Source organism: Asparagus officinalis, chromosome 4 (assembly GCF_001876935.1).
Source record: "Asparagus officinalis chromosome 4, Aspof.V1, whole genome shotgun sequence".
Classification (NCBI taxonomy): Eukaryota; Viridiplantae; Streptophyta; class Magnoliopsida; order Asparagales; family Asparagaceae; genus Asparagus; species Asparagus officinalis.
In genome coordinates this window covers 51,416,160-51,560,338 of record NC_033797.1, presented here as the reverse complement: position 1 = coordinate 51,560,338, position 144,179 = coordinate 51,416,160, and the positions used below count along the sequence as shown (strand labels likewise).

The window sequence follows — 144,179 nt, the reverse complement described above, 5'->3', positions numbered from 1 at the left end:
AAACATAGGCAAATAATAATAATAATCAATAGTAGAATGAAACGATACATAATAATTATTAGCATACAAACAGTTATATAAAACAAGTAAATAATACAAAATCATAGTAAGGTTCAAAGAAACACAAATAAAATCAAAGTATAAAAATAAAAGATATAAAAACAAAAGAGATAAACAAGATTCAGAAACATATGATGTGTATAACAAATATAATCATTATGCATAATAAGAGTTAAAAATGAAAACACATACATAATAATAAGCATATAAAAAGTCTGTATACTCATGGTACTAATCATGCTAACAAAAATAAATTTTGATGGAAAGACTCACAAAATATTATATGATAAAATAGACATAAGAGTAAACATGTGATTCAAAATAAACATATTATATAACATAATAAGAAGAACATAATTATATATTCGATAAACATTATGATAAATTAGAAGTATTAGTAATATTCATAAATATAAACAAGATACAACAATAATAATTATCACTATATAAAATCAATTCAGACATAGTAGTATATTGCATAGTAGTCAAAACTCACATAAATACAATCAGCATAATATACATAAATAAAACGTATAATACATAAAACATGAACTATGAAAGATAAAAAAGATTTATAAACAAATAAAATATACAATATAATACTATAGTTGATACATAAAATAATATAATAAATAATATAGAATTCAATGCAATCAAACGATACACAAGTCAAATCAAAGAAAATATAGTTTTAAAGATATTAACACATATAATAACGACCAGCACGAGGATAGAGGAGTTATACAAAAGGAGCGTAATGGCGAAGCGATGAGACAAGAACCGTGGAAAACTCCGGAGTCAAAGAGTGATAAGATAGGGATGAAACGAAATCTATCAAGAAATAGGATAATGGCTCAAGAATAGTCTCACAGATGAAATATGATATGCGTCTAAATTATACATTATATTCTCACTAGTAGGACTCGGGACCGTGACCGGGACCATGACCTGCGTGGGCCACCAAAAAAATCTGTCACACCCCGCTTCTCAAAATACCCGGGAATCGGAATGTGAACAAGCCCATGATGTATTAGATTAAGGAGAATAAATAAAATAAATATTTCTCCCAAATCTAATACGCTAAGCGTCTAGAAATAAATACAGTGCGAAGTCACATGTCCCCGATCATAGATAGCAAGAATATAATGAACAACACAGAATAAAATAATATCATATCACAAATGGGATAACATCCGAGACATAAAAATACGGGTCAAACATGCCCTTATACAAACCTGAACAAATGAACTGAAGAAATATGAAATACATTGATCAAGCAGGAATAGAAGAACTACAAAAGCAACTAGGACCAACAAATAATAAAATAAAACACTAGGCTTCGACTTCTTCTTCTGCTCTGTCTGTAAAGCACTCCTGTTGAGAATACTAGGGCTCTGGCGCATCTCCAAGCTGGACCTGTTCTTCCTCCAAGTTTGACCTACACTAGAGAAAACATGTGTACGTCAGCGTGTATGGCACACGGCAAGACCCCACAAAACAAATAGAACAACGAAAACCAAGCGGAAAACGATACGATAACAGAATGACAAAAGAAACGTACAACTGGAAATCCAACAAAAGTAATCAAGTAATAAGTCGAACATGCAACTAGCGATCAGAAATCATCCAAGTCACAAGGTCACACAACTAGATGGAATTAATACTTAAAAATCTACAACTCGAGACGTAGTACGTCGAGCGAAATAATCTAAACAAGGAAACCCTCATGTATATACCATATATCTCAAATTGTAGATAATTAAATATTAAACCCGATCTATGTATGAAAAAAAAATACAACTGGCCTGCATCTCACAAGAATCCATAATCATCCAAGTGGCAAAATCATACTACTAGCCATCCTATCACAACTCACTGGTCTGCATCTCAACAAAACTAACAAAGTCCACCATAACGCACACAAGCATATTATTCTTGTTTTACATGTTATTTGAATTGGGGAAGAATATCTTGATGTATATAATTGGGTCCCATAAACCTATCTAGGGGCTGCCTTCAAGTCAAGTATTGGCCCTCTGCCCATGTATATAACACTCACGATATCACGATAACAGGAAAGCACTGTGCCCATTCATATACATGCTATATTCTCCGTCCAATTCCCCTTTATAACCCTATCTTTGCTGAATTGAAAACTGATGATTTCACGAGCTATAACACGTGATTATTGACCCATCTCGTGCATTAGGTCCCGACAGCAAATAATTAGGCGGAGTTCAAATATCATGATTTTATGGGTTATAACCGGTTTTTGTTTGCTCTACCCCTTTTGACCCTCTCTAGACAAACTCTCTACCCTCCACAACGGTGGTGGGAAAATAGGAGGGTCGTTTTCTTATTGCTTATGTTCGTTTCGATCTGGGAGCAATTTCATGGGTTATAACCCATTGTTCAAATTTCAAGAGTTCATGAGCTATAGGCAACGGTTTTTCCCCAACTTTGACGGTTTCATACGATGGAAAATGACTCGGCGGAGTAAAATTTCATGATTTCGTGAGCTATAGCCTACGAAATTTGTCCATTTACACCCCTTTTTGGTCTGATGCAAACTATAAGGCAGAGTGCATATTTCGTGATTTCGTTAGCTATAACCCATGGTTTCTGACACTTTTTGTTAGTTTCAATTTGTTTCAACCGGGTACCAGAAATCTTTGCTGAATTCAAAACCGATGATTTCATGAGCTGTAACGTGTGAATTTTAACCATTTTCTTCTGTTTCGGTAGGGTGTCTAAAATGTCAAAACAGACGATTTCATGAGTTGTTGTCCGTACGATTTCTGACCATTTTGGTCAGTTCGACACCCCGTGTAAAAAATATCTTTGCCGAATTCAAAACCGAAGATTTCACGAGCTATAACACATGATTATTGACCTATCTCGTGCATTTGAGCCCAACAACAAATAATTAGGCGGAGTTCAAATATCACGATTTCATGGGTTATAACCCATGGTTTTCCGACCGCTTTGGTCTGTTTCAACCCAGGCGTGATTTCATGTGTTATAACCCATTGTTCGAATTTCACAAGTTTGTGAGCTATAGGCAACGATTTTTTTCCCAACTTCGATGGTTTCGTCCGACGGCAAATGACTCGACAGAGTAAAATTTTATGATTTCGTGAGCTATAACCCACAAATTTTTTCTATTTACAGCCCTTTTCGGCCCGATGGAAACAATTAGGTGGAGTGCATATTTCACAATTTTGTGAGCTATAACCCATGGTTTCTGACACATTTTGTCAGTTTTAGTTTTTTTGACCCGGTGCCAGAAATCTTTGTCGAATCGAAAACTGTTAATTTCATGAGCTGTAACCCATGAGTTTTGACCATTTTCTTCTGTTTTGTTTGGGTGTCAGAAATGTGAAAATAGACAATTTCATGAGTTGTTGTCCATACGTTTTCTGACCAATTTGGTATGTCCGACGCCCCGTGTAAAAATATCTTTGCCGAATTCAAAACTGATGGTTTCATGAGCTAAAAATATCTTTGCCGAATTCAAAACTGATGGTTTCATGAGCTATAACACGTGATTATTAACCCATCTCATGCGTTTGGGCCCAACAACAAATAATTAGGTGGAGTTCAAATATCGCCATTTCATGTGTTATAACCCATGGTTTTCCGACCGCTTCGGTCCGTTCCAACCTAGGTGTGATTTCATGTGTTATAACCCATTGTTCGAATTGCTCGAGTTCATGAGCTATAGGCAACAATTTTTCCCCAACTTCGACGGTTTCGTCCAGCAACAAATGACTCGGCAGAGTTTCACGATTTTGTGGGCTATAACCCATGAAATTTGTCCATTTCCACCCCTTTCGGCCTTGTGCAAACAATTAGGCGGAGTGCATATTTCACGATTTCATGAGTTATAACCTATGTTTTATGACACATTTCATCAGTTTCGATCTGTTTCGACTCGGTGCCATAAATCTTTGCCGAATTCAATACCGATAATTTCATGAGTTGTAACCCGTGAATTTTGACCATTTTCTTCTAGTTCGGCCGGTTGTCTGAAATGTCAAAACCGACAATTTCATGAGCTATTGTCCGTTTGATTTTTGATCATTTTGGTCTGTACGGCACCCCGTGTCAAAATATCTTTGCCGAATTCAAAACCGATTATTTGACGAGCTATAACACATGATTATTGACCCATCTCGTGCATTTGGTCCTGACAACAAATATTTAGGTGGAGTTCAAATATTGCAATTTCATGGGTTATAACCCATGGTTTTCTGATCGCTTTTGTCCATTTCGACCAGGGAGCAATTTCATGGGTTATAACCCATTGTTCAAAATTCACGAGTTCCTGAGCTATAGGCATCAAATTTTCCCCAACTTTGATGGTTTCATCCTACGGCAAATGACTCGGCGGAGTAAAATTTCACAATTTCGTGAGTTATAACCCACAAAATTTATCCATTTACACCCCTTTTGACCTGATGGAAATAATTAGGCGGAGTGCATATTACGCGATTTCGTGAGCTATAACCCATGGTTTCTGACACATTTTGTCAGTTTCGATTTGTTTTAACCCGGCGCCAGAAATCTTTGCTGAATTCAAAACAGATGATTTCATGAGCTGTAACCTGTGAATTTTGACCATTTTCTTTTGTTTCGGCTGGGTATTGGAAATGTCAAAACCAACGATTTCATAAGCTATTATCCGTACGATTTCTGACCATTTTGGTCAGTTCGAAGCCTCGTTTAAAAATATGTTTGCAGAGTTCAAAACCGATGATTTCATGAGCTATAACACATGATTATTGACCTATCTCGTGCGTTTGAGCCCAATAACAAATAAATTAGGCGGAGTTCAAATATCACGATTTCATGGGTTATAACCCATGGTTTTCCGACCGCTTTGGTCCGTTTCAACCCTGGCGTGATTTCATGTATTATAACACATTGTTTGAATTTCACGAGTTCGTGAGCTATAGGCAACGATTTTTCTCAACTTAGACGGTTTCGTCCAACGGTAAATGACTCGGTGGTGTAAAATTGCTATAGGCAACGATTTTTCTCAACTTAGACGGTTTCGTCCAACGGTAAATGACTCGGTGGTGTAAAATTTCACAATTTCGTGAGCTATAACCCACAAATTTTTTCTATTTACAGCCCTTTTCGGCCCGATGGAAACAATTAGCTGGAGTGCATATTTCACAATTTTGTGAGCTATAACCCATGGTTTCTGACAAATTTTGTCAGTTTCGGTTTTTTTGACCCGGTACCAGAAATCTTTGCCGAATCCAAAACTAACGATTTCATGAGCTGTAACCCATGAGTTTTGACCATTTTCTTCTGTTTTGTTTGGGTGTCAGAAATGTCAAAATAGACTTTCATGAGTTGTTGTCCATACGATTTCTGACCAATTTGGTCGGTTCGACGCCCCGTGTAAAAATATCTTTGTCGAATTCAAAACTGATGGTTTCATGAGCTATAACATGTGATTATTAACCCATCTGGTGTGTTTGGGCCCAACAACAAATAATTAGGTAGAGTTCAAATATCGCCATTTCATGTGTTATAACCCATGGTTTTCCGACCGCTTCGGTCCGTTCCAACCTAGGCGTGATTTCACGTGTTATAACCCATTGTTCGAATTGCTTGAGTTCATGAGCTACAGGCAACAATTTTTCCCTAACTTCGATGGTTTCGTCCAATAGCAAATGACTCGGTGGAGTTTCACGATTTCGTGAGCTATAACCGACAAAATTTGTCCATTTCCACCCCTTTCGGCTTGGTGCAAACAATTAGGCGGAGTGCATATTTCGTGATTCCGTGAGCTATAGCCCATGGTTTTTGACACATTTCGTCATTTTCGGTCTGTTTGGACTCGGCGCTAGAAATCTTTGCCGAATTCAATACCGACGATTTCATGAGCTGTTACCCTTGAATTTTAAAAATTTTCTTCTATTTTCGCCGAGTGTCAGAAATGTTAAAATAGACGATTTCAAAAGCTATTGTCCATACAATTTCTGACCATTTTGGTCTGTTCGACACCCCGTGTTAAAATATCTTTGCCAAATTCAAAACCGTTGATTTCACGAGCTATAACACGTGATTATTGGCCCATCTCGTGTATTTGGTCCCGACAGCAAATAATTAAGCGAAGTTTAAATATCACGATTTCATGGGTTATAACCCATGGTTTTCTTATTGCTTTTGTCTGTTTCCACTAGGGAGCAATTTCATGGGTTATAATCCATTGTTTAAATTTCACGAGTTCCTGAGCTATAGGCAACGATTTTTTCCAAACTTGGACGGTTTCATCTGACGGCAAATGACTCAGCGGAGTAAAATTTCACAATTTCGTGAGCAATAACCCACAAAATTTGTCCATTTACACCCTTTTTGACCAAATGGAAATAATTAGGCGGAGTGCATATTTCGCGATTTCGTGAGCTATGACCCATGATTTCTGACATATTTTGTCAGTTTCGATTTGTTTCAACCCGGTGCCAAAAATCTTTGCAAAATTCAAAACCAACGATTTCATGAGCTGTAACCTGTGAATTTTAGCCATTTTCTTCTGTTTCGGCCAGGTGTTGGAAATGTCAAAACCGACGATTTCATAAGCTATTATCCGTATGATTTCTGACCATTTTGGTCTGTTCGAAGCCTCGTTTAAAAATATGTTTGCAGAGTTCAAAACCGATGATTTCATGAGCTATAACACGTGATTATTGACCTATCTCGTGTGTTTGGGCCCTACAACAAATAATTAGGCGGACTTTAAATTTCAGGATTTCATAGGTTATAACCCACGACTTTTCGACTGCTTTGGTCCGTTACAACCCTGGTGTGATTTCATGTATTATAACCTATTGTTCAAATTTCATGAGTTCGTGAGCTATAGGCAACGATTTTTCCCCAACTTCGGCGGTTTCGTCCAATGGTAAATGACTCGGCGGTGTAAAATTTCACGATTTCGTGAGCTATAACCCACGAAAATTGTCCATTTATACCTCTTTTCAGCCCGATGGAAACAATTAGGCGGAATGCCTATTTCGCTATTTTTTAAGCTATAACCCATGGTTTCTGACACATTTTGTTAGTTTTGGTTTGTTTTGACCCGGTGCCAGAAATCTTTGCCAGATCTAAAATCGGCGATTTCATGAGCTGTAACCCATGAATTTTGACTATTTTCTTCTATTTTCGCCAGGTGTCGCAAATGTCAAAACAGACGATTTCATGAGTTGTTGTCCATACGATTTCTGACCGTTTTGATCCGTTCGACGCCCCGTGTAAAAATATCTTTGTCGTATTCAAAACTGATGATTTCATGAGCTAAAATAAGTGATTATTAACCCATCTCGTGTGTTTGGGCCCAAAAAGAAATAATTAGACGGAGTTCAAATATCGCGATTTCATGGGTTATATCCCATGATTTTCTGACAGCTTCGGTCCGTTTCAACAGAGGTATGATTTCATGTGTTATAATCCAGTGTTCTACTTTCACGTGTTTATTGACCCATCTCGTGCATCTGGTCCCGATAGCAAATAATTAGGCGAAGTATAAATATCACGATTTTATGGGTTACAAACCATGGTTTTCTGATCGCTTTTGTCCGTTTCAACCAGGGAGTAATTCCATGGGTTATAACCCGTTGTTCAAATTTCACGAGTTCGTGAGCTATAGGTAATGATTGTTCCTTAACTTCGACGGTTTCGTCTGACGGCAAATGACTCGGCGGAGTAAAATTTCATGATTTCATGAGCTATAACCCACAAAATTTGTCCATTTACATCCCCTTTCTGGCCGATTGGAAATAATTAGGCGAGGTGCATAGTTCATAATTTTGTGAGCTATAACCCATGGTTTCTAAGACATTTTGTCAGTTTCAGTTTATTTTGAGCCGGCGCCAAAAATCTTTGCCGAATCCAAAACCAACGATTTCATGCTCTGTAACCCATGAATTTTGACCATTTTCTTCTGTTCGGCCGGGTGTCAAAAATGTCAAAACAAACGACTTCATTAGTTGTTGTCCATATGATTTCTGACCATTTTGGTCAGTTCGACTCCTCGTGTAAACATATCTTTGCTGAATTCAAAACCGATGATTTCATGAGCTATAACACATGATTATTGACCCATCTCGTGTATTTGGTCCCGATAGCAAGTAATTAGGCGGAGTTCAAATATAACGATTTCATGGGTTATAACCCATGGTTTTCTGATCGCTTCTGTTTGTTTCAAACAGGGAGCAATTTCGTGGGTTATAACCCATTGTTCAAATTTCATTAGTTCATGAGCTATAGGTAATCATTTTCCCCTAATTTCGACAGTTTCATCCGACGGCAAATGACTCTGTGGAGTAAATTTTCACAATTTCGTGAGCTATAACCCACGAAATTTGTCCATTTAAATCCTTTTTGGGTCCGATACAAACACTTAGGTGGAATGCATATTTTGCGATTATGTGAGCTATATAACCCATGGTTTCTGACACATTTTGTCAGTTTCAATTTGTTTCAACCCGGTGCCAAAAATCTTTGCTAAATTCAAAACCGACGATTTCATGAGCTTTAACCTATGAATTTTGATAATTTTCTTCTGTTTCGGCCGGGTGTCTGTAATGTCAAAACTGACGATTTCATGAGCTGTTGTCTGTATGATTTCTGACCATTTTGGTCAGTTCGACACCACGTGTAAAAAATATCTTTACCATACTCAAAACCGATGATTTCATGAGTAACACGTAATTATTGACCAATCTCATGTGTTTGAGCCCAACAGCAAATAATTAGGTGGAGTTCAAATATCACGATTTCATGGGTTATAACCCATGGTTTTCCGATCGCTTTGGCTCGTTTCAACCTAGGGGTGATTTCATGTGTTATAACCCATTGTTAAAATTTCACAAATTCGTGAGCTATAGGCAACGATTTTTCCCCAACTTCTACGGTTTCGTCCAACGAAAAATGACTCGACGGAGTAAAATTTCATGATTTCGTGAGTTATAACACACAAAAATTTTCCATTTACAGCCCTTTTCAGTCCAATGGAAACAATTAGGCGGAGTGCATATTTCATAATTATGTGAGCTATAACCCATGGTTTCTCACACATTTTGTCAGTTTCGGTTTGCTTTGACTTGGTCCCAGAAATCTTTGCCGAATCCAAAATTGACGACTTCATGAGCTGTAATCCATGAATTTTGACCATTTTCTTCTATTTTATTTGGGTGTCTGAAATGTCAAAACCAATAATTTCATGAGCTGTTGTCCGTATGATTTCTGACCATTTTGGTCTGTCCGACGTCCCGTGTAAAAATATCTTTGTTGAATTCAAAACTGATGATTTTATGAGCTATAACACGTGATTATTGACCCATCTCATGCATTTGGGTCAACTAACAAATAATTAGGCAGAGTTCAAATATCGCGATTTCATGGGTTATAACCCATGGTTTTCCGACCGCTTCGGTCCGTTTCAACCCAGACGTGATTTCATATGTTATAACCCATTGTTTAAATTTCTCGAGTTCGTGAGCTATAAGCAAGGATTTTCCCCAACTTCAACGGTTTTGTCCAACGGCAAATGACTCGGCAGAGTTTCATAATTTCATGAGCTATAACCCACAAAATTTGTCCATATCCACCCCTTTTCGGCCTGGTGCAAATAATTAGGCGGCCTGGTGCAAATAATTAGGCGGAGTGCATATTTCGCAATTTCGTGAGCTATAACCTATGGTTTATGACACATTTCGTCAGTTTCGATCCGTTTCTACTCGATGCAATAAATCTTTGTCGAATTTAATACCGACAATTTCATGAGCTGTAACCCGTGAATTTTGACCATTTTCTTTTGTTTTGTCCGAGTGTCTGAAATGTCAAATCGACGATTACATGGGATGTGTTCCTTAAGATTTCTGACTATTTTGGTCTGTTTGACACCCCGTGTCAAAATATCTTTGCCGAATTCAAAACCGATTATTTCACGACCTATAACATGTGATTATTGACCTATCTCATGCATTGGTCCCGATAACAAATAATTAGGTGGAGTTCAAATATCGCGATTTCATGGGTTATAACCCATGGTTTTTTTATCACTTTTGTCCGTTTTGTCCAGGGAGCAATTTCATGGGTTATAACCCATTGTTCAAATTTCACGAGTTCCTGAGCTATAGGCAACGATTTTTCCCTAGCTTCGACGGTGTCATCTGACGGCAAATGACTCGGTAGAGTAAAATTTCACAATTTCGTGAGGTATAACCCACAAAATTTGTCCATTTACACCCCTTTTTGACCCGATGGAAACAATTAGGCGGAGTGCATATTGTTAGACCCTAGAGGGGGGGGGGTGATTAGGGTCTTATGCTAATCTAATCCCGATAAAATGCCAATTAAAAATATATTGATTAATTTGTTCTTGCAGGAATGATATGAGATAGATATAAACAAGAATGATATGAATAAGCACAAATGAAATGTACGCTAAGCAAAACACAAACAAACGATATATTTACGAGGTTCGGTCACCACGATTTACGTCCCCGCTCCTCACCTCGAGGAGATCTCCACTATCACAATCCGGTTTGGGAGCCGGAACTTCTACACTCTCGGTTTACAAGTTTACCGAAAACTCTCACACAACAAACACTATACAATCATAATTTATACACTAAGTGTAGGAACCTAGCCCGTGTCCTCCTCCTCAAGTGTTCGGATGCAACCTCTCCCTAGGTTCGTCAACCGACGCCACTCCTATTAGATTTGACCCCGTCTCTCGCCTCACACTTCTCTCGGTGTACAAGTGTATTACAAGTGATACTCACAACAATGGTTAAATACAATGGTTTGTTCTCGATAACAAATGAGAACGCAAATGAAGCTCACACTCACTAAATCACATACCACAACCCACAATATATAGTATGGAATATTAAGCTCAATATAGTGTGTGTGATAACAGTGAATGAAAACATGTAACTCAATAGATATATCTGAAATTATAAAAATGAATCAATAAGCTATATAAGAAAGAGTTTAGAAAACTTCTCAATAAACAAGAAGAACAGTAGATGATGATCCCAAATAGGAGTTGGAAGCTTCTTCTTGTTGTAGAAAACTTCTATTGGAACAGATTAATGAAATCAGCTTAAACAGCTCTTAAACAACTCTTAATCTCTTGTTAAAACTTATTGTAAAAACAAACTCTTGGATATTGAAAGAGAACAGCAATGGGGTATTTATACCCACTCAAAAAATCAGCCAAAACCAACTAGAAATGACCAAAATAGCCCCAGAGAATCAAATCAGAATATAGCCATTGAGAAAGTAATGTCGACTGTGGAAATCTCGCGGTCGACCGCGAAGCACAAAAACACTGAAAGCCAAATTTAAAAGCTGGCGATCGATCGCGGCGGTCGACCACAAAAGTGTCTGGATAAGCCACGGTTGACCATCACGGTCAACCGCGAACAACAAATAGCCATAGTAATCAAATTTACTGCTGGCGGTCGTATGTGGCGGTCGACCGTAAACTGATACATGTCAATTGATAGGTTTTTAGGCTGATTTTAAAATTACGTTAAAAATATCAAATCAATTCCAAAAATAGTAAAACTTTGGGGAAAGTTTCTAAATGATAAAATAAATATGTTTGAAAAGGAATTTTTGGAAACACAATTTTCGTTTGTGAAAACACACAGTTTTTGAAAAGTGTTCATAAAACCTGTTTTTCGCATACATGAAAATTGAGATATGACTTGTAAATATGTATATATATGTCATGCATACATTATATATATATAATAAAGTATGAATGAGCTGTAAACATGAAATAAAAGATATCGTGACAAAGTTTAATGGAAAATTATTTATATGATATAAAACGTCAAATTTGTGTCGTGTTTTACATATTGAGCTTAAATATAAATATACAATATATGTAAGCAAACTACTCTTATACCTAGGTGAATGCACACACATGAACTGGAATCTTTAACTCTTGATGGTCATTTGTTGAATTACCTGTAAGGAGAAAAATCAAAACAACAAAGACTAGAAAACATATTAGCGATAAATTGTTTGACAAATCATCATCAAAACTATAGGGCCAACAATCTCCCCTTTTTTGATGATGGCAAACAATTTATTTAATGGTATGAAATACATATTGATAAACCACATATAACATGAATAAACTATATTAACATGTATTCAAAAACCACATATTAAACCACATATTAACATGAATTCAAAAACCATATATTAAACCACATATCATAACATTCCATCAATATGAATTAAACATTAAACTGTACATCAATATGTAGATTTTTCTCCCCCTTTGACAACATCAAAAAGGGAAAAAGAATAAATTTAAATAGGAGCAACACTACCCCTGCATTCAAGCACAGATAATAAACAATTATATGGCTAAAGCTCCCCCTGTCAATTTGCATAAATAACATATAAAGATCATATATAGGAGCTAAGCAACCATATCCATCCATACACAACTATAAACATTAAAAAACAAACCAATCACAAAGCATCATTTAAAACTAATATAAAATCATAAGCAATCCACACAAACCATACACAATTTGTTCCATAATAACACATAGTTTTCCACACAAACCATAGAGTTATTACAACACAAAATAAAACATAAGTATCAAGTTTACGTTCACCAAAACATAAGCATAAACATAAATCCAATAATCATCGAGAATCAATTCCACCATTGTCAGAAGCAGATCCGGAGCCAGATCCCGAACCAGAAGCAGATCCTCTAACAGAGTCCTCCCCTGAATCAGAGTCAGAACTGGAAGAGGGATCCGGAATCCCAAGAGACTGACACTGATAACTGAGGATGGTCCTGACGTCCTTCTGAATACTTGAGACCTGAGTCTCAAGACGATCCAATCGGGCACAAATATCAGAAGTGGAGTGAATACTTGAGACCTGAGTCTCAAGACGATCCAATCGGGCACAAATATCAGAAGTGGAGGAGGTGGAAACTCTAGACCGAGAACGGGAAGATGATGGCTTAGCAAGATCAGATAAGGAGTCAGAAATTTACATACGGGAGAGAGAAACTCTATCAAAGTATTCCTTATCCGGATCAACTTTGGGTTCATTGGTTAGAGCAACACCGATGTGTTGGAGAATGAGGGTGATGAAGCAGCCAAAGGGAAGAAATTTGTAATACTTGTATGCCATGTTTTTAAGAAAAACATTTGCCTAATTCACTTTTATTTTAGCAAAGATGGCATAAACAGCATTAACCTTATCAGGGGCAAAGTGATAAAAACTACCGGTCTTGGGAATGAGATTTTGAGCAACAATACGAGCAATGATTTTAGCAGTGGGATTGAGTGATTTGTTGTTCATAGGGTAGGTGCAACCGGGCTTAAACATAGAATCGTTCACAACCTGATCGGTGTGTTCGATAGACATGAGCTCAACGTCACTTGACGGGATCTTAAGGATTTCTGCAAGCTCGTCAGCAGAAAAAGATATCTGAATATTCTTGACAGAAGTAATGATAGTTTGGAGACCATCAGCTGAAGATGTAACAGATAGGTTTGCATAAAACAGATAAATAAGAAATGGGTAATAAGGAACCTTACGTTCCACATCTAACAGTTTATCCAACCCGACAGCATGTAGAATCTCATGAATGTTATAGATAGCCAATTCCTCATATTTTATATATCTACTAGATAGAATTTTCAACTTACAAAGCTCCCTATATTTTTTAATTAGGGGTTTGAACAGTAGAAAATCCTCATAATGGGAGGCAATGGAAGATGAGGAACTAGCCTCTGGCTTAGATCTCTTCTTAGGAGGCATAATGTCAGATACCAATTGTTAGATAATAACTAGGGTTTGGCAGATATAAAAAGACAGAAATTGAAGTAGAAAAACCCTAGAATAGGCAATGAAACCCTAAGAGAGAATGGAAACAAGAAGGAAGAAAGGAGAGATTACCCAACGGAGTTGATGACGGGGAATAACTGCGGTCGACCGATGGAAAGCTACGGGCGACCGAGAAGGGAAATCGACAGAATTTGGGGAAAATGTCGAATTGGGGAAAGTGAAAGAGGGTCGGATCAAAAAAGGAGAAGAAGGGACAGAATTTGGGGAAAATGTCGAATTGGGGAAAGTGAAAGAGGGTCGGATCAAAAAAGGAGAAGAAGGGACAGACCTGATCTGAAATGAATTAAGATCAATGGTGGAGAACGAGTCGGGTTCAGAAAAATTAATCAATTGAAACTAAAACCCGATAACGAAATGAACAGAACCAACAAAAATTTCTTGCGGTCGACCGTGGCGGTCGACCGTGACAAATTCCAGAAACATTCACGGTCGACCGTGACGGTCGACCACGAGAGAAATAATGTCAAAAGTATTGTAAAACTGGATTTTTAGAAAATATTCAGTTTGGACCTTTAAGAAAATTGTTCTATAATATATATAAATATATATAAAAAGTTTTTAGCTATTAAATTGTGAAAATATTTTATTCTAGCTTAATAAAAACAAAATCACTATTTAAAATTCAAAAAACAACTATAAAACAAAAAATCATAACGATAGTTATAAAATAAAATAAAACTCATTTTGGTACCCAAATCATTTTAGTACCACTGAAATTTTGGACATGACCCCTATCATGTAAATCCAAGGCCCTAGGGTTATGAACCCGCTTAGGCGTATTTTGTGCACCGATACGTTTAAAACAAAAATCGTAAACATGACCCATGCGATTGTAATTTGTGCAATATAGGGGTTTGAATGGTTTGCGTTGACCGAAATGATTTGCACGTGATTCATTTGCAAAAATAGATTTTTCTTTGTAATTATTTTGCAAACGATAATTTCTTTTCAAATCAAAACAAAACATGGCCAAATGACCAAAACGACCATAATAATCACATTTGTACACATGAGCATGTTTATGATTTACACTATGTGTTTGTACATGTGTATGTGAAGAGGCTTCTTGATGGGATGCACAATCATGAATGAGCTTGTCAATTTTTTGTGCATTATGACAAAATTGAGCTAAACGGCCTTTAAGACCGCAAATAGAACATTTGTGAATTTTTTCATATATGTGTGCATAGTGAATAGGCTTCTTAGAAGAATTAACATTGTACTTTGCACACAAGTCCATAAGCTTTTTATTATTAGCAATACAAGTGTTTAGTGTTGAATCTAAGGTAGATATTCGTTTTCTCATTTGATTTAACTCATCATTATGCAAACAAGCATTGCTACTAGAAGTAGGATAAACATGATTATTTATCATAGATTTTAACTTATCTACTTGTAACATGACATCACATTTTTCATGAAGCAAACTAGCACTTTCTAATCTCAAAGTTTCATTGCATTCTTTAAGAATTATATTTTTATTTGCAATGAAATTAAACTTAGTGGCTAGTGTTTCATGAGTGGATTTTGTATTAACATACTTACTTTTTACATCAATATAGCAATTATATAATTTTTCAAACTCAAGAGCAAGCTCATCAAAAGTAATAATATCATCGTTATCATGCTCGCATACCTCACTAGGGTTATCACCTAGTGGTATTGTACATGGAGATGAGGCTTCTTTAAAACTCAATGTGGGATTTTCCAACGCTTGTTGAATAGCCTCCAAGTCCCCTTCACGTGCTTCAATAAATTTTCATAAGGTGTAAGCACTATCAAAATTAGCAAATTTGTTAGAAAATAAAGAGTGAAAAATGAAAAGCATTAAGCAAATATTCTAACAAAAGCTTGTTCATATTAAACAATCTTTTATCATTTTCACTCTATTTGGATTATTTCAAAATGGGAGCAATATAAGCATCCTCAATATTTTCCCATAAATCGAATTGTTTAGATTGAACAAAAAGTTTGAATCTAACACGCCATTGAGCATGGGGGAAAATATCCAAACGAGGGGCAATATTAATAGCATAACCTAGACTAGATGCAGCATAAATATCCATAATAATTATATGCAAGAAGCAAAATGCAATCAACACTAGATTAGCACAAATGCGATAACTTGGATCTTTAACTCATTGCGATTAGTCTTTAAATCAAAGAGCACCAAGCTCTGATACCAATTGTTAGACCCTAGAGGGGGGGGGGGGGGGGGGGGGGCGGATGATTAGGGTCTTATGCTAATCTAATCCCGATAAAATACCAATTAAAAATATATTGATTTATTTGTTCTTGTAGGAATGATATGAGATAGATATAAACAAGAATGATTTGAATAAGCACAAATGAAATGTACGCTAAGCAAAACACAAACAAATGATATGTTTACGAGGTTAGGTCACCACGACCTACGTCCCCGCTCCTCACCTCGAGGAGATCTCCACTATCACAATCCGGTTTGGAAGCTGGAACTTCTACACACTCGGCTTACAAGTTTACCGAAAACTCTCACACAACAAATACTATGCAATCACACTTTACACACTAAGTGTAGGAACCTAGCCTTTGTTCTCTTCCTCAAGTGATCGGATGCAACCTCTCCCTAGGTTCGTCAACCGATGCCACTCCTATTAGATTTGACCCCTTCTCTGGCCTCACACTTCTCTCGGTATACAAGTGTATTACAAATGATACTCACAACAATGGTTAAATACAATGGTTTGTTCTCGATAACAAATGAGAACGCAAATGAAGCTCACACTCACTAAATCACACACCACAACCCACAATATATAGTATGGAATATTAAGCTCAATACAGTGTGTGTGATAACAGTGAATGAAAATATGTAACTCAATAGATATAGATAAAATTATGAAAACGAATCAATAAGCTATATAAGAAAGAGTTTAGAAAACTTCTCAATAAACAAGAAGAACAGTAGATGATGATGAGGATAGGATCCTCAGTTGAATTGAATGCCTCTTCTTGTTGTAGAAAACTTCTTTTGAAACAGACAACTAAAATCAATTTAAACAGCTCTTAAAAATCTCTTAATCTTTTGTTAAAAACTCACTGTAAAACAAACTCTTGGTTTTTTGAAAGAAGAAAGCAATGGGGTATTTATACCCACTCAAGACATCAGCCAAAAATCCATTGAAAAGACCAAAAATACCTCCAGAGAATCAAATCAGAATATAGTCGTTGGAAAGCAATCATCAGTTCGGCGGTCGACCGTGAGAAACTGACGGTCGATCGCGAAGCACAAAATCCAAAAGAACAGTTTTGAAAAGCTGGCGGTCAACCGTAGTGGTCGACCGTGAAAGTCTATGGATGAGCCACGATCGATCGTCACAGTCGACCACGATCTAATAAAAGGCAAAGATGGTCTTTGAACTACTGGTGGTCGACCATGGCGGTCGACCGCAAACTGATACATGCTGAAATACAGTTTTTTGACTGATTTTGAAAATACGTTAATAATATCAAATAAATTCCAAAAATAGTATAACTTTGGGGAAAGTTTCTAAATGATAAAATAAACATGTTTGTAAAGGAATTTTTGGAAATGCAATTTTTGTTTGTGAAAACACACTGTTTTTTAAAAGTGTTCATAAAACTTGTTTTTCGCGAATATGAAATTTGAGATATGACTTGTAGATACGTATATGTATATATCATGCATACATTATATATATATAATAAAGTATGAATGAGCTGTAAACATAAAATAAAAGATATCGTGAAAAAGTTTAATGAAAAATCATTTATATGATATAAAACGTCAAATTTATGTAGTGTTTTACATATTGAGCTTAAATATAAACATACAATATATATAAGCAAACTACTCTTATACCTAGGTGAATGCACACACATGAATTGGAATATTTAACTCTTGATTGTCGTGTGTTGAATTACCTGTAAGGAGAAAAACCAAAACAACAAAGACTAGAAAACATAATAGCGATAAATTATTTGACAAATCATCATCAAAACTATAGGGCCAACACATATTAAGCGATTTCGTGAGCTATAAACCATGGTTTCTGTCACATTTTGTTAGTTTCGATTTGTTTCAACCTGGCGCAAAAAATCTTTGCTGAATTCAAAACCAACGATTTCATGAACTATAACCCGTGAATTTTGACTATTTTCTTCTGTTTCGGCCGGGTGTCGGAAATGTCAAAATCGATAATTTCATAAGCTATTATCTGATCGATTTCTGACCATTTTGGTCTATTCGATGCCCTATTTAAAAATATCTTTGCAGAATTCAAAACTAATGATTTCGTGAGCTATAACATGTGATTATTGACCTATCTTGTGCGTTGGGGCCCCACAACAAATAATTAGGCTTTCGTGAGCTATAACATGTGATTATTGACCTATCTTGTGCGTTGGGGCCCCACAACAAATAATTAGGCGGAGTTAAAATATCGCGATTTCTTGGGTTATAACCCACGGTATTCCGAGTGCTTTGGTCCGTTTCAACCATGGTGTGATTTCATGTATTATAACCTATCTTGTTCGAATTTCACGAGTTCGTGAGCTATAGGTAACGATTTTTCCCGAACTTCGACGGTTTCATTCGACGACAAATGGCTCGGCGGAGTAAAATTTCAGGATTTCATCAGCTATAACCTACAAAATTTGTCCATTTATACCTGTTTTCAACCCGATGGAACTAATTAGGCGGAGTGCAGATTTTACAATTTTGTGAGCTATAACCCATGGTTTCTGACACATTTTGTCAGTTTCGTTTTGTTTTGACCCAGTACCAGAAATCCTTTCCGAATCTAAAACCGACGATTACATGAGCTGTAACCCATGAATTTTGACCATTTTCTTTAGTTTTGGCTGGGTGTTGGAAATGTCAAAATAGACGATTTCATGAGTTGTTGGCCATATGATTTCTGACCATTTTAGTCTGTTCAACGCCCCGTGTAAAAATATCTTTGCCGAATTCAAAATCAATTATTTCATGAGCTATAACACGTGATTATTGACCCACATCGTGCGTTTGGGCCGAAAAACAAATAATTAGGCAGAGTTCAAATATCGTGATTTCATGGGTTATAACTCATAGTTTTCCGACAGCTTCAGTCCATTCCAACCCCTGCATGATTTCATGTGTTATAACCGATTGTTCGAATTTCAAGAGTTCGTGAACTATAGGCAACAATTTTTCCCCAACTTCGACGGTTTTGTCCAATGGCAAATGAGTCGGTGGAGTTTCACGATTTCGTGAGTTATAACCCACGAAATTGTCCATTTCCACCCCTTTTTAATGAGTCGGTGGAGTTTCACGATTTCGTGAGTTATAACCCACGAAATTGTCCATTTCCACCCCTTTTTAGCCAGGTGCAAACAATTAGGCGGAGTTCATATTTCACAATTTCGTGAGCTATAACCCATGGTTTCTGACACATTTTGTCAGTTTCGGTCCGTTTTGACTCGGCACTAGAAATCTTTGCCGAATTCAATACCGATGATTTCATGAGGTGTAACTCGTGAATATTGACCATTTTCTTCTGTTTCGGCCAGGTGTCAGAAATGTCGAAACCAATGATTTTATGAGCTATTGTTTGTATGATTTCAGACCATTTTGGTCAGTTTGACACCCCGTGTCAAAATATCTTTGCTGAATTAAAACCGACGATTTCACGATCTATAACAAGTGATTATTAACCCATCTCGTGCATTTGGGGCCTGCAAAAAATAATTAGGCGGAGTTCAAATATCGAGATTTCATGGGTTATAGCCCACGATTTTTCGACCGTTTCGATCTGCTTCAACCTGAGCGTGATTTCATGGGTTATAACCCATTGTTCGGATTTCACAAGTTCGTGAGCTATAAGCAACGATTTTCTCCAACTTCAACGGTTTCGTCTGACGGCAAATGACTCGGCGGAGTAAAATTTCATGATTTCATGAGCTATAACCTACAAAATTTGTCCATTTATACCCCTTTTCGGCCCAATGGAAACAATTAGGAGGACTACATATTTTGCAATTTTATGAGCTATAACCCAATAGAAACAGGCGATTTCATGAGTTGTTTTCCATACGATTTCTGACCATTTTGGTCTGTTCGACGCCCCATGTAAAAATATCTTTGCCAAATTCAAAACTAATGATTTCAAGAGCTATAACACGTGATTATTGACCCATCTCGTGCATTTGGGCCCAACAACAAATAATTAGGCGGAGTTCAAATATCGTGATTTCTTTGGTTATAACCTAAGGTTTTCTGACAGCTTCAGTCCATTTCAACCCAGGCATGATTTCATGTGTTATAACCCATTATTCTAATTTCATGAGTTCGTGAGCTATAGGCAATGATTTTTCCCCAACTTTGACGGTTTCGTCTAACGGCAAATGACTCGGTAGAGTTTCTCGATTTCGTGAGTTATAACAAACGAAATTTGTCCATTTCCACCGCTTTTCAGCCAAGTGCAAACAATTAGGCGGAGTGCATATTTTGCGATTATTGACCCATCTTGTGCGTTTGGTCCCAATAACAAACAATTAGGCGGAGTTCAAATATCGTCATTTCATGGGTTATAACCCATGGTTTTCCGACCGCTTTAGTTTCAACCCTGGCGTGATTTCATGTATTATAACCTATTGTTCAAATTTCATGAGTTTGTGAGTACTTTAGTTTCAACCCTGGCGTGATTTCATGTATTATAACCTATTGTTCAAATTTCATGAGTTTGTGAGTTATAGGCAATAATTTTCCCCAACTTTGACGGTTTTGTCCGACGGCAAATGACTCGGCGGAGTTTCACGATTTCGTGAGCTATAACCCAAGAAATTTGTCCATTTCCACCCCTTTTCGGCCCGACACAAACAATTAGGCAGAGTGCATATTTTGTAATTTCATGAGCTATAACCTATGGTTTCAGACACATTGCGTCAGTTTCGGTTTGTTTCGACTCGGCGCTAGAAATCTTTGCCGAATTCAATACCGATGATTTCATAAGTTGTAACCCGTGAATTTTGACCATTTTCTTCTGTTTTAGCCGGGTGTCCGAAATGTCAAAACCGACGATTTTATGAGATATTTTCCGTACGATTTCTGACCATTTTGGTCTGTTCGACGCCCCATGTAGAAAAAACTTTGCCGAATTCAAAACCGATGATTTCACGAGCTATAACACGTGATTATTGACCCATCTCGTGCGTTCAGGGCCGGCAGAAAATAATTAGGCGGAGTTCAATTATCGCGATTTTGTGGGTTATATAACCCATGGTTTCTGACTGTTTCGGTCTGTTTCAATCCTGGCGTGATTTCATGTGTTATAACCCATTGTTCGAATTTCACAAGTTCGTGAGCTATAGGTAATAATTTTTCTCCAACTTCGACGATTTCGTCCGACGACAAATGACTCGGCGGAGTAAAATTTCACGATTTCTTGAGCTATAACACACAAAATTTGTCCATTTACACCTCTTTTCGGCCCGATGGAAACAATTACACGAAGTGCATATTTTGTAATTTTGTGAGCTATAACCCATATTTTCTGACACATTTTGTCAATTTTGGTTTGTTTTGACCCGGCGCTAGAAATCTTAACCGAATCCAAAACCGATGATTTCATGAGCTATAACCCATGAATTTTGACCATTTTCTTCTGTTTTAGCCGAGTGTTAGAAATGTCAAAACAGACGATTTCATTAGTCGTTGTCCATATGATTTCTGACCATTTTGGTTTGTTCGACATCTCGTGTAAAAATAACTTTGCCGAATTAAAAACTGATGATTTCATGAGCTATAACACGTGATTATTGACCCATCTTGTGTGTTTGGGTCCGACAACAAATAATTAGGCGGAGTTCAAATAACGCGATTTCATGGGTTATATAACCCATGGTTTTCCGACCGCTTCGGTCCATTTCAACCCAGGCGTGATTTCATGTGTCATAACCCATTAATTCAAATTTCACGAGTTAGTGAGTTATAAGCAACGATTTTTCCCCAACTTTGATGGTTTCGTCCAAAGGCAAATGACTCAGTGGAGCTTCACAATTTTGTTAGCTATTACACACTAAATTTGTCCATTTCCACCCCTTGTCGGCCTGGTGCCAACAATTAGGCGGAGTGCATATTTCGTGATTTCGTGAGCTATAACATATGGTTTCTGACACATTTCATCAGTTTCGGTTCATTTCGACTCGGTGCCGAATTTAATACCGACAATTTCATGAGCTGTTACCTGTGAATTTTGACCATTTTCTTCTCTTTCGGACGAGTGTCAGAAATATCAAAACCGACAATTTCATGAGCTCTAACCTATGAATTTTGATCATTTTCTTCACTTTCGAACGAGTGTCAGAAATATCAAAACTGACGATTTCATGAGCTGTTTTCCGTATGATTTCTAACCATTTTGGTCTGTTCAACACCACATGTCAAAATATCTTTGCCAAATTCAAAACTGGTGATTTCACGAGCTATAACACATGATTATTGATCCATCTCGTGCATTTGGTCCTGACTGCATATAATTAGGCGGAGTTCAAATATTATGATTTCTTAGGTTCTAACACATGGTTTTCTGATCACTTCTTTCCGTTTCGACCAGGGGGTAATTTCATGGGTTATAACCCATTGTTCAAATTTTATGAGTTCCTGAGCTATAGGCAATGATTTTTCCCAAACTTGGACGGTTTCATCCAACGATAAATGACTCCGCAGAGTAAAATTTCACAATTTCATGAGCAATAACCCACGAAAGTTGTCCATTTACACCCCTTTTCGGCCCGATGAAAACAAGTTCGCGAGCAATAGGCAACAAATTTTCCCTAACTTCGACGGTTTCGTCCGACTACAAATGACTCGGCGGAGTAAAATTTCACGATTTCGTGAGCTATAACCCACAAAATTTTTTCATTTACACCCCTTTTCGGCCTAATGGAAACAATTAGGTGAAGTGCATATTTTGCAATTTTGTGAGCTATAACCCAGGGTTTCTAACACATTTTGTCAGTTTCGGTTTGTTTTGACCCGGCACCAGAAATCTTAGCCGAATCCAAAACCGACGATTTCATGAGCTATAACCCATGGATTTTGATCATTTTCTTCTGTTTTAGCTGGGTGTTAGAAATGTTAAAAGAGACGATTTTATTAGTTGTTGTCCATATGATTTCTGACCATTTTGGTCTGTTCGACGTCCCGTGTAAAAACTACTTTGCCGAATTAAAAACTGATGATTTCATGAGCTATAACACGTGATTATTGACCTATCTTGTTCTTTTGGGTCCGACAACAAATAATTAGGTGGAGTTCAAATATCACGATTTCATGGGTTATAACCCATGGTTTTTTGATCGCTTCGGCTCAGTGACGCCCCAGGGTTCACACAAGGCTGCAGTCTCAGGTAAAACCCGGATTGTCAAACCTACCAAGCACCAACCACCATGCTACGACATGTTTCACCATCACAACTACTATCTCTCTAGTGGAAACAATAAATAGGTGAGGGTACAGACAGGCAAAAATAAAAATAGGCAATACTGGATATACACAGAGGAAGCATAAGAAATGTCAAATATGAGCCCAACCAAAATAGAATAGAAATATCTCTGAGTATAAACTGGATCTCAAATACAATGAGTCAAATAAACAAAGTCTCACAAAGGCCCTCAACTCTAAACTAAAATACCAATCTAGAATCTGAAAATAATCAACTACATGTGGAGTTCTGTAATAACTATAAAGTATAATAAGTAGCTAAATGGACAACTAAGAAGTCTCATCAACCTGCGACCCTCTGTGCGCCGGACTCGCTGCCTGAAAGAAGGGGAAACAACGAGCGTCAAAGCGCTAGCGAGATCATCACTACTTCTCCCTAGGGGAAGGTGTATGAGTATATAAGAAAATAGAGTCAGTACTTACATATATCAAATCATTCATATAGCTCTCTATGAAAAACAAATAGTCAAGGAAACATACCCAAATCTCCAACATAAAGAATAAATACATCATCTCAAATTACATCCGAGTAGCCTGCTCTAATATAAGAGGATGTCAACCAAACCAAAACGAATATAACTGCCGTCCATAACGGGTGTGCCAAAATCTCAAAAGAAATACCCCTATTTCCGGGTACATATATAACAACAATATTCATATGTGTTTATTAGTTTAACTTGTGTCAAAAGTGTGTCAATCTAACATAATCTAAGCATACATGCACAAATCTCGGTGTGCGTGTCCACATATGAAGTTCACCATTATCCCAGGTGTTCAACAACTCTTACCATTATAGTCTATCAGCACAAAGTCGAGAGAATCGCTCAAAAACCAAATAAAAATCCAAATGAAACATGCACGGCCATCATCAGACTAGCGGTCGACCATCGACCGCGACGGGCTTCAGGGACTACCCAAGTCTCTGTCCTGCACGCGGTCGACCGTGGACACACGCGGTCGACCGTGGACACACGCGGTCGACCATGGTGGTCGACCGTGCCCAAAATCCAGTTTTTCCTCAGTTTTTAATATGTGTTGTGTTCACGTCGTGTTTTTGTGATTTAAACATGGTAAAAACTTCATAAATCTTGCATACAAACATGTTACAGCAGATAGAAATATCTGAAAACAAAATCAACATATATAACCATGATTTTATGCTTTATATTTATTTTCAAAACCCTAAAACATGCATAAAAGCTCAAAACGATGAATCAAACTTCTTTCTTTAGATTAACCATATTTTAAAATCATCTTCAAATCTTAAATACATCTATAAAATTCATTCTCAACCTTTTTAGCATGAAAATATCTAATCTTTATACATATAATACAAATGAGTTGTCTTTTATTCATAATCTAGTCGTTTAGGCTCTACAAAACATGTTTAAATCTCTTTAAAAATATTTGAAAACTAGGAGGGGGATTAGCAGAGATGATACTCGCCTGAGGTTGTCAAAAAACGTTTTAGAAGCAAGGTTGAAAGAGATCTCTACTCCAAAAGCCAAAAACCGAGAAAAATCCCGCTCAAAAGCCCAAATCTTCTCTAAGAAATCAAACTAGGGTTTGGGGGTTTTGGTGGCTGTTAGGGTTCTTAGGAAAACTGAAAAAAACGTGAAAAACTCATATATATATATATATATATATATATATATATCAGGGGAAAACGGATATGGGTTTAGAATCAGAAAACCCAATTCAAATAGGAGAAAGAAAATCATTGCAGTTCGCAGTCGACGCCGCGGCGGTCGACGACTGGGATTTTCTAGTTTTTCGATGAGTTTTGGACCATTGTGCATGTTTCGTTCTTTTTCTCTCTCATGTATGAAGCTGCGTTCAATACTCAAAAACATCATGGTTATTATACTGCATATACATTAATGATATTTATCATACTAAATACTCGGCATATATCATAATTAATGCCCTCAAATAATTAATATACCATTCAAAAATTATCAGGGGTTTTACATTCACCCCCCCCCCCCTTAAGAGGATTTTGTCCACGAAATTCCGCAGTCATATCACAAAGCTTACTAACTGGGAAAACACATTAAGAAGGTGTATTTCATATAAGGAAAACCTTCTGCACATATCTCATAGAATTAGCACAATGATATTTAATGTTAACAACTTAGAATGCAAACATTCTCAACTAAATCCCTAACTAAACAAAATTGGTACGTCGAGCGAAATAATCCAAATAAGGAAACCCTCATGTATCTACCATATGTTTCAAATGATTAAGGATCAGGTGATAATATCCCCATTCTAGTATTAAAGATAAATATAAATGTGACTAAACAACATAGGTAATGACAACTATCAAAGCATCAACATCATACCTGTCCAAACAGGTGCGGGTAGTCGCGACGAACATCCTCCTCGCGCTCCTAAGAAATGTCTTCGGCTCCTTACCGGTTCCACTGAACTTTCACTAATGGAATGACTTTATTTCTAAGCTTTTTATTCTCTCTATCAAGTATGCATACCGGAATCTCTATGGTAGTCAAGTCATCCTGAATCTCAATCTCTGGTGAATCAATCACTCTCTGCTACTCATCATCTCGCAAATGCTTCTTAAGCATCGAAATATGAAAAACATCATGTACACTCGACATCGATGCTGGCAGGTCTAACCTGTAAGAAACAGCTCCAATGCGCTCGATGATCCTGAAAGGACCAACATATCTCGGGGCAAGCTTTCATCGTCTACCAAAACGCTGAACGTCCTTCATCGGTGATACCTTCAACATAACTAAGTCTCCGACCTGAAACTCTAAAGGTCGTCTCCGCTGATCTACATAGCTCTTCTGCCGACTCTGCTTTGTAAGAATGTGCTCTCGAATCAATGCCACCTTCTCTGTGGTCTATCTAACTAGCTCCGGACCAATCAATAAACTATCCTCGGGTTCTTCCTAACATATGGGTAATCTGCAAGGTCTCCCGTACAAAGCTTCATACGATGCCATCCCGATGGTAGCTTGATAACTATTATTATATGCAAATTCAATTAGTGGGATGTGATCCTCCCAGCTATCCTGAAAATCCATAATGTACGCTCTCAGCATGTCCTCTAAGATCTGATTCACCCTCTCGGTCAGACCATCTATCTATGGGTGAAAAACGCTGCTAAATGATAACTGACTGCCAAAAGCATCCTGGAAACTTTTCCAAAAATAAGATGTGAAGATTGAGCCCCGATCTGATACAATCGTCTCCGGAACTCCATGCAATCTAACAATCTCCCGAATGAAGAGCCCCGATCTGATACAATCGTCTCCGGAACTCCATGCAATCTAACAATCTCCCGAATGAAGATCCTCGTATACATATCTGTCGTATAAGTCATCCTCACAGGTAAGAAATGTGCGGACTTAGTCAATCTATCAACTATAACCCAAATAGAATCATTTTCTTTTTTTGATTTAGGCAACCCCACAATGAAATCTATGTAAATATCTGCCCACTTCCACTCGGGAATGGGTAAAGGCTGTAGGGTTCCTGTAGGTCTCTGATGTTCTGCCTTGATCTGCTGACATGTAAAACACTTAGCTACAAACTCTAAAATCTCTCTACGCATACCGCTCCAACAGAAATGCCTCTTCAGATCCTTGTACATTTTCGTCGTGCCTGGGTGCACTATATATCTGCTGCGATGAGCCTTGTCAAAAAGTTCCCTCTTCAGCTGTGGATTGTTTGGCATAATAATTCTGTCCTTCATCCGAAGGCCTCCATCTATCCCTATAGTCCAATCATCTTTGGACTCTTTAGAAATCTCCCCCTTACGGGTTTGAAGGCCTCCATCTATCCCTATAGTCCAATCATCTTTGGACTCTTTAGAAATCTCCCCCTTACGGGTTTGAATCCAAGAATCCTCTATCTGAGCTTCGACCACTCTATCTCTCCAAGATGGCTGTACAGATAAAACTCCTAAGAACACACGGCTCCCGCCAATCTCTGGCCTGAAATCAAAATGGTTGAGGGTATTAAGATTCCGATATAGTGAATACCTCAAAGCTGCTAGTTCACGACGATGCTTCCTGCTTAATGCATCTGCTACTACATTCGCCTTTCCCAGATGCTACTGAATAGCAAATTCATAATCCTTAATAAATTCTATCCATCGACGCTGCCTATGATTAAGTTCTTTCTGTGAAAATAGGTATTTTAAATTCTGGTGATCCGTGAATAGCTCAAACTGTACTCCGTACAAGTAATGTCTCCACGCCTTCAGTACAAATACCACTGCTGTTAGCTCCAAGTCATGCGTGGGGTAGTTCCGCTCATGAGTCCTCAACTGCCTCGAAACATAAGCTACAACTCTCTGGATCTACATCAATACACCTCCAAGACCCAATAAGGATGCATCAGTGTAGACAACAAAAGTCTTATCACTGCTAGGAATATTCAAAACTGGTGCTGAAGTCAACTTAGTCTTCAAAGTCTCAAATGCCTTTTGGCACTCTATGCTCCAAACAAACTGTACACCCTTCTTAGTAAGGTGTGTAAGCGGTGTGGCAATCTTCGAGAAGTCCTGAATGAATTTTTTGTAATAGCCTGCCAGGCCTAAGAAGCTACGAATCTCGATAACTATCTTTGGTGGTTCCCAATCAAGTACGGCTTCTACCTTAGCTGTATCTACTGCAATGCCCTCCTGGCTGATGACATGGCCTAAAAATCTGACATCTGATAACCAGAATTAACACTTGCTAAATTTAGCATACAACTGGTGCTATCTTAATACTTGCAATGCTAACCTTAAATGCTGCTCGTGCTCGGCTTCCGACCTTGAATAGATAAAAATATCATCGATGAAACCTATCACGAATTGGTCCAAATAAGGGTGAAAAACCCGATTCATCAAATCCATGAATACTACGGGTGCATTGGTCAGCCCAAATGGCATGACAAGAAACTCGAAAGACCCATATCGAGTCAAAAAAGCTATCTTAGGAATATCCATCTCCCGAACTCACAACTGATGATAACCAGAACAAAGATCTATCTTCGAGTAACACTACGCTCCCTGCAACTGGTCGAACAAGTCATCGATCCTCGGTAATGGGTACCTGTTACGGATAGTGACCTTGTTCAACTCGCGATAATCTATACATAATCGCATACTCTCATCTTTCTTCTTCACAAAGAGGACCGGTGCTCCCCATGAAGAATGACTCCGTCGAATGAAGCCCTGAGACAAAAACTCATCTATGTGGATCTGTAGCTCCCTCATCTCAGCAGGCTCCATACGATAAGGAGCTCGGGAAATCGGTGCGCTGCCTGGCTACGACTCTATGCAAAACTCAACCTCTCTCACTGGAGGTAATCCTGGTATGTGCTGGAAGACATCCTCGTACTCTGAGACTACTCGTATCTCACTCAAATCTACGCCCTAATCTCGCGATATTTCCTCCTCTACGCATGCTAGAAATGACTCTGCAAACCGGTTGCCTCTGGAGGTTGCTATCACTAACTCTGATCCATCATATGCTCGCAAACTGACTATTTTTGCAAAACAGTCGATACTCACATGGTAGGAAGATAGCCAATCCATACCAAGAATCACATCGAATTCAAAAATATGCATCGCGATCAAATCAATCGCGAACTCAGAATCGTCCAAGCTGACGATGCATCTCCTACAAACACTTTCTAACAGAGATATCTCTCCCAGCGGTGTAGATACAGATAAGGGAAAATCTAATGGCTAAGCTACAAGCTGAAGCCTAACCGTAAAATCATAGGAGATAAAAAAATGCGAAGCGCCAGAATAAAAAAGAATACGTGCTGGAAAGGAATTCACACGGAATGTACATTCCACCACAGCTGCGTTCACGCCATGATCGCGAGGAACAACTGTATACACTCTACCGGTCTGCTGCTCTGCATCACCTGGAGTGAATGGTACCATCTGTCTCTGCTGGATCTCCTGGATCGCTCGAACCTGTCCCTTAATCCACGGAATTGCTGGAGGTGCCTCAATCCTCAGCTGCTAGCCCTGACTGCGTCCCTGAGGGCGGTTCTGCTGATGCTACTGAGTCCTGCCCTGCTGGCCTTCTGCGGGTGCACTGCGGCACTCTGCTGCTCTGTGTCCAGTCTTGTTATAATTGTAACAAGCTCCCTAAAATCGGCACTGCTGTTGTGCTCTCTGGTCCTGTTGATGGCCCTTCTTATGTGGACCCTGGTGATGCGGACCCTTACCTTGCTGATGGGGTCCTTCTGAGCCTCCAAATGGTCTTTTACCTTTTCCTTTCTCTTCGGACTGTCCTGATTTACCATTGTCCTTGCCCTTGATGAATATAGCTGTATCTGTCTCCTGAGCCATGGCAACATCTGCCACCTCCCACACTGACCGAAATCTTCGAGATACTATGTACCGGCGTAACCCTGGACGAAGTCCCGTTAGGAACATCTAAACCTGATGCTCCTCTATGTGCCACATGCCGGTGAATCTAAGCAATGACATGAACTTACTCTCAAAGTCCATGACAGACATATCCCCCTGCTCTAATCGAGCCAGCTTTAACTCTTTTCTGGCTTTCGCTGCAGCAGAAACATACTGCTCATTGAAAAGATATATAAAGGTCTCCCATGAAACCGACATCCTCTGCTCTGGGGTGAAACGAAGTCGATACCATCCTCCTGCATCGCCTTTGAGGCTGAAAGCCGCTAGCCTCTACTTCTGCACAGAATTATCATTCAGCATATCCAAGATGTTGCTCACATCCTGTTTTCACTTGTGTGCAGCAATAGAATCCGTCGAACCGTGGAACTCGGGTGCTTTCAACTTCTGATACCTCTCTACCAAATGAAGCCAAGCTTCTTGATCAGTAATTCTGTCATCAACTGGATTGTCAAACCTGCGAAGCACCAACCACCATGCTACGACATGTTTCACCAATACAATCACTATCTCTCTAGTGGAAATAATAAATAGGTGAGGGTACAGACAGGCAAAAATAGAAATAGGCAACACTGGATATACACAGAAAAAGCATAAGAAATATCAAATATGAGCCCAACTAAAATAGAATAGAAATATCTCTGAGTATAAACTGGATCTCAAATACAATGAGTCAAATAAACAAAGTCTCACAAAAACCCTCAACTCTAAACTAAAATACCAATCTAGAATCTGAAAATAATCAACTACATATGGAGTTCTGCATAACTATAAAGTATAATAAGTAGATAAATGGACAACTAAGAAGTCTCATCAACCTGCAACTCTCCGTGCGCCGGACTCGCTGCCTGAAAGAGGGGAAACAACGAGCGTCAAAGCACTAGCGAGATCATCACTCTCTCCCAGGGGAAGGGGTAGGAGTATATAAAAAAATAGAGTCGGTACTTACATATATCAAATCATTCATATAGCTCTCTATGAAAAATAAATAGTCAAGGAAACATACTCAAATCTCCAACATAAAGAATAAATACATCATCTCAAATTACATCCGAGTAGCCTTCTCTAATATAAGAGGATGTCAACCAAACCAAAACGAATATAACTGCCGTCCATAACGGGTGTGCCAAAATCTCAAAAGAAATACCCTACTCGCGGGTAATCTATCATGGAAGTAAAACTTACAACTGATCAAATACCTATGTGTGCATCATCTTGTGCTATTACGATACTCTTGTAGTGTTCTTACTCAATCGCTTTGCGGCAATAGGGTTTATCATCTCCCTATTCTAGATACATGTAATAACGATACTATTGTAATACTCTTACTCAATCGTTCTGCGGCAAATAGGTTTCATCTCCCTATTTTTGGGTACATATATAACAACACTATTCATATGTGTTTATCTATTTAACTTGTGTCAAAAGTGTGTCAATCTAACATAATCTAAGTATACATGCACAAATCTCGATGTGTGTATCCATATCTGAAGCTCACCATTATCCCAGGTGTTCAACAACTCTTAACATTGTAGTCTATCAGCACAAAGTCGAGAGAATCGCTCGAAAACCAAATAAAAATCCAAATGAAACATGCACGGCCTTCATCAGACTGGCGATCGACCGTGACGGTCGACAACGACGGGCTCCAGAGATTACCCAAGTCTCTGTCCTGCACGCGGTCGACCGTGGCGGTTGACCGTGGACACACGCGGTCGACCGTGGCGGTTGACCGTGACCCAGATTTCCAGCTTCTCAGATTTTAATATGTGTCGTGTTCACATAATGTTTTTGTGATTTAAACATGGTAAAAACTTCATAAATCATGCATACAAACATGTTACAGCAGATAGAAATATCTGGAAACAAAATCAATATATATAACCATGATTTTATGCATTATATTTATTTTCAAAACCCTAAAACATGCATAAAAGCTCAAAACGATGAATCAAACTTCTTTCTTTAGATTAACCACATTTTAAAATCATCTTCAGATCTTAAATACATTTGTAAAATTCATTCTCAACCTTTTTAGCATGAAAAAACCTAATCTTTATACATATAATACAAACGAGTTGTCTTTTATTCATAATCTAGTCGTTTAGGCTCTACAAAACATGTTTAAATCTCTTTAAAAACATTTTGAAATTGGGAGGGGGATTAGCAGAGATGATACTCGCCTGAGGTTGTCAAAAAATGTTTTAGAAGCAAGGTTGAAAGAGATCTCCACTCCAAAAGCCAAAAACCGAGAAAAATCCCGCTCAAAAGCCCCAATCTTCTCCATGAAATCAAACTAGGCTTTGGGGGTTTTGGTGGCTATTAGGGTTCTTAGGAAAACTGAGAAAAACGTAAAAAACTCATATATATATATATATCAGGGAAAATGAATATGGGTTTAGAAATCTGAAACTAATTCAAAATAGGAAAAATGAAAACACTCTGCAGGTTTTGCGGTCGACCGTAACGGTCGACTGGGCTGCGGTGAACCGCGGTGGTTGACCAGACTGGGATTTTCTAGTTTTTCATGAGTTTGGCCATTGTGTATGTTTCGACTCTTTTCTCTCCCATGTATGAACTCGTTCATACTCAAAACACATGGTATTATACTCATATACCATTTAATGATATTTATCAACTCAAAACACATGGTATTATACTCATATACCATTTAATGATATTTATCATACTAAATATCCATATATCATAATTAATCTCATATTAATATATCATTCAAAAATTATCGGGGTTTTACAAGTTCGTTTCAACCCAGTCGTGATTTCATGTGTCATAACCCAGTGTTCAAATTTCACGAATTCGTGAGTTATAGGCAACGATTTTTCCCCAACTTTGATGGTTTCTTCCAACGACAAATGAATCTGTGGAGTTTCATGATATCGTGAGCTATAACCCACAAAATTTTTCCATTTCCGCCCCTTTTCTGCCTTGTGCAAACAAATAGGAGGAGTGCATATTTCGTGATTTCATGAGCAATAACCCATGGTTTCTGACACATTTCGTCAGTTTCAGTCCGTTTCGACTCGGCTCAAGAAATCTTTACCGAATCTAATACTGATGATTTTGTGAACTATAACCCATGAATTTTGACCATTTTCTTATGTTTCAGCCGAGTGTCAGAAATGTCAAAACAACCGATTTCATGAACTGTTGTCCATATGATTTCTAACCATTTTGGTCTGTTCGACATCCCGTGCCAAAATATCTTTGCCGAATTCAAAACCGATGATTTCACGAGCTATAACACATGATTATTGACCCATCTCGTGCATTTGGTCCCGACAGCAACTAATTAGGCGGTGTTCAAATATCGCGATTTCATGGGTTGTAACCATGGTTTTCTGATCGCTTTTGTCCGTTACAACCAGGGAGTAATTTCGTGGATTATAACTCATTGTTCAAATTTCACGAGTTCGTGAGCTATAGGCAACGATTGTTCCCCAACAAATAGGTGGAGTGCATATTTCGCGATTTCGTGAGCAATAACCTATGGTTTCTGACACATTTCGTCAGTTTCGGTCCGTTTTGATTCGGCTCAAGAAATCTTTGCCGAATCCAATACCGATGATTTTGTGAACTGTATCCCATGAATTTTGACCATTTTCTTATGTTTCGGCCGTATGTCGGAAATGTCAAAACCGACGATTTCATGAGCTGTTGTCCGTACGACTTCTAACAATGTTGGTTTGTTCGACACCCTATGTAAAAAATATCTTTGCCGAATTCAAAACCGACGATTTTCTGATCGCTTTTGTCCGTTTCAACCAGGGAGCAATTTCATGGGTTATAACCCATTGTTCAAATTTCACGAGTTTGTGAGCTATAGGCAACGATTGTTCCCTAACTTCGACGGTTTCGTCCGACGGCAAATGACTCGGCGGAGTAAAATTTCATGATTTCATGAGCTATAACCCACAAAATTTCTCCATTTACATCCCCTTTTTGCCCGATGGAAACAATTAGGCGGAGTGCATATTTCACAATTTTGTGAGCTATAACCCCTGGTTTCTGAGACATTTTGTTAGTTTCAGTTTGTTTTTAGCCGGCGCCAAAAATATTTGCCGAATCCAAATCCGAAGATTTCATGCTCTGTAACCGATGAATTTTGACCATTTTCTTTTGTTTGGCTGGGTGTCAAAAATGTTAAAACAGACGACTTCATTAGTTGTTGTTCATACCATTTCTGACCATTTTGGTTAGTTCGACTCCTCGTGTAAACATATCTTTGATGAATTCAAAACCAATGATTTTACGAGCTATAACACGTGGTTATTGACCACCATCTCATGCATTTGGTCCCGACAGCAAGTAATTAGGTGGAGTTCAAATATCGCGATTTCATGGGTTATAACCCATGGTTTTCTGATCGCTTCTGTTTGTTTCAAACAGGGAGCAATTTCGTGGGTTATAACCCATTGTTCAAATTTTATTAGTTCATGAGCTATAGGCAATGATTTTTCCCCAACTTCGATAGTTTCATCCGACGGCAAATGACTCGGCGGAGTAAATTTTCATAATTTTGTGAGCTATAACCCACGAAATTTGTCCATTTACACCCTTTTTTGTTCCAATACAAACAATTAGGCGTAGTGCATATTTTGCGATTACGTGAGCTATATAACCCATGGTTTCTTACACATTTTGTCAGTTTCGATTTGTTTCAACCCGGTGCCAGCAATCTTTGCTGAATTCAAAACCAACGATTTCATAAGCTTTTACCTATGAATTTTGACAATTTTCTTCTGTTTCGGCCGGGTGTCTGAAATGTCAAAACCGACAATTTCATGAGCTGTTGTCCGTAAGATTTCTGACCATTTTGGTCAATTTGACACCCCGTTTAAAAACTATATTTACCGTACTCAAAACCGATGATTTCACGAGCTATAACGTGTCATTATTGACCGATCTCATGCGTTTGAGCCTAATAGCAAATAATTAGGCGGAGTTCAAATATCCAGATTTCATGGGTTATAACCCATGGTTTTCCAACGGCTTTGGCCCGTTTCAACCCAGGCGTGATTTCATGTGTTATAACCCATTGTTCGAATTTCACAAGTTTGTGAGCTATAGGCAACGATTTTTCCCTAACTTCTACGGTTTCGTCCTACGAAAAATGACTCGACGGAATAAAATTTCATGATTTCGTGAGCTATAACCCACAAAATTTTCCATTTACAGCCCTTTTCGGTCCAATGGAAACAATTAGGCAGAGTGCATATTTCGTAATTATGTGAGCTATAACCCATGGTTTCTAACACATTTTGTCAGTTTCGGTTTGTTTTGACCTGGTGCCAGAAATCTTTGCCGAATCCAAAACTGACGACTTCATGAGCTGTAATCCATGAATTTTGACCATTTTCTTCTATTTTATTCTTGTGTCTGAAATGTCAAAACCAACAATTTCATGAGCTGTTATCCGTATGATTTCTGACCATTTGGGTCTGTCTGACGCCCCGTGTAAAAATATCTTTGCTGAATTCAAAACTGATGATTTCATGAGCTATAACACGTGATTATTGACCCATCTCATGCATTTGGGTCAAATAACAAATAATTAGGCGAAGTTCAAATATAGCGATTTCATGGGTTATAACAAATGGTTTTCTGACCGCTTCGGTCCGTTTCAACCCAGGCATGATTTCATGTGTTATAACCCATTGTTCGAATTTCTCGAGTTCGTGAGCTATAGGCAACGATTTTTCCCCAACTTCGACGGTTTCGTCCAACGGCAAATGACTCGGCAGAGTAAAATTTCACAATTTCGTGAGGTATAACCCATAAAATTTGTCCATTTACACCCCTATTTGGCCTGATGGAAACAATTAGGTGGAGTGCATATTACGCAATTTCATGAGCTATAACCCATGGTTTCTGTCACATTTTGTCAGTTTCGATTTGTTTCGACCCGACGCTAAAAATCTTTGCTGAATTCAAAACCGACGATTTCATGAACTATAACCCATGAATTTTGACTATTTTCTTCTGTTTCAGCCGGGTGTCGAAAATGTCAAAACCGACAATTTCATAATCTATTATCTGTACGATTTCTGACCATTTTGGTCATTTCGATGCCCCGTTTAAAAATATCTTTGCAGAATTCAAAACTGATGATTTCGTGAGCTATAACATGTGATTATTGACCTATCTTGTGCATTGGTGCCCCCACAACAAATAATAGGCGGAGTTAAAATATCGCGATTTCTTAGGTTATAACCCATGGTTTTCCGACCGCTTTGGTTTGTTTCAATTATGGCGTGATTTCTCGTGTTATAACCCATTGTTCGAATTTCATAATTTTGTGAGCTATAGGCAACGATTTTTCCTGAACTTTGACGGCTTCGTCCAACGGCAAATGACTCGGCGGAGTTTCACAATTTCGTGAGTTATAACCCACGAAAATTTTCCATTTCCACCCCTTTTCGGCCAGGTGCAAACAATTAGGCAGAGTGCATATTTCATGATTTCGTGAGCTATTTTCTAACACATTTCGTCAGTTTTGGTCCGTTTCGACTCGGTGCCAGAAATCTTTGCTGAATTGAATACCGACGATTTCATGAGCTGTAACCCGTAAATTTTGAAAATTTTCTTCTGTTTCGGTCGGGTGTTAGAAATGTCAAAACAGACGATTTCAAAAGCTATTGTTCGTACAATTTCTGACCATTTTGGTCTGTTCGACACACCGTGTCAAAATACCTTTGCCGAATTCAAAACCGTTGATTTCACGAGCTATAACACGTGATTATTGACCCATCTCATGCATTTGGTCCTGATAGCAAATAATTAAGCATAGTTTAAATATGACGATTTCATGGGTTATAACCCATGGTTTTCTGATTGCTTTTGTCTGTTTCGACTAGGGAGCAATTTCATGGGTTATAACCCATTGTTCAAATTTCATGAGTTCCTGAGCTATAGGCAACGATTTTTCCCAAATTTGGATGGTTTCATCCGACGGCAAATGACTCGGCGAAGTAAAATTTCATAATTTCGTGAGCAATAACCCACAAAATTTATACATTTACACCCCTTTTGCGCCCGATGAAAACAATTAGCAGGAGTGTGTATTTCATGATTTCGTGAGCTATAACTCATGTTTTCTGAAACATTTTGTCATTTTCAATTTGTTTCAACCCGGCGCCAAAAATCTTTGCTGAATTCAAAACCGACGATTTCAAAGGCTGTAACCCGTGAATTTTGACTATTTTCTTTTGTTTCTGTCCGGTGTTGGAAATGTCAAAACTAACGATTTCATAAGCTATTATCCGTACGATTCCGACCATTTTGGCCTGTTTGACACTCTATTTAAAATTATCTTTGCCGAATTCAAAACTAATAATTTCATGAACAATAACACGGTGATTATTGATCCATCTCGTGTGTTTGGGCCCGACATCAAATAATTAGGCGGAGTTCAAATATCACGATTTCATGGGTAATAACCCATGGTTTTTTGACCGCTTCGGTCCGTTTCAACCCTGGCGTGATTTCATGTATTATAACATATTGTTCGAATTTCACAAGTTCATGAGCTATAGGCAACGATTTTACCCAACTTCGATGGTTTCGTTTGAAGACAAATGACTCGGTGGAGTTTCACGATTACGCGAGCTATAACCCAAGAAATTTGTCCATTTCCACCCCTTTTCGGCCCGGCACAAACAATTAGGCAGAGTGCGAGCTATAACCCAAGAAATTTGTCCATTTCCACCCCTTTTCGGCCCGGCACAAACAATTAGGCAGAGTGCATATTTTGTAATTTCATGAGCTATAACTTCCACCCCTTTTCGGCCCGGCACAAACAATTAGGCAGAGTGCATATTTTGTAATTTCATGAGCTATAACTCATGGTTTCTGACACATTTCGTCAGTTTCGGTCCGTTACAACTCGACGCCAAAAATCTTTACCGAATCCAATACCTACGGTTTCATGAGTTGTAACTCGTTAATTTTGTCCATTTTCTTTTGTTTTAGCTGGGGGTTCGAAATGTCAAAACCGGCAATTTTATGAGATATTGTCCGTATGATTTCTGTCCATTTAGGTCTGTTCGACGCCTCTTGTAAAAACAGCTTTTCTGAATTCAAAACCAATGATTTCACGAGCTATAACACGTGATTATTGACCCATCTCTTGCGTTTGGGGATGGCAGAAAATAATTAGGGGGAGTTCAAATATCACGATTTCGTGGGTTATAACCCATGGTTTTCCGACCGTTTCGGTCTGTTTCAACCCGAGTGTGATTTCATGGGTTATAACCCATTATTTGAATTTTACAAGTTGGTGAGCTATAGGCAACACATTTTCCCCAACTTCGACGGTTTCGTCCGACGACAAATGACTCGGTGGAGTAAAATTTCACGATTTCGTGTGTTATAACCCACAAAATTTGTCCATCTACACCCCTTTTCGACCCGATGGAAACAATTAGGAGAAGTGCATATGTCGCAATTTTGTGAGCTATGACCCATGGTTTCTGACACATTTTGTCAGTTTCGGTTTGTTTTGACCCAGCGCCAAAAATCTTTGCCGAATCCAAAACTAACGATTTCATGAGCTGTAACCCATGAATTTGACCATTTTCTTCTGTTTTGGTCGTTTGTCCGAAATGTCAAAACAGACGATTTCAAGAGTTGTTGTCCATACGATTTCTGACCATTTTGGTCTGTTCGATGCCCCGTGCAAAAATATCTTTGCCGAAATTTAAACCGATGATTTCATGAGCTATAACATGTGATTATTGATTCATCTCGTGCGTTTGGGCCCAACAACAAATAATTAGGCGGAGTTTAAATATCGCGATTTTATGGGTTATAACCCATGTTTTCCGACAGCTTCGGTCCGTTTCAACCCAGTCGTGATTTCATGTGTTATAACCTATTGCTCTAATTTCACAAGTTCATGAGCTATAGGTAACGATTTTTCCCCAACTTCGACGGTTTCTTCCAACGGCAAATGAATCGGCAGAGTTTCACGATGTTGTGAGCTATAACCCACGAAATTTGTCCATTTCCACCCCTTTTCGTCCTGGTGTAAACAATTAGGCGGAGTGCATATTTCGCGATTTTGTGAGCTATAACCCATGGTTTCTGACACATTTTGTCAGTTTCGGTCCGTTTCAACTCGGCTCTAGAAATCTTTGCTGAATCCAATACCGATGATTTTGTGAGCTGTAACCTATAAATTTTGACCATTTTATTATGTTTCGGCCGGGTGTCAAAAATGTCAAAACCGGTGATTTCAATGGTTTCATCCGACGGCGAATGATTTGGTGGTGTAAAATTTCACAATTTTGTGAGCTATAACCCACAAAATTTGTCCATTTACATCCATTTTTGTCTTGATACAAACAATTAGGCGGAGTGCATATTTCACGATTCGGGGAGCTATAACCCATGGTTTCTGACACATTTTGTCAGTTTCGATTTGTTTCAACCCAACGCCATAAATTTTTGCTGAATTCAAAACCGACGATTTCATGAGTTGTAACCCTTTAATTTTGACTATTTTCTTCTATTTCAGTCGGGTGTCGAAAATGTCGAAACTGAGCTATTGTTCGTACGATTTCTGACCATTTTGGTCTGTTCGACACCCCGTGCAAAAAATATCTTTGCCAAATTCAAAACTGATGATTTCACTAGCTAAAACACATGATTATTGACCCATCTCGTGTATTTGGTCCTGACAGGAAATAATTAGGCGGAGTTCAAATATCACAATTTTATGGGTTATAACCCATGGTTTTCCAATTGCTTTTGTCCGTTTCAACCTAGGTGTGATTTCATGTGTTATAAACCATTATTCGAATTTCACAAGTTCGTGAGCTATAGGCAACGATTTTTCCCAACTTTGACGGTTTCGTCCAATGGCAAATGACTCGACGGAGTATAATTTTATGATTTTGTGAGCTATAACCCACAAAAGTTTTCCATTTACACTCCTTTTTCAGCCCGATGAAAACAATTTGGCGGAGTGCATGTTTTGTAATTTTGTGAGCTATAACCCATGGTTTCTGACACATTTTGTCAGTTTCGATTTGTTTTGACCTGGTGCCAGAAATCTTTGCAGAATCCTAAACCGTCGAAACCGATGAATTTTATGAGCTGCAACCCATGAATTTTGACCATTTTCTTCTGTTTTGTTCGGGTGTCTTAAATGTCAAAACCGACGATTTAATGAGCTGTTGTCCGTACGATTTCTGATCATTTTGGTCTGTTCGACGCCCCGTGTAAAAATATCTTTGTTGAATTCAAAACGGATGATTTCATGAGCTATAACACGTGATTATTGACCTATCTCGTGCGTTTGGGTCCAACAACAAATAATTAGGCGGAGTTCAAATATCTCGATTTCAAGGGTTAAAACCCATGGTTTTCTGACCGCTTCGATCCGTTTCAACAAGCGTGATTTCATGTGTTATAACCCATTGTTTGAATTTCTCGAGTTCGTGAGCTATAGGCAACGATTTTTCCCCAACTTTGACGGCTTCGTCCAACGACAAATGACTCGGTGGAGTTTTACGATTTCATGAGCTATAATCCACGAAATTTGTTCATTTCCACCCCTTTTCGACATGGTGCAAAAAATTAGGCGGAGTGCAAATTTCTCGATTTCATGAGCTATAACCTATAGTTTATGACACATTTCATCAGTTTTGATCCGTGAATTTTGGCCATTTTCAATAACAATGATTTTATGAGATGTAACCCGTGAATTTTGGCAATTTTCTTCTGTTTCAGTTGTGTGTTGGAAATGTCAAAACCGATGATTTCATAAGATGTTGTCCGCATGATTTCTGACCATTTTGGTCTGTTCGACATCTCGTGTCAAAATATCATTGCCGAATTCAAAACCGATGATTTTACGAGCTATAACACGTGATTATTGACCCATCTCATGCATTTGGTCCCGACAACAAATAATTAGGTGGAGTTCAAATATCGCGATTTTATGGGTTATAACCCATGGTTTTCTGATCGCTTTTGTCCGTTTTGACCAGGGAGCAATTTCATGGGTTATAACCCATTGTTAAAATTTCATGAGTTCCTGAGCTATAGGCAACGATTTTTCCCCAACTTTGACGGTTTCATCCGACGACAAATGACTCGGTGGAGTAAAATTTCACAATTTCATGAGCTATAACCCACAAAATTTGTCCATTTACCCCCCTTTTTGGCCTGATGGAAACAATTAGGCGGAGTGCATATAGCACGATTTCATGAGCTATAGCCCATGGTTTCTAACACATTTTGTCAGTTTCGATTTGTTTCAACCTGGAGCCAAAAATTTTTGCTGAATTCAAAAATGATGATTTCATGAACTGTAACCCATGAATTTTGACCATTTTCTTCTGTTTTGGCCGAGTGTCAGAAATGTCAAAACCGATGATTTAATAAACTATTATTTGTATGATTTCTGGCCATTTTGGTCTGTTCGACCCACCGTTTAAAAATATCTTTGCAGAATTTAAAACTGTTGATTTCATGAACTATAACACGCAATTATTGACCTATCTCATGCGTTTGGGCCCTACAACAAATAATTAGGCGGAGTTCAAATATCGCGATTTCATGGGTTATAACCCATAGTTTTCCGACCGCTTTGGTCTGTTTCAACCCTGGCGTGATTTCATGTATTATAACCCATTGTTCGAATTTCACAAGTTCATGAGCTATAGGCAACGAATTTTCACCAACTTCGACGTTTTCGTCCGACGGCAAATGACTCGGCGGAGTAAAATTTCACGATTTCGTAAGCTATAACCTAAGAAATTTGTCTATTTATACCTCTTTTCGGCCCGATGGAAACAATTAGGCGTAGTGCATATTTCGCAATTTTCTAAGCAATAATCCATGGTTTCTGACACATTTTGTCAGTTTCGGTTTGTTTTGACCCGATGCCAGAAATCTTTGCCGAATCTAAAACCGACGATTTCATGAGCTGTAACCCATGAATTTTGACCATTTTCTTCTATTTCGGTCGGGTGTTGAAAATGTTTAAACAGACGATTTCATGAGTTATTGTCCATACGATTTCTGACCATTTTGGTCTGTTCGATACCCCGTGTAAAAGATATTTTTGCCGAATTTAAAACCGATGATTTCACAAGCTATAACAGGTGATTATTGACCCATGTTGTGCATTTGGGCCTAACAACAAATAATTAGGTGGAGTTCAAATATCGCGATTTCGTGGGTTATAACCCATGGTTTTCCGACCGCTTCTAACTGTTTCAACCCAGTTGTGATTTCATGTGTTATAACCCATTGTTTGAATTTCACGAGTTCATGAGCTATAGGCAATGATTTTTCCCCAACTTCGACGGTTTCTTCCAACGGCAAATGAATCGGCGGAGTTTCACGACATCATGAGCTAGAACCTACGAAATTTGTCCATTTCCACCGCTTTTCGTCTTGGTGCAAACAATTAGGTTGAGTGCATATTTTGCGATTTCTTGAGCTATAACCCCATGGTTTCTGACATATTTCGTAAGTTTCGGCCCGTTTCAACTCGGCTCTAGAAATGTTTGCTGAATACAATACTGATGACTTTGTGAGCTGTAACCCATGAATTTTGATCATTTTCTTATGTTTTGGCCAGGTGTCAGAAATGTCAAAACCCGCGATTTCATGAGTTGTTGTCTGTATGATTTCTCACCATTTTGGTCTGTTCGACACCCCATATCAAAATATCTTTGCCGAATTCAGAACCGATGATTTCATGAGCTGTAACACGTGATTATTGACCCATCTCGTGCATTTGGTCCCGACAACAAATAATTAGGCGGAGTTCAAATATCACGATTTCATGGGTTATAACCAATGGTTTCGCTTCTGTCCGTTATGACCAGGGAGCAATTTCGTGGATTATAACCAATTGTTCAAATTTCATAAGTTCATGAGCTTTTGGAACCAATTTTCCCCAACTTTGATGGTTTCATCCGACGGCAAATGACTTGGTGGAGTAAAATTTCACAATTTTGTGAGCTATAACCCACAAAATTTGTCCATTTACACCCCTCTTTGTCCTGATGCAAACAATTAGGCGGAGTGCATATTTCACAATTTCGCAAGCAATAACCTATGGTTTCTGACACAGTTTGTCAGTTTCGATTTGTTTCAACCCGGTGCTAGAAATTTTTGCTGAATTCAAAACCGATGATTTCATGAGTTGTAACCTTTTAATTTTGACCATTTTCTTCTGTTTCAGTCGGGTGTCAAAAATGTCAAAACTGACGATTTCATGAGCTGTTGTTCGTACGATTTCTGACAATTTTGGTCTGTTTGACACCTCGTGTAAAAATTATCTTTGCGAATTCAAAACCGATGATTTTTCTAGCTAAAACACATGATTATAGACCCGTCTCGTGCATTTTTTCCTGACAGGAAATAATTAGGCGGAGTTCAAATATCACGATTTTATGGGTTATAACCCATGGTTTTCTAATCGCTTCTGTCCGTTTCAACCAGGGAGCAATTTCATGGGTTATAACCCATTGTTCAAATTTCACGAGTTCTATGGGTAACGATTGTTCCCCAACTTTGATGGTTTCGTCCGACGGTAAATGACTCGGTGGAATAAAATTTCACGATTTCATGAGCTATAACCCACAAAATTTGTCCATTTACATCCCTTTTCGGCCCGATGGAAACAATTATACAGAGTGCATATTTCACAATTTTGTAAGCTATAACCCATGGTTTTTGAGACATTTTGTCAGTTTCGGTTTGTTTTTACCCGGCACCAGTAATCTTTGCCGAATCTAAAACCGACGATTCCATGAGCTGTAACCCATGAATTTTGACCATTTTATTCTATTCGGCCGGGTGTCGGAAATGTCAAAACAGACGATTTCATTAGTTGTTGTCCATACGATTTCTGACCATTTTGGTTTGTTCGATGCCTCGTGTAAAAATATCTTTACTGAATTCAAAACCGATGATTTCACGAGCTATAACATGTGATTATTGACCCATCTCGTGCATTTGGTCCCGACAGTAAATACTTAGGTGGAGTTCAAATATCGCGATTTCATGGGTTATAACCCATGGTTTTCTGATCGCTTCTGTTTGTTTCGAACAGGGAGAAATTTCGTGGGTTATAACCCATTGTTCAAATTTCATTAGTTCATGAGGATTTTTTCCCCAACTTCGACGGTTTCATTCGATGGCAAATGACTCGACGAAGTAAATTTTCACAATTTTGTGAGCTATAACCCATGAAATTTATCCATTTACACACCTTTTTGGTCTGATGTAAACAATTAGGCGGAGTGCATATTTTGCGATTACGTGAGCTATATAACCCATGGTTTCTGAAACATTTTGTCAATTTTAATTTGTTTCAACCCGGTGCCAAAAATCTTTGCTGAATTAAAACAGACGATTTTATGAGCTGTAACCTATGAATTTTAACAATTTTCTTCTATTTCGGCTGAGTATCTTAAATGTCAAAACCGACGATTTCATGAGCTGTTGTCTGTATGATTTCTGACCATTTTGGTCAGTTCGACACCCCGTGTAAAAAATATCTTTGTCGAACTCAAAACCGATGATTTCATGAGCTGTAACACATCATTATTGACCCATCTCGTGCGTTTGAGCCCAACAACAAATAATTAGGCGGAGTTGAAATATCGCGATTTCGTGGGTTATAACCCATGGTTTTCTAACCGCTTCGGTCTGTTTCAACCCAGGCGTGATTTCATGTGTTATAACCTATTGTTTGAATTTCACAAGTTCGTGAGCTATAGGCAACGATTTTTCCCCAACTTCTATCATTTTGTCCGACGGCAAATGACTCGACGGAGTAAAATTTCATGATTTCGTGGGCCCAATGGAAACAATTAGGTGGAGTGCATATTTCGCAATTATGTGAGCTATAACCCATGGTTTCAAACACATTTTTCAGTTTCGGTTTGTTTTGACCTGGTACCAAAAATCTTTGCCGAATCCAAAACCGACGACTTCATGAGCTGTAATCCATGAATTTTTACCATTTTCTTCTATTTTACTCTGGTGTCTAAAATGTCAAAACTGACGATTTCATGAGCTGTTGTCCGTATGATTTCTGACTATTTTGGTCTGTCCGACGCCCCGTGTAAAAATAGTTTTGCTGAATTCAAAACTGATAATTTTATGAGCTATAACACGTGATTATTGACCCATCTCATGCATTTGGGTCAAATAACAAGTAATTAGGCAGAGTTCAAATATCACGATTTCATGGGTTATAACCCTTGGTTTTCTGATCGCTTCGGTCCATTTCAACCCAGACGTGATTTTATGTGTTATAACCCATTGTTCAAATTTCTCGAGTTTGTCAGCTATAGGCAATAATTTTTCCTCAACTTCGATGGTTTCGTCCAACAGGAAATGACTCGGTAGAGTGTCACAATTTCATGAGCTATAACCCACGAAATTTGTCCATATCCACCACATTTCGGCCTGGTGCAAACAATTAGGCGGAGTGCATATTTTGCGATTTCGTGAGCTATAACCTATGTTTTATGACACATTTCGTCAGTTTTGACTCGGCGCAAGAAATCTTTGCCGACTTCAATACCGACGATTTCATGAGCTGTAACCCATGAATTTTGCCCATTTTTTTGTTTCGGTCGAGTGTCTAAAATTCAAAATCGACGATTTCATGAGATGTTGTCCCTACGATTTCTGACCATTTTGGTCTGTTCGACACCCCGTGTCAAAATATCATTGCCAAATTTTAAAACTGATGATTTCATGAGCTATAACATGTGATTATTGACCCATCTCGTGAATTTGGTCCCGACAACAAATAATTTGGTGGAGTTCAAATATCGCGATTTCATGGGTTATAACCCATGGTTTTTTGTTCCCTTTTGTCCGTTTTTCCAGGGAGTAATTTCACGGGTTATAACCCATTGTTCAAATTTCACGAGTTCCTGAGCTATATGCAACGATTTTACCCAACTTCGACAGTTTCATCCGATGGCAAATGACACGGCGGAGTAAAATTTCACAATTTCGTGAGGTATAACCCACAAAATTTGTCCATTTACACCCCTTTTGTCCTGATGGAAATAATTAGGCGGAGTGCATATTACGCGATTTCGTGAGCTATAACCCATGGTTTCTGTCACATTTTTTCAGTTTTGATTTGTTTCAACCCAGCGCCGAAAATCTTTGCTGAATTCAAAACTGACGATTTCATGAACTATAACCCGTGAATTTTGACTTTTTTCTTCTGTTTCGACCGGGTGTCGGAAATGTCAAAACCGACAATTTCATAAGCTATTTTCCATATGATTTCTGACCATTTTGGTCTGTTTGATGCCCCGTTTAAAAATATCTTTGCAGAATTCAAAACTGATGATTTCGTGAGCTATAACATGTGATTATTGACCTATCTTGTGTGTTTGGGCCCCACAACAAGTAATTAGGCGGAGTTAAAATATCACGATTTCTTGGGTTATAACCCACGGTTTTCCGACCGCTTTGGTCCGTTTCAACCATGGCGTGATTTCATATATTATAACCCATTGTTCGAATTTCACGAGTTCGTGAGCTATAGGTAACGATTTTTCCCGAACTTCGACGATTTCATCCGACGGCAAATGTCTCGGTGGAGTAAAATTTTACGATTTCGTCAGCTATAACCCACGAAATTTGTCCATTTATACCTCTTTTCGGCCCGATTGAAACAATTAGGCGGAGTGCAAATTTTGTAATTTCGTGAGCTATAACCTATGGTTTCTGACACATTTTGTCAATTTCGTTTTGTTCTGACCCGGTACCAGAAATCTTTTTTGAATCTAATACTGACGATTACATGAGCTGTAACCCATGAATTTTGACCATTTTCTTCTATTTTGTCTTGGTGTCGTAAATGTCAAAACATACGATTTCATGAGTTGTTGTCCATATGATTTCTGGCGATTTTGTTCTGTTCAACACCATGTTTAAAAATATCTTTGCCAAATTCAAAATCAATTATTTCATGAGCTATAACACGTGATTATTGACCCATCTCGTGCGCTTGGGCCCAACAACTAATAATTAGGCGGAGTTTAAATATCACGATTTCATGGGTTATAACCCATGGTTTTCCGACAGCTTTGGTCCGTTTCAACCCAAGCATGATTTCATGTGTAATAACCGATTGTTCGAATTTCACGAGTTCGTAAGCTATAGGCAACAATTTTTCCCCAACTTCGACGATTTCGTCCAACAGCAAATGAGTTGGCGGAGTTTCACCATTTCATGAGTTATAACCCACGAAATTGTCCATTTCCACCCTTTTTCGGTCAGGTGCAAACAATTAGGTGGAGTACATATTTCGCGATTTCGTGAGCTATAACCCAAAGTTTCTGACACATTTCGTCAGTTTTGGTCCATATCGACTCGGTGCTAGAAATCTTTACCGAATTCAATACCGATGATTTCATGAGCTGTAACCCGTGAATTTTAACCATTTTCTTCTATTTTGGCCAGGTGTCAGAAATGTCAAAACCGACGATTTCATGAGCTGTTGTCCGTATGGTTTTAGACGATTTCAGAAATGTCAAAATCGTGTCAAAATATCTTTACCGAATTGAAAACCAATCATTTCACGAGCTATAACACGTGATTATTGACCCATCTCGTGCTATTGGTCCTGACAACAAATAATTAGACGGAGTTCAAATATCGCAATTTAACGGGTTATAACCCATGGTTTTCTGATCGCTTCTGTCCATTTCGACCAGGGAGCAATTTCATGGGTTATAACCCATTGTTCAAATTTCACGAGTTCTTGAGCTATAGGCAATGATTTTTGCCCAACTTCGATGGTTTCATCCGACGACAAATGACTCGGCAGATTAAAATTTTACAATTTTGTGAGCTGTAACCCACGAAATTTGTCCATTTACACCCCTTTTCGGCCCGATGGAAACAATTAGGCGGAGTGCATATTTCGCAATTTCGTGAGCTATAACCCATGGTTTCTGACACATTTTGTCAGTTTTGATTTGTTTTAACCCGACGCTAAAAATCTTTGCCGTATTTAATACTGATGATTTTATGACTTATAACCCGTGAATTTTAACCATTTATTTCTGTTTCAGTCAGGTGTCCGAAATGTCAAAATCGTCAATTTTAACCATTTTCGTGAGCCGTACGATTTCTGACCATTTTGGTCTGTTCGACGCTCCTTGTAAAAACAGCTTTGTCAAATTCAAAACTGATGATTTCACTAGCTATAACACGTGATTATTGACCCATCTCGTGTATTTGGGGCCGGCAAAAAATAGTTAGGTGGCGTTCAAATATCATGATTTCATGGGTTATAACCCATGTGTTAGCCCTTATGTTTTGATGATGTTTTACAATCACCATTAACGGTACTAATGGCTTATTGAGTGCAAATGTAGTAAATTCATTTATCAAGCTTGTTAGTGCCATTCATGGAGGATTGGATGGAATATACGCTATAACGATGATATCCAAAGGAGGAGGAGGCATAGTGATGAAGCAATGTTATTTTAAGAACAACAAATTCATATAAAAGCTTCATCCAAACTCAAGCTATATCAAGACTCAAGAATTGTATTCTATGTGAGGATATTAGCTAGTTTTTATTCTCTCTCTAGTATTAGAATGTAGGCAAAGAGTTATTGATTTTACTTGAAGCTATTGGGACTCACACACACACGTTTTCATACTTATGCTTTTAAGTGTTTTTCACAAAATACTATTTTTCACAAGTATGAGGACCTATCTGCAAAATTCTTTTTTCAAACAGTTTGTTTTTAGTATTAAAAATATTTTACAAAGTTTCATAATTTTCAGAGGTCAAATAAATATTTTTCAAATATTTCTGTTGAGTCAAAAATACTGTTTCTAGAATATGTCAGAATGCGGTCGACCGCACCGGTCGACCGCACTTATGATCTTTCAACACTGGGCGACAGAGAGTTTGTCGGTCGACCGCACCGGTCGACTGAAAGCCCGATTTTTCTATCGGTCGACCGGTGCGGTCGACCGATGAAGTCTCTGCTTTTTTCTTTGTTTTCAGACCTGCTCGCGGTCGACCGGATTTTTCGTCGGTCGACCGAATTCATTATTTCGGTCGACCGGACATTCTATCGGTCGACCAAAAATCTATTCGGTCAACCGAGGCTTTCTTTAACGGTCGTTTGCCTTGTTTACTGTGCTATCACTTAACTGTGTTTGGCACAGTCTGTGGCATAGTCTGAAAAGGAGATTATTTCTTAATTGGGAAGATTGGGTTGTGATTTTAAAATGATTAATCTCTCCTATTTAAACCCATTCTCCTTCATCTTCTAAGCTGCCCTAATTTCTGCAAAAACCAGAGAGACGATGTCTTCCTGAGAAAATTTTTCAAAATCTGTTCTCTGTGTTTTCTCTGTGTTTTTGTGTGTGTTCACTTCCCAGCTTCAGTACTCTTTCTCTTTGCCATAGGGACTTGTAAAGAGAGAGTCTTGCACCATTTCTATTGCTTTGTGAGTGTGATCTGTTGAGATCAACTGTGTAGTGTGAGATCGTGAGGGGATCGCTGTGTAGACGAAGTTCCGGCTTCCAAACCGGGTGTGTAGTGGATTTCTCCTCGAGAGTGGGGAGCGGGGACGTAGGTCAGCGGACCGAACCTCGTTAACACATCGCGCGTCAAAGGATAACAATTCCTAACCCTATCTCTTTTACTTTGATCGCATTAGAATATTATGGTTTACTTGTTTTAATTTTTATTGCATAATTAGAGCCTCTTGACCCTAATCACCCCCCCTCTAGGGTCCAACAATTGGTATCAGAGCTTGGTCTCTATATTAATTTTTGGTTTAACCGCCTTAGAGAAAAGATCTAATGGAGGCCTCTTTGAATATGCATATGTTAGAAGGACAATCCACCACTATTAACACATCGCGCGTCAAGGATAACGATTCCTAACTCTATCTCTTTCTATTTGATTGCACTTCTGTTTTGTGGTTTGCTTGTGCTGAGTTTTAAATTGCATATTAGAGCCTCTTGACCCTAATCACCCCCCCTCTAGGGTCCTTCAATTGGTATCAGAGCTTGGTCTCTATATCAGTTTTTGGTTTAACAACCTTAGAGAAAAGATCTAATGGAGGCCTCTTTGAATATGCATATGCTAGAAGGACAATCCACAACTAGACCACCTCTCTTCACCGGCACTAATTTTGCTTATTGGAAGGCTAGGATGAGAATTTACCTTCGTTGCATAGACCTTGACATTCTAGAGCTCATAGAAGAGAAATATGAAGAAAAGTCCAAAGTCGGGAACATGACCGATGGAGAAAGGCACCTAGCTAATCTCAACGCTAAGGCTATGAACGCCTTAATTTGTGGTCTTTCCCCTAATGAATATAATAGAGTTTCCACGTGTGCAACTGCATACGAAATTTGGGTAAAATTATGTATCACACATGAAGGAACCCCCCAAGTTAAGGAATCTAAGATTAGTGGGCTTATGCATGATTATGAGCTATTTAAAATGCTTCCAAATGAATCCATTGATGCTATGTTTTCTCGTTTTACTAATATCATCAATGAATTACATGGTCTAGATAAGCAATTATCCATTCAAGAGATGAACTACAAGATACTTCGCTCCTTGACTCCGGCATGGGAGCCCAAAGCTACGGCCATTGAGGAAGCTCATGACCTCACTACCTTAGCTCTTGATAGCCTCATCGGAAAGCTCAAAGTGCATGAGAAGAAGCTCAAGGGGAAGGAGAAGGAGGAAGTGCCATCACGTGAAGTTGAGGAGCCGTCACCAAAGTTGAAGACCATAGCTCTCAAAGGAGCTAGTGACAACTCATCTTCGTCGTCGGAGAGTGAAGTCGATTTTTCTAGAGAAGTGGCTCATCTCTTTAGAAGAATCTCTAGACTCATAAAAATGAACAAGAAATTTAACCCCCGATCTAACAACAAGTTTTCCTCTCGTGTAGGTAAATGTTTTGGGTGCAATGAACCGGGTCACATCGCTAAGGATTGCCCCAAGCTCAAGGAAAAGTACATGAAGTACAAGAAGAAGAAGGCTATGTATGCCGGATGGGAAGAATCCGAACCAAGTGACTCGGATAGTGATGAAGAAGGAGCCAAACTTGCTCATCACGACCCCAACATTTGTTTCATGGCAAATGAACATGAGGTAATATCCGAGACCGAAAGTGAATCTTTCTACATGCAATGTGACATAGCTACGGCTTTAGAAGAATTGAACTTTGAATTTAAAAGAATGTCTAAATAATACTCTTCTTTTAAAAAGTTGCATGCTTCTTGTGATATTAAGCTAGAAAAATTAACAACCTCTCTTACACTAAAAGATGAATTGCTAGGAGATCTCGATTTCGAGAATAAGCAATTAAGATCAAAGATTGAAAGACTAGAAATTGAGAGTGGTTGGACTAGACCCACTCATGCTTATGCTAACTATAATCACCATGGTAGAAATAGGTTTCATGGTTCTAACATTCGTACATACAAAAGAAATTTTGTATGCACCTATTGTATGAGACATGGACACATTTCTACTCATTGTAGATTAAAGATAACCTTAATTTTATGGAATGATGTGGGTACCCAAAGGTACCAAGACTACTAACCACCAAGGACCCAAGACTTGGGTACCTAAAGCTACTACATCTTCATCTTCATCTTTTGTAGGGAACATCACGGCAATGACGTAAGGAGATGTGGTACCTTGATAGTGGTTGCTCACATCATATGACGGGCAACAAAGAGTTATTTGCAACCCTATCAAGGATTGAAGGAGGTAGTATCTCCTTCGGTGGTGGTGCGAAAGGTAAAATCATTGGTATTGGTTCTATTGGTAAGAAACCCTCACCCGTTATAGAAGATGTTTATTTGGTAAATGGTTTGAATCATAATCTTCTTAGTATTAGCCAATTGAGTGATAAAGGTTTTGATATTTCATTTAAACCGGATAAATACATCATTAGTATGAATGAGAAAATTGTTTTTATTGCTAATCGCAAATCTAATGTATACATTTTTGAGATGAATGAATTAGTGAATCAAGATGTGAAGTGTCTTGCGGCAATTGATGAAAATCCTTGGATTTGACACAAGAGACTTGGACATGCAAATATGGAGTTAATATCAAAATTGTCTAAGAGAAATCTTGTAAAAGGATTACCTATCTTTTACTTCATTAAAGATACCATATGTGAGGATTGTGCCAAAGGTAAACAAACAAAATATTCTTTCAAATCCATCAATGAGGTATCGACTTCTAAACCTTTGCAATTACTTCATCTTGATTTGTTTGGTCCTATGCGTGTTATCTCTCTTGGAGGCAAACACTATGTATTTGTGATTATCGATGATTTTTCTCGTTTTACATAGACAATATTTCTTGCAAAGAAAAATGATTGTTTTGAAGAATTTGCTAATCATGTCAAAAGAATTGAAAATGAAAAAGATTTGAAAGTTGTTAAAATAAGAAGTGATCATGGTGGTGAATTTCAAAATAAATTTTTCTATGATTTTTGTGCTCATCATGGTATAACTCATATGTTTTCCGTTCCTAGAACACCACAACAAAATGGTGTTGTTGAACGGAAAAATTGCACCATACAAGAGATGGCACGCACTATGCTAAACTCATTTGATTTACCAAAATATTTTTGGGCGGAAGCCGTCAATACGGCTTTCCATGTTTTTAATCGTGTTTTGATTAGACCAAAGCTTAAGAAAACTCCTTATGAACTTTATTATGGAAAAACTCCTTTCATTGGTTATTTTCGTGTCTTTGGTTGCAAATGCTTTATTTTAAATACAAAAGATCACCATGATAAATTTGATTCCAAAATTGATGTTGGTATTTTCTTGGGTTATGCACCTCGAAGTAAGGCTTATAGGGTCTTCAATAAACGAAGCCTCGTTGTTGAAGAGTCTATAAACGTTACTTTTGATGAGACTAATGTTGGCTCTCAAGTTGTGTTGCCTAGGAAAGATGATGATGATGATATTGAGGGAGGATTGGACTTGTTGCAAATCAATGACACTCCCTCTATAGAAGTTCAAAAGGATGTAGATAGCACCAATGCTCAAGAACAAGTTGAACCACCTAAAGCTTGGAAATTCACATCAAACCATCCAAAGGAACAAATCATTGGGAGCCCTTCAAAAGGAGTTATAACTCGCTCAAAAGCCTTGAGTGAATGTGGTAATGTTGCATTTCTATCTCAACTAGAACCTAAAAAGGTTAATGATGCTTTAAATGATGAGTTTTGGGTTTTGGCTATGCATGAAGAATTAAACAATTTTCAAAGAAATGAAGTTTGGAAGTTAGTTCCTAGACCTAACAATGCTAGTGTTATTGGTACTAAATGGGTTTTTAGAAACAAGCTTGATGAACATGGCATTGTTACTAGAAATAAAGCTCGTTTGGTTGCCCAAGGATACAATCAAGAGGAGGGCATAGACTATGATGAAACCTTTGCACCGGTTGCAAGGTTGGAATCTATTAGGATGTTTTTGGCATTTGCTAGTTTTAAAAATTTCAAATTATTTCAAATGGATGTCAAAAGTGCCTTCTTAAATGGTTTTATAGAAGAGGAAGTGTATGTTGAGCAACCCCCCGGTTTTATAGATCATGTTTTCCCTAATCATGTTTACCGGGTACAAAAAGCTTTATATGGGTTGAAACAAGCTCCTAGAGCTTGGTATGCTCGCCTCTCTAGTTTTCTTGTTGAAAATGGGTTTTCAAAAGAAACAATTGATACCACTCTTTTTGTGCGAAAAAGGAAAAATGATTTCATTTTAGTTCAAATATATGTGGATGACATCATTTTCGGTGCTACTAATGAATCCTTGTGCAAGGAATTTTCTAAAGTTATGCAGGATCACTTTGAGATGAGTATGATGGGAGAGCTTACATTCTTTCTCGGGCTTCAAGTTAAGCAAACAAAAGATGAGATATTTATTTCTCAAAGCAAGTATGCTAAGGAATTGGTGAAGAAATTCAATTTGGAGAATTCTAAGCATGCGCCTACTCCCATGAGTACTAGTGTTAAGCTTGATGCGGATGAGAGTGGTGAAGATGTGGACCAAAAACTATACCGAGGTATGATAGGTAGTCTTCTTTATCTTACCGCTAGTAGACCCGACATTATGTTTAGTGTGTGTGCATGTGCACGTTTTCAAGCATCTCCTAAAGCATCTCATTTAATTGCGGTTAAAAGAATCATTAAGTATGTTAATGGAACTTTTAACCTTGGCTTATTTTATCCAAGAAGCACCTCTTTTGATTTATATGGTTTTTGTGATGCCGACTTTACCGGATGTAAGGTAGATCGCAAGAGTACTAGTGGAGCATGCCAATTCTTAGGAAATTCACTTGTTTCTTGGGCTTCCAAGAAACAAAATTGTGTTGCATTGTCCACTACGGAAGCGGAATACATTGCCGACGGCTTATGTTGTGCTCAAGTTTTATGGATGAAACAAAGCTTAGTTGACTATTATTTGAATTTTCAAAATATTAAAATCTTTTGTGATAACACAAGTGCTATAAATATTTCCAAAAATTCGGTTCTGTATTCTAGAACCAAGCATATTGATGTGCGCCATCATTTCTTATGCGATCATGTAGAGAGACAAGATGTATCCCTAATCTTTGTTGACATAAAATCTCAATTAGCGGATATATGGATATATTTACTAAGCCTCTTGGAGAGGATGATTTTTGTCGCATAAGAAATGGATTGGGCTTATGCAATATGTGATAGTTCTAAATTGCTTGCTTCTTTTGGTTACATTTTTTTGGTGTGGCATGCATGTCTCTTTACCCCATTTTTGATGGTGATAAAAGGGGAGAGAAATCTCCTCATTTGTTGCATATACTTAGGGGGAGCTCATAGATAGGGGGAGCACCTATCTATAAGCTATTTTATCTTTGCTCTTATATAATGGTTGGTTGTTATCATCAAAAAGGGGGAGATTGTTAGCCCTTATGTTTTGATGATGTTTTACAACCACCATTAACGGTACTAATGGCTTATTGAGTGCAAATGTAGTAAATTCATTTATCAAGCTTATTAGTGCCATTCATGAAGGATTGGATGGAATATACGCTACAACGATGATATCCAAAGGAGGAGGAGGCATAGTGATGAAGCAATGTTATTTCAAGAACAACAAATTCATATAAAAGCTTCATCCAAACTCAAGCTATATCAAGACTCAAGAATTGTATTCTATGTGAGGATATTAGCTAGTTTTTATTCTCTCTTTAGTATTAGAATGTAGGCAAAGAGTTATTGATTTCACTTGAAGCTATTGGGACTCACACACACGTTTTCATACTTATGCTTTTAAGCGTTTTTCACAAAATACTATTTTTCACAAGTATGAGGACCTATCTGCAAAATTCTTTTTTCAAATAGTTTGTTTTTAGTATTAAAAACATTTTACAAAGTTTCATAATTTTCAGAGATCAAATAAATATTTTTCAAATATTTCTGTTGAGTCAAAAATACTGTTTCTAGAATATGTCAGAATGTGGTCGACCGCACCGGTCGACCGCACTTATGATCTTTCATCACTGGGCGACAGAGAGTTTGTCGGTCGACCGCACCGGTCGACCGAAAGCCCGATTTTTCTATCGATCGACTGGTGCGGTCGACCGATGAAGTCTCTGTTTTTTTCTTTGTTTTCAGACCTGCTCGCGGTCGACCGGATTTTTCGTCGGTCGACCGAATTCATTATTTCGGTCGACTTGTTTTCAGACCTGCTCGCGGTCGACCGGATTTTTCGTCGGTCGACCGAATTCATTATTTCGGTCGACAGGACATTCTGTCGGTCGACCAAAATTCTATTCGGTCAACCGAGACTTTCTTTAACGGTCGTTTGCCTTGTTTACTGTGCTATCACTTAACTGTGTTTGGCACAGTCTGTGGCATAGTCTGAAAAGGAGATTATTTCTTAATTGGGAAGATTAGGTTGTGATTTTAAAATGATTAATCTCTCCTATTTAAACCCATTCTCCTTCATCTTCTAAGCTGCCCTAATTTCTGCAAAAACCAGAGGGATGCTGTCTTCCTGAGAAAAATTTTCAAAATCTGTTCTCTGTGTTTTCTCTGTGTTTTTGTGTGTGTTCACTTCCCAGCTTTAGTACTCTTTCTCTTTTCCATAGGGACTTGTAAAGAGAGAGTCTTGCACCATTTCTATTGCTTTGTGAGTGTGATCTGTTGAGATCAACTGTGTAGTGTGAGATCGTGAGGGGATCGCTGTGTAGACGAAGTTTCGGCTTCCAAACCGGGTGTGTAGTGGATTTCTCCTCGAGAGTGGGGAGCGGGGACGTAAGTCAGCGGACCGAACCTCGTTAACACATCGCGCGTCAAAGGATAACAATTCCTAACCCTATCTCTTTTACTTTGATCGCATTAGAATATTGTGGTTTGCTTGTTTTCATTTTTATTGCATAATTAGAGCCTCTTGACCCTAATCACCCCCCTCTAGGGTGCAACACCATGGTTTTCCGACCGTTTGGGTCTGTTTCAACCCGGACGAGATTTCATGGGTTATAACCCATTGTTCGAATTTCACAAGTTCGTGAGCTATAGGCAATAATTTTCCCCAACTTCGATGGTTTCGTCCGACGGCAAATGACTCGGTGGAGTAAATTTTCATGATTTTGTGAGCTATAACCCACAAAATTCATCCATTTATACCCCTTTTCGGCCCGATGGAAACAATTAGACGGACTGCATATTTCGCAATTTTGTGAGCTATAACCCATGGTTTCTGACACATTTTCTCAGTTTCGGTTTGTTTTTACCCACAGAAATCTTTGCTGAATCCAAAACCGACGATTTAATGAGCTGTAACCCACAAAATTTGAACATTTTCTTCTGTTTCGGCAGGGTGTCAGAAATGTCGAAACAGACGATTTCATGAGTTGTTGTCCATACAATTTCTGACTATTTTGGTCTGTTCAACACCACGTGTAAAAATATCTTTGCCGAATTCAAAACTGATGACTTCATGAGTTATAACACGTGATTATTGACCCATATCGTGTGTTTGGGCCCAACAACAAATAATTAGGCGGAATTCAAATATCGTGATTTCTTGGGTTATAACCCAAGGTTTTCCGACCGCTTCGGTTCGTTTCAACCCACGCGTGATTTCATGTGTTATAACCCATTGTTCGAATTTCAAGAGTTCGTGAGCTATAGGCAACGATTTTTCCCCAACTTCGATGGCTTTGTCTAACGGCAAATGACTCGGCGGAATTTCACGATTTCGTGAGTTATAATCCACGAAATTTGTCCATTTCCACCCCTTTTCGGCTAGGTGCAAACAATTAGGCGGAGTGCATATTTCGCGATTTCGTGAGTGTCCATTTCCACCCCTTTTCGGCTAGGTGCAAACAATTAGGCGGAGTGCATATTTCGCGATTTCGTGAGCTATAACCCATGGTTTTTGAAAAATTTCGTCAGCTTCGGTCTGTTTTGACTCGGCGCCAGAAATCTTTGCCGAATTCAATACCGATGATTTCATGAGCTGTAACCCGTGAATTTTAAAAAATTTCTTCTGTTTCGGCCGAGTGTCTGAAATGTCAAAATAGACAATATCAAAAGCTATTCTCCATACAATTTCTGACCATTTTGGTCTGTTCGACACCCCGTGTCAAAATATCTTTGCCGAATTCAAAACCGTTGATTTCATGAGCTATAACACGTGATTATTAACCCATCTCATGTACTTGGTCCCGATACCAAATTATTAAGCGAAGTTTAAATATTACGATTTCATGGGTTATAACCCATGGTTTTCTGATTGCTTTTGTCCGTTTCGACTAGGGAGCAATTTCATGGGTTATAACCCATTGTTTAAATTTCATGAGTTCCTGAGCTATACGCAATGATTTTTCCCAAACTTGGATGGTTTCATCCGATGGCAAATGACTCAGCGGAGTAAAATTTCACAATTTCGTGAGCAATAACCCACGAAATTTGTCCATTTACACCCTTTTTGACCAAATGGAAACAATTAGGCGGAATGCATATTTCACGATTTCGTGAGCTATAACCCATGGTTTCTGACATATTTTGTCAGTTTCGATTTGTTTCAACCCGGTGCCAAAAATCTTTGTTGAATTCAAAACCGACGTTTTCATGAGCTGTAACCTGTGAATTTTGGCCATTTTCTTCTGTTTCGGTCGGGTGTTGGAAATGTCAAAATTGACGATTTCATAAGCTATTATCCGTCCGATTTTGACCATTTTGGTCAGTTCAACGCCCCGTTAAAAAATATCTTTGCCGAATTCAAAACTGATGATTTCATAAGCTATAACACAGTGATTATTCATCCATCTCTTGTGTTTGGGCCTGCCAACAAATAATTAGGCGGAGTTCAAATATCACAATCTCATGGATTATAACCCATGGTTTTCCATCCGCTTCGGTCCGTTTCAACCCTGGCGTGATTTCATGTATTATAACCCATTGTTCGAATTTCATGAGTTGTAACCCTGGCGTGTATTATAACCCTGGCGTCAATTTCGTTCCGTTTCAACTCGGCGCCAATGATCTTTGCCGAATCCAATACCTATGATTTTATGAGTTGTAACCCGTTAATTTTGTCCATTTTATTTTGTTTTAGTTGGGTGTCCGAAATGTCGAAAGCGACAATTTTATGAGATATTGTCCGTACGATTTCTAACCATTTTGGTCTGTTCGACGCCTCTTGTAAAAACAGCTTTGCCGAATTCAAAACCGATGATTTCACAAGCTATAACACGTGATTATTGACCCATCTCTTGCGTTTGGGGCTGGCAGAAAATAATTAGGTGGAGTTCAAATATTGTGATTTCGTGGGTTATAACCCATGGTTTTCCGACTGTTTCGGTCTGTTTCAACCCGGGTGTGATTTCATGGGTTATAACCCATTGTTTGAATTTGACAAGTTTGCGAGCTATAGGCAACAAATTTTCCCCAACTTTGACGGTTTCGTCCGATAGCAAATGACTCGGTGGAGTAAAATTTCACGATTTTGTGTGCTATAACCCACAAAATTTGTCCATCTACACCCCTTTTCGACCCGATGGAAACAATTAGGCGAAGTGCATATGTCACAATATTGTGAGCTATGACCCATTGTTTCTGACACATTTTGTCAGTTTCGGTTTGTTTTGACCCAGCGGCAGAAATCTTTGCCGAATCCAAAACTGACGATTTCATGAGCTGTAACCCATGAATTTTGACCATTTTCTTTTGTTTTCGGTCGGTTGTCCGAAATGTAAAAACAGACGATTTCATGAGGTTTTGTCCATATGATTTCTGACAATTTTGGTCTGTTCGATGCTCCGTGTAAAAATATCTTTGCCGAAATCTAAACCGATGATTTCATGAGCTATAACACGTGATTATTGATCCATCTCGTGTGTTTGGGCCCAACAACAAATAATTAGGCGGAGTTTAAATATCGTGATTTTATGGGTTATAACCCATGTTTTCCGACTGCTTCGGTCCGTTTCAACCCAGTCAAATTTCACGAGTTCATGAGCTATAGGCAGCGATTTTTCCCTAACTTTGATGGTTTCTTCCAACGGCAATTGAATCAACGAAGTTTCATGATATCGTGAGCTATAACCCACGAAATTTGTCCCTTTCCACCCCTTTTCGTCCTGGTGCAAACAATTAGGTGGAGTGCATATTTCGCGATTTCATGAGCTATAACCCATGGTTTCTGACACATTTCGTCAGTTTCGGTCCGTTTCAACTCGGCTCTAGAAATCTTTGCTAAATCCAATACTGATGATTTTGAGAGCCGTAACCCATGAATTTTGACCATTTTATTATGTTTCGGTCGGGTGTTAGAAATGTCAAAACCGGCGATTTCATGAGCTGTTGTCCGTATGATTTCTCACCATTTTGGTTTGTTCGACACCCCGTATCAAAATATCTTTGCAGAATTCAAAACCGATGATTTCACGAGCCCTTTTCGGTCCGATGGAAACAATTTGGCAGAGTGCATATTTTGTAATTTTGAGAGCTATAACCCAAGGTTTCTGATACAATTTGTCAGTTTCGGTTTGTTTTGACCTGGTGCCAGAAATCTTTGCCTAATCCCAAACCGTCGATTTCATGAGCTGTAACCTATAAATTTTGACCATTTTCTTCTATTTTGTTCGGGTGTCTTAAATGTCAAAACCGACAATTTAATGAGTTGTTGTCCGTACGATTTCTGACCATTTTGGTCTGTTCGATGCCCCGTGTAAAAATATCTTTGTCGATTTCAAAACGGATGATTTCATGAGCTATAACACATGATTATTGACCCATCTCGTATGTTTGGGTCCAACAACAAATAATTAGGCGGAGTTCAAATATCTTGATTTCAAGCGTTATAACCCATGGTTTTCCGACCGCTTCGGTCTGTTTCAACGTAGGCGTGATTTCATGTTTTATAACGCATTGTTCGAATTTCTCGACTTCGTGAGCTATAGGCAACGATTTTCCCCCAACTTCGACGTCTTCATCCAATGGGAAATGACTCGGTGGAATTTCACGATTTCGTGAGCTATAACCCACGAAAATTTTCCATTTCCACCCCTTTTCGGCCTGGTGCAAACAATTAGGCGGAGTGCATATTTCTCGATTTCGTGAGCTACAACCTATGGTTTATGACACATTTCGTTAGTTTCGATCCGTGAATTTTGGCCATTTTCAATACCGATGATTTATGAGATGTAACCAGTGAATTTTGGCTATTTTCTTCTATTTCAGCTGGGTGTTAGAAATGTCAAAACCGACGATTTCATGAGATGTTGTCCATATGATTTCTGACCATTTTTGTCTGTTCGACACCCCGTGTCAAAATATCTTTCTCGAATTCAAAACCAATGATTTCATGAGCTTTAACACGTGATGATTGACCCATATCGTGCATTTGATCCCGACAACAAATAATTAGGTGGAGTTCAAATATCGTGATTTCATGGGTTGTAACCCATGGTTTTCTGATCGCTTTTGTCCGTTTCGACCAGGGAACAATTTCATGGGTTATAACTCATTGTTCAAATTTCACGAGTTCCTGAGCTATAGGTAATGATTTTTCCCCAACTTTGACGGTTTTATCTGACGACAAATGACTCGACGGAGTAAAATTTCACAATGTCGTGAGCTATAACCCACAAAATTTGTCCATTTACACCCCTTTTTGGCCCGATGGAAACAATTAAGCTGAGTGCATATTACGCGATTTCGTGAGCTATAGCCCATGGGTTCTAACACATTTTGACAGTTTTTATTTGTTTCAACCTGGAGCCAGAAATCTTTGCTGAATTCAAAACCGATGATTTCATGAACTGTAACCCGTGAATTTTTACCATTTTCTTCTGTTTTGGTCAAATGTCAGAAATGTCAAAATCGACGATTTCATAAACTATTATATGTATGATATTTGACCATTTTGGTCTATTCGACGCCCTGTTATAAAAATATCTTTGCAGAATTTAAAACCGATGATTTCATGAGCTATAACACGTGATTATTGACCTATCTCATGCGTTTGGGCCCTGCAACAAATAATTAGGCGGAGTTCAAATATCGCGATTTCATGGGATATAACCCACAGTTTTCCAACCGCTTTGGTCCGTTTCAACCCTAGCGTGATTTCATGTATTATAACCCATTGTTTGAATTTCACGAGTTTGTGAGCTATAGGCAACGATTTTTCACCAACTTCGATGTTTTTCTCCGACGACAAATGACTCATCAGAGTAAAATTTCACGATTTTGTGAGCTATAACCGACGAAATTTGTCCATTTATGCCTCTTTTCGGCCCGATGGAAACAATTTGGCAGAGTGCATATTTCACAATTTTCTAAGCTATAATCCATGGTATCTGACACATTTTGTTAGTTTCGATTTTTTTTGACCCGGTGCTAGAAATCTTTGCCGAATCTAAAACCGAAGATTTCATGAGCTGTAATCCATGAATTTTGACCTTTTTTTATGTTTTGGCCGAGTGTTAAAAATGTTGAAACAGACGATTTCATGAGTTTTTGTCCATACGATTTCTGACCTTTTTGGTCTGTTCGATACCCTGTGTAAAAAATATCTTTGCCGAATTTAAAACTGATGATTTCACAAGCTATAACAGGGGATTATTGACCCATGTCGTGCATTTGGGCCTAAGAATTTAAAACTGATGATTTCACAAGCTATAACAGGGGATTATTGACCCATGTCGTGCATTTGGGCCTAATAACAAATAATTAGGCGGAGTTTAAATATCAACAGGGGATTATTGACCCATGTCGTGCATTTGGGCCTAATAACAAATAATTAGGCGGAGTTTAAATATCACGATTTCATGGGTTATAACCCATGGTTTTCCGACCGCTTCTGTCCGTTTCAACCCAGTCGTGATTTCATGTGTTATAACCCATTGTTCGAATTTTACGCGTTCGTGAGCTATAGGCAATGATTTTTCCCCAACTTTGATGGTTTCTTCCAACAACAAATGAATCGGCGGAGTTTCACGATATCGTGAGCTATAACCCACGAAATTTGTCCATTTCCACCGCTTTTCGTCCAGGTGCAAACAATTAGGTGGAGTGCATATTTCACGATTTCATGAGCTATAACCCATGGTTTCTGACACATTTCGTCAGTTTCGGTCTGTTTCAACTCGGCTCTAGAAATCTTTGCCGAATCCAATGCCGATGATTTTGTGAGGTGTAACCAGTGAATTTTGACCATTTTCTTATGTTTCACCCAGGTGTTAGAAATGTTAAAACCGGTGATTTCATGAGCTGTTGTCCGTATGATTCTCATCATTTTGGTCTGTTCAACACCCCGTATCAAAATATCTTTGCCAAATTCAAAACCAATGAATTCACGAGCTATAACACGTGATTATTGATCCATCTCATGCATTTGGTCCCGACAACAAATAATTAGGCGGAGTTAAAATATCACGATTTAATGGTTTATAACCCATGGTTTTTTGATCGCTTCTGTCCGTTACGACCAGGGAGAAATTTCATGGATTATAACCCATTGTTCAAATTTCATGAGTTCATGAGCTTTAGGAACTAATTTTCACCAACTTCGATGGTTTCATCCGATGGCAAATGACTTGGTGGAGTAAAATTTCACAATTTTGTGAGCTATAACCCACAAGATGGTTTCATCCGATGGCAAATGACTTGGTGGAGTAAAATTTCACAATTTTGTGAGCTATAACCCACAAAATTTGTCCATCTACACCCCTTTTTGTCCTGATGCAAACAATTAGGCGGAGTGCATATTTCGGGATTTCGCAAGCTATAACCCGTGGTTTCTGACACATTTTGCCAGTTTCAATTTGTTTCAACGCGGCGCCAGAAATTTGCTGAATTCAAAACCGACGATTTTCTTCTATTTCAGCCGGGTGTCGACAATGTCAAAACCGACGATTTCATGAGCTGTTGTTCGTACGATTTCTGATGATTTTGGTCTGTTCAACACCCCGTGTAAAAAATATCTTTGCAAATTCAAAATCGATGATTTCACTAGACAAAACACAGGATTATTGACCCATCTCGTGCATTCGGTCGTGACAGGAAATAATTAGGCGGAGTTCAAATATCACGATTTCATGGGTTATAACCCATGGTTTTTTGATCACTTCTGTCCGTTTCAACCAGGGAGCAATTTCAAGGGTTATAACCAATTGTTCAAATTTCACGAGTTCATGAGCTATATGGGTAACGATTGATCCCCAACTTCGACGGTTTCGTCCGATGGTAAATGACTCGGTGGAGTAAAATTTCACGATTTCATGAGCTATTACCCAAAAAATTAGGCGGAGTGCATATTTCACAATTTTTTGAGCTATAACCCATGGTTTCTGATACATTTTGTCAGTTTTCGTTTGTTTTTACCCGGCACCAAAAATCTTTGCCGAATCTAAAACCGACGATTTCATGAGCTGTAACCCATGAATTTTGACCATTTTCTTCAGTTCGGCCGGGTATCGGAAATGTCAAAACAGACGATTTCATTAGTTGTTGTCCATACGATTTCTGACCATTTTAGTTTGATCGACGCCTCGTGTAATAATATCTTTGCTGAATTCAAAACCGATGATTTCACGAGCTATAACACGTGATTATTGACCCATCTCGTGCATTTGGTCCCGACAGTAAATAATTAGGCAGAGTTCAAATATCACGATTTCATGGGTTATAACCCATGGTTTTCTGATCGCTTCTGTTCGTTTCGATCAGGGAGCAATTTCGTGGGTTATAACCCATTGTTCAAATTTCTTGAGCTCATGAGCTATAGGAAACGATTTTTCCCCCAACTTCAACGGTTTCATCCGACGGCAAATGACTCGGCGGAGTAAAATTTCACAATTTTGTGAGCTTTAACCCACGAAATTTGTCCATTTACACCCCTTTTTGGTCCGATGCAAACAATTAGGCGGATTGCATATTTTACGATTTCGTGAGCTTGGTTTCTGACACATTTTGTCTGTTTAGATTTGTTTCAACCCGGTGCTATAAATCTTTGCTAAATTCAAAACCAACGATTTCATGAGCTGTAACCGGTGAATTTTGACCATTTTCTTCTGTTTCGGCCGGGTGTCTAAAATGCCAAACTCGACGATTTTTTGAGCTGTTGTCCGTACAATTTCTTACCATTTTGGTCAATTTGACAACCCGTGTAAAAAATATCTTTGCCAAATTCAAAACAGATGATTTCACGAGCTATGACACGTGATTATTGACCCATCTCGTGCGTTTGAACCTAACAACAAATAATTAGGCAGAGTTCAAATATCACGATTTCATGGGTTATAACCCATGGTTTTCCGACCGCTTCGATCCATTTCAACCTAGGTGTGATTTCATGTGATATAATCCATTATTCGAATTTCACAAGTTTGTGAGCGATAGGCAACGATTTTTCCCCAACTTCGACGATTTCGTCCAACGGCAAATGACTCGACGGAGTAAAATTTCATGATTTCGTGAGCTATAACCCACAAAAATTTTCCATTTACAGCCCTGTTCGGCCTGATGGAAACAATTTGGCGGAGTGCATATTTTGTAATTTTGTGAGCTATAACCCACGATTTCTGACATGTTATGTCAGTTTTGGTTTGTTTTGACTTGGTGCCAAAAATCATTGCCGAATCCAAAACCGTCGATTTCATGAGGTGTAACCCATGAATTTTGACCATTTTCTTTTGTTTTGTTCAGGTGTCTTAAATGTCGAACATGACGATTTAATGAGCCATTATCCGTATGATTTCTGACCATTTTGGTCTGTTCGACGCCCCGTGTAAAAATATCTTTGCCAAATTCAAAACGGATGATTTCATGAGATATAACACGTGATTATTGACCCATCTCGTGTGTTTGGGTCCAACAACAAATAATTAGGCGGAGTTAAAATATCTCAATTTCAAGGGTTATAACCCATGGTTTTCCAACCGCTTCGGTCCGTTTCAACCCAGGCATGATTTCATGTGTTATAACACATTGTTCGAATTTCTCGAGTTCGTGAGCTATAGGCAACAGTTTTTCCCTAACTTCGACGATTTCGTCCAACGGCAAATGACTCGATGGGGTTTCACGATTTCGTGAGCTATAACCCACGAAATTTGTCCATTTCCACCCCTTTTTCGGCCTGGTGCAAACAATTAGGCGGAGTGCATATTTCTCGATTTCGTGAGCTATAACCTATGGTTTATGACACATTTTGTTAGTTTTGATATTTGAATTTTGGCCATTTTCAATACCTACGATTTTATGAGATATAACCCGTGAATTTTGGCCATTTTCTTCTGTTTCGGCCGGGTGTTGGAAATGTCAAAACCGACAATTTCATCAGATGTATGATTTCTGACCATTTTGGTCTGTTCGACACCCCGTGTTAAAATATCTTTGCCGAATTCAAAACCGATGATTTTACGAGCTATAACACGTGATTATTGACCCATCTCGTGCATTTGGTCCCGACAACAAATAAGTAGGTGGAGTTCAAATATTGCGATTTCATGGGTTATAACTCATGGTTTTTTGATCGCTTTTGTCCGTTTTGACCAGGGATCAATTTCATGAGTTATAACCTATTGTTCAAATTTCACGAGTTCTTGAGCTATAGGCAACGATTTTCCCCAACTTTGACGGTTTCATCCGACGGCAAATGACTCGGCGGAGTAAAATTTCATAATTTCGTGAGCTATAACCCACAAAATTTGTCTATTTACACCCCTTTTTGGCCTGATTGAAACAATTAGGCGGAGTGCATATTACGCGATTTCGTAAGCTATAGCCCATGGTTTCTGACACATTTTGTCAGTTTCGATTTGTTTCAACCCGGAGCCAGAAATCTTTGCTGAATTCAAAACCGACGATTTCATGAATTATAACCCGAGAATTTTGACCATTTTCTTCTGTTTCGGCCGAGTGTCGAAAATGTTAAAACCGACGATTTCATAAACTATTATCTAAACGATTTCTGACCATTTTGGTCTGTTCGACGCCCTGTCTAAAAACATCTTTACAGAATTTAAAACCGATTATTTCATGAGCTATAACACGTGATTATTGACCTATCTCGTGCGTTTGGGCCCTACAAGAAATAATTAGGATAGTTCAAATATCACGATTTCATAGGTTATAACCCATAGTTTTCCGACCTCTTTGGTCTATTTCAACCCTGGCGTGATTTCATGTATTATAACCCATTTTTCAAATTTCACGAGTTCGTAAGCTATAGGCAACGTTTTTTCACCAACTTCGACGTTTTCGTCCGACGACAAATGACTCGACGGAGTAAAATTTTATGATTTCGTGAGCTATAACCTACGAAATTTGTCCATTTATACCGCTTTTCGGCCCGATGGAAACAATTAGGCGGGGTGCATATTTCGTAATTTTCTAAGCTATAATCCATGGTTTCTGACACATTTTGTCAGTTTCAGTTTGTTTTGACCCGGTGCCAGAAATCTTTGCCGAATCTAAAACCGAAGATTTCATGAGGTGTAATCCATGAATTTTGACCATTTTTTTGTTTCGGCCGGGTGTCGAAAATGTCAAAACAGACGATTTCATGAGTTGTTGTCTATATGATTTCTGACCATTTTGATCTGTTCGATACCATGTGTAAAAAATATCTTTGCCGAATTCAAAACCGATGATTTCACAAGCTATAACAGGTGATTATTGAACAATGTCGTGCATTTGGGCCTAACAACAAATAATTAGGTGGAGTTCAAATATCACGATTTCATGGGTTATAACCCATGGTTTTCGGACCGCTTTGGTCCGTTTCAACTCAGGCGTGATTTTATGTATTATAACCCATTGTTCTAATTTCACGAGTTCGTGATCTATAGGCAGCGATTTTCCCCAACTTCGACGGTTTCGTTCGATCGTAAATGACTCGGCGGAGTTTCACGATTTTGTGAGCTATCACCCACAAAATTTGTCGATTTCCACCCCTTTTCATCCCGGTACAAACAATTAGGCGGAGTGCATATTTTGCAATTTCGTGAGCTATAACCCATGGTTTCTGATACATTTCATCAGTTTTGGTCCGTTTCGATTCGGCGCCAGAAATCTTTGCCGAATTTAATACTGACGATTTCATGAGCTGTAACCCGTGAATTTTAACCATTTTCTTCTGTTTTGGCCAGGAGTCAGAAATTTCAAAACCGACGATTTCTTGAGATGTTGTCCGTACGATTTCAGACCATTTTGGTCTGTTCGACACCCCGTGTCAAAATATCTTTGCTGAATCCAAAACCGATGGTTTCACAAGCTATAACACGTGATTATTGACCCATCTCGTGCATTTGGTCCCGACATCAGAAAATTAGGCGGAGTTCAAATATCGTGATTTAATGGGTTATAACCCATGGTTTTCTGATCGCTTCTTTCCATTTCGACCAGGGAGCAATTTCATAGGTTATAACCCATTGTTCAAATTTCACGAGTTCCTGAGCTGTAGGGAATGATTTTTACCCAACTTCGACAGTTTCATTCGACGGCAAATGACTTGGCGTAGTAAAATTTCACAATTTCATAAGCTGTGACCCACGAAATTTGTCCATTTACACTCATTTTCGACCAAATGGAAACAATTAGGCGGAGTGCGTATTTTTCGATTTCGTGAGCTATAACCCATGGTTTTTGACACATTTTGTCAGTTTCGATTTGTTTCAACCCAGTGCCAAAAATATTTTCTGAATTCAAAACCGACGATTTCATGAGCTGTAACCTGTGAATTTTGGCCATTTTCTTCTGTTTCGGTCGGGTGTTGGAAATATCAAAACCGACAATTTTATAAGCTATTACCCATACGATTCTAACCATTTTGACCTGCTTGACGCCCCATTAAAAAATATCTTTGGCAAATTCAAAACTGATGATTTCATAAGCTATAACACGGTGATTATTGATCCATCTCTTGTGTTTGGGCCCGACAACAAATTATTAGGCGGAGTTCAAATATCACGATTTCATGGGTTATAACCCATGGTTTTCCGACCGCTTCAGTCCAATTCAACCCTGACGTGATTTCATGTATTATAACCCATTGTTTGAATTTCACGAGTTCGTGAGCTATAGGCAACGTTTTCCCCCAACTTCGACGGTTTTGTCCGATAGTAAATGACTCGGCGGAGTTTAACGATTTCGTTAGCTATAACCCACGAAGTTTGTCGTTTTCCACCCCTTTTTGGCCCGGTACAAACAATTAGGCGGAGTGCATATTTTTCAATTTCATGAGCTATAACCCATGCTTTCTGACACATTTCGTCAATTTCGGTCCGTTTCGACTGAACGCCAAATATCATTGCCGAATTTAATACCGACGATTTCATGATTTGTAACCCATGAATTTTAACCATTTTCTTCTATTTCAGACGGGTGTCCAAATTGTCAAAACCGGCGATTTTATGAGCTATTGTCTGTATGATTTCTAACTATTTTGGTCTGTTCGACGCCCCGTGTAGAAACAACTTTGTCAAATTCAAAACTGATGATTTCACGAAATATAACACGTGATTATTGACCCATCTCGTGCGTTTAGGGACGGCAAAAAATAATTAGGCGGAGTTCAAATATTGTGATTTCATGGGTTATAACCCATGGTTTTCCAACCGTTATGGTCTGTTTCAACCCGGTCGCGATTTCATAGGATATGACCCATTGTTCGAATTTCACAAGTTCGTGAGCTATAGGCAATGATTTTCCCCAACTTCGATGGTTTCATCCGACGCCAAATGACTCGGCCCAATGGAAGAAAATGGAAACATTTATACCCACAAAATTTGTCCATTTATACCCCTTTTTGCCAAACGACGGCAAATGACTCGACCCAACTTCAATGATTTCGGGAGCTATAACCCACAAAATTTATCCATTTATACCCATTTTCGGCCCAATGGAAACAATTAGGCGGACTGCATATTTTGCAATTTTGTGAGGTATAACCCATGATTTCTGACACATTTTGTCAGTTTCGGTTGTTTTTGACCAGGCGCCAGAAATCTTTGCTGAATCCAAAATCGACGATTTCATGAGCTGTAACCCACAAATTTTGACCATTTTCATCTGTTTCGGCCGGGTGTCGGAAATGTCGAAACAGACGATTTCATGAGTTGTTGTCCATATGACTTCTAACCATTTTAGTCTGTTCGACGTCCCGTGTAAAAATATCTTTGCCGAATTCAAAACTGATGATTTCATGAGCTATAACACGTGATTATTAACCCATCTCATGCGTTTGGGCCTAACAAAAAATAATTAGGCGGAGTTCAAATATCACGATTTCTTGGGTTATAACCCATGGTTTTCCGACGGCTTCGGTCTTTTTCAACCCAGGTGTGATTTCATGTGTTATAACCCATTGTCGAATTTCACGAGTTCGTGAGCTATAGGCAATGATTTTTCCCCAACTTCGACGGTTTCGTCCAACGGCAAATGACTCGGTGGAGTTTCATGATTTCATGAGTTATAACCAACAAAATTTGTCCATTTCTACCCCTTTTCGGCCAGGTGCTAGAAATCTTTATTGTATTCAAAACCGACGATTTCATGAGCTGTAACCTATGAATTTTGACCATTTTCTTCTATTTTAGCTGGGTGTCTGGAATGTCGAAACCAACGATTTCATGAGCTGTTGTCTGTCGATTTCTGACCACTTTGGTCTGTTCAATACCCAGTGTAAAAAATATCTTCGCATAATTCAAAACCGATGATTTCACGAGCTATAACAGGTGATTATTGACTCATCTCGTGCATTTGGGCCCAACAACAAATAATTAGGTGGAGTTCAAATATCGTGATTTCATGGGTTATAACCCATGGTTTTCCGACCGCTTCGGTCTGTTTCAACCCAGGCGTGATTTCACGTGTTATAACCCATTGTTAGAATTTCATGAGTTCATAAGCTATAGGCAATGATTTTTCCTAACTTCGACGGTTTCGTCCATCGGCAAATGACTCGATGGAGTTTCACGATTTCGTGAGTTATAACCCACGAAATTTGTCCATTTCCATCCCTTTTTGACCAGGTGCAAACAATTAGGCGGGGTGCATATTTCATGATTTTGTGAGCTATAACCCTTGGTTTCTGACACATTTCGTCAAATTTGGTCCGTTTCGACTTGGCGCCAGAAATCTTTGCTAAATTTAATACTGACGATTTCATGAGCTTTAACTCGTGAATTTTGACTATTTTCTTCTGTTTCGGCCGGGTGTAAGAAATGTCAAAACCGACGATTTCATGAGCTGTTGTCCTAATGATTTCTAACCATTTTGGCCTGTTCGACACCTCGTGTCAAAATATCTTTGCCGAATTCTAAATCGATGATTTCACGAGCTATAATGCATGATTATTGACCCATCTCGTGCATTTGGTCCCGACCGCAAATAATTAGGCGGAGTTCAAATATCGCGATTTCATGGGTTATAACCTATTGTTTTCTGATCGCTTCTATCTATTGTGACTAGGGGGCAATAACACATGATTATTGACCCATCTCGTGCATTTTGGGTCGGTAGAAAATAATTAGGCGGAGTTCAAATATCACGATTTCATGGGTTATAACCCATGGTTTTCCGACCGTTTCAATATATTTCAACCCGGGCATGATTTCATGGGTTATAACCCATTGTTCGAATTTTACGAGTTCGTGAGCTATAGGCAACGATTCTTCCCCAACTTCGACGGTTTTGACCTATGGCAAATAACTCGGTGGAGTAAAATTTCAAAATTTCGTGCGCTATATAACCCACAAAATTTGTCCATTTACACCCCTTTTTAGCCCGATGGAAACAATTAGGCGGAGTGCACATTTCGCAGTTTTGTGAGCTGTAGCCCATGGTTTCTGACACATTTTTTCAGTTTCGGTTTGTTTTGACCCAACGCCAGAAATCTTTGCCGAATCTAAGACCGACAATTTCATGAGCTGTAACACAAGAATTTTTTCCATTTTCTTTTGTTTCGGCGGGTGTCGAAATTGTTGAAACATACGATTTCATGAGTTGTTGTCCATACGATTTCTGACCATTTTGGTCTGTTCGACGCCCCATGTAAAAATATCTTTGCCGAATTCTAAACCGATGATTTCATGAGCTATAACACGTGATTATTGACCCATCTTGTGCATTTTGGCCCACAACAAATATTTAAGAAGAGTTCAAATATCGTGATTTCATAGGTTATAACCCATGGTTTTTACGACCGTTTCGGTCCACTTCAACCTAGGCGTGATTTCACGTGTTATATCCCATTGTTCAAATTTCACGAGTTTGTGAGCTATAGGCAACGATTTTCCCAACTTCGACGGTTTCGTCCAACGGCAAATGACTCGGCGGAGTTTCACGATTTAGTGGGCTATAACCCACGAAATTTGTCCATTTCCACCCCTTTTTCAGCCTGCTGCAAACAATTAGGCGGAGTGCCTATTTCGTGATTTCGTGAGCTATAACCCATGGTTTCTGACACGTTTTGTTAGTTTCGGTCTGTTTCGACTCGGAACCAAAAATCTTTACGAATTCAATACCGATGATTTCATGAGCTGTAACCCGTGAATTTTGACCATTTTCTTCTGTTTCAGCTGGGTGTTAGAAATATCAAAACCGACAATTTCATGAGCAATTTTCCATACGATTTCTGACCATTTTGGTCTGTTCGACACCCCGTGTAAAAATCTATTTGCCAAATTCAAAACCGATGATTTCACGAGCTATAACACGTGATTATTGACCCATCTCTTGCATTTGGTCCCGAGAACAAATAATTAGGCGGAGTTCAAATATCGCGATTTCATGGGTTAAAACCCATGGTTTTCTGATCACTTCTGTCCGTTTTGACTAGGGAGTAATTTTTCCCTAACTTCGACGGTTTTATCTGACAGCAAATGACTCGGCAGAGTAAAATTTCACAATTTCATAAGTTATAACCCACGAAATTTGTCCTTTTACACCCCTTTTTGGCCCGATGAAAACAATTAGCCGTAGTGAATATTTCACGATTTCGTGAGCTATAACCCATGGTTTCTGACACATTTTGTCAGTTCCGATTTGTTCCAACCCGGCGCCAAAAATCTTTGCTCAATTCAAAACCGACGATTTCATGAGTGTCAGTTCCGATTTGTTCCAACCCGGCGCCAAAAATCTTTGCTCAATTCAAAACCGACGATTTCATGAGATGTAACCCGTGAATTTTGACTATTTTCTTCTGTTTTAGCCGCGTGTTGAAAATGTCAAAATCGACGATTTCATAAGCTATTGTCCGTACGATTTCTTACCATTTTGGTCTGTTTGACACCCCATGTAAAACTATCTATGTCAAATTCAAAACCGATGATTATTTACCCATGTCGTGCGTTTGGGCCCAATAACAAATAATTTGGCGGAGTTCAAATATCGGGATTTCATGGGTTATGACCTACGGTTTTTCGACCGCTTCGGTCCGTTTCAACCCTAATGTGATCTCATGTATTATAACCTATTGTTCGAATTTCACGAGTTCGTGTAGGCAACGAGTTTCCCCAATTTCGACGGTTTCGTCCGATGGCAAATGACTCGTTGGAGTTTCACGATTATGTGAGATATAACCCACGAAATTTGTCCATTTCCATCCCTTTTCGGCCCAGTACAAACAATTAGGCGGAGTGCATATTTTGAAATTTTGTTAGCTATAACCCATGGTTTCTGTCACTTTTCGTCTGTTTCGGTCTGTTTTGACTCGGCGCCAGAAATCTTTGCCGAATTCAATACCGACGATTTCATGAGTTGTAACCCGTGAATTTTGACCATTTTCTTCCATTTCAGCCGGGTGTCCGAAATGTTGAAACTGGCGATTTTATGATATATTGTCCGTATAATTTCTGATCATTTTGGTCTGTTCGACGCCCTGTGTAAAAATAGCTTTGTCAATACAAAACCGATGATTTCACGAGCTAATACACCTGATTATTGACTCATCTCGCGCATTTGGGTCCGGCAAAAAATAATTAGGCGGAATTCAAATATCGCGATTTCGTGGGTTATAACGCATGGTTTTCTGACCATTTCGGTCTGTTTCAACCCGGGCGTGATTTCATGGGATATAACTCGTTGTTCGAATTTTAAAAATTCATGGGCTATAGGCAACAATTTTTCCCCAACTTTGACGGCTTTTTCGAATGGCAAATGACTCGGCGGAGTAAAATTTCATGATTTCGTGAGCTATAACTTACATAATTTGTCCGTTTACACCCTTTTTTGGCCCGATGGAAACAATTTAGTGAGCTATAACCCATGGTTTCTGACACATTTTGTTAGTTTCGGTTTGTTTTGACTCGGCACCAGAAATCTTTGCTGAATCCAAAACTGATGATTTCATGAGCTATAAACCCATGAATTTTGACCATTTTCATTTGTTTCGGTCGGGTGTCAGAAATGTCGAAACAGACGATTTCATTAGTTGTTGTCCTAATGATTTCTGACCATTTTGGTCTGTTCGACGCCCCGTGTAAAAATAACTTTGCCGATTTCAAAACCGATGATTTCATGAGCTATAATACGTGATTATTAACCCATCTCGTGCGTTTGGGCCCGACAACAAATAATTAGGCGGAGTTAAAATATCATGATTTCATGGGTTATAACCCATGGTTTTCCGACCACTTCGGTTCGTTTCAACCCAGACGTGATTTCACGTGTTATAACCCATTGTTTAAATTTTACGAGTTCGTGAGCTATAAGCAATGATTTTTTCCCCAACTTTGACGGTTTCGTTCAACGGCAAATGACTCGACAGAGTTTCACGATTTCGCGACCTATACCCACAAAATTTGTCCATTTCCACCCTTTTTTCGTCCTGGTGCAAACAATTAGGCGGAGTGCATATTTTGTGATTTTGTAAGCTATAACCCTATGGTTTCTGACACATTTCGCCAGTTTCAATCCGTTTCGACTCGGGGCTGTAGGCATAAAAAATTGCCTATAGGTTCTCGCATATAGCTCGAGATAAAAAAAAGACGATGAATGTTACTATCCGAGTCAAGGAGGATTATCTGAGTCAAAAGAGATCATTTGATATTGTAGAGAAGCTAAAAAGCACACGAAATAAGTCGGCGAAGCGTACGAGTCTGTGAAACATGCTAAACGATAAAGGAACAACTCAACCAGGAGTTGTGTTTTATCCACAAAAGGGTGAAGTACCATGTGTGGCTCATCTACTCTATGAGTGTTTTTCCTATGGAAAGTTATAGATCTCTTCATCAGCTTTCCAACACATCTTAGATCATCTCATTCCGAGATCGGACGAGGGAGTTAGAGCCAAAATACCCGAGATAACACAAACTGTCTCGGAAGTGCGAGACAGACTTCACTGTCTCGGAATGCGAGACAGTCGTGACTGTCTCGCACCAAATCTGAAGAAGGTCAAAAGACAAAAGTTGTAGATCTCTTTGTCATCTTTCCAACGCATCTTGGATTATCTCATTCTGAGATCGGACGAGGGTGTTAGAGATAAAATACCTGAGACAACACAAGCTGTCTCAGAAGTGCGAGACAGACTTCACTGTCTCGGAATACGAGACAGTCATGACTGTCTCGCACCAAATCTGAAGAAGGTCAAAAGACAAAAGTTGTAGATATCTTCGTCAGATTTCCAACGCATTTTGGATCATCTCATTCTGATATCAGACGAGGGAGTTAGAGCCAAAATACCCGAGATAGTATAAACTGTCTCGGAAGTGCGAGACAGACTTCACTGTCTCGGCCATAGAGTTGGTTACAACACGTTTTTTGACGGTTTTTTTGGCTTCATAACTACTTGAGATCAACCATAAACGTGGGGAGATAGTTACAAACTGAAAGGAGACCCACTAACATCATAAAAGGATGGTATTTAGGTAGTGGGACAATGGTTACAAAAGGGGGCTGATTAGAGAGCACCCAATGAGGCTGATTAGAGAGCATCTGATCGAGCACTTGATAGAGCAATCCAGAGCAAAGAGAGAGCAGACTTGAGTCCTTGGCAATTCCTTGAGATTCGAGCTTTGACTTGATCTTAAGAAGAACGATCATCTTACTTTGATAAGATCTTCGTTTCAAATTCTCACTTCGATAAACGAAGGAAGAATCTTTAAGCCCCCTTCACGATCTGTGATTCGGCGGTCCACAAGTCAAAGCACTCCCGGCACAGGCAAAGTCCCACAAAAACAAGAATCGATAAACGATTTTTGTGTTATTTTCTCAAGAGTTGTAATTTTCATTTTGTTGCGTAAAAGGAGTCTTATAAAAAAGACTATCTCTTTCGAATTTGTTGTAATCGACCGAAGATATAATGAATTCCATAACAAAAGCAACTTTTGACGAAAACAAACTGACGATCACAGTGGGAGCCAACGGTCTCGCTGCCGAGACCGTCGTGTCGCAGCCGATCAAGATTCCAGTTGAATCCACGGTCGAATACGAGTTCGACCAAACCAAGTTTGAGGAATATCTTTCATCACCCTCTTCAAGATCTTCATTGTCTCACAAGTATAGGAGGATCTCATCATTGATGAAGGCTTACATGCCAAAGAAGGCCCAAAGTGAAGACTCTCACCTAATCGTTGTCGAGGCCTCCCCTTGCAACATTATCCCGATAATCCCTAAAGCCGGAAGCTCTGCTCACAATGATTCCGCCCTAATTAAGGAATCGTTCGGTCGAAGTTTGCCAACTCTGACGAAAAGGGCTCGTCAGAGGCAACGCCAACGCCTCGCTCGTCAAATGGTTAAGGCCTTGGAACAAACCGACGGAGTTCGTTATTATGCGGACTTAGAGTCGAGGAAACAACAAGTGGTTTGTTCAACTCAATGACAAACTACTCACGTTTCTGCACAACTCACGACGGAGGAATGGACTCTCGTCAAAAGGGCTCGGTCGACCCTCAAAGAATGTATACAAAAGCATCATGCAAACGCTACTCATGCCCGTGCTCTCTTACAACAAAGACGAGAAAGAAACAAGGAAACGGTGGCCAAAGAACCGCCAAAACTCTGCAAAGTTTGGATTCCAAAGTCTGGAGTTGTGCAAAATCAGCATTCGGAGCCCGTTAAGACTCCGCACCCACAAGGGGGGTGGTTCTAAACGTGTGACCCCCGACATAACCTTGGATCGCTTAAAGACAATAATAAGTTGTCCTGAGAATGCCAACAAGGTTTTACATCCTCAAAGAAGACATATTCGTCAAAAGACATCGTTATACCTGGGAGGTCATACCAACAGACGATAGGATTCTCCAGTAATCATACTGATGAGTCATACTATCAAGCTGGGGTTGTGAACAAAACTCGAAAGAGGATTGTCCGAGAAATGAGCTCTCATTGTTTCTGTATGCGACTCATTAGAGCAGTACTGTCGAAATGTGACTACTCCAAACGAGAAGCCATCCCGCAAAGAGTCTCAGTGTTCCAGAGGCTTTTCACCGAAATATCAAAGCCTAAGCCGAGATATTTCCACAAGAGAAGATCAACTGTCCAAGATGACGAATTCCCTGAAATCACCATCAACATGGCTGATAAAGGAAAATCTAAGCGGCATTCAAGTGAATCAAATCCCGACTTTTCCCCAGGAGGAAAAGTCAATTCAAGAATTGCCCAACGGATGTCTCGACTCCAGTTAGGAGCTATCAGACGTAGAGACTACAAGAGAATACAGGAAGGAATGTCTTCGGAGGATGAACTCTCGGACACTTGTTCTGCAATCGCTTCTGATGATACAATGTCTAGCACGGGACAAACCAAAGAAGTGTTCACAATCACTTCTGATCAGTTTGCTCAAATGCTTCAAGAAGCTCTAGCCAAGCAACGTGAATAAATTAGAGCTGAGATGAAGACAGAGATGGAGTTGGCTATCCAACAAATGAGAGAATTGCTAGCTCAACGGCCTCAACCTACTGAGTCCAGTCAGCGAGCTGAATCCAACCGCCACACTCAGAATGTTGTACATGACAGTGATCCAGAAGTGGATGAAATTATTATGGCTGATACACCTCCTAATAACAATAACACTGGGGGTGGTTCAATGGATCCTTCCAATAACGATATTGGGGGTGGTTTAATTGCACCTCTTAATAACACCGAGGGTAGCCCAATTATTTCTGCTCAGCATCACTTAAAAAGAGATGAAAATGAGGACAAGAAAATGCAAGACCTTGAAAACAAAGTCAATGCTTTGATGTCCGCTCAAGAAGTAAAGAAGACGGGTATTCCATGTCCCTATCCAAGAGAATGGGATTCAATACCGTACCCGGCAAAATTCAATCTGATGTACTTCACACCGTTTGACGGGAAAAGCTCGCCTACTCAGCACTTGATTTATTTCAAGTCTCATTTGGGCATGATCTCTGGAAACGAGGCTTTAATGGTCCGGTCATTCGTTGGCACCCTTCGTGGGCCCGCCTTCAATTGGTACCGACGGCTCAAGCCAGAGAGCGTCAATTGCTGGGATGACATGGAAAGTTTGTTCCTCAGCAATTTCTTCGATAATGACACCGAAGTGTCAATCGGAACCCTTTTGGATGAGAAGCAAAAAGACGGAGAGTCTATTGATAATTTTGTCAAACTTTGATAAGATATTCACTTCAAATTCCTACTTCGATAAACGAAGGAAGAATCTCTAAACCCCTTCACAATCTGTGATTTGGTGGTCCACGAGTCAAAGCACTCCTGACACAGGCAAAGATCTCGCGCAAGCAGCGATCCAAACAATGATCCTGCGTTTGTTTCTAAGGAGTTTATAATTTGATTTTTGTTGTAAAGAGTAGTTTTACAAAGTACGAAACTTACTCCTATTCCGATATCGAACTACCACCTATCAAAGATCAAGAGGGATCTAAGAGGGTTACGGATCCAAACTACTGTGCATACCACAGAAGGGTTCTTCATCCCACTAAGGTTTGTTTTGGACTCAAAAATAAAATCCAAGCCTTAATTGACTCCGGTGTCATAACGGCAAAACAAGCCAAATAAAAATGACCCCAACTCCATTGGGTGCATGAGTATAAACTGATTCCCCTCACTCCAAAGAGTATACGAGTATAAACTGCTCCTCCAGTTTCGCGAAGGAAGCTGGGGGTGGATGGTTCATATAACGGGAAGTTCCTAGAGAATATTACTCCTAATATTCTTAAGGATAACCCAACAATGTGGCCGAATATAATTGGATTTAGATTCACCAAAGAGCTGGGGGTGGAATACCTCAATTCATTCCAATGGAAAGTTCTTGGAGAATACTACACATGGTATTTTTAAGGATAACCCAAAACCGATTAATTATTCAAGGTGAAAACTAATCATCAGAATAATTTATTCTTAATCATGATTAAGAACCTCCCACTGTGGCTATTTAATCATTTCCAAGATGATTAAAACCTTTCTACAGTGACTTTCGAAATACTCTTTCGTTGAGATGAGATTCAATGACTTCATCGGGTCAATTTTCCCTCACGAAACTCCCACGGAGTGATTGTGGAGTGCTTAATGATTCACGGTCCTCCACCACAAAATCCCTCACTGATCAAATTAATTGACGATGGGTCCACCAAAATTCTTCACGGTTGAATCCATTGAAACCCCCACCGTGCCTAAGCCTTTAACACTCTCACTGTTGAAGTCCTGACACGACATCCAAAATTTCAATCAGCTGATCCATAGCGATTATCAAACCCCTTCGTGTTAAGTCCTTATCGCTTGACACCAAAAACTCCCACCAGGTGTTGTGTACAAGTTAACATTCCCATCGTTATTTGTACCTCGCTCCCACTTCTTATTTGGTCAAACCTTTAAACAGTTAGGACCAAAACCAAAATCCCCTCTCGATTCCTTCCATGAACGAGAGGTCCACAAATTGAACGATCAAACCTTTAAACAGTTAGGAATCGTCTCAAATTCTCATTTGGTCAAACCTTTAAACAGTTAGGACCAAAACCAAAATCCCCTCTTGATTCCTTCCATGAACGAGAGGTCCACAAATTGAACGGTCAAACCTTTAAACAGTTATGATCGTCTCAAATTCCCATTTGGTCAAACCTTTAAATAGTTAGGACCAAAACCAAAATCCCCTCTGGATTCCTTCCATGAACGAGATGTCCACAAATTGAACGATCAAACCTTTAAACAGTTAGGATCATCTCACTGTCTATTTGGTCAAACCTTTAAACAGTTAGGACCAAAGCCAAAATCCCCTCTCGATTCCTTCAATGAACGAGAGGTCCATAAATCGAGTGATCAAACCTTCCTACAGTTAGGATCACCTCGAAACTCCCTTTATCTCTACCAACAAAAAAGAGACCACGGAGATAGAATATAAAATTCTTCCTCTCCATCATCGGGTTTATCTCTACCAACAAAAAAGAGACCACGGAGATAGAATATAAAATTCTTCCTCTCTATCATCGGGTTCATCTCTACCAACAAAAAGGAGACTAGGAGATAGAATATAAAATTCTTCCTCTCCGATTTCGGGTTTATCTCTACCAACAAAAAAGAGACCACGGAGATAGAATATAAAATTCTTCCTCTCCATCATCGGGTTCATCTCTACCAACAAAAAAGAGACCAGGAGATAGAATATAAAATTCTTCCTCTCTATCATCGGGTTCATCTCTACCAACAAAAAGGAGACTAGGAGATAGAATATAAAATTCTTCCTCTCCAGTGTCAGGTTCATCTTTCCACCAAAAAGACGTAACCCATCAACATTTCCAAATCCATGTTTGATGCATAGGGGACTCTATCTCGATCCCTTATTAGAGATAAGCCTACGCCTAATACGAGTTGTCGGGTAGTCCGTTCCCGTGAAAATGAACAAGTCTATGTATTCAACATCATAGCACCAAGTCTAAGAGAGTTTATTGGTCCGTTCCCGTGAAAATGAACAAGTCTATGTATTCAACATCATAGCACCAAGTCTAAGAGAGTTTATTCTCTTAGCATAACATAGCACCAAGTCTAAGAGAGTTTATTCTCTTAGCATAACGTTACATGCAGAACGGACTTAAACAATCTACATGCTAGCCCGATTCAAACGGTAATCGGTAAACACTTCTCAAACCTGTTGATGGCTGAGGGTTTGCCAAAAATCCTATAAATGCGATAATCACTGACGCACCAGCTTTATTAGTTGGTCTCGTGACTTGAGTATCTGACAAACTTAGGATAAAATTCATATCTGCAGATGAACCGACCTGAACAATTGGTCCTGCAGCCTCAACACTCAAGACCGCTATGCTCCAACGTTTTAAGAGTTTAAACTGTGTAGACTCTAGTAAACGCACGAGGATAAACTGTGTTAACGCCTGCCAACGCGTCAATGATTTTTGCCAAAATAAGGCTATGGAAAAAAGTCCAATGGATGATCTCAGGAGATTCAATTGCGATCCAAATATGAATTCTTAATGAAGAAAATCAGTTCAATATCAGTTCAACGACAAGAGCTAATTCACAAATCAAAACATCAATTTCAGTTCAAGACTTTGACAACGGTCAAGCGATAAACGCAACACCGGAAGAATTTTAGCTATTCTACAAAGCACTGAGTAGACTAAAAGATGAAGAAGTCAATGAATTAATGGCCAGACGTATCATATCCAAAGTATTCCAGCCTTTTTTATAAAAGAATGAGGCTGAAACACTTTGGAGGGGGTATCTGTAGGCATAAAAAATTGCCTATAGGTTCTCGCATATAACTCGAGATAAAAAAAAAGACGATGAATGTTACTATCCGAGTCAAGGAGGATTATCTGAGTCAAAGGAGATCATCTGATATTGTAGAGAAGCTAAAAAGCACACGAAATAAGTCGGCGAAGCATATGAGTCTGTGAAACATGCTAAACGATAAAGGAACAACTCAACCAGGAGTTGTGCTTTATCCACAAAAGGGTGAAGTACCATGTGTGTCTCATATACTCTATGAGTGTTTTGCCTATGGAAAGTTATAGATATCTTCATCATCTTTCCAACACATCTTAGATCATCTCATTCTGAGATCGGACGAGGGAGTTAGAGCCAAAATACCCGAGACAACACAAACTGTCTCGGAAGTGCGAGACAGACTTCACTATCTCGGAATGCGAGACAGTCATGACTGTCTCGTGCCAATTCTGAAGAAGATCAAAAGACAAAAGTTGTAGATCTCTTCATCAGATTTCCAACGCATCTTGGATCATCTCATTCCGAGATCGGACGAGGGAGTTAGAGCTAAAATACCCGAGACAACACAAACTATCTCAGAAGTGCGAGACAGACTTCACTGTCTCGGAATGCGAGACAGTCATGACTGTCTCGCACCAAATCTGAAGAAGGTCAAAAGACAAAAGTTGTAGATCTCTTCGTCAGATTTCCAATGCATCTTGGATCATCTCATTCCGATATCAGACGAGGGAGTTAGAGCCAAAATACCCAAGATAGTACAAACTGTCTCGGAAGTGCGAGACAGACTTCACTGTCTCGTCCATAGAGTTGGTTACAACACGTTTTTTGACGGTTTTTTTTGGCTTCATAACTACTTGAGATCAACCATAAACGTGGGGAGATGGTTACAAACTGAAAGGAGACCCACTAACATCATAAAAGGATGGTATTTAGGTAGTGGGACAATGGTTACAAAAGGGGGCTGATTAGAGAGCACCCAAGGGGGCTGATTAGAGAGCATCCGATCGAGCACTTGATAGAGCAATCCAGAGCAGAGAGAGAGCAGACTTGAGTCCTTGGCAATTCCTTGAGATTCGAGCTTTTGACTTGATCTTAAGAAGAACGATCATCTTACTTTGATAAGATATTCGTTTCAAATTCTCACTTCGATAAACGAAGGAAGAATCATTAAGCCCCCTTCACGATCTGTGATTCGGCGGTCCACGAGTCAAAGCACTCCCGGCACAGGCAAAGTCCCACAAAAACAAGAATTGATAAACGATGTTTGTGTTATTTTCTCAAGAGTTATAATTTTCATTTTGTTGTGTAAAAGGAGTCTTATAAAAAAGACTATCTCTTTCGAATTTGTTGTAATCGACCGAAGATATAATAAATTCCATAACAAAAGCAACTTTTGACGAAAACAGGGGCCAGGAATCTTTGTCGAATTCAACACCGATGATTTCATGAGCTGTAACCCATAAATTTTGACCATTTTCTTTTGTTTCGGCCGGGTGTTAGAAATATCAAAACCGACGCTTTCATGAGCTGTTTTCCGTACAATTTCTGATCATTTTGGTCTGTTTGACACTCCTTGTCAAAATATCATTGCCAAATTCAAAACCGATGATTTCACGAGCTATAACACGTGATTATTGACCCATCTCATGCATTTGGTCCCTACAGCAAATAACTAGGCAGAGTTCAAATATCACGATTTCGTGGATTATAACCCATGGTTTTTCTGATCACTTCTGTCAGTTTCGACCAGGGAGCAATTTCATGGGTTATAACCCATTGTTTAAATTTCACGAGTTCCTGAGCTACAGGCAATGATTTCCCCAACTTTGATAGTTTCATCCGATAGCAAATGACTCAGCGGAGTAAAATTTCACAATTTCGTGAGCTATAACCCACAAAATTTGTCTATTTACACCTCTTTTCGGCCCAATGATAACAATTAGCTGGAGTGCATATTTTGAGATTTCGTGAGCTAACCTATAGTTTCTGACACATTTTGATAGTTTTGATTTGTTTCAACCCGACGCCAGAAATCTTTGCTGAATTCAAAACTAATGATTTCATGAGCTGTAACTATTGAATTTTGGCCATTTTTTTTGTTTTGGCTGGGTGTCAGAAATGTTGAAATTAACGATTTCTTAAGGTATTGTCCGTATGATTTCTGACCATATTAGTCTGTTCGACGCCCCATGTAAAAATATCTTTGCCGAATTCAAAACCGATGATTTCATAAGCTATAACATGTGATTATTGACCCATCTCGTGCGTTTGGGCCTAACAACAAATAATTAGGTGGAGTTCAAATATCACGATTTCATGGGTTATAACCCTTGGTTTTTCGACAGCATCTGTCCGTTTCAACCCTTGTGTAATTTCATGGGATATAACCTATTGTTCAAATTTCACGAGTTCGTGAGCTATAGGCAGCGATTTTCCCCAACTTTGATGGTTTTGTCCGATGACAAATGGCTCGGCGGAGTTTCATGATTTCGTGAGCTATAACCCAACAAATTTGTCCATTTCCACCCCTTTTCGACCTGGCACAAACAATTAGAAGGAGTGCATATTTCGCCCAACAAATTTGTCCATTTCCACCCCTTTTCGACCTGGCACAAACAATTAGAAGGAGTGCATATTTCGCGATTTGAGAGCTATAACCCATGGTTTCTGACACATTTCGTCAGTTTCGGTGCGTTTTGACTCGACGCCAGAAATCTTTACCGAATTCAATACCGACGATTTCATGAGTTGTAACCCATGAATTTTGACCACTTTCTTCTGTGTCATCCGGGTGTCTGAAATGTCAAAACCGATGATTTTATGAGATATCGTCCATACGATTTCTAACCATTTTGGTTTGTTTGACGTCCCGTGTAAAAACAGCTTTACAGAATTCAAAATCGATGATTTCACGAGCTATAACACGTGATTATTGACCCATCTCGTACATTTTGGGCTGGCAAAAAATAATTAGGCGGAGTTCAAATATCACGATTTTGTGGGTTATAACCCATGGTTTTCCGACCCTTACAGTTTGTTTCAACTCAAGCATGATTTCATGGGATATGACCAATTGTTCGAATTTCACAAGTTCGTTAGCTATAGGCAATGATTTTCCCCAACTTTGACGGTTTTGTCCGACGACAAATGACTCGACGGAGTAAAATATCACGATTTTGTGAGCTATAACCCACAATATTTGTCCATTTATACCCCTTTACGGCCCGATGGAAACAATTAGGCGGACTGCATATTTCGCATTTTTCATTACTGAAATAAAGTTAATGTCCTTTAATTTCTACCAGTTCAGGACGCTAGAGGCAGCTCACATATCTTCACAAACTATAAACAAACACATGACTGGAAGTTTGGAACAATACTAGGATGGCTATTTTCATAAAAAATTAAATATTGGTATGATAAAGCCCGCGCTTTTAAAAAAGAAAGCACGATGTATGAAAAGAGTAAAAAGACACCTCTAGATGATATGGAAAATATTCAATAGTGGCTAGTTAAAGAGTGAACCTCATCCAAAGTCAAGAGGAGGACATCACTGAGCTTCAGAAACTGTTCCAGTGATTTTTTCTCTTCAGGTGTCCCATTAACAAGAGTTCTTCCACGTGGACCAGGATCGAAAAACACTGCTGTTCCAGCATCGATAGCACAATGAAGTGCTGAGGTGATCAACTCAGGGAAAAGTTCATCAAATGCATAACCATTGCAAAAAAGGATCTTTGACTGCTGAATAGCTACTTTAACTGTTCCTGATAATCTAGTCATCCAACTGAATGCAGGCTCATTGCTGAAATCGGCACGGCTGACAGAGGAAATAAGCACATATAAGAAAGTACTAACCAGCGTACGTAGGTAATTGTATGCAATTCACTGGATGAGAAAGGTTGCAAAATCTTTAAAAGAAAAGGAAAGAAACAAAAAGATGAATGCATGCAAACTAATCTTTACCTGCAAAATCCATGCTTTTGAAATGGGTCAACTAAAACCCAACAGAGAAGTGTTTCATATGATATATTATTAGCAACTACAGGATCTTTGTTCTCATTCATTCCAACCATACTAATGCCTTCATTTTGAAGAACATCAAGTAGAAAACTTCCATAGATTTCATTTCCTACATGACCAACAGCGAAGACATGAAGCCCCAGCCTAGCTGCAGCAATGGCCAAGTTGCAGTTACCGCCGGCTTCCCAAAATTTCTACATTAATTATAAACGAGAAATAAGTACATAAACATTATCCTAATACAAAAATAGAAATGTGAAGGTTTTCCTCATTCACAAAGATGAATGAATAGATTAATGAAACCTGGCGTTGCAGTCAAAGCAGTAGTTAGCTTTTCCTTTTTCCCTTGATAAAGCAATTTGCTATCAAATCATTCAAAGGATAATTGCACCGGAAACATTTGCCAATGTATGGCAAGTAAAAAATGAAGCAATCAGAACAAAACTAGTGTCAATAATCCACAACTAACTTCAAATTGCTCATGGAAAATAGAGATTCGTAAAATCCAGAAGTCCAAGATACACAATTAAGATCTCCAACTTTTGTGGTTCTTGTCAGAATGCAACAATTCAAAATCAGTCTATACTTATCAACAATTCAAAAAAGACAAAATTTGTGGGGATGTAACTTCTTCTAGCAAAATTGTACATGAAACCACCTGATATCCCACCTGTAGGATCTAACTGCCGACTGCCTAGGCCTACTTAGAGCACGTTGTCGCTTAACCAAAGTGGATTGAAGGAGACAATACTTAAGAGACGGCAAGCAAGCAGATTCATCCTGCAAATAACATTGTGGAACATGGATGACTAATCCAAGCAATCATGTTCACAGTCATTAGAGGAGAGTATGCAACTTGCAGATAATCAGCAACCAAACCCAGCCCATTTCTTTTTGATGACCCGCTTTAGATTCAGATTCTAGATGCTAATAAACTTTCATCATTTATTAAATCTGTGGATTGGCAATCAGTAAGGATGCCATGCTTGATGTTAAGTGGGCAAAACCCATACCTGGGGGAGACAGAAAGACCTGAACGGTTCACTTTCTGATTCTCCATGTTATTGTCTTACATCTTTCACCTTTCTCTTTTTTTATGTGATTCTTATAGCCCACGAAATCACAAAATATGTACCCCGCCTAATTGTCTGCACCGGGTGAAAAATATGCATAAATAGATAAATTTTGGGGTTTATGTCCTTCAAAATCGCGAAATTTGTCTCTGTCGAGCTATTTGTCGTCGGACGAAACTATCGAAGTTGGGCAAAAATCATTGCCTACATCTCGCGAACTCTTGAAATTCGAACAATGCTTAGTCATCTGCCTTTGGGTCAGAAATCATTGGTTAGAGCTCTCGAAATCGCGAAATATGCACTCCGCCTAATTGTCTACTTTTGGTCAAAAATGGGCGTAAATTGAAAATTTTCGTAGGTTATAACTCACAAAATTACGAAATTTGACTTCGCTGAGTCATTTGCCATCAGAAAAAAACGTCAAAGTCTGGCAAAAATCGATGCTATATCTCACGTATCCGTGAAATTCGAACAATACTTAGCCTTCTGCCATGATTTCTGACCCAAAGGCATAAGGTTAAGCATTGTTCGAATTTCAAGGGTCCGGAAGATATAGGCAACGATTTTGCCTGATTTTGACGGTTTTGTCTGATGGTAGATGACTCGGAGAAGTCAAATTTTGCGATTTCGTGAGTTATAACCTACGAAATTTCTCCGTTTACGCCCCTTTTTGACCAAAAGCAAACAATTAGGAGGAGTGCATATTTCGTGATTTCGAGAGCTATAACCAATGATTTCTGACCCAAATACAGATGGCTAAGCATTATTCGAATTTCACGAGTTCGTAAGATGTAGGCAATAATTTTTGCCTAAATTCGACAGTTTCGTCCGATGACAAATGGCTCGACAGAGTCAAATTTCGCGATTTTGAAGGACATAAACCCCACACTTTGTCTATTTATACCCCTTTTCACTCAGTGCATACAATTAGGCGGAGTGCTAATTTCATGATTTCATGGGCTATAACCAACGATTTCTAACCCAAAGGCAGATGGCTAAGCATTGTTCGAATTTCACGAGTTCGTGATATATAGGCAACGATTTTTTCCCAGCTTCGACGGTTTCGTCCGATGGCAAATAGCTCGGCAAAGTCAAATTTCATGATTTTGTAGGACATAACCCCCAAAATTTGTCTATTTATGCCTATTTTTCACCTAGTGCAGACAATTAGGCATAGTGCATATTTCGTGATTTTGTGGGCTATAACTCATGATTTCTAAACCAAAGGCAGAAGCTTAAGCATTGTTCGCATTTCATGTGTTCGCGAGATGTAGACAACGATTTTTGCCCGAGTTTGGCGGTTTCGTTTGATGGCAAATGACTCCGTGAAGTCAAATTTTGCGATTTCGTGAGTTATAACCCACAAAATTGGTCCATTTACGCCCATTTTTGACCCAAAAGCAGATAATTACGCGTAGTGCATATTTCATAATTTCATGAGCTATAACCAATTATTTCTGACCCAAAGGCAGATGGCTAAGCATTTATCGAATTTCACGAGTTCATGGGATATAGGCAACGATTTTTGCCCAAATTCGACGATTTCGTCCAACAGCAAATGACTCGGTGCAGTCAAATTTCGCGATTTTGTGGGATATATACCCCCAAATTTGTCTATTTACACCTATTTTTCACCCAGTGTAGACAAATTGGTGGAGCGCATATTTCATAATTTCATGGGATATAACTCATGATTTCTGACCCAAAGGTAGAAGGCTATGCATTGTTTGAATTTCACGGGTTCGTGAGATATGGGCAACAATTTTTACCTGACTTTGACGGCTTTGTCTAATGGCAAATAACTCGACGAAGTCAAATTTCGTGATTTCATGAGTTATAACCTACGAAATTTGGCCATTTACGCCCCATTTTTACCCAAAGCGGACATTTAGGTGGAGTGCATATTTCATGATTTCGAGAGCTATGACCAATGATTTCTGACCCAAAAGCTGATGGCCAAGAATTGTTCAAACTTCACGAGTTCGTGAGATGTAGACAATAATTTTTGCACAACTTCGATGGTTTTGTCCGACGACCAATGGCTCGGAGGAGTCAAATTTCTCCATTTTATGAGATATAAACCCAAAAATTTGTCTATTTACGCCTATTTTTCACCCAGTGCAGACAATTAGGTAGAGCGCATATTTCGTGATTTCATGGGCTATAACTCATGATTTCTGACCCAAAGGCAGAAGGCTAAGCATTGTTAGAATTTCACGAGTTCGTGAGATATAGGCAACGATTTTTTCCGGGCTTTGACGGTTTCTTTTGATGGCAAATGACTCGGTGAAGACAAATTTCACGATTTCGTTGTTATAACCCACAAAATTTGTCCATTACGCCCTTTTTAATCCAAAGCAGATAATTAGGCGAAGTGCATATTTTGTGATTTCGTGAGCTATAACCAATGACTTTTGACCCAAAGACAGATGGCTGAGCATCGTTCGAATTTCATGATTTCGTAAGATATCGGCAATGATTTTTGCCCAACTTCAACGGTTTCGTCCGAGGCAAATAGCCCGACTGAGTTAAATTTCACGATTTTGTGGGATATAAACCTTATTTATGCCTAATTTTCACCCAGTATAGAGAATTAGACGGAGTGCATATTTAGTTATTTAGTGGGCTATAACTCATGATTTCTAACCTAAAGGTAGAAAACTAAGCATTGTTTAAATTTTACGAGTTTTTAAGATATAGGCAACGATTTTTTCCCGACTTTGACAGTTTTGTCAAATGGCAAATGAATCGGTGAAGTCTAATTTTGTGATTTCACGAGTTATAACCCTTGAAATTTGTCCATTTACGCCCATGTTTGATCCAAAGCAGACAATTATGCGGAGTGCATATTTTGTGATTTCGTGAGCTATAACCCATGATTTCTGACACAAAGGCAGACGACTAAGCATTGTTTGAATTTCAAGAGTTTGTGAGTGATAAGAAATAATTTTTCCCTAACTTTTGACGGTTTTTGCCCAACTTTTGAATTTCACGAGTTCGTGAGTGATAGACAACGATTTTTGCCCAAATTTCGTGAACTATAACCCCTAAAATTTGTCTATTTACGCACTTTTTTTCACTAAGTGCAGACAATTAGGTGGAGCGCATAAATCGTTATTTCCAAGGCTATAACCCATGATTTCTGACCATAAGTCAGATTGCTATGCATTGTTCAAATTTCACGAGTTTGTGAGCTATAGGCAACGATTTTTCCCCAACTTCGAAGGTTTTGTCAGTCGGCAAATGGCTCGGCGGAGTCAAATTTTATGATTTTATGAGCTATAACACCCAAAATTTGTCTATTTATACCCTTTTTCACCCAGTAAATACAATCAGGCGGTGTGCATATTTCGTAATTTCATGAGCTATAACCAATGTTTTCTGACCCAAAGGCAGATGGCTAAGCATTGTTCGAATTTCACGAGTTTGTGATATATAAGCAATAATTTTTGCCCAACTTCGATGCTTTCGTCCGACAGCAAATGGCTCGGCAGAGTCAAATTTCCCTATTTTGTAGGACATAAACCCCAAATTTTATTTATTTATGCCTATTTTTCACCCAGTCCAGACAATTAGGCGTAGTGCATATTTTGTGATTTCGTGGGCTACAACTCATGATTTTTGACCCAAAGGCAAAAGGTTAATTATTGTTCGAATTTCACGGGTCTAGAAAATATAAGCAACTATTTTTGCCCGACTTTGATGGATCCGCCTGATGGCAAATGACTCGGCGAAGTCAAATTTCATGATTTTGTGAGTTATAACCTACGAAATTTTGCCATTTACGCCCCTTTTTGACCCAATGCAGACAATTAGGCGAAGTGTATATTTTGTGATTTCGAGAGCTATAACCAATTATTTCTGACCCAAAGGCAGATGGCTAAGCATTATTTGAATTTCACGAGTTCGTGAGATGTAGGCAATGATTTTTGCCCAAATTCGATAGTTTCGTCCGACGACCAATGGCTCGGCGGAGTCAAATTTCTCCATTTTATGAGATATAAACCCAAAAATTTGTCTATTTACGCCTATTTTTCACCCAGTGCAGACAAATACGTAGAGTGCATATTTTGTGATTTCGTGGGCTATAACTCATGATTTCTGACACAAAGGCAGAAGGCTAAGCAATGTTCGAATTTCATGAGTTCGTGAGATATAGGCAATAATTTTTGCCCAGCTTTGACGGTTTCTTCTGATAGCAAATGACTCAACAAAGACAAATTTCATGATTTTGTAGTTATAACCCATGAAATTTGTCCATTACGCCCTTTTTAATCCAAAGCAGACAATTAGGCGGAGTGCATATTTAGTGATTTAGTAGGCTATAACTCATGATTTCTGACCTAAAGGCAAAAAACTAAGCATTGTTTAAATTTTACGAGTTTTTAAGATATAGGCAAGGATTTTTGCCCGACTTTGACGGTTTCAGATGGCAAATGAATCGGTGAAGCCTAATTTCATGATTTCACGAGTTATAACCCTTGAAATTTGTCCATTTACGCTCCTTTTTTATCCAAAGCAGACAATTATGCGGTGTGCATATTTTGTGATTTCGTGAGCTATAACCCAGGATTTCTGACACAAAGGCAGACGACTAAGCATTGTTTGTATTTCAAGAGTTCGTGAGCGATAGGAAAGGATTTTCCCCTAACTTTTGATGGTTTTTGCCCAACTTTTGAATTTGACGAGTTCGTGAGCGATAGACAACAATTTTTGCCCAAAATTTGTGAACTATAACCCACAAAATTTTTTTATTTACGCACTTTTTTTCACTAAGTGTATAGACAATTAGGTGGAGTGCATAAATAATGATTTCCAGGACTATTTCCCATGATTTCTGACCTAAAGTCAGATTGCTATGCATTGTTCAAATTTCACGAGTTTGTGAGCTATAGGCAACGATTTTTGCCTAACTTTGACGGTTTCGTCTGACGGCAAATGTCTCGGCGGAGTCAAATTTCATGATTTCATGAGCTATAACCCCCAAAATTTGTCTATTTATACCCCTTTTCACCCAGTAAATACAATCAGGCGGAGTGCATATTTCTTAATTTCATGAGCTATAACCAATGTTTTCTGACCCAAAGGCAGATGGCTAAGCATTGTTCGAATTTCACGAGTTCGTGATATATAGGCAACGATTTTTGCCCAACTTCGATGCTTTCGTACGACGATAAATGGCTCGGCAGAGTCAAATTTCCCCATTTTGTCGGACATAAACCCCAAAATTTATTTATTTTTGCTTATTTTCACCAAGTGTAGACAATTAGGAATAGTGCATCTTTTGTGATTTCTTGGGCTATAACTCATGATTTTTGACCCAAAGGTAGAAGGTTAAGCATTGTTCGAATTTCACGGGTCCGGAAGATATAAGCAACTATTGTTGCCTGACTTTGACAGTTTCGTCTGATGGAAAACGACTCGGCGAAGTCAAATTTCACGATTTCGTGAGTTATAACCTACAAAATTTGGCCATTTACGCCCCTTTTTGACCCAATGCAGACAATTAGGCGAAGTGTATATTTCGTAATTTCGAGAGCTATAACCAATTATTTCTGACCCAAAGGCAGATGACTAAGTATTGTTCAAATTTTATGAGTTCGTGAGATGTAGGCAACGATTTTTGCCCAACTTCGATGGTTTCGTCCGACGACCAATGGCTCGGCAGAGTCAAATTTCGTGATTTTATGGGATATAAACCCCAAAATTTGTCTATTTATGCTAATTTTTCACCCAGTGCAGACAATTAGGTGGAGTGCATATTTCATGATTTTGTGGGCTATAAGTCATGATTTCTAACCCAAAGGCAGAAGGCTAAGCATTGTTCGAATTTCACGTGTTCGTGAGATACAGGCAACGGTTTTTGCCAGACTTTGACGGTTTCGTCTGATGGCAAATGACTCGGCGAAGTCGAATTCCGTGATTTCGTGAGTTATAACCCACAAAATTTGTCCATTTACGTCCTTTTTTATCCAAAGCAGGCAATTAGGTGGAGTGCATATTTTGTGATTTCGTGAGCTATAACCAATGATTTCTGATCTAAAGACAGATAGCTGAGCATTGTTCGAATTTCACAAGTTTGTGAGATGTAGGAAAATGATTTTTACCCAACTTCGATGGTTTCGTCCAAGGCAAATGGTTCAACTGAGTTAAATTTTGCGATTTTGTGGGATATATACACCAAAATTTGTCTATTTACGCCTATTTTTCACCCAGTACAGACAATTACGCGGAGTGCATATTTCATGATTTCGGGGGCTATAACTCATGATTTCTGACACAAAGGCAGAAGGCTACGCATTATTTGAATTTTATGGGTTTGTGAGATATTGGCAATGATTTTTGCCCGACTTTAACGGTTTCGTCTGATGGCAAATGACTCGGCGAAATCAAATTTTGCGATTTCGTTAGTTATAACCTATGAAATTTGGCAATTTACGCCCCTTTTTGACCCAAAGCAGACAATTAGGCAGAGTGCATATTTCGTGAGTTCGTGAAATAGGCAATGATTTTTTTCCAACTTCGACGATTTCGTCCGAGGCAAATGGCTCGGCTGAGTCAAATTTTACGATTTTGTGGGATATAAACCCCATTTATGCCTAATTTTCACCCAGTGTAGAGAATTAGACGGATTGCATATTTTGTGATTTCGTGGGATATAACTCATGATTTCTAACCTAAAGGCAGAAAACTAAGCATTGATCGAATTTTATGAGTTTTTAAAATATAGGCAACGATTTTTGCCCGACTTTGATGGTTTCGTCAGATGGCAAATGAATCGGCAAAGTCAAATTTCATGATTTCACGAGTTATAACCCTTGATATTTGTCCATTTACGCCCCTTTTTGATCCAAAGCAGACAATTAGGCGGAGTGCTTATTTTGTGATTTTGTGAGCTATAACCCATGATTTCTGACACAAAGGCAGATGGCTAAGCATTGTTTCAATTTCAAGAGTTTGTGAGTGATAGGAAATTATTTTTCCCTAACTATTGATGGTTTTGCCCAACTTTTGAATTTCACGAGTTCGTGGGTGATAGTCAACGATTTTTGCCCAAATTTCGTGAACTATAACACCCTAATATTTGTCTATTTATGCACTTTTTTCACTAAGTGCAGACAATTAGGTGGAGTGCATAAATTGTGATTTCCTCGGCTGTAACCAATGATTTCTGACCTAAAGGCAGAGTGCTATGCATTGTTCAAATTTCACTAGTTTGTGAGCTATAGGCAACAATTTTTGCACATATTTGATGGTTTCGACCGACGACAAATGACTCGGCAGAGTCAAATTTCATGATTTCCTGAGCTATATCCCCCAAAATTTGTCTATTTATACCCTTTTTCACCCAGTGCATACAATTAGGCGGAGTACATATTTCATAATTTCGTGAGCTATAACCAATGATTTCTGACCCAAAGGCAGATGGCTAAGCATTATTCGAATTTCATGAGTTCGTGATACATGGGCAACGATTTTTGCCCAACTTCGACAGTTTCGTCCGACGGTAAATGGCTCGGTAGAGTCAAGTTTCATGATTTTGTAGGACATAAACCCCAAAATTTGTCTATTTATGCCCATTTTCACCTAGTGTAGACAATTAGGCTTGGTGCAAATTTCGTGATTTCGTGGGCTATATAACTCATGATTTGTGACCCAAAGGTAGAAGGTTAGCATTGTTCGAATTTCACGGGTTTGTGAGATATAGGCAACGATTTTTTTCCTGACTTTGACGGTTTCATTTGATGGCAAATGACTCGGCGAAGTCAAATTTTGCGATTTCGTGAGTATAACCCACGAAATTGGTCCATTTATGCCCATTTTTGACCCAAAGAAGACAAATACGTGGAGTGCATATTTCGTAATTTCATGAGCTATAACTAGTAAGTTCTGACCCAAAGGCAAATGGCTAAGCAATGTTCGAATTTCACGAGTTCGTTGGATATAGGCAACAATTTTTGCCCAAATTCGACGGTTTCGTTCGACGGCAAATGGCTCGCCGGAGTCAAGTTTTGCGATTTTATGGGATATATACGCCAAAATTTGTCCATTTACGCCTACTTTTACCCAATGCAGACAATTAGGCGGAGTGCATATTTCGTGATTTTGTGGGTTATAACTCATGATTTCTAACCCAAAGACAGAAGGCTAAGTATTGTTCGAATTTCATGGGTTCGTGAGATATAGACAACGATTTTTGCCCGACTTTGACGTTTTCGTCAAATGGCAAATGGTACGACGAAGTCAAATTTCATGATTTTGTGAGTAATAACCTACGAAAATTTTCCATTTACACAACTTTTTGACCCAAAGCAGACAATTAGGTGGGGTGCATATTTCGTGATTTCGAGAGCTATAACCAATGATTTCTGACCCAAAAGCAGATGGCTAAGCATTGTTCAAATTTCAAGACTTCATGAGATGTAGGCAACGATTTTTGCCCAACTTCGACGATTAAGTCCGACGACAAATGGCTCGACAGGGTCAAATTTTGCAATTTTGTAGGACACAAACCCTAAAATTTATCTATTTATGCCTATTTTTCACCCAGTGCAGACAATTTGGCGTAGTGCATATTTTGTGATTTCGTGGGCTATAACTCATGATTTCTGACCCAAAGGCAGAAGGTTAACCATTGATCGAATTTCACGGGTCCGAAAGATATGGGCAAAGATTTTTGCCCGACTTTGACGATTTCGCCTGATGGCAAATGACTCAGCGAAGTCAAATTTTGCGATTTCATGAGTTATAACCCACGAAATTGGTCTATTTACGTCCATTTTTTACCATAAGCAGACAATTAGGCGGAGTGCATATTTCGTGATTTCGAGAGCTATAACCAATGATTTCTAACCCAAATGCAGATGGCTAAGCATTATTCGAATTTCACGAGTTCGAGAGATGTAGGCAACGATTTTTGCCCAAATTTGACAGTTTCGTCCGACGACAATTAGCTCGACAGAGTCAAATTTTGCGATTTTGAAGGACATGAACCCCACACTGTGTCTATTTATACCCCTTTTCACCCAGTGCATACAATTAGGCGGAGTGCTAATTTCATAATTTCTTAGGCTATATAACCAACAACATAGGCAACGATTTTTGCCCAACTTTGACGGTTTCGTCTGATGGCAAATGACTCAGCGAAGTCAAATTTCACGAATTCGTGAGTTATAACCTGTGAAATTTGGCCATTTACGCCCCATTTTTACCCAAAGCGGACAATTAGGTGGAGTGCATATTTCGTGATTTCGATAGCTATGACCAATGATTTCTGACCCAAAAGCTGATGGCCAAGAATTGTTCGAACTTCACGAGTTCGTGAGATGTAGACAATAACTTTTGCACAACTTCGATGGTTTTGTCCGATGACCAATGGCTCGGAGGAGTCAAATTTCCCCATTTTATGAGATATAATCCCAAAAATTTGTCTATTTACGCCTATCTTTAACCCAATGCAGACAATTAGGTAGAGCGCATATTTCGTGATTTCATGGGCTATAACTCATGATTTCTGACCCAAAGGCAGAAGGCTAAGCATTGTTAGAATTTCACGAGTTCGTGAGATATAGGCAATGATTTTTTTCGGGCTTTGACGGTTTCTTCTAATGGCAAATGACTCGGCGAAGACAAATTTCATGACTTCTTAGTTATAACCCACGAAATTTGTCCATTACACCTTTTTTAACCCAAAGCAGACAATTAGGCGGAGTACATATTTTGTGATTTCCTCAGCTATAACCATTGATTTTTGACCCAAAGACAAATGGCTAAGCATCGCTCGAATTTCATGATTTCGTAAGATATCAACAATGATTTTTGCCCAACTTCAACGGTTTTGTCCGTGGCAAATAGCCCGGCTGAGTCAAATTTCGTGATTTTGTGGGATATAAACCTTATTTATGCATAATTTTCACCTAGTATAGAGAATTAGACGGAGTGCATATTTAGTAATTTAGTGGGCTATAACTCATGATTTTTGACCAACAGGCAGAAAACTAAGCATTGTTTGAATTTTACGAGTTTTTAAGATATAGGCAACGATTTTTGCAAGACTTTGACGGTTTTGTCAGATAGCAAATGAATCGGTGAAGTCTAATTTCGTGATTTCACGAGTTACAACCCTTGAAATTTGTCCATTTACGCCCCTTTTTGATCAAAAGCAGACAATTATGCGGAGTGCATATTTTGTGATTTTGTGAGCTATAACCCATGATTTCTGACACAAAGGCAGACGACTAAGCATTGTTTGAATTTCAAGAGTTCGTGAGCGATATGAAATGATTTTTCCCTAACTTTTTACGGTTTTTGCCCAACATTTGAATTTCACGAGTTCGTGAGTAATAGACAGCGATTTTTGCCCAAATTTCGTGAACTATAACCCCTAAAATTTGTCTATTTACGCACTTTTTTTCACTAAGTGCAGACAATTAGGTGGAGCGCATAAATCGTGATTTCCAAGGCTATAACCCATGATTTCTTACCATAAGTCAGATTGCTATGCATTGTTCAAATTTCACGAGTTTGTGAGTTATAGGCAACGATTTTTCCCCAACTTCGAAGGTTTCGTCAGACGGCAAATGGCTCGGCGGAGTCAAATTTTATGATTTTTTGGGCTATAACACCCAAAATTTGTCTATTTATACCCTTTTTCACCTAGTAAATACAATCAAGCGGAGTGCATATTTCGTAATTTCATGAGCTATAACCAATGTTTTCTGACCCAAAGGCAAATAGCTAAGCATTGTTCGAATTTCACGAGTTTGTGCTATATAAGCAACGATTTTTGCCCAACTTCGATGCTTTCGTCCGACGGCAAATGGCTAGGCAGAGTCAAAATTCCCTATTTTGTAGGACATAAACCCCAAAATTTATTTATTTATGCCTATTTTTCACCCAGTGCAGACAATTAGGCGTAGTGAATACTTTGTGATTTCATGGGCTATAACTCATGATTTTTGACCCAAAGGCAGAAGGTTAAGCATTGTTCGAATTTCACGGGTCCGGAAGATATACACAACTATTTTTACCCGACTTTGATGGATTCGTCTGATGGCAAATGACTCGGCGAAGTCAAATTTCACGATTTCGTGAGTTATAACCTACGAAATTTGGCCATTTACGCCCCTTTTTGACCCAATGCAGTCAATTTGGCGAAGTGTATATTTTGTGATTTCGAGATGTAGGCAATGATTTTTGCCCAAATTCGATAGTTTCATCCGACGACCAATGGCTCGGCGGAGTCAAATTTCTCCATTTTATGAGATATAAACCCAAAAATTTGTCCATTTTTGCCTATTTTTCACCTAGTGCAGACAATTAGCTAAAGTGTGTATTTCGTGATTTCGTGGGCTATAACTCATGATTTCTGACACAAAGGCAGAAGGCTAAGCATTGTTCGAATTTCATGGGTTTGTGAGATATAGGCAATGATTTTTGCCCGGCTTTGACGATTTCTTCTGATGGCAAATGACTTGGCGAAGACAAATTTTATTATTTCGTAGTTATAATCCATGAAATTTGTCCATTACGCCCTTTTTAATCCAAAGCAGACAATTAGGCGGAGTGCATATTTAGTGATTTAGTGGGCTATAACTCATGATTTCTGACCTAAAGGCAGAAAACTAAGCATCGCGGGGGTCGAGGTTTCGGACTTGCCTTGCTTGGCTAATTCAAGTCTTCTGGTATATTGGGGCGATTTTGTGTCGTCCTACACCTTATAGGTCGGTGTATGTTACCACGTTATTTACGTGATGATGCATACCGTTCTTCCAGTGTAGGACACTCAAAATCGTCTCTCCAATTATCCCGTGACTGATCTTATCTCGCTTTTTATGAGCTTTCTGACTCTATCCTTGCAGTCGAGTTCCCCGCGGGCAGTCTTCCTCCTCATGCTAATACTGGTTGTAGCCAGGAGGTCTTCTCTTCAGCTTCCATTAGGCAGGCCGTTAGTCCACTCCCTTAGTTTGACAGAGATCGCTCCGACGAATCCTGTCGTTTGATACGGGATGGAGGGCGTCATTGCTTACGCCAGCTGATTACGGACGCCTCCTTCACTGCAGATTCTACTTCCACTCAGGCTTTAAAGAAGCCCGGTTTCCTGTTCGGGGATCACACGGAGGATCCTGCTACGTTGACTCTTACCGAGGAGCATTGGCTGAATCTTAATGAGGGAGCTCTCCTGTATATTCCCTCCATTCCTCGTCAATATTCTTTCACCCATTTGGAGGGACATGCCGTGGAGCGACAGATGTCTTGGCATCTTACCTATGATGCTGAGCGAGTTCAGTGTGGATATACCTCTCATCATAAGATTCCTGGTTCTACTGGGTATCATGATATCCGCGGTCTTCGACCAGGGGTTATGGGTCTTGACACTGCACCCCCAGGCGAGGTATCAGCAGCTGCTCCTACTGTGAAGAATCGTCTGTCTCATCTTGGGAGAAGGTTACCTCCACCAGATTACAGATGTTGTGGTTGGGCTTTCTCATAAGCCAAGGGATGGTGGACACGCATGACCAGTTACGTCTTGGGGCGCTAGGAGAAGGATTTGAAGAGCAGCGGATTGTATGCACCTATACGGGCCACCATGTACGGACTTCCGGTCAGCTGCCGCCATTTCTTGGCGTTGTTGGAGACATACATGCCCGACAGTAACACGTTCATGACCAGCGGCGGAGAGTTAGGGTTGGCCTTACATGAGATGTATCAGGTTTCTGGTCTTCCAATGGGGGATTGTCCATATCAGGAGTACTTTCCCTCGAACCAGCAGTTGGGGTGGTTGAAGAAGGATACTCCCGACATGCATGATACTCTTTGGGACATCACTTGTTATTATTATACCTCCTTGATCAAGATTTCTCCTCCAGTTAAGAAGAAAAGGCAAATCAGCTTGAAGCAGTTTGCTGTCTATCTGTTCCCTAATTTGGAGGGTGACTCCGGCGAGCCCCTTCGTGAGTTAGATGTCCTGACCCCTACCGCCATTAATGAGTTGATGGAGAAGGCTGAGGCTCATTCTTACACCATTGCCCGTGCTGAGGGAGCTTTTCCTGCAGGAACCAAGTTTCGTTCGTTCCTCTGCCGTGCACAGAAGTCCACCGAGCCCCGGACTCTGCTAGCAGGCTACCTTGCCCTCTGGTTGAAGAAGTGTGTTGTTCCGTACCGGTCTTTAGACGCCATACCTCTCGAGGTACTCTTCCCCGCAGTTCAGCTAGCTTATGGGAGGGAGCTTTCACTGCTCCCAGCGATGGTTGCCGGCATCCATTGCGGGCTTAGGTATCTGGTCAGTGGTTTTACACGGGTGGGTTCTAAACCATCGACCGAGCTTACTTGTCCGAAGGTCGAGCTTCCTTATGAGTATTTGATGGCATGGATCGTTCTTCACCGTCCTGACTTGATGTCAGCGCCCAGCGTTGTTGATGTCCCCGTTCCTTTCGTGCAGCTGTTGGAGAGGAGCAGATGGCTCGGGAAGAAATTCGGCGATGCACAACGAGAGCTTCAAGTTCGCAAGAGCTGGGAGTTCTTCAATTGTTTTCCCCACTTTTCAGGTCGCTATGGTGATGTGCTGACTGATGAGGAGAAACCCAGAACTAATCGGACTGCTCTCGACGTTGGTTGTTTCCGCTGGTTAGTGAACATCCGTGTTGGGTATCTCGTTCTCCGGGTGAAGAATCATTGCCACATAGAGCCTTACCTTCCCTGCTGTTTTGCTCGTCAGTTCGGCTATGACCAATTATATGTTGGGAATCCGAGCCGTGGTTTGAAGGTTGAGGGGGGGCTTATTGATGGCGTACGGGCATGGCTATGGACTATGGTGGGCTGCACCGGAGCCCACTTTGCTCTTCCTTCATATAGGCGCAAGCCGATGATTACTTTCCTCAGTTGTAAGTGGTTCCTCTCCGCCAATGAATCCATAGGTGTGAGGAGTCTTTCAGAGTTAGAGTCTGAGCACTCGGTCCAGGTCGCTATGATGGCTGCTCGTAAAGCCGAGCTTGCTCAGAAACAGAAGAAGAAGTCTGCCAAACCTCCTCTCTCAAGCAAAGACGATGAAGAGCTCCTTCCTACTGACGATGATGTCGAGACTTCTGAGGAGGGGTATGTGGATATAGATATCGACCAAGAAGAACTTGATGCAGGTTTGTCATACTCTTTGATCCTCTTTCTCAACTTCAATTGATATCAACGAAAGATCTGGTTCATTTAATGAAATAATCCTTATCATTTCAGGTAGGACAGCCGACGACCATGAGTCGCTCGCTTCCCGTCGTGCGAGATTCAGGCCTGGTGGCCAAGCTCCTACCCAGGTTGATACACGTGGCCAGTCCACACACGAACGACCCGTTGGTTCTATGAGGGGTGATATTCCGAAAAAGAAAAAGATCGCTCATAAACCACACATTGGTCAGCGCTCCTATGAAGTGGATTTAGGAGACTTCGCCGACAGGGAGGAAGGTAATACTTCGTCATTTTCATTGCTTTAAGATGACTTACCTTCTGGGATTCGTAATCATGTTTTATGTTCCAGGGTTCTTTGAAGAGGGCGAACTCCCATTGTCTCCCGTATTCACTGGTTCTGATAATATGGATAGCTTCATGGAGCAGATGTGCGACGCCCTTCGTGACGGTTCTCTGGGTATCGATCTAAACATTGATCTTGGACAGGTGAATAGTGTTGAGCCCACCGTTCCATATTCAGGTATATCTACATCCGATGATACCCTCCTCAAACATGGGGAAAGAGAATCTTCTGTTCTTGCTGCAGGTATTTCTGAGCTTTCCCTTCTTCCTTATCTTCTTATACATATCTCCAACATTTAGGTTGTCCTGCAGATGTCGCGATGGAAAAGCCAGTTGAGGACGGAGCCTTTCATGATGTAGGTTTCGAGGAACAAGGGTGTGCTCCTGTACCAAGTTTCTCGAAACCCGACGTTGGATTATTAGCCGACATGCTGGCTGAACAGACTACCAGAGAAACCGTGAGACCACCATTTGGGAGTGATTCACTCACAGGTATATAGACGATCTTGGATGTCGCATTGCTTTTCATTTATTTGATTTTTTTTGACTAATAGATGAGTGTAATCATAGGACCAGCCACTTGGACCGATACCCTTATGACTCTTGGCATTCCCGTTGTATCTGAGGACGATGGGGTTGCCGGTATGCATGCGATCTTTTCGTCCCGATTTTCCTTACTTGTCCAAATTTCCATTTTGACTAATAAAGGAGTGTAACTATAGGACCGGCCATTGTGCCTGATACCACTACAGTTTCTGGGACCGATAGTTTGCATAGAAGTGGCGTCTTCCCGCCATCGCCGAGTGGTATGACCGATTTGCCTACAGGGGTTGATATACCCTCTATGACCGCTCCTGCCGTTATCTCGGAGTCTGTCGGACCTCAGCCCGAGGGGACCTCCGTCGGCATAGGTATACTAGGAATTTGCCTTTGAATTTCCTTATCGTATTCGATAATCTCCTAACCTTCTATATTGTTGCTTGTAGGATCTCGATCCTCTCTATATGAGCGTGTCTGCGCCCTTTTGGTCGATACCGATCCAGACAGAGACATTTTTCGTACGGACCTCGGCTTTTTTACCGCCTTTTATAACGGCATGATTGAGAAACTTCTTCACAGAGGATACTGTTTCGATCAGTTCAGGCGTTCCTTTTCTCGCCACATGATGATGATGAGGGAAGAAGGATATCCAGAGTTGGCTGATTCCTTCACTGCCGATTTCACTGTTCTGGAGTCAGAGATCCGAGAGTTGAAGGAGTTGAAGGCTGGTGGAGCTTCTTCCTTTGTGTCCTCTCAGATGGAGCATAGGCTGACACAGTGGAACGACCTGAGATCTTCCATCGGCAGCGAGCTTCGATCACATGAGCATTCTGTTGCGCAGCTGATGGCTACCGTGGCGAGGAAGGATACAGGTAGAGCCGAGTTACTCAGCTCTTTGGATTCCGGCCGTGAGGAAGTGGCTAGATTGAAGGAGGCCTTGAGGCACGCCGAGGAGTCCGTTACTCTTATTGTAGAAGACCTGGCTGGATTAGAGCGTTCTCGTGAACAGACGCTCGAGAAGCTGGGATCTACACATGAGAGATTGATGAAGCTGAAGAATGAAGCCGTGAAGATCTTAAGCAGTTTCGAAGACTCTGTCCGAGCTAGTCTGCAGGCAAAACTTGAGCATAGCTATGTAGACAGGCTTTCTAGTTTAGAGTCCCATGTTCTTAGCCGTCAGTTGCCTTCGGGCTAACGAGCTTTTTATTATATGCTTTTGACTTGATGTATTACTAGAGACTCCGCATTTGCTTCTTTCATGATATTTCTTTATTTACTTTGAACCCAGCTATGATAAGATTTACAGGTTTTTTGGCAAACCCCCAGCCATCAACGGGTTTGATATATCTTTACCGATTACCGTTTGAATCGGACTAGCATATGAATTATTAAAACCCGTCTCACATGTAACGTTGTGCTAAGAAAATCGCTTTTCTTAGACTTGATGCTATGATTTTGAATACATAGGCTTAACCATTTCTTATAAGTAAAAGGTATCCCGCGCCGCGTATTAGACGACGACTTATCCCTTCTTAGGCTTCGGGATAAAATTCCCTAGGTTTAGACCCTGGTGTCTTTTTCAATCTGCGAAAGACTAAACCGGTAATGTGTGTTAGACATAGACTTTGGGATTTTTGGCAAACCCCCAGCCTTCAACGGGTATGATGTGCCTTTACCGATCACCGTTTGAATCAGGCTAGCATGCGGATTGTCTAAATCCGTTCCGCATGTAATGTTGTGCTAAGAGAGTGAATTCTCTAAGACTTTGTGCTATGATTTTGAATACATAGGCTTCGCCCTTGTTACGGGAATAGGCTACCCGGCAACACGTGTTAAGTGTTGACTCATCCCTACTTAGGCTTCAGGATAAAATTCCCCAAGTTTAGACCTTGGTGTCTTTTTCAATCGGTGAAAGACTAAACCGGCGACGCGTGTTAGACGTAGACTTACCTCTATTTAGGAGTTGAGATAAAATTCCCCGTGCACAAAAGTGCACGGATTGGAAGTTGGGAATTGTGTCCTTTATCAGAATAAAGACGGATTGGGAAACGGGAGAGGAAGAATTTTATATTCTATCTCCCGGGACTGAAGAGGAAGAATTTTATATTCTATCTACAGTCGGAAAGGAAACTCAAGGTGGGATCTCCACCCTCAGAATCCGAAATGATGAAACTAAGAGTGGGATCTCCACTCTGAGAATCGGAAAGGTTCGAACGACCCCTAACTTTTATAGGATTGGTCATTTGAATCAAAGAATCCCTCATTTATTGAGGGGAAAGCCCAATTTCGACCCTAACTTTTATAGGTTTGGTGGAAAAAGGAACAAAGGCGGATTTTCGTTTATCGAAAAGGAATGACTCGGTCTTAGTCTTAACTATTTGTAGGCTTGACCAAGTGAGATCGGGAACAATCCTAACTTTTATAGGTTTAATTGTTCAAATTGAAAGTGGACCACTCGTTCATGGAAGGAAACGAGAGAGGAATTTGGCTTTGGCCCTAACTTTTATAGGTTTGACCTGAAAGCAAAGAAAGTGGAATACAGGTAGCAAAGAAAGTGCCAACTCGTATTATCATTCAAAGGAAGACTTTAACGCTAGGTGATTAGGACCTAACATGTTGAGTCTGAGAAATGCCAATGACTGGCAGATGGAAATTTTGGTGGATCCACTGTCAATTGGTTTGATCAGCAGATGGTTTGGTGAGGAAAGATTAACCTATCAGAGGATTGGATCTCATCTCACAAAGAATAACTCATAAGAGTTAGAGAATTTTGATAATAAGAAGAAACGTTCCAACGTTCTGAATTCGAACGAGAATTTCTTATTCATCACTTCTATAATGATTGGGTTATCCCTAAGAATACCCCCATGTGGTATTCTTCTGGGAACTTCCCGATACATTGGTTATCCTGAAGATACTAAGGATAGTATTTTTTTCAGGAACTTGCCGTTTATCGGCATCATAAGCCGGTCACCGTCCTTGGTGACAAGGCGATATGCACCACTCAAGTAGACTGTCTCCACTACGAATGGTCCCTCCCATTTGAGTTCAAATTTACCCTTCTTCTTGGAATTAAGGATTATAGGCCGCCTCTCAGCTAGAACCAAATCCCCTTCTTTGAAACTCCATTGTCGAACCTTTTTGTCGAAAGCTCGAGAGATTCTGGCTTGGTAGAATTCGATATGATGTTGAGCTTCTAAACGCTTCTCATCTAGCCTTTCCAATTCTTCAAGGCTCTTCTGATGTTGCTCTTCGGTCGTCATTTGAGTCGCGAGGGCAATTCGAAGTGACGGGATTTGAATCTCCAATGGAAGAACGGCTTCACATCCGTATACCAGTGAATACGGGGTTGCTCCCGTCGGTGTGCGCACCGTGGTCCGATAGGCCCATAGAGCCGCGCCAAGCTTGTCATCCCAGTCTCGTTTATTAGTTTTCACAAGTTTTGCCAAAAGCTTTATAATAGTCTTGTTGAAGGCTTCGGCCAGTCCATTCGCTGTGGGATTGTAAGCTGTCGAAGAGATGTCCTGAATTCTAAACTTTTCGCAAAACCTGATGAAGGCGTTGCTGACGAATTGAGGACCGTTGTCATGTACGATTCGTCTTGGTACACCATGCCGGTAGATGATATGGTGCTTGATGAATGCAATGACATTGCTCGTTTTAACTTCTCTGAGTGGAACTACCTCAGCCCATTTGGAGAAGTAATCGGTAATTACTAGGATGAACCGGTCACCTTTGACTGACGGGGGATTTATAGGACCAACAATGTCCATCCCCCAGGTCTCAAACGGCCATGACATAACCGAAGGATGCAGATGCTCCGGAGGTTGGTGCATGTAATTCGCATGTATTTGACATGCATCACACTTTCGGGCATACGTGATTGCATCACTCATCATGGAAGGCCAAAAATACCCCATTCTTCTGATGCGATCATAAAGCTTGGGGCCAGGTTGGTGTGCGCCACACTCTCCTTCATGCGCCTCCCTAAGGACTTCTTCAGCCTCTTTCGTCGATAAGCAACGCAATAGCAAACCATCGTACCCCCTGCGGTATAACGTTCGATTCTCCGTATTATAGTAGAATCTTGGTGCCCTTCATCGGATTGACTCTCTTTCCTTCATGTCTTCTGGTAGGATTCCATGTAGGACGTAATCGATGATGGGGAAACGCCAATCTCGGGGTTCAAACTCAATTTGGGTCGAGTGTGTTTCCTTAATCTCTTCTTCTTCGTCCTCTTCATCACAGATCGACACTAGGAGTTGGTGAGTCCTTACCGTAACGAACTGTTCTGTTTCAGGAGGCTGCGCCAGTGATACGGCTAATGCTGCTAACGCGTCTGCGTAAGTATTCTGTAGCCGTGGAATATGTTCGATAAAGAATCCTTCGAATGATTCCGCCATCTCCACTGCCATTTTATGGTATGGTATTAAATCTTGGCTTCGGACCTCGTATTCTCCCTGAACTTGTTTAACTATCAGTTGAGAATCGCCAAAGGCTTCGAGGTACTCAACCCCCAGTTCTTTAGCGAAACTGAGTCCTATGAGTAATGCATTATATTCGGCTACATTATTTGAGCACGGTTTAGTCAATGAGTAAGCTCGAGGCATCACGTGCTTTCCTGGGGAAACTAAGACAACTCCCACTCCGGAAGAAATCTTAGAACTTCCAGGAGCACTTGCTACATTAGTTGCTCTTGACGCACCGTCGAAGTATAGACGCCATACTTGCTGGTGCGAAGTTGCGTTTACTTCGTGGGTTTCATCGGGTAGATCGTCATATATCTCGGCGGTGTCCGTAGTTGGATTAGCTGCCAGGAGATCATAGATGGCCTGTCCTTTTACTGACTTTTGTTGTAATGTAAGTCATATTGGGACAAGAGTAAGGCCCATTTTGCTAACTGCCAGGTCATGAAAGCTGGTTGAGTCATGAATACTCGGACTGGGTTAACTTTAGAGATGACATAAATGGTCTGCCCGACCAGATAATGCCGCATCTTCTGAATAGCGAACACCAAGGCGAGGCATTCTCTCTCAATCATAGGATATCGAGATTCGGCGCCTACCATGGTTCGGCTCAAATAATATACTGCCTGCTCATGACCGTTATCGTCATCTTGTGCAAGTAATGCACTTAATGAGTGGCTCGTCGCCTTGACATAAATCAAGAACGGTTTGCCCGATTTCGGTGCAACGAGTACAGGAGGTTTCGAGAGATATTCTTTAATACTCTCGAATGCCTTCTGGCAAGCGTCGTCCCATACAAATGACACGCCCTTCTTTGTGAGCTTGGAGAATGGTTGGCATTTTCCTGAGAGGTTCGAGATGAACCGACGAATATAAGCTAATCGCCCTTGCAATCCTCTGAGCTCCTTGAGGTTTCTCGGAGGCTGCAATTCATTAATCACCTTTACCTTATCAGGATCGATGTGAATACCTTTGTACCTTTGGTAGTGACGAAAAATCCTAGGAATTTACCACTGGACATTCCGAGGAAAGACTTGGTAGGATTCATCTTCAATTGATGGGCTCGCATCAGGTCGAACATGGTCTTCAAGTCTTTAACGTGATCCTTCTTATCACGACTTTTCACAACCAAATCATCCATGTAGCACTCGACTGTCTTCCGAAGATGTTCCTGAAAAATCTTCGACATGGCTCTTTGATACGTAGCGCCTGCGTTTTTTAAACCGAAGGGCATGACCGTGTAGCAGAAAACGCCGAGGGGTGTTCTAAACGCGGTATGCTTTTCATCATCTGGATGCATCTTTATTTGGTTATAACCAGAGAAACCATCCATGAAAGACATCCTCTCGAACCCGCACGTATTGTCGATGATGACATCTGTGATGGGAAGGGGGAAATCATCTTTTGGGCAGGCAGCGTTGAGGTCTCGAAAGTCGATACAAATCCTGACTTTCCCGTTCTTTTTAAGGACTGGGACAATATTGGCAAGCCACTCTGGATGTTGCTCTTCCCTAACGAAGCCCGAGTCAACAAGCTTTTTAACTTCAGTCTCGATTGCTTCCATCATCTGCGGACGAAACCGTCTTTGTTGTTGTTTGACAGGTTTGACATCCGTCTTGATATTGAGACGGTGCACTGCTACATTTGGATCGAGTCCTGGCATGTCTTCATAATTCCAGGCAAACACATCGATGTACTCCCTAATAAGAGAGATTAACTCCTCTTTCTCCTCAGGCGGGAGGCTGTCGCTAATGAATATAGGCTTCGGATTATCTTCGCTACCCATATTCACCTGGAGCACTTGATCTTCGGTAGGAGGCTCCCTTTGCTCAAACCTGTCGTCGTACTGCATGTTTAGGTGATGAACCCAAGGATCTTCCCATGTCGGCATTTGATCGTCTTCTTCTATCGTCGCAGGGTCGACCGTAGCCATATTCGACATTAGCTTTTTGAACATTTCACCGATACTAGTATCGGAATCCCAAGCTGAAGAATCAGAAGAGTATCCGTTTCTAGTTTTGTTAGCAATTTGATCGATGACTTGCCAGTAACATTCGTCGTCAGATGAGGAGACATAACCAAGACCTCTTTTATGGTGATAATAATCATCGGGTTTTCCCTTCGGTACATAGGCCATTCGAGGTGGACCTCTTTTATGGTGATAATAATCATCGGGTTTTCCCTTCGGTACATAGGCCATTCGAGGTGGAACTCGCAGACCTCGGCCGAAGCAAAGACCCTCTCCGAGTGTGAAGTCATACCCATACTTCTCCATTAGATCACGCGCTTTTGCGTCATACCTAAATAAGTGAGGAGCAGGTTTATCATCATCATCTTCCTCTTCTAAGAAGTGATCAGGTATCGGAGCTTCTTTTCCTTTGCCATAGACGACTTCTTTTCCACCCCCTGTTCCCGCGGGGATGACAAGGGTCGCCCCACATGGATCTTGTACCTGTTTTTTCGTCAGACAAAATGATTGAAGTGGCATATACAAATCAGGGTTATCATAAAGCTTTTTAGTGACATTATCAAGACACATCGAGTACTCTAAATCATCGTTTATTGATAGTTCTTCGGCAAGTTGCCAATTACAACTACTTTCCGATGATTTATCATCGTCAAGATCGATTACAATGGGTACAATGTCATTAAGTACAAAACCACCATCATAATCAAACCCAGCTTCGGTATCAGCTTCATCCCCGCTGTCCGTCCCTTGGGCCGATGGTTCAGTATCGGATTCAGCACCGTATAAAAGGGAATCGGTAAAATAGTTCTCCAATCCCTTAAACGGTTGCTTATCCGTGACCACCGTCTTAACTTCATTATTTGTGTCCACATACTTGAGGCATTGATGCAGAGTTGACGGGACTATAAGGTTACCGTGGATCCAAGGTCGACCCAACAGTAAGTTATAGGATGTTTCTGCGTCAATCACATAACAAGTAACTTCTGACTTCAAATCCCCGATCTGGCATTTGATTCGAATCTTCCCCAAGGGTCTGGACCCGCTGGTGTTGAATCCATAAATCGTAGTGCCAGTGGAGGCTAGTTTGCTAGACGGAATCCCGAGATGATGCATCAATCGGAATGGCATGATACTAACAGCGGAACCCGGATCGACTTGGATTCGGTTGACCATGCTGGAGCTAATGTGGCCGGTGAAATACAAAGGCCTATCATGCTTTGAGTTCTTCATCTGCATGTCTTCTTTGGTGAAAGAGATACAGGGAAAATGATGCACCGCGAGATTGTAGTGTTGAATTGATGACTCCGGTTCTTCAGAAGATGGCTTGATTCGAGTCAAGAAAGCTTCAGAGTCGCTTAAGGCCTCTTGTAATGCTTTCCTTGTATCCTTTGAAAGACGCAACAGCTCGTATAGGGTTATCCTAGCCGGGATATTGGCCAACTGCGCCATGATGTCAAAATGGGGCGAAGAGCTTGCATTTTCCAGTTTGTCTCTCCCAATCGGATGATTGAATCGAGACTGCCTCGGGTTTTGGGCTTCTTGACGTAAAGGCTCTTTCCCCTTCTCCTTCTGCCCGACTTTCTCCGTAGCTATGGGCGTTGGGGGAATTGCTGCAATTCCCAGTTCTGCCAATGTCTTGGAAGGAGCGGTTTTGGTGCCTAATTGCTCCAGTTGCTCAGAAGCATCCGGATATTTGTAGTGATATTCATTCCCGCTCCGGGTTACAAAGGCCTCCTGTTCGCCTTCAGAAAGCGGGAAGGCTGGAATTTCCTCGTCGTCTTCTCCTGGAATAGCAGAAGCTCCATAACAAGACTTACCTTTTCCTTTTGACTTTTTCTTGGAAGAGGTTCCAGTCCATTGTTCATCTCCAACCAAATCTGGATGAACCCAAAGAATCTCACCATTAGGGGCTGTGTGTGGCACAAGTCCTTTCTGGCGCTGTTTGTGTGGATCATCATTCACCGTCTTTACTGCTGCATTTATCACTGGTTCATGTTAGAACCAGTTCAAGGGAACAGAGCCGAAGCTAATCGACACTGCATTCGCACCCACTTTCTTCTCCTTGGGTTGCTTCATAGTGATGACCCCGACATCGATTAGAGCTTGGATCTTGTCTTTAAGGGCATAGCACGTCTTGGTAGGATGGTGCACCGCTCTATGAAATACGCAGTATTTTGTATCATTGACTCTCTTAGCATCTTCCTGATCCTGGACCGGAGGCAATTTGATCTTGTTATTCTCAATAAGGTATTTAAAAATACCGGGAACTTCATCCTCTTTGAATGAATAGACCTTTGGAAACTTTGGTTCTGAAGCCTTTTGCTTCTGGGGCTGTTGCTGCCACCTTGATTGTTGTGGCGCCTTTTGTTGCTGCTGCTGCGGTTGCGCTTGCACCTCGAATGTTTGATTTGCGTCCACAGCATTCGCATGTGCTTTTCCCTTCCCCTTAGGGACAAAGTTCTGTTGTGGAGAATTATTCGCTATTTGGCCCCTTTCCGCCTTCTTCCTTTTAAGGAATCACTCGGCTCGTTCTCCTCGTACTTTCAAGTCCTTCCAGGTCTTTGGTGGCGCCATTCCCATAGCTTCGAGGATGTCCAATGAAAGATTATTGTGACAAGTCTCGAGGATAAAATCTTCACTGACCGGATCCCTGCAGTTCATTGCTTTGTCTCGGAATCTCTTCACGAAATTTTCGACCGTCTCACCATTCTTCTGCTTCTCATCGAATAGTGTACCGATTGAGATTTCGGTGTCGTCATCGAAGAAGTTTGTCAGAAACATATCTTCCATGTCGTCCCAACTGCTGATACTCCCGGGCTTGAGACGGCGATACCAGTCGAAGGCTGCTCCGCGAAGAGTGCCGACGAATGACCGCACCATAAGAGGCTCATTCCCAGAAATGATTCCTAAATGAGACTTAAAATATATTAAGTGTTGGGTAGGGGAACCCTTTCCATCAAACGGCGTAAAGTTGATTAAATTAAACTTTGCCGGATACGGAATTGATTCCCACTCCCTTGGGTATGGACATGGTATGCCGGACCTCTTCACTTCTTGAGCATTCATCAATGCGTTGATTTTGCTCTCCAAGTCCTTCATTTTCTTGTCTTCACTCGTATCTGTCTTCGAGTGGTTTCGGGGAGAGGTAACGTGGTCCTCCTTCGCATTATTTTCCGAGGGACCGCCTCCGTTATTGTTGTTGACAGGAGGGATAGTTATGTTGACATTATCCTCTTCCCGTTCATTCTCCTCTTGATTCGGATTATTGCGACGACTGGGTTCTCCTTGGTGAGTTGTCAGAGCCGCGATTTGCTGGTCATGCATCTCTCTCATCTGCTGCATGGTGATCATGAGTGACTCGTAAGGTTGCCCCGCACTAGACGCCGTGTCATCGGATGCTATAGCCGAGTAGAAGTCTGAACCAGCATCTGACGCCTCCTCTTCCAAAGGAAGTCCCTTTTGCATCCTTTGGTAATTCTTTCGCCTATTGATCCCTGACCGCAATCGAGTCATACGTCGGGATACTTCGGCAAGCTGATCTGGGCTAAAGTGTCGTGTCGATTTCCCTCTGCCGGTCATATTAGCAGACACTTCTAGGAATTCGTCCTCTTGGCGAACAGGCTTCTTCCTACGGAAACGCCTTGGCTTGTTCTCAAGTGTTCTGGTAGAGATTCTCTCGAACACCGAAACTCTTCTTGGGGCTTTAGTACAACAGCATTCTGACAACACCGCTTTGATTATGTTGGCACACGGACAGTGAGAATCCGTGTCTCTGGCGTTTCTCTTCTGAGACTTATCCATACCCCCGGCTCTATAGTACAACTCGTCAGTTTGATAACTGGAGCAACCCATAGAGTGCTGGCATGACTTCCCAGGTATTATACTATCATCATCGGACGAATGTGCTTCCCTTTGGGGATACGACGCTTTATTAGCGTTTTCAAAAGTCGCACATTCAAGTTTACGCCTCTGCGAGCGTGAAAACCTATCAGGCTCTTGAACTTCGACCCGCAATCTAATGCGGTCGGTAATAGGGGCTTTCCCTCTGTTATTTTTCTTAGGGGGATTGGTACGACCCCCAGTCTGGACTATGGCTTGGGGACCTTTCAGCGATCCCAATCGCTCCTTGACAGGTGCTTTACCTCGGTTCTCCGGTAAAGGACCGAGGCGACCTTTCAAAGGAACCCTGGATCTTGAGGGACCCACGTTCTTACCTGGCTCCGCCGGAGGTACGGGAACAGGGGACACTGGATTTGAATTTGCTGAAGGTTGGACGGTATTTTCGTCCACTCTTGTCTTAGGCGCCGGCTTTGCCCTTGGCACCCACACCTGCTTGTGTTTTGACGGATTCTTGACCGTCTCTTCTTTCTGCATCTCTTCCGCTTTCTGCAGAAGGACTCCGGCATGCTCTTCGAGGGTTGAGCGAGTCCTCTTGACACGAACCCATTCGTTCGTCTCTGTCTTGGAAGAGGAGTTGGTTGTGCGCCGTTGTTGCTCTTGGCGCTGTCTGGACTTTAGATCCTCATTGTAGCGGATCCCGTCCATCGATTCAGCGGCCTTGGCCAACTGTCGCGCAAGGCGTTGATGCCGTCTTTGGCGTGCTCTCTTCGACCAAGCTGGAGCACCTTCGACACTTGTCTTTACGACGGAGGGCAGATCTGGATCTGCGGCTTCAACCGTGTTGGACATCATAGGAACGTCGCGGGGAGTAGATGCAACAGCGAGGGGATCTCGGTTCTTCAAGTCGGAGGTCCCGCGAGCATTTCTGGAAGATGAAGTCTTCCTGCGCCTGTTTGGAGAGGCGGATCTGGAGGAGGAGGAATAGAGGTACTCTTCAAACTTTTGTTGATCGAACTCGTATTCGATCTCTTCGTTCACCCGAATCTTGAATGTCGGTTGCGTCACGACGGCCTCGGCAGCGAGGCCGTTGGCTCCCACTGTGGTCGCCAACTTGTTTTCGTCAAAAGTTGCCTTCATCATTGATTTCATTAAAACTTCAAACGTTACAAATGAATTCAAATAACGAAAATAAAAATTACAACTTTCTTGAAAATAAACACAAGATCCGTTTATCGTCTCTTGCTTACGTGGGTCTTTAGCCTGTGACGGGGACGTCGATATCCGTGGACTACCTGGCAATCAGATCTGATCCAGAAAAATCGGGCAGAGCTTCGTCGATCCGCGAGGAGATCTAGAAACTTGGAGCGCCTATCTCGGATAAAACGAGATATTTTCTCTTCTTAGGATTACCGACGAGGGGTAATGCTAAGGAACGGCTGCGGGTGATGTAGATCTGATGAAGAACTCTCTTGTGTTGAAGTGCTCGATCACTCTTCACTCCAGCAGGGCTTCGCCAATTCTCCAAAAATCCAGATCCCCAAAAGGGAGGCCTAAGGCTTCTATTTATAGGCGACACCCCTGGGGTGTCCCCAAAAAAATCTAGGACACCCCTGGGGTGTCCCCAAAATCTAGGACACCCCTGGGGTGTCCCCAAAAATCTAGGACACCCCTGGGGTGTCTCCAAAAATCCGAGACACTCCATTGTAATTTCTCCGTCCGAACTCGGATTTTAGTGATTCGAATTGCGTTAGAATTCTGACGAAGAGTTCTATCAGCCCCGATGATTGGATTATCTGTAGAACGAACGAGACACGAAAGGCGTTGTTCTTTTTTGTAACCATCGCGGGGCTCTCGATTAACCTGTGCCTTCGTTATTCCGAAATTCTGTCAGCTCACGTAGTTCGTCGATTCACTTCAAGCGTTCACCGACATCAATCAAGCTTCTGTGAACCAGATGATGACGTTCATCGTCATTTCTTAACACTGAGCTGTTCGTTGAGACCTATAGGCAATTTTCGATGCCTACAACATGCAACACAATTCTATTTCTATCCTTAATTGTTATGGAAATAATATTCTATCTTTAATTATTATGACAAGAATATTCTATCTTTAATTGTTATAAAAAATGTTTTGAACAATTAAACATTGTTTAAAATTAAAATCTATAAGGCCAGTCTAATCATATATATAGGGTTCATAGGTAGCCTTGTGAGAACAAGAGAACAACAGAAGGGAAATATAAATTTGAGAACCTATTTCTCGGTATTGCTCCTCTTCGGTGATGGGTGATTTTTAATTAGAGGTTTTTTCTCTTAAGGTAGCTATTTTGGATTGATCTTAGGATGGAGTGCTGAAGAAATTCGGAAAGCATTTCAGGTATTCTTCTAAATTTTAATTAATTTTTATTAATAGTCACGATATGTATATTCTGTTGCGTTGTATATCGTGCTTCCAACAAATACGACTACAGAGATAATGATTACTATGTCTTACATGTATAGAAACATCTTTATTTTTGGTTTATAAATGTTTTGAGGCATGTAGATCATGATGAATAGAGCAGATCATTGATGAAAATAGTCTAATCCATGCATCAAGAGACCTATCTTGTTCTATTGTTAGGAAACCGTACATTTGCGACCACTTGATGCATGCGCGATATATGCTCAATGCACATGATTTTTTTTATTTTTATACATTTTAAAATGTATAGATCAATATTAATGAACTTGATCGTACGATTTCATAGTATAATACACATTTTAAAAGTGGGCATATCTAAGCTAGTTATGCACTAAGAACAAGTAAGTCTTCCCCTTTACTAAGGAAAAAAGGAATTTTTTTTATGTTTTTCTTGGCACATACTTTCCACATGAGGTGTCTTATTTGAGATTAAATGAGAAATTTAGTGAAAAAAAGATTTTTTTTTTTTTTTTTTTTTTGGATTTAATGTTTGGGTTTGTTAGGGGGTGCGGTGGGGTTTGGTGTGCTGTAATTAACCCTTTAATAATTGTACCTGCATAAGTCTAAATTGAACTGGAAGTAAACTCCATGCACATGTTTTTTCTTAAAATTTTTTTTTTTTTTTTTTTTTTTGGATTTAATGTTTGGGTTTGTTAGGGGGTGCGGTGGGGTTTGGTGTGCTGTAATTAACCCTTTAATAATTGTACCTGCATAAGTCTAAATTGAACTGGAAGTAAACTCCATGCACATGTTTTTTCTTAAATTTATAGATTCAATTTAGAATCAATTCAACAATTAATTAACGTCCGCTTATACAAGCTTTAAACCCAAGGGGCTTTTGTTTATATATTTGTTCTATAAATCTTTGATATCATTAAAATCTGTCATTTAGTTTTTACTCTATGAAATGATGAACGATTAAAGACAGGAAATGTTTTCACTCCTGAACAGAGAAAAAACAAAGAGAACTATGAGAATGATAAAAGAAGTAGAGAGAGTAGATAGTTTAAATAAAATAAATTGGAGCTATTACTTTGATCATATTTAAGAAATTAGTTATTATTTTCTTTAAAAGTGAAGTGAAGGGTGTCTACATAATTTTTGGGTTAACTTTGAAAATAACAACCTAAGAAAGATCATCAGTTAACAAATAGCAAAGATGGACTTGATTATGTCAAAAAGAAATCTTAAATAATAATATTTAAAAACAATGTATAACGTATCCACCTTTATAAGTTTTAACTTCGGCGCCACTTAGCCAACACGAATTCTCATGGACAAGTTGAAAGCACAATTCTGGTTAATATTTGAGAATCATTTCAACCAATATTTTATAAGTCATATTTAACATTAATGTTTAAGGTACCAATATTGAAGTCCAACAATAATCATCTTGTATGTTAATTACATTGATATTTGGCTCTCAACCAAGCCACGCATGTATTCTTTTTGCCAAAATGTATTATTGCACGTGCTATGTTATTGCTACCCCACGTATATTAATTATTTCTGCCAATAATATTGAAGTCCATAATCATCTCGCAAGTTATATTGATATTTTAGTCTAGCAAGCCACGTGTTATTTTCTATTTCATAATTAACGAGCACGTGCTAATATTTTTAGCAGATCAAAATCAGTCTAAGTGGTGGTTTGAAAAGAATACGGATTGTCCAAATTTCTGTATAAACAAGATGTTGACTTATTTTTAGCTGGGAGCCAATGTCTTTGCGTAAGTTCTACTATTTTGGATTGTACTTCAGTGACTGAAACTCATTAATAAGTAAAGAGTAAAATTCATATGGGATTTGTGTGTGGTATACATTTTCTCACATAACAATGAAAATAAATAAACATATTTTTTTTTTTATAATCTGAAGCACATATGCATGTATTTCAAAAACTCAGTCCATATCGTTTCTAGTGTGAAAATTTTAACACTTAATACAAGAAGAGCTTTTATTAACCTCAAATCTAGGATTGTATGTTTCTGGATACTACTAATACAGAATGAAGATGTTGGCCTTGTAGAGGGGAAAAAACAATTTTGCCTTCAATGAATAGTCTCACATGGACTAAGTTGATGAATAGTAGAGGGTTTATAATACTTCTACTCTCTACGGGCTTTGAGGATCCCAAAAAAGGGGGTGCTTTGGGCTTTCTACTGTTTGGGCTTTGCATAACACACACATGCGCGCCACGCCGCACGCGGTTTTGTTTTTTCAAACTTTTATTTTACCCGTTTTTCTCATTTCTTTTACTCGGTCAGGCAACTTGCGTAACGGCTGCGAAAATTATGAGAAGTGTGCGGAACAGCTGAGCAACATGCGGAATCTAGCAACGACTCTTAGGGTTTCCGAACCCTATAAATTCAGAGGCAGCCCAGCTCGGAAGGCACAACAACGAAAAGCAATTCTCTCCTCCGTCTTCTCTCTTCTCCAAACAAAATCTCTCTGATTTTTATTCTTATTGTTGGGCAACCTTCTTCATCTGAGCAGAATCTCTGCACTCTCGCCCGAATACAGAGGTCGGCCGATTCCGAGGGTTTTTACCGCTAGGAGAGAGGGGATCATCTGTGCTAGGGAGATAGGCGGGTTCTCAATCTTCTACGGCAGTGTTTGCACGACTGTTCCCGATCAGACCAGATTTTCTGATACTTTTTATTCTTGGATTTTATGCATGTTAATTTTCTTTAATTTTGGCAACAATCTAGAAGATTGAGTATTCATAGCCGCTGATTTATTTAAATCCGAAAAAAATAATTCCAAATTACCATTACTTTTCATTACTATTCATCGTATAATTATTAAAATTACTATTCATTAGGAAATTATTAAAAACATTCACTACTGTTACTGTTCATCAAAATTTACTGTAATTAATTATTCATTATTAATTTTGATACTGTTAATTATTATTTGAATAGTTACTGCTAATTTGTTACTGTAATTTCTGTTTAATGCTTTAATTCGTAATTTTATATAATTAATTACCTTTTCAGTTCCTGTTAGAAAATTAAAAAGAAAATATTTTCAATTATTGCTTAAATTAATTATTGTTAAATTGTTCTGTTCATATACCTATTGATCAAGCACAGACTCTAAAGTCATACTACTAAGTAACTAGTTGAGTAGTATTAACAAAACTTTTATTCCACCAGATTTCAAATACCTAGACTGGTTAACTTTAATAGGACTTATGGCTAACCCTGATCATTCCAAGAGTGTCAAACCTGAGAAATTCATCGGTGTTAATTTATAAATGGTGGGTTAATCAAATAAAATACTGGCTCACTACCCTAGGTCTCCTATCTACCAATGATACTTCTGAATCTTTATCTTTTGGATCTCAACCTTCCAACTCTTCAGTTTATGGTCCTCAACCTGAACCTGAACCTACTCCTTCCACTTCTGCTTCTGGTGCTAGTTCCTACTCTAGTTCCATGAAGCCATAAGAAATCAACTATCATTGCTACCATAGGATTCCCCACAAATCTTCTGATATAACTCCTTATGAGTATTAGAAGGGGAGAACTCCTAGGCTGAACTTCTTCCGGGTTTGGGGTTGCTTGGTTAAGGTAGCTATTCCCGAACCTTAAGAAGAGGAAAATTAGATCTAAGACTGTCGATGCTGCATTTATTGGATATGCACTAGATAGCAATGTTAACATATTTCTAGTCATTAACTCTGAAATCAGTGACATATCCAACAACACTATCATTGAAGCTAGAGATGCAGTCTACTTTAAGAACATATTTCCTTTCAAATCTAAAATCTCAGAAAATCCTAGATCATCTCTTTCTTCTGATTTACCATCTTCTAGTTCTTCCCAGCCTCTTGATATTGAACCTCGAAGAAGTAAAAGAGGGAGAATTCAAAAGGATTTTGGAGAAGATTTCTTTACCTTTCTTGTTGAAGGTGAGCCAAGCTCCTTTAAGGAAGCAATAGCTGAATCTCCTTTCTGGAAGGAAGCCATTGGTAATGAAATAAAATCTATTATGGAAACCTATATTTGGATACTCACCGATTTACTTCCAGGTTGTAAACCTGTTGGCTGTAAGTGGATATTCAAGAAGAAACTTAGACCTGATGGTTTTATTAATAAATATAAAGCTAGATTAGTAGCTAAAGCTATTCTCAGCAAAAGGGCATCGATTACTTTGATACATATTCTCCTGTAGCCCGAATCTCATTTATCTGAGTATTATTAGCCTTTGCTGCTATTCATAAGCTGACCATACATCAGATGGATGTTAAGACTGTTTTTCTGAATGGTGATTTAGATGAAGAAATCTATATGAGCCAACCTGAAGGCTTCATTGCCAAATGTTTAGGAAAATAAAGTCCGCAAACTTATTAAATCTCTGTATGGTCTAAAACAAGCTTCAAAACAGTGGCACCAGAAATTTGACAAAGTCATTACACAATATGGCTTCTCTGTGAATGAACACGATAAGAGTGTCTATTATAAAGTGATAAATAATGACTATGTCATCCTTTGTCTCTATGTTGATGATATCCTTATAGGTTGTCTAAAAACTACTGAAGATAGTTGATCCACCATCAAACACTGATGATGAAAGTTACAATTTGATAGCTTTTAGAAGACTATAATTTGAAGGCTTTCATGTAGATCGATGAAGGTTACAATCTGACGACCTTCGCAATAACTGATGAAATCTCTAATCAACATCATTCACAATCAACATCGGGAGTTACAATATGACGACTCTCATATTTTCAAGGAGCCAAGAAGAAGATTAAAAGATGATGATCTTTGCAACGTTCTAGTAAAAATACCACAAATTGATGGTCTCTTCACATCAAAATGCAGAGGTCAGATCTGTGTTTCAACATCAAAACGCAGAGGTCCTCCTTGTGTTGCAACATCAAAAAATACAGAGGTCCTCCCTTCGTTGTAACATCAAAACGCAAAGGTCCTCACTGGGTTGCAACATCCAAACGCAGACTTCATTGCTGTGTTTTCAGCCTAAAACATAGAACCTAACTCTGCATTCCATATCCAAACGTAGTGTTCATTTCTGCATCTCAGACTCAAAATGCAGAGCGACCTGTGTATTCTCAGCCACCAAAACATACCCAACTCTGCGTTTCAGTTCTAAAACGTAGAGTTCGGGCTCAGAACGTCATTTTTGGCGTTTGACTCATTCAAACACAAGCTGAACGGTTCCAAAACCGTTTCCCATGATTTGAGGAGATTACAACCCCACTTAGGAGCCAATTAAGGGGGCAGTTACACCCTTTAATCCCCTATAAATACCTCAAAACTCAGAAGAGTTGGGGATGATTTTTTTTGGAAAGATCAAGATCGGAGACCATTGAGCGGCTTCTGGCATAAAATCACAAAGGGGGAGATCGGCGTTCATCTTTCAGCGACGTTCAACAACAGGGAGATTCATCCTTAGCTATTAACCGATTTTCGGTTCGAATCAACTCTTATTCAAGAGTTTAAACTCGCTCTGAGTTATCAACTCATTCATAGTATCAAACTTACCACGCAAGTTCTCCTCAATATCAATCAAGAAGAATCAACCACATTCCAGTAAAGCAAGATGTTCGGATCGTCAACGAGAAGCAAACTCGATGCGATCATTCGAGGAAGGCATTTCATCGCTACCGTGAAGAACCCAGACTTAAACAAAGGAGAGAATTCGCATTAATTCTCTTCTCTTTTGTAATCATGAAATTCAAATTATAATTGAGGTTGAGAGAGTTGTAAACATTATTTTTCTAAACAGTTAGAGAGAATAAATCAAATTCAATTCTTTCATTGTCTTATTGTAAATTTTTTAACAAACAAAAGATGGCGACTCCGCTGGGGACTAGCTTCTCTGATGAAGAAGTGGTAGCGTAATCCGACATCAAGCTCGCTGAAACGACCGTTGAAACTCTGATCATCGACTTCGATCAAGACAAGTATGAGGAGTTACTCTCCTTCGGATCTCTTAGCCCCAAGGCTATGCGCAAGATCCGCAAAGTGTTCAAAGAGACTAAAGCTCTAATTGTTGCTCCTATGCCGAAGGAAGCCCTCTCCTTTAGCTAATATTGCTCGAATAGCCCCTCCTCCGAAGGAGTGGGTTCAGCTTATGCCAAACGCAGCCCTCAGTGGCACGTTGTATAATCAAAACGCAGCCTTCAGGGGCGTGTTCCACAAACTGAACGCAACTCTCAGGAGTGCATTCCAAAAACTGAATGCAACTCTCAGGAGTGCGTTCCAGAACCAAAATGCAACTCTCAGGAGTTCGTTCCAGAACCAAAACACAACTCTCAGAAGTGCGTTCTAGAATCAAAACACATATCTCAAGACTATGTTTCATTAGCAAACCGCAGACCTTAGGACTATGTTTCACCAGCAAAACCTGGAGCTCAGGCATGCGTTCGGTAACAAAATCCAATACAGAACCTAGTGTATACCGTGAGACCCCCGAATACTCTACGTAGCATGACTAGATTGAGGGGCAGATATAAGAAGTTTATGGACTCAAGGCATCTCAACCAGATTCATGTTCACCAAGAGCTAGTCCTATCCAATCATGGACTGGGGGTTTCAATTCAAACCTTATGATCAGTAAGTAATTCTTCTCGAGTCTTTGCAACAGATTTGAGAGTGTTCATATCGAGAGAAAGACCGATGCAACAAGTCATTCATTCATTCTAATATGAACGATTGATTCTTATGGTTCTCTCGGGATGTCAATGTTCCTCACGTGCGACTAAAACGTTGAGGTTCGACCAATTAACAAACGTTGCTTTGTTCAATCAACGACGATGTTCGCGCATGAAGAAGACTTCAGAGAAAGGGTATCTTGGAGTCACTATCAACATGGTCAGTATAGGGAGATCATCAGTCCCTAGTTCTGATGAGTCAGAGACGGATCGTTGCAAACCCGGACGGGAGCCATTCCTCCTGTAAACTATTGGAGGTTAGCCAGAGGATCCAATTCCGAGGATAAACACTCAGCCATTGCGGAGCTCTAATCATCAAGCTCTTTCGTTGGACATGGGAGCTTCGCCCACATGGTGGAAAATTTTGAAGATCTTTTAAAGAGGGTTGCTGAGCAGGAGGCCATGCTCCAAGCACAGCAGGAAACCATCAATCAACTTCGGGATATGATGGCTCAGATCATTGCAAATAGAGCTAATTTCTATAAAGCTGAGTCACAACCTCGACCAGAATCCTCCCGGAAAGGAGGATCATCCATATCGAAGGGGAAACAAAGAGTGAATAAGACTGCTGAGCAAGAACCTCATCACGAAGAATCATCCTCCGAAGAAGAAGCTGAGAATGAGCAAAATCCTCAATCGGCTAAAATCGAGGAATTGTAAGCCCGCCTCAATGCTATAGCCCACAGGAGCGAGCTCCAAGATAAGGGATTTGCTAGGCCCTATCCTACTGAATGAGATACAGCCCCTTGTCCTCCAAAGTTTGAGGTCCCAACGCTACAAACTTTTGACGGTACGGGATCACCGAACCAACACATCTATCATTTCAAGTCACAAACTGAGAATATGATATCAAATGATGCCATACTGGCTCGATTGTTTATTGGCACCATCAAGGGAGTTGCCTTTGAATGGTTCATGAAACTGCATGCGGGATGTATCCAAAAGTAGGTGGATCTAGAGAGACTCTTCCTGTCAAGATTCTTTGAAGATGATACAGAAGTCTCCATCCATACCCTTCTCGTCACTAAGCAAAAGAAGAGGGAGTCCGTCAAAGCCTTCTTCAAGAGGTTCTGAAGCATGGTTCTCCGATGTTCGTCAGGTATGACACAGTCTACCTTAGTGGAGACCTGTCAAGATCTAGAGAGACTCTTCCTGTCAAGATTCTTTGAAGATGATACAGAAGTCTCCATCCATACCCTTCTCGTCACTAAGCAAAAGAAGAGGGAGTCCGTCAAAGCCTTCTTCAAGAGGTTCTGAAGCATGGTTCTCCGATGTTCGTCAGGTATGACACAGTCTACCTTAATGGAGACCTGTCGACACAACTTGCAGACCAAGCTCCTAGCCCAAATGGGAGTTACAGAATGCTATTCCTAGAGACAACTAATCTCTCAAGGTGAACAGACTCAAAAAATCATTGCCAGGATCGAAGCTGAAGAACAAAGTAAGCAGGATCAACCTGAGCGATGTGACCAAGCCCAATCTTCTCAGTCAGAAAGGGAAGATACTACGACCATGAAAGCGAATTATTTTCAGTAGGATGGCAGGTCCACCAAAACTATCATGTTAACAGTTACGTCTGATAGTCAAACTCGTCAGATAGTAGCCCACTAGGCAATATGCCCTGTCTACTCCATTTCCCCACTACATTTGTTCAAGACTGTGGGTTGATTTATTTGTAGTCCATTGGATTATGAGTAATAAATTTTCTAAGTTGTTATGTTTAATAGAATACCTCTGTTAACCATAAAATCTACAAACATCATCGAGTTAACATTACACTTCTGACGATTTACATCCCCACGAAGTATGAATTCAGCTTGCATCACTCTTAATTTATCATGTTAATAATACACCTCTGATAATCAACTTATCAATCCTTGTTAATAGGATGATAGGTCCTCAAAATTGCTCAAATCACAATCTTCCTCAACAAGACATTAAGTCTTCAAAATCTTGTTCAAACCACAAGTACAAATTCATGTCACGTTAATATTACACCTCTGATAAAATCAAATTCATGTCACATTAATATCATACATCTAACAAAATCAACTTATCGACTCTCTCCAATAGAACGATAAGTCCTCAAAGTTGCTCTAATCGTAACAAACTTCTATCATGTTAATATTACACCTCTGACAAAATTAACTTATCAACTCTCTCTAATAGAGCGATAAGTCCTCAAAATTGCTCTGATCGCAATAAACTTCTGTCATGTTAATGTCACACCTCTGACAATCAACTTATCATTCCTCTTCAATAGGATGATAAGTCCATAAAGTTACCCCGATCATAACATTTCTAACTTATTGACTCTCGTCAATAGAGCGATAAGTCCTCAAGGTTGCTCCGATCGTAACAAATTCTTATCACATTAATCTCATACCTCTGACAGTCAACTTATCGACTCTCTTCAATAGAGCGATAGGTCCACAATCCCGTAAAGTTAACATCACACCTCTGACGACCAATTAACTTATCAATCCTCTTTAATAGGATAATAGGTCCTTAAAGTTACTTCGATCGTAACAAATTCATCTCACGTTAATATCACACCTCTAACAATCCACTTGTCAATCCTCTTCAATAGGATGATAAGTCCACAAAGTTGCTCCGATCGTAACAAATTACTGTCACGTTAATCTCACACCTCTAACAATACACTTGTCAATCCTATTCAATAGGATGATAAGTCCTCAAAGTTACTCTGATCGTAACATTCTTCCCGTCACATTAACATCACACCTCTGACGACCAATCAACTTATCAATCCTCTTCAATAGGATGATAAATCCTCAAAGTTTCTCTGATCATAACACTTTTTCCATCAAGTTAACATCACACCTCTGACGATCAAATCAACTTATTGACTCTTTTTAATAGAGCGGTAGGTCCACAAACCTGTCAAGTTAACATCACACCTCTGACGATCAAATTAGTTTATCGACTCTCTTCAATAAAAAGATAGGCCCGTAAAATATTATTACGTTAATATCACACCTCTAACAGTCAAACCCCCCAATGAACTTGTTAAATACTTTTTTAACAAGAATAGCAAGTTTTCGTTATAAAATCCCCAGCGGATTAAAGATTTTTGGAATTATCCTAGTGATAATGAAGAAAATTTCTGAATTTCACTCTAAGTAAAAATTCATGCCAAGTTAATACAATACATTTGGCACTTCCGACTTTCTTTTAGTGTTTTAAGTGAAAACATAACACAGGAAGAAACAGCGACAAAGCCTACGCCTAACACGTATTGTCGATTAGTCTTTTGTCGCGAAAAAGACACCAGAATCCACGTCTGGGGGATTTTATCTTGATCTCTAATTAGAAATAAGTCTACACCTAACACGCGTTGTCGGTTAGTCTTTTTTCCATGAAAAAGACACTAGAATCCACGTCTGGTGGACTTTATCTTGATCTCTAAATAGAGATAAGTCTACGCTTAACACGCGTTGCCGGGTAGCGCATTCTCGTAAAAAATGGTAAAGCCCGCGTATTTAACATCGTGGCAGGTTGTTATTAATAAATGCCAAAATTCATGTCTTACACGCATGAGGGACTTTATCTCGATCCCTAAATAGAGATAAGTTTATGCCTAACACACATTGACGGGTCGTCTATTCCTGTGAAATTAACCAAGTCTATGTATTCGGCATTATAGCACTAAGTCTAAGAGAGTTCATTCTTTTAGCACAACGCTATATGTGGAACGAACTTAGATAATCCACATGCTAGCCCGACTCAAACGGTAGTCGATAAAGGCTTATCAAATCCGTTAATGGCTGAGGATTTACCAAAAATCCTATGAATATTTGCAGACCCATCAGCTTAATGGATGCGAGCCGAGACTTGAAACAGATGAGTCAAAGACAAGTCTCAAAGATTTAGTCAAAAATGCATGAAAGTCGCCTCCGCATCTCAAGTCAAAACACCAAGGTCAGACCCGTGTTGTAAAAACCACAACGCCGAGGTCACACCCGGGTTCCAAATTTAAAATGTAAGGGTGAGACCCGCGTCTCAAGTTCAACACGCAGGGGTCCACCCCTACATTCCAGAAGTAGGATGATGATGCATACCTTCATACGGGTCCTATGTGGCAAATCCCTTCAACCAAGATGCCTTCAAAGCGGATGTAGAGAACAACTCTTTTATGACAAGGAATCAACAGCTTCAAGATCAGAGTTGAAATCTAAAGTATTCCAAAAATTTGTCCCAGTCAACTATGAACTTTTAAAAACTTTGGAGGGGGTTCTGTAGGTTGTCTAAAAATCATTATAGATAGTTGATCCCCCCNCCCACCAAACGCCGATGATGGAAGTTACAATTTGATGACTTCCAGAAGGCTACAATTTAAAGACTTTCACGTAAATCGATGAATATTACAATTTGACGAACTTCACAACAACTAATGAAAAATCTAATCAACAGCCTTCACAATCAACATTGGAAGTTACAATCTGACGACTCTCATATTTTTAAGGAGCCAAGAAGAAGATTACAAGATAATGATCTTTGTAATGTTCTAGTAAAAGATACCACAAATTGATGGTCTCTTCACATCAAAATATAGAGGTCAGACCTGCATTTTAACATCAAAACGTAAAGGTCCATCCTGCATTGCAACATTAAAAAACACAGAGATCCTCCTTATGTTGTAACATCAAAATGCAGAGGTCCTCACTATGTTGTAACATCCAAACGTAGACTTCATTGCTGCATTTTCAGCTGAAAATGCTGAACCTAACTCTACGTTCCAGATCCAAATGCAGAGTTCATTCTTACATCTCAGACTCAAAATGCAGAGTGACCTGTGCGTTCTCAGCCACCAAAACATGCCCAACTCGCGTTTTAGTTCTAAAACATAGAGTTTGAGCCTAGAACGCCATTTTCTGTGTTTGACTCATTCAAACACAAGCTGAACGGTTCCAAAACCATTTCCCACGATTTGAGGGGATTACAACCCCACTTAGGAGCGAATTAAGGGGGCGGTTGCACCCATTAATCCCCTATAAATACCTCAAAACTCATAAGAGTTAGGGATGATCTTTTTTGGACAGATCAAGATTAGAGACCATTGAGCGGCTTCTGGCATAAAATCGCAAAGGGGGAGATTGGCGTTCATCCTTCAGCGGCGTTCAACAACAGGGAGCTTACATCCTTGGCTTTTAACCGATTTTTGATTCAAATCAACTCTTTTTCAAGAGTTAAAACTCGCTCTGAGTTATCAACTCATTCAGAGTTTCAAATTTGCCATGCAAGTTCTTCTCAACATTAATCAAGAGGAATCAACCACGTTCCAGTGAAACAAAATGTTCGAATCGTCAACGAGAAGCAAACTCGACACGAGCATTCGAGACAGGCATCTCATCGCTACCGTGAAGAGCCCAGACTTAAACAAAGGAGAGAATTAGCATCAATTCTCTTATCGTTTGTAATCAGGAAATTCAAATTATAATTGAGGTTGAGAGAGTTGTAAACACTATTTTTCTAAGCAGTTAGAGAGAATAAATCAAATTCAATTCTTTCATTGTCTTATTACAAATTTTCCAACAAACAATCCATATCTTTGGAACAACTCTTGAAGAAATCTTAAAGGTTAAGGATTATCTCTCCAAGAACTTTGACATGAAAGACTTAGGTCTTGCTGACATAATACTTGAAATGAAAATCTCTAGAGACACTAGAGGAATATCCTTGAATCTTTCTCATAGTATTGAGAAGATGTTGAACAAATTCAATTTTCATAACTCTAAACATGTCTCTACACCTTATGACTCTTCTATATCCTTGAAGAAGAATGAATGTAAACATGTCTCCCAGTTAAAGTATTCTCAGCTGATTGGATCTCTTTTGTACATATCCAGCCGGACTAGACCCGATATAGCTTATGTTGTAGGAAGACTAAGTTCGTATACCAGTAACCCTAGCAAAGATCATTGGATTGCCTTAGAGAGAGTATTTAAATACTTGAAAGGCACGATTGGCTATTACTTGACTTACACTAGGTACCCTGACGCAATTGAAGGGTATAGTGATGCCAATTGGGTCATGGATTCCAACAGTGTAAAGTCTACATCTGGATATGTATTTCTTTTTGGTGGTACAGCTGTATCCTAGAAAACCTGTAAGCAAATAGTAATTACCAGGAGTACTATGGAGTCTAAATTGATTGCTCTTGATACTACTTGCACAAAAGCAGAATGGTTAAAAGATCTACTTGTTTTCGTCAAAAGTTGCCTTCATCATTGATTTCATTAAAACTTCAAACGTTACAAATGAATTCAAATAACGAAAATAAAAATTACAACTTTTTTGAAAATAAACACAAGATCCGTTTATCGTCTCTTGCTTGCGTGGGTCTTTAGCCTATTTTTTTGTCATGCAAAATGATTGAAGTGACATATACAAGTCAGGGTTATCATATAGTTCTTTAGTGACATTATCAAGACACATCGAGTACTCTAAATCATCATTTATTGATAGTTTTTCAGCAAGTTGCCAATTACAACTACTTTCTGATGATTCATCATCGTCAAGATTGATTACAATGGGTACAATGTCATTAAGTACAAAACCACCATCATAATCAAACCCAGCTTCGGTGTCAGCTTCATCCCCGCTGTCCGTTCCTTGGGCCGATGGTTCAGTATCGGATTCGGCGCCGTATAAAAGGGAATCAGTGAAATAGTTCTCTAATCCCTTAAACGGTTGCTTATCCGCGACCACCGTCTTGACTTCATTATTTGAGTCCACGTACTTGAGGCATTGATGCAGAGTTGACGGGACTATAAGGTTACCGTGGATCCAAGGTCGACCCAATAGTAAGTTATAGGACGTTTCTGCATCAATCACATAGCAAGTAACTTCTGATTTTAAATCCCCAATCTGGCATTTGATTCGAATCTTCCCCAAGGGTCTGGACCCGCTGGTGTTGAATCCGTAAATCGTAGTGCCGGTGGAGGCTAGTTTGCTAGTCGGGATTCCGAGATGATGCATCAGTCGGAATGGCATGATGCTAACAGCAGAACCCGGATCAACTTGGATCCGGTTGACCATGCTGGGGCCAATGTGCCCTGTGAAATACAAAGGCCGATCATGCTTTGAGTTCTTCGTCTGCATGTCTTCTTTGGTAAAAGAGATGCATGGAAAATGATGCGCCACGAGATTGCAGTGTTGAGCTGACGGCTCTGGTCCTTCAGGAGATGGCTTGATTCGAGTTAAGAAAGCTTCAGAGTCGCTCAAGGCCTCTTGTAATGCTTTCCTTGTATCCTTGGAAAGACGCAACAGCTCGTATAGGGTTCAAAGGCCTCCTGTTCATCTTCAGAAAGCGGGAAGGCTAGGATTTCCTCGTCGTCTTTTCCTGGAATAGCAAAAGCTCCATAACAAGACTTACCTTTTCCCTTCGACCTTTTCTTGGAAGAGGCTCCAGTCCATTGTTCATCTTCAATCAAATCTGGATGAACCCAAAGAATCTCACCATTCGGGGCTGTGTGTGGTACAAGTCCCTTCTGGCGCTGCCTGTGAGGATCATCGTTCACCGTCTTCACTGCTGCCTTTATTACCGGCTCATGTTGGAACCAGTTCAAGAGAACGGAACCGAAACTAATTAAAACTGCATTTGCTCCCACTTTCTTCTCCTTAGGTTGCTTCATGGTAATGACCCCAACATCGATTAGAGCTTGGATCTTGTCTTTAAGAGCATAGCACGCCTTGGTAGGATGGTGCACCGCTCTATGAAATGCGCAGTACTTTGGATCATTAATTCTTTTAGCGTCTTCTTGATCCTGGACCGGAGACAACTTGATCTTGTTGTTCTCGATAAGGTATTTAAAAATATCGGGAACTTCATCCTCTTTGAATGAATAGACCTTTGGAAACTTTGGTTCTGAAGCCTTTTGCTTCTGGGGCTGTTGCTGCCACCTTGATTGTTGTGGCGCCTTTTGTTGCTGCTGCTACGGTTGCGCTTGCACCTCGAATGTTTGATTTGTGTCCACAGCATTCGCATGTGCTTTTCCCTTCCCCTTAGGGATAAAGTTCTGTTGTGGAGAATTATTCGCTATTTGGCCCCTTTCCGCCTTCTTCCTTTTAAGGAATCGCTCGGTTCGTTCTCCTCGCACCTTCAAATCCTTCCAGGTCTTTGGTGTCGCCATTCCCATAGCTTCGAGGATGTCCAATGAAAGATTATTATGACAAGTCTCGAGGATAAAATCTTTACTGACCGGATCCCTGCAGTTCATTGCTTTGTTTCGGAATCTCTTCACGAAATTTTCGACCGTCTCACCATTCTTCTGCTTCATTTCGAATAGTGTACCGATTGAGATTTCGGTGTCGTCATCGAAGAAGTTTGTTAGAAACATATCTTCCATGTCATCCCAACTGCTGATACTCCCGGGCTTGAGACGGCGATACCAGTCGAAGGCTGCTCCGCGAAGAGTGCCGACGAATGACCGCACCATAAGAGGTTCATTCCCAGAAATTATTCCTAAGTGAGACTTAAAATATATTAAGTGTTGGGTAGGAGAACCCTTTCCATCAAACGGCGTAAAGTTGATTAAATTAAACTTTGCCGGATATGAAATTGATTCCCACTCCCTTGGGTATGGACATGGTATATCGGATCTCTTTACTTCTTGAGCATTCATCAACGCGTTGATTTTGCTCTCCAAGTCCTTCATTTTCTTGTCTTCACTCGTATCTGTCTTCGAGTGGTTTCGGGGAGAGGTAACGTGATCTTCTTTCGTATTATCATCCGAGGGACCACCTCCATTATTGTTGTTGACGGGAGGGATGTTCATGTTGGCATTTTCCTCTTCCCGTTCATTCTCATCTTGATTCGGATTATTGCGACGACTGGGTTCTCCTTGGTGAGTTGTCAGCGCCGCGATTTGCTGGTCATGCATCTCTCTCATCTGCTGCATAGCCATCTCCATCTCGAACTTGAAAGCTTCCTTCTGCTTAGTCAGGGAATCTTCAAGCATCTTGCTTACTTACTCGGCGCTGATCATAAGTGATTCGTAAGGCTGTCCCGCACTAGACGCCGTGTCATCGGATGCTATAGCCGAGTAGGAGTCTGAACCAACATCTGACGCCTCCTCTTCCAAAGGAAGTCCCTTTTGCATCCTTCGGTAATTCTTTCGCCTATTGATCCCTGACCGCAATCGAGTCATGCGTTGGGCTGCTTCGGCAAGTTGATCTGAGCTAGAGTGTCGTGTCGATTTCCCTCTGCCGGTCATATTAGCAGACACCTCCAGGAACTCGTCCTCTTGGCGAACAAGCTTCTTCCTACAGAAACGCCTTGGCTTGGTCTCGGACGTTCCGATGGAAATTCTTTCGAATACCGAAACTCTCCTTGGGGCTTTAGTGCAGCAGCATTCCGACAGTACCGCCTTGATTATGTTGGCACACGGACAGTGGGATTCTGTGTTTCGAGTATCTCTCTTTCGAGACTTACCCGCACCCCCAGCTCTATAGCTCCTTGACAGGTGCTTTACCTCGGTTCTCCGGTAAAGGACCGAGGCGACCTTTCAAAGGAACCCTGGATCTTGAAGGATCCACGTTCTTACTTGACTCCGCCGGAGGTGCGGGGGCAAGGGAAACAGGATCTGGATTTGATGAAGGTTGGACGGCAATTCCGTCCACTTTTGCCTTTGGCGCCGGTTTTGCCTTTGGCACCCACATCCGCTTGTGTTTTGACGGCCTCTTGACCGTCTCTTCTTTCTGCATCTCTTCTGCTTTCTGCAGAAGGACTCGGGCATGCGCGAGCAATGCGCGGCGTTTCTTGATTCGCTCTTCGAGGGTTGAGCGAGTCCTCTTGACACGAACCCATTCTTTCGTCTCTGTCTTGGAAGAGGAGTTGGTTGTGCGCTGTTGTTGCTCTTGGCACTGTCTGGACTTTAGATCCTCATTGTAGCGGATCCCGTCCATCGATTCTGCGGCCTTGGCCAACTATCGCGCAAGGCGTTGACGCCGTCTTTGGCGTGCTCTCTTCGACAAAGCTGGAGCACCTTCGACACTTGTCTTTACGGCGGAGGGCAGATCTGGATCTGCAGCTTCAACCACGTTGGACGTCATAGGAACGTCGCGGGGAGTAGATGCAGCAACAATGAAGGGATCTCGGATCTTCGAGTCGGAGTTCCCGCGAGCATTTCTGGAAGATGAAGTCTTCCTGCGCCTGTTTGGATAGGCGGATCTGGAGGAGGAGGAAGAGAGGTATTCTTCAAACTTTTGTCGATCGAACTCGTATTCAACTTAGGGTAATTTTTTTTTGCTATATTTGTTTTCGTCAAAGTTGCCTTCATCATTGATTTCATTAAAACTTCAAACGTTACAAATGAATTCAAATAACGAAAATAAAAATTACAACTTTCTTGAAAATAAACATAAGATCCGTTTATCGTCTCTTGCTTGCGTGGGTCTTTAGCCTGTGATGGGGATGTCGATATCTGTGGACTACCTGGTAATCAGATCTGATCCAGAAAAATCGGGCAGAGCTTCGTCGATCCGCGAGGAGATCACCTGGTAATCAGATCTGATCCAGAAAAATCGGGCAGAGCTTCGTCGATCCGCGAGGAGATCTAGAAACATGGAGCGCCTATCTCGGATAAAGCGAGATATTTGCTCTTCTTAGGATTACCGACGAGGGGTAATGCTAAGGAACGGATGCAGGTGATGTAGATCTAATAAAGAACTCTCTTGTGTTGAAGTGCTTGATCACTCTTCACTCCAGCAGGGCTTCGCCAATTCTTCAAAAAATCCAGCCCCGAAAAAGTGAGGCCTAAGGTTTCTATTTATAAGCGACACCCCTGGGGTGTCCCCAAAAATCTAGGACACCCCTGGGGTGTCCCCAAAAATCTAGGACACCACTGGGGTGTCCCCAAAATCTAGGACACCTCTGGGGTATCCCAAAAATCTAGGACACCCCTGGGGTGTCCCCAAAAATCTAGGACACCCCTGGGGTGTCCCCAAAAATCTAGGACACCCCTGGGGTGTCTCCAAAAATCCGAGACACTCCGCTGTAATTTCTCCGTCCGAACTCGGATTTTAGTGATTCGAATTGCGTTGGAATTCTGACGAAGAGTTCTATCAGCCCCGATGGTTGGATTATCTGTAGAACGAACGAGACACGAAGGGCGTTGTTCTTTTTGTAACATCGCGGGGCTCTCGATTAGCCCGTGCCTTCATTATCCCTAAATTCTGTCAGCTCACGTAGTTCGTCGGTTCACTTCAATCGTTCACCGACGTCAGTCGAACTCCTATGAACCGGATAGTGACGTTCATTGTCGTTCCTTAACACTGAGCTATTCGTGGAGACCTATAGGCAATTTTCGATGCCTACACTACTCTCTGAACTTCCTTTGGTCCCTAAACCCTCTCCCCCAATTTCCATTCACTCTGATTCTAGATCTTCCATAGAGCTTCTAAAGCAAGTGCATGTAAATAAATAACTTAACAAACATATTCAAATAAGATATAAATCTGTACAACGCCTGCTAGGCAAAGTTGTGAATCTAGACTTTATAAAGTTTGAAAAGAATCTTGTTGACCCTTTGACTAAGGGTCTATTCAGGAGTGTGGTTCTGGATTCATCGAGGGAGATGAGGTTAAGCCTATAAGTGAGGTCACTGACAGTGAGAACCCAACCTTTATTTGGAGACACTGTCCTAATGTAGGTTCAATGTGGTAGAAACAAGCTGGACTAGTGACACTCGTGTGGAGCATCGACCTAGATATATTCATATATCTTTATGGTAGCATTAGCTACTAACCCTTCTCTATGGTGACGATGCTCTTATGATACAGCTGGTTAGGTTGAGTTTTACTCTTAATAAGTCCAATGCATGTATTGTGTAGGGTATGATACCCAGGTGTAGTACCCTTAGAGGACTTACCTACGTGAGAGGAACTATGATGGCCGTGGTTGGGGGGCTGGGCTTAACCCTAAAAACTCTCATGAGTCAGTTATTGTGAGTATGGATTTTAACGCTCAACCCGCTTTACTCAATAAATGAATACGTATTGTGTGTGTTTTTGTCAATACCTTGTACAATAGGTCTAATTTAAGATCTAGTCAATTATGTCCCTCATATGAACTCACTAAGGAAAGTTTCAAAGTCGAAAGTTGCCTCTCCCGAATTCACAATACGAAAGGTTGCCCAACCTATATTTGTTTTATAATTTATTAATTTATTTACTTTTGAGTTTTAGTCAATATTGCCTTTTGGGGGCGACTGTTGGTCTTGTAGAGAAGAAAAATCAATTTTACCTTCAATGAATAGCCCCACATGGACTAAGTTGATAAATAGTAGAGGGTTTATAATGCTTCTACTCTCTATGGTCTTTGAGGATCCCAAAGAAGGAGGTGTTTTGAGCTTTCTACTATTTAGACTTTGCATAACACACACACGCGTGTGCGCACGCATGCCTCGCCTTGCCCCGCGCGCGCCCCACCGCACGCACATGCGGTTTTATTTTTTCAAATTTTTATTTTACATGTTTTTCTCATTTCTTTTACTCAGTCATAAAACTTGCATAATGGCTGTGAAAAATATGAGGAACATGTGGAATGGCTAAGCAACGTGCAGAATCCAATAACAGCTCTCTGGTTCGAACCCTATAAATTCATAGGCAACCTAGCTCGGAAGGCATAACAACGAAAAGCAATTCTCTCCTCCGTCTTCTCTCTTCTCTCAACAAAATCTCTCTGATTATTATTCTTATTGTTGGGCAACCTTCTTCATCTGAGAAGAAGCTCTACACTCTCGCCCGAGTATAGAGGCTGATTGATTCCAGGGGGTTTTACCGCTAGGGGAGAGGGGATCATCTGTGCCGGGGCGATAGACGGATCCTCAATCTTTTAGGACAGTGTTTGCACAAGTGCTCACGATCAGGCCAGATTTTCTGATACTTTTTATTTTTGGAATTTATGCATGCTAATTTTCTTCAATTTTGATAACAGAAGACGCGTTAGATACGTGCCATTGATATTTGCGCTTAGCTAATGAAGCGTACATATACTTGGAGTTTCTTGGGCTATTTTATGTGTTGTTTTGCAAGAGGTTAAGAGAGAAGGGTTAAAGGAAAAGATTAAATTATTAGTTAATTCTTCAAGAGAGTTTAAAAATAATTTATTTTATTCCATGTAGATTTGATAGTCAAGATGAATGGTTAAGTTTTTGTGTGTTTGGCAAACAAAGAAGGATTAAAGAGGTTAGTTGCCATAAATAATATTCTAAAGTGTATTCTTTTTTAAAGTTTTAATTTTTATTTTCATAGGGAGTAACTCTTAACTCACCTCTTTAAGTAGATTTGTTAACCCTCTAAATGAGGTGTACTAACTAACTTTAATCCTTGTAAATTATTTGTTTGCGGTTTGACTAAATTAATCCTTTTAAATGGTTAATAAGAGGTTAGACCTCATTAACCAAAACAATCCTTCATCATGACTATGAAATCCAAATTGAATTGATTATTTTTAGCCCTTGATGTAGGATTAACTAAGGTAATCATTCTCCTTAATTCTTCTCTCTTAACCCATAAGAAAATTGTGCCTATAAGTCTATTTCATTCCAATTTCATAATGAATTACATCAGATATTTATTCTCAAGCATCAATGCTCTACTATGATTAAGTTTATCAAGTGCTATCCTCAGCAATATGATGCATATGGTAGTGTTGAAGAAACTATCAAAATGCCTTAACTTTTTTGGAGTTCTTGGTGTTCTAAGAATGTTTTACAAGTGATTTATTTAAACTTGTAATTTGCTTTTACTTATAATTAAGACATGATTTAAAAGTTTTACTTATTTTTTCCAATGTGCAGGGAAAATATAAGTTAAGAATTTTCAACTTATTTTTTTCACTTATAAAGAGATTTACTTATCAATGTTAAAGACCACTTTGTTTTCTAAAAAAATTAATACGACTAAATAACAAGTAACTTATAAGATTCCCTAAAATAAGTATATTAGCCAAACATGCTCTTAATCTATGTAAATTGGAAGGCTTGTGCCTGATACATTTGCTTGCAGACATAAAGGAAGAAAAATAACTTATATAGGATATCATAAAAGATATATCAAGTCTAGTTGATGCAAGGACAAACCTGATTGATTGAGTCCACAAGATTGAACTCGATGTTGCGGGTCGCATGATCTTTCTAGAATAAGTATATTAGCCAAACATTCCCTTAATCTATGTAAATTGGAAGGCTTGTGCTTGATACATTTGCTTGCGGACAAAAAGGAAGAAAAATAACTTATATAAGATTTCATAAAACATATATCATGTCTAGTTGATGCAAGGAGAAACCTGATAGATTAAGTCCACAAGATTAAACTCGATGTTGAGGGTCGCATGATCTTCCTAGATGACTGATGATGGTCTTCAGTTGGGATATCCCGAGATACAAAGAAAAAACATCAGATTGATGATGATGGTCTATCCACAAATGCCCCTTCGATGTCTAAGTGAAACTTTGATAATGAAGGTTGAAGAAATATGTTTATAGGTTAGGGTTTTGAGGGTATTTTCTCATAGATTGTGATCGGCGGTGCGAAGCATTTTGTCTCTCATATCTAGAGGAGAAGGATCCCGTTACCTGAGTTAAGGTTGACATATGTTTAACAATTGCCTTGGCAGATAAGTGCTACACGTGTCACCATCCTGACACCTGATCGATGTAGTTATGGAAGTTACATATCCTGCAAGTAAGTTAACTAGTTAAGATTTCATTGATGTAGAAAGATACAGATTGATGTGCAAATCGAGTAAGTTGTGAAAGTTAGCAATCAGAGAGGTTGGTTGTTTAATTGATATATCCTAACATGGTATGTTTAGGATATGATACGATGCGAATTAATCATCTCTAATTAGGTGAACTATCATAAAACCAAACTGGGTTAAGATGAGACATGGTAAATGAACTAAGGTGATCAGTTCGGTCGTCATGGACCTCTATCGTTCTATTCGGACGTTTGGGTCAGGTCTATGGACCATGATCAAGATATATGCTGAGTTTAGATGTCCCACATTTTAATGGGTAAAATGATTTACCTTGCTTACTGAGCCACCTTATTGTGGTGACAGCCCAAGGATAAAATCTAGGTTATATGCATAATGTGTCTAATTCATATATTGTTTTATTTTTTGGCATGTTAAAGGAGAGAGAGAGTCTTACACTAAATTTTCCTTAGATTAAGTATTGAATGTGTATACATATATATATATACAAGTAGAAGAGGGTGAGGTGTGCTCTCATAACCGATGTGAGACTAAACCCACTACTAACACATTTAATAATATCAATAGCCCTCCTTAAACTTATGTTGGATCAAACAAAGTGAGTTTACGTACAAGAAACTAGAATCGATGAATAGGTAAGGCATTCATGAAGAAATTTGCAAGCTCATTGGCGGATGAGACATGAGGAAGTTGAATTATCTTATCATTGATAACTTGTTGACGAATAAAATGAGCGTCGATCTCAATATGTTTGGTCCTCTCATGAAATACTACATTATTAGTAATTTGGATAGCACTCTTATTATCACAGTAGAGAGGAGTAGGAGTCAGAACAGAAATATCGAAATCACTAAGAAGATGACAAAGATGAATAATCTCTTTAGCTATTGTGGACATTACACGGTACTCTGCCTTAGTGCTGGAAAGGGCACTAACATCTTGTTTCTTACTCTACCAGGAAATAAGGGAATAACCAAGAAATATACAATAACCTATGGTAGACTTCCTGGTAGTTGGATCACCAGCCCAATCAACATCAGAATATGCACGAAGCTCTAAAACGGATGTAGCAGGAAATAGAAGAGAGCGAGTGCTAGTGCCCTGGAGATACCAAAGAATCCGTAATAAGGTAGCATAGAATACAGAACGTGAGACATTAACAAATTAACTGATAATGCCAACAATATGAGAGATATTTGGTCAAGATATACACAAATAGACCAACTAACTAACAAGATGTCGGTATCAGGTAGAATCAGATAGAGACTCACCATCAGTAGAACGAAGTTTGTGTTAGGTCTCATGTTATGAGCCTACATCTTCTTATCTTGTTTTGATGATTACAAACAATTCCCAATATTATTTGTCTAGTGTTTATGTTTTTTTATTAGGTATTCTAGACAAACAATATATTGGAGGATGGATGGAATTGAGCCTACACGATCACATCAAATGGAGATTGGCGGAATAGTTGAATGAAGCTATTGCACATCAAGTCATATTCAAGATCAAGCTTCATCCGCAACCAAGTCAAGCATATTGAAGATCTATCAAGCTTGGGTAAATGAGTTTAGAGTTATACTTTGTGTGTAAATATCTTAAGCTCAATATTATACACACATAATTTAATGGTTTATGTGTTTTATCCACAAAAGTTGTTTTGGTTTAGCTAAATAGATATATAATACTTATTTGTTTTCTATGTAAATAAGTTGTTTTGGTTTAGGTATATAGATATGAAGAAATATATATCTTTATTTTCATATTTATATGCTTTATATTCTATTGAATTTGCAAAATATTATGTTTATGGATTGAAGACTTATTTACACTATTTTCATATCTTGTATAAGTCTCAAAATCCATTCTAATGTGTTTCAAAGTTTTGTTTAAGTCATTTTGGCAAAATCAAGTTTTTAACATGTCCATACTTATGTGATTTTGCAAAATGATGAGATTTTACATTTGAGAGATGATTTTTGAAAACCAGTTTTTGTAGCATGTGATCATGTCTACAATCATTTTCTAAAGTTTCATAATTTTTAGAATTTGTTTACTATTTTTAAAGACAGTTTGAAAATCAGGTTTCCACTCTAAACATGTTGTATACTTGTTATCAGTCGATTGGTTAGTCGACTGATGAAATCAGTCGACCGATTAGTCGACTGATGAAAGTGCCTACAGTTGATAAAAGTTTTTATTTTGTTTTGATCGACTGACCAGTTGACTGATGAGATCATCAGTCGACTGATAAGGTCGTCAGTCGACTGATGAGCTGGAAAATACCTACAACGGTCAGCTCATCAGTCGACTGATGAAACCCGTCAGTCGACTGGTGGCCTATAACGGCTATATTTCTAGTTTCTATTTTTTTTGTTATTTTGTTGGATTTCACTTGGGTTTTGAGCTTTGTTTCTTCATCCTATATATACCCTATACTATTTCACTTCTGAACCAAGAAGAAAAGTTTTAAAACAAGTTTAAAAAGAGTTTTGGTTTGTTTTAAGTGTTTGTTTACAAAATTAGTTTCGTGAAGATTATTTTACAATAAGAGTAGATCAATTTCAGTTTGGGCTTTTAATCTTCCTATCCCTCTCTCTTGTGATTAGAGAAGTGTTTCTAAACTCATATCTCTAAGTTTGGGCTTTTAATCTTCCTATCCCTCTCTCTTGTGATTAGAGAAGTGTTTCTAAACTCATATCTCTAGCTTGTTTATGCTGTGATTAGAGAAGTGTTTCTAAACTCATATCTCTAGCTTGTTTATGCTTTAATTGTTATATTTATATTTCCTAGATTTAATTGAGTTTATATTTGATTTTCTTATTGTTTGCACACACAACCATTGAGCTTAACTATTTTCACATATTGTATATTTTGGATTGTGGTGAGTGTAACCTTGAGAGTGTGCTTACACTTAGTTCTCATCTTGTATTAGAGAACAAACATTGTATTTAAGCCTAATTGTGAGATACACTTTGTAATACACTTGTACACCGAGAGAAGTGTGTTGTGAGAAACGGGGTCATCCCAAGAGTAATAGGGTAGGAAGTAATGCCTAGAGGTAGGTTATAATTCCTAACACTTGAGGGAGACACGGGCTAGAGACCAACACTTAGAGGGTGTAAAGTATGATTGCAAGTGTGTGAGATTGTAGAGTTTTCGGTGAGCTAGAAAACCGAGCGTGTAGAAAAGTTCTGACTTTCAAACCGGGTGTGTCTATAATAGAGTTCTCCCCGAGAGTGGGGAGCGGAGACGTAGGACGGAAGGTCCGAACTCCTTGATCATATCATTATGTTTGGATTGCTCTTTGTGTCCACTATTTGTTTATATTGTTTATTGTTTAATTTCTCTTGTATTTATATTCTTGCTCATATTGCATTGTATATCTATCTTCTAAGAATATTTTGTTAATAAAGTTTTAATTGGCATTAATATCTAATAAGATTAGCAATAACTCTATTCCCCCCCCCCCCCCTCTAGGGTACTTTCAGTTTGACATTCTGTTAAAGTAGAGTACCGGTCATTTTTGCCATGATATGATTATAATCTGAAGAATCTCAACTTTCTAACGTATCTTGAATCATCTTATTCTAAGATCGGACAAAAGAGTTAAGACCAAAATACCCAAGACGGTCCAAGCTGTCTCGGACATGTGCGAGACAGTCAAAGTGACTCACGGCCAGGTCAGCTCCTGACGTGTTTTCTGATAAGATTGGCTTCTAGAACTCCTTGGGGTTATCCATAAATATGTTGGGTTATCCTTAAACATATGAAAGCTGTTATACAACCAAAAAACCACCTAAACAGATAATAACAGTTGTTCTTCGACCCTATCCACAAACACAGTATTCCTATCCACAAACACGACATTTAAATCCTATAAATACACCTCTAACACCTTCATAAAGGCAGATCTAAAGGGAGCTACGAATTTCAGAGGAGCTAGGGTGAGGTTTTGATGAATTTGAGAGAGACTAGCAGATTTTGGCGAACTCCGGCATAAAGAAGGAGCGTTTCGAAGGATCTGAGGTACGTCCCCCCCATTGCTTAAGGTCAGGCTTGGTCTTGATCTCGAGAAGAGTTGTAATCTCGCTTGGTCGAGATTATCACTTTAGTGATTACTTCCTTTGTGAAGTAAGAGTTTTAATCAATCTTCTGTCAACCGGATCTGATCCGAGGCGGTTCGTGGATAAACCCTGGCACAGGCAAAGATCCCAAGCAAATATAGACTAATAAATAGGATCTGTTTGTTGTTTGAAGGAGATTGTAATTTTTTTTTTCATTATGTAAATGTCTTATAAAAAGACTAATCTTTTTTATTATTGTAATGATCAAAGTTGTAACGAATTATACAATGAAGAAAATAATTTCTGACCCAAACACACGGGTGACCACAGTGGGAGCCAATAGTCTTGTTACCAAAGCTGTCATGCCGCAACCGAAGATCAAGATCCCAGTTGATTCATAGGTCGAGTACGAGTTCGACGAAGCTAAATTCGAGGAATATTTCTCCTCATCTTCATCAAAATCCTCCTCTCCGTGCAAGTGCGGAAAGATCCCATCTTTTAAGGAAGCGTATTCGTTGATGAAGGCTACAAATGACTCTGCTCGCTACAACTCCTATCCAATCAAGGAGTTATCCAATCAAGGTACGCCAACTCTAACGAAGAGGGCTCGTCAGAGGTAACATCAACGCCAAGCTCGTCAAATTATCAAGGCGTTAGAATAAGTTGATGGAGTTCTCTACTACGCAGACTTGGAGTCTAGGAAGCGTCATTTAATCCAGCTGCCTCAACAACAAGCTGTTGCTACTTCCTCTAAACCATCAACGGGAGAATGGGTTCTTATCAAAAGGACTCGTTCAACCTTGAAGGAGCGCATCCGAAGGCCGAAACAACGCTAAAATCAACTCCGTCGGACTATGAGCTCACTTATATTGCTCCCATACCTCCGGCGAAGCCCTACGACAATGTGGATCTGTCTAATTTAAGATTCTAATGAAAGATCGCCTGAATAAAACCTGAGTAGTTCCTCAGGTTTAGGGTTGTACAAACACTCCTGTCAAGCCAAAGACCACTCAAAGATGTCATGCCGCCTCCAAACAAACCAAGGCACCTCATTGTATGTGTTTGTGCACCGTGCACAAGAGGACTCTTGGCATTCATCGCCTAGGGGTTCGTATTGGAACCCATGAGCCCGTTAAGACCTCACGCTCATAAGGGGGTGGTTCTAAATGTGTGACTCCGTATGTAACCTTGGATCATTCTAAGGCGACAACGAATCATCCTGATAATGTCAACATGGTTCTTCACCCCAAAAGAAAACATGTTCGTCAAAAAACAACGTTATACTTGGGGTATCACACTAACAAGTGATGGATTGCTCCAATGAGCTACACCATCAGGCTAGGGGTGTGAACAAATCCCAAAAGACGGATGTTCAAGAAACTAACTCTCACTATCCATGTGAGAGACTTATCAGTGTGGTGTTATCAAAATGTAGCTACCCCAGGACCATTTCACAAAGGGTCTCGATATTCGAGAAGCTTACCACTGAAGTGTTAAAGCCCAAGCCAAAATGCTTCCATGAGAGAAAATTCACCATTCAGGATGATGAATTCCCTGAAGTCACCATCAATATGGTTGATAAAGGAAAATCAACATGACGCCGATCCTAATCCTGAATTTAGCCCGAGAGGAAAAGTCAATCTAGGAATTGCCCAATGAATGTCTCAGCTCCAGTTAGAAGCCATCGGACATAGGGATTATTCAGGGATGCACAAAGGACTATCTTTAGATAACAAGCTATCAGACACTTACTCCGTAGTCATTTTGGATGATAAGCCCTCAGATACGTGTTCTACAATTACCTCTAACGACACAATGTCCAATGTAAGGGAAGTAAGGGAGTCGTTCGTGATCACCCCAGATCAAGTGGCTCAAATGCCTTAAGAGGATTTAGCTCGGCTGCGAGAAGAGCTTAGAGCTAAAATGAACATGCAAATGGAGCTGAACATGCAACGGGTGAGGGAGTTACATGATCAGCAACTTCAAGCTTTATCAAATCAGCAAACTGAATCTAGTCGCCGCATCGAGAACGTCACAATTGACAGTGATCCAAAAGTGGATGAAGTCATCATTGCTGACACACCTCCCCAAAATACTAGGAGTGGTCCAATTACACCCCTTAATAACACTATGGGTGGTTCAAATGCACCCCCCTAAAAATAAAAATGCTGGGAGTGGTCCAACTCATTCTTCTCAACGTCATTCGAATGAAGATGTAGACGATGATGAGATGATGAAAAAGCTGGAGAATAAGGTCAATGCCTTAATGTCCGCTCAAGAAGTAAGGAGAACGGGCATTCCGTGCCCATATCCAAGAGAGTGGGATTCAACCCCGTACCCGACGAAGTTCAATCTAATTAACTTCACACCGTTTGACGGAAAAGGTTTGCCTACTCAGCATCTAATTTATTTCAAGTCCTACCTGGAAGTTATCTTCGGGAATGAACCCCTGATGATTCGATCATTTGTAGGCACCCTTCACGGCGCGGCCTTCGATTGGTATCGACGTCCTAAGCCGGGAAACATCAATTACTGGGACGACATGGAAAGCTCGTTCCCCAACAACTTCTTCGATGATGACACCGAAGTGTCAATTAGAGCTCTTCTGGATGAGATGCAGAAGGATGGCGAGACGATTGATAGTTTTGTCAAACGCTTCCGTAATAAGGCAATGAATTGCAAGGATTCTATCACAGAGGAGTTCATCTTATAGACTTGCCATAACAATCTCTCCATCGATGTCCTCAAAGTCATGGGGGTTGTCCCCTCAACCACATGGAAGGAATTAAAACTACATGGAGAATATGTCGAGCGCTTCCTCAAAAAAAATGAGCTCGAGAGAGGCCAACTGACGACTAAAGTACCTGTAACTGCTGACGATATTCATCAATAGCCACCTTGGAGGCAATAAGGAACTTTAAATCCGAAGTTGCAGGAGGAGTATTTTTTCGAATATGATGAAGTTCTAGCCATCTTCAAGTACCTCCTCGCCAACGACAAAATCAAGCTACCACCGATTACAAATCAGGAGGAAGCAAACAAGACTTCATATCCTAAGTACTGTGCGTACCACAGGAGGGTTCATCACCCCACCAAGACTTGTATTATGCTAAAAAAAACAGCATTCTAGTCTTGGTTAATATCGACATCATAACGCCAAAAGAAGCCAAAGAAGAACGGCTTTCTCTGATAGGTATATGAGGTTAAACTGCTCCCATCCTCTGATAGGTATATGAGGTTAAACTACTCTTATCCTCCGATGAGTATAAGAGGTTAAATTGCTTCTATGTGATACTCCAATGGGTATACGAGTCTAAACTGTTTCCCTTATTTCCAGTGGGAAGTTCCTGGAGAATATTACATATAATATTCTTAAGGATAACCCGAGATCAAAAGTTTGTTCAAGTCTACATCCAATACGCGTTGTCGGATAGCCTATTCCCGTAATAATGGTGAAGTCTATGTATTCAATATCTGTGACGCCCCTGGGTTCACACAAAGCTGCAGTCCGAGGTGAAACCAGAAATGTCAAACCTGCCATGCACCATACCGTACAATAACATGTTTCACCATCACAATTACTATCTCTCTAGTGGAATCAACAACAGGTGTAGTACAAAGCAAGTAAAAGATTTTATAACAAATGCTTGATGAAATGATAGGACTCAAATTAATACATCTCATCAATCAAATAAGCTGAAGTACATAGTCAAAGTCTGAAATGAATAATAAAGATCTGGAGACCTCAACATGTCTCAAAGTACATAATGTCTGATACAGGAAATAAGGCACACAGCCTTTATAACTCTAGAACATAAACCTCTCAAGTTTAAAATGTCTCAAGTGGAGTACAAAAATAAATACATCTAAAAGAGGATAATAGACACTAGTAAGGGTCGCCCTCAACCTACGACTCTCCGGGCTCCTGGCTCGTTACCTGAAAGGGGGAGGGACAACGAGCGTCAAAGCGCTAGCGAGCAACATCACAACCAACCCCAAGGGATAGGGCTCATTGTATATAAAAATATAGTTAATACATAATAATATAAATCATTTACACAAACATTAATGGGTTTTAGTACTTAGGGAAATACAACACGAGCATAAGTACGTCGAGCGAAATAATCCAAACAAGGAAACCATCATGTATATACCTTGTATCTCAAATTGTAGATCCCTAAATACAAAACCCGAAGTTGGTCACAAGAACAATAAAGAAAAGAATATATACCCATCACTACCGATAAAATGTAAATAAAACGAAGCTACAATAGGTGTCATGTACGACCTAGGCAGCTATCATGCACCAGCCTAATACAATATGTCGTATAACCAACTTGGCTGAATAACATGCTCAAGGTTTAGCAAAAGTCTAAAACATGTTTGAAATGGATTATAGTCCAACACGAGGACTCTAATGGATTATAGTCCAACACGAGGACTTGAAATGGATTATAGTCCAACACGAGGACTGTGCATAGAAAGATATACCTACCCTATTCCTGTACATGCACTGCTGTGCTGATCTAAATCTATGCCGCAAATGTCATCTTACATGCACAGATGAAAACAAGCTTTACTGCAAATTTAATATCCGATAAACAAGGCAACACCCCAAGTTCAAGAATAGTAGACAGTACCCTCGATCATATATATATATATATATATATATATATATATATATATATATATATATATATATATTATATTATATTATCTATATTAGTATTTA

The 144,179-nt window shown here is 39.7% G+C and overlaps 2 protein-coding genes across 2 annotated transcripts; one reads left to right on the top strand and one right to left on the bottom strand.

The window, feature by feature from the left end:
• LOC109838695 lies at positions 30,553-85,966 on the bottom strand. Its single transcript, XM_020407116.1, has 5 exons — positions 85,958-85,966; positions 85,727-85,858; positions 85,022-85,272; positions 84,584-84,875; positions 30,553-30,715 (listed from the first exon to the last, which is right to left on the bottom strand). The coding sequence occupies exons 1-5, from the start codon at positions 85,964-85,966 to the stop codon at positions 30,668-30,670; spliced, it is 732 nt and encodes a 243-aa protein (XP_020262705.1). The 3' UTR covers positions 30,553-30,667.
• Positions 99,896-101,602, top strand: LOC109838694. The gene is made up of 6 exons (XM_020407115.1): positions 99,896-100,286; positions 100,378-100,490; positions 100,579-100,912; positions 100,981-101,160; positions 101,239-101,310; positions 101,391-101,602. The coding sequence occupies exons 1-6, from the start codon at positions 99,962-99,964 to the stop codon at positions 101,600-101,602; spliced, it is 1,236 nt and encodes a 411-aa protein (XP_020262704.1). The 5' UTR covers positions 99,896-99,961.

Bases quoted from the DNA above. Each gene is read 5' to 3' on its own strand.
- LOC109838694 (XM_020407115.1), top strand. From the start codon at position 99,962: ATGGTGGGCTGCACCGGAGCCCACTTTGCTCTTCCTTCATATAGGCGC. The intron at 100,491-100,578 runs GTTGGTTCTATG...AAGTGGATTTAG, and splicing joins AGTCCACACACGAACGACCC to GAGACTTCGCCGACAGGGAG. The intron at 101,311-101,390 runs GTATGCATGCGA...GTGTAACTATAG, and splicing joins TGAGGACGATGGGGTTGCCG to GACCGGCCATTGTGCCTGAT.
- LOC109838695 (XM_020407116.1), bottom strand. The intron at 84,876-85,021 runs GTAAAGATTAGT...TTCCTCTGTCAG, and splicing joins CAAAAGCATGGATTTTGCAG to CCGTGCCGATTTCAGCAATG. The intron at 30,716-84,583 runs GTTCACTCTTTA...CCCCTCTTTCAG, and splicing joins TCCTCTTGACTTTGGATGAG to GCAGCGAGTCCGGCGCACGG.